This window comes from Anopheles bellator, chromosome 1 (assembly GCF_943735745.2).
Source record: "Anopheles bellator chromosome 1, idAnoBellAS_SP24_06.2, whole genome shotgun sequence".
Lineage (NCBI taxonomy): Eukaryota > Metazoa > Arthropoda > Insecta > Diptera > Culicidae > Anopheles > Anopheles bellator.
Genome location: NC_071285.1, coordinates 21,451,846 through 21,591,836, shown reverse-complemented (window position 1 = coordinate 21,591,836; position 139,991 = coordinate 21,451,846). Strand labels below are relative to the sequence as shown.

The window sequence follows — 139,991 nt, the reverse complement described above, 5'->3', positions numbered from 1 at the left end:
GTATGAAAATTTTAAGATGATTGCTGCACAGGTCTGTACCCAAAGAGAGAGTAAGACAATTTGGGAAGAACAACTGCTAATATTCATGATAACATTACTTAGTAATTTTGAATGAAAAATACATAACCGAGCAACGGTATTGCTAGTAGTGGATGGATTAAAATCTGCTACGCATCCGTTGATGTTGATGGTCGTTTTCAACACTATCCCGATCGACTTTGAACATTTTTTACCACTTATTCAATTTTGTTTTCGATACAGCTTGCTCACCGAAAGTCTTTTTCAACATTGTCAATCTTTTTGACAGTGGAAATTTCACTTCGCGCATAAAGTTTAATGGAACTGCGTTGTTGAATAGTTTCAGACGTTATGAAAAACGAAGAATTCACATTGAATTGCTTATACCCGTAGGGAAGCGTACCAGAAAACAATAATTAGTATTTTACGTACAATTTAACACAGATGTTGGTGACAGTGTTGCCAACATAGAAATAGAAACATTATTTCAGTGTATCGAATCACAAACAATTTAAATTTAAATTCTTCTTCTTCAATTCATCTTAATCGACGCTATTTTGATCGATGCGCAATCCATGCCCCAAATATCGACAAAATAGGCGTTTCAATGTATAGATGTAATTACTGAACCAGCTACTGCTTAGAATACTACACTCTGATCGGAAGCCGAAAGGTGACACGTGTCGTGTCACGTTCCCTCAATGATGAGTCATCCGAGCGTCCTGATTCGACGATCACTCCAAGAAACCACCAAGCAACACAATCTCACGCCATCTCAAGCGGGAGGGTGGTAAGACAAACCCACCACCCAGACTGACCCAAACCGGCGGGGCCGGCCGATGTCTGCCGATGCTGCCACGCTCATCAGCCGCACGAATGGCCATAAGCGAAGAGCGGCCAAGAAACCCATTTTCGCAACCGTCTCGGCACGCACGGCTTCGTGGCGGTCCGTAAAAGGCATTCCGAGGGCAAACCACCTTTTTAAGATCCGCACCCTAACGAAGTGTTGCGGCGGGCCTCGGTCCCAACCAACTTGGACGTCCGGTTCTGCCACGGAGTCGGGGCTCCGTGACCTCTCCGAGGTTGGAAGAGCCCGATACGTCAACCTTTCCGGTTGCTTCCGAGGCTTATCCGGGAGGGCCTACCATTTTCGGACGAAATTCTCCCGCCGGTCAGCGCTCCCCGGGGGCGTCAGCAAGAAACCAGCCGACCTTCCCAGTTCCGAGCGGGCAGATGGGCTTGATTGCGAGGTGCGAGGTCTGTGGCGCTCGACGAAATCAGAATAGCGCAAGCACAAATGAAGGTCAGCAGAGCCAACCGGGCAGAGAGCTTCTGCCCCGGAAATGCGTCTCCGTCCGTCCGGGTGGCGAAAGAATTATTACCGCGGCCGGCCACATTCTCTGATGAGTTTTCTTCCCTTGCCACGGCTCTCTTGATTACAGATCTGCCTGCACGAGTGTAAGCGCCCGCTGCCCGTTATCTGCACATCTGCACTGCGGTCCTTCGCCTTCGTCCTCGACACCGTCGTCCACGGGTAAGTTATCGGCGTACTCTCTGGGTGATATCAGGAAGTGCGGCGATTGAAGTACTACGTCAAACCCCGAACGAGCGACGGTGGGTTCTTGAGTGGTTCGCGGGGTTAATTAGCTTGTCGCATGCCGGCGGTAGGATGGATGATGAATCGGTTTCTGGCGCCCGGCAAGGCCGTCAGGCAAAGGAAAAGTAACGCGGAAGCACCGTAACCGTAATCCATTCCATTCAGTCATAAGCGTCATAGTCATAAGCGAATGACGAGGCCTTGATCTTTTCGATTCGCATTTCATTTTTGAGCAATTTCTCTTTTATCATTTACCCAAATTCTTCTAGAATGGATTACCAAGCACTGAATGCTTTCTCTCAGACAGTTTGCTAATTTGCATGTAAGTTATAGGCGCATTGCTGCAAGTCTGTTTTAACAAGTTTTGTAAATAGCTTCTGTACTTTTTGCTTATTTCGTGGTAAAGTTTCTAGCCCGATTCAAAGGGTAATCTGTATTATACTTGTTATTTTATTTACTTTACTTCCCCATTCGGTATTACACCAATGTTTAACGTTCTAGTTAACACTTTCGTTTCTAGTTGACGTTGCCTCGTATGAGTTTCGTAATTAACAACAGTTTAGTTCAGGTAGTTTGAATTATTTTCTCAATTCTTTTGTAGTTTTTATGTTTTTGTTTTGATTTGTCCAAACCAAGTCCCTATTTTATTCTTTTATTGCTGTTACTTGATTGTTGTTAGGTTTGTTTTCCATCATTTTAGCCATAGTTGTTGTGTTTTTCTTTAAGTTTTATTACTAGAAGCTTTTCTTTTCGTAGGGAGAAGATTTGACGAATTGACCCAATGTTTCGGGTCTTGTTATACAATCATTTGACAATTAATTAATGCCCGCGTATGGCACAGTGCATGGCCTTTGATCGAGTTCATACTTTTGCACTTCAATAATATTTGCTTCATGTCTCTCTCTCTCTTTCTCTCTCTCTCCCTCTCTCTCTCTTTCTTTCTCTCTCGCTCACACGCACCCCATGTGTCTGATGTTCGTTTGTTCTATTTCTTTTCGCCTTTTTTCCTCTGTCTCTCTCACTCTCTCTATTTTTCTTTCGCACGCAGTGAACTTATGAACTAGCGCTAAGGGTTTAGGTAGATCGTTGGGCGCGATCGCGCGAGTCGCGGGTGACGCAATCGGTTCGATCGGTGTCCCGTGTGTCCCGGTGCACCGGTGACAATGACCGGCGGTGGTCCCGATACTTACACCCGACAGCGATAGCGCCGTCTTCGAGAGAGTCTTGGGCCGAGATGTCGACGGCGGCCGCCGATGGTGAGCCGGCCACAGTAACCGCGGCCGGTAATGGCTCGGCGAGCGGACCCCGTGTCTCCTTCAACCGAGACGTCCATGTGAAGCGTATCGGTTAGTGCCCTGTGACCTCTTCTTTGCCTCAGCTCCTGTCAGCTATCGCTCTGTATCTTGTTCGTCTACGTCCGCACCCCCGTGATGTGTGTACTTCAAACTAAAACGCGTGCTTTTTGCTCTCTGTCAGTGTGTGTTAACTTTGGGGTCATTGGAACGAGGTGATAACACAATCGGTATAGGCCAGGAAGTGCCAGGAGTTGAGTAACACACCGCGGCGCATCTGGAATGGCGTCGCCGTTCCCGCACCCAGCGACCTACTAATTGGCACCGTAATCCATGTCTGCTGCCGCCGAGTCGCCGACAGTCAGATCTAACACAATGTGCCCACACTTCAGGCACAACGTAACCAACACGATAACACACTTACCCTGTACGTTGTAACCTGCCCTGGTCTGGTCCGGAGTGGTCGATAGCGGAAGTGCGCAACGAAATGTCACACCTGCGCGTGATAGCTGCAGGGCGTTTCGGGTCGTACGTACGGAACCGGTCCCATGGACCAACTGTCCGCACCCTACGCACTCGGCACGGCCAGTTAGAATAGATGGCGGTGGTTCTATTCCGGCCGGCCATGGGTTGACCGTGATCCGGACAAAACGAGAGCACAGACCGTGGCGCCTACGCACGGCCAACGCCAGAACCCCGTCCGGGATGAGTCCGTTTCCTTGTTCGATTCGGAGAGATGCTTCGGAGGTTACGCGTCCGGTGGCGTCATCGCCTACGCGCCCCATTCGGGGGGTGGCGCACCTACACACGTGTGACCGCCGGGCGCAGCTACTTTGTCTGGTCCAGCGCAAGGCGCAGGAGATCTCCAGCACGTGTGGGCGCCTAGCGGGTTTGTGCTGTTTTCGGCACACTTTCGCAGAACGGGCGGGCGGCTGGATGATTCCGGTGGGACAGTGGGACACAGCCACCGTAATGTGGTGGTCATTAGGTTGGAGAAATGGTGAAGTTCTATAAATGATAAGAACTGGGCGATCGATCAGTATTCAGATTTTCTCAAGTTTGTCGTTGAGGTAACCACATAAGTCATGTCCACATGAATCGGCCAAGCCGGCGCCCAACTTTCAAAATAATCTCATTTTCCGTTTATCTGCCCTTTTATACAGGGTACTTCACGAAAGATATTTTTTTAATCGACTTAATATTTTTCGATGCTTAAACATTGATTTCAAAGCTTAATTCAAGATTTTTTTTCACGAAAAACAAATGTTGGTCAAATGGACCATATACATTTTGTTAAATAAGTACCGGCAATTTGTGATTTAAAAAAATGCTTTATTTGATTTTCGATTTTTTTGTTGCGTAATGTTGCTACATATGTCACTCACTTATGTTGAAAATTTCGGCAATTTTTAAAGCTCAGTTAATTTTTTACAGCTTTTTTGTGTGAAAGAGTTTCGTCTCATCGGCGATTTCTGCCCTCTCCTAAATAAATTGACCACCAAGCGGTAATTTGAGTTTAAAAAACAAGAGAAAGCCATAGGGGCCAGATTTGGGCAATACGGTGGCTTTGGTATCATTAGTTTGTAGTTTTTGGCGGAAAATTCGCACACAAGCAACGATCTTAAACTTCGTATGCACGTGGTATGTTCAAAAAATTTCACGACATTTGGGTTTAATTTTTGGATTTCGCGTATGTGGCGGATTGCTTCGCACAAATTGCGCATAACTTGCAAGTAATATTCGTTATTGGCCGTTCTATCCATCGGCAACAACTCATGTGGCACCACGACCCTGTAATTGAAGAAAACTGTAAGCGAAACTGTTCACATTCGCCCAAACTTTGCTTTTCGACGTTTTCATCTTCTCGGCCCTCTGAAAAAATTTTGAACCACTGATAAGCACTGTTTTTGATCTTAATAGCTTCACTATTAGACACAGTCAACATTTTGAATGCGTCCGCGCTCTTAATTTCGTTTTCTACACAAAATTGGATATAGATTTCTTGCCATCCATTTTTTGGAAGAGAAAAAAATCGCCGATGGGCCAAAGCACGAGCACAGTAAAACAGCTGTGAAAGATTAAGTGATAATTTAAAATGGCTGAACTTTTCACCATTAGTCTACATTCACCATCTACTGACGTGTGTAGCAATCTAACACCACAAAATAATCGAAAATCGAATAAAGCATTTTTTTAAATCACAACTTTCCGGATACTTTAATGTCATAATGTATTTTTGCCACTACACAAGCTACTGCTACGTATCTTGTGGTAGGGTTATTCATTTTATCACGTTACGAAATCACAGGGCTGGCATTTTCCAGTTTTACAATATATCTTTCAATCCAGGTGCCAAACTGTTAGTTTAGTGTCTGCTTTTTTTGAAAATGGGTTGTTTAACAACAAAACAACGTGTTAAAAGTGTTTAAACTTATTACAAAACCAAGAGGCCGAAACATTTGTTATCTTTTTTTCGTCGACGAGGCACATGTTTCTCTTGGTGGCTAAGTAAACAAGCCTCTTATGGCAAAAATTAAAAAAAAAAGATCATGGCCTCACCTGGGGCCGTTATATCCAGAAAAGACTGTGTGGTGCACATTATGGGCTAGCAGCGTCGTAGGACCACATTTTTCGAAAACCACAAAACGAAGGAAGGACCATTCCGACCAATACCGCAAGATGACAACACAAGCCTGACAAGCCTGCAACTTTGGAGCATTCGAAAACTAACATTTGCCAAGTTATGGCCGAGGTAACAACCGAAGATCCTGTTGCCATAGATCCTGAGGCGGCAATATCTGAACGATATTATGTTTCACGCATAATGGCAAAGCACAAAAAACATGTCATTAAAAAATTTGAAAATATATTTCATATTCTTTTAAAAATGTTCATGTCTTTCCTAAAGTTCGTTTTTGAAACTAAGAAATAGCCCTGTCGCCCTGTAGCCCTAAGAATTCACCATAACAATAGACAGAAAATCTAGCTAGAACTTCATCATCTAAACATGGCATAAATCAACGTTTGGTTCGTGTTTTTGGCTTTTCTGTGAATTCATTGTGCTGTTCATGAACGTGTCCAGCGGGCCAACTCAGAGTTAGAGTTGGAAAAGAGGCTATGCTTCCTCCATGGCACTTCGGTTTCTGACAACAGGGCAATTACCGAAACAGAACTCGCATGGCGTACTCCGCAAGGATGTTTAACCTTTTCATTTAAAATGAAGCTTTATTGTGCCGTTAATAGCGGTAATCCTACGCACTCGATTCGAAGAACATGGCCATCGGGCGCCCACCTTCTAACAGAGCTTCCTCTCTACAACATCTGCTCATCTGGGCTTCCCTGTGCACTGAATCGAAAATTAAGTCAGTCTGTTTGCCCTTGACCGATTCGATTAATTCGATTATCAAACACAACCGGCGATGATGGTTCAACCTACACCACGTTTTTTCCTGCCCATGTTCTAGATGGCCGACTTCGGCGTTGATGCTCGCGAACGGAAACGGAAGCCCGCGCGGCCGAGCTGTGTTGTCACCGTACGTGCCGCCTACTTTCGAAAGCTAGGGCTTTTCTCCCACGACACGTGCGTGGGGTCTATCGAGTCGAGTCACAGTCAAGGGTACTCCACCTGGGCCAGTGACGACGGTGAACGATTTAATTATCATAAGCGATGCGGACACAGATCGTCGTCGTGTCGCGGTCACAGTCCAACACTTCAAGAAGCACAAACAACATCAAACATGTGTTTCCGGTGACCTTTTTGGTGGTGGTTCCAACCCACAGTTCAGCAAACGGCTTCATTCCTGGCCGCGCCGCGTAGCCATCGTCTAAGGATGACGTAGAAGACCCAAGTGGTACGAGTCGGCACCGAAGATCGGCCTCAAGATTAGACCCGACAGAGCTCAAGTGCCCAGCAATGGGATCCTCTGCGGTTCCAGGAACGCTCGACTCGGGAGACGTAACCACGGATTACGCAAACCGCGTCCGCACTTATTCATCCAGAAATATTGTAATAGGCACTCCAATTGGCCCTTGTTCCCCCGTAGCCGTGAGATTATTAACTGATCCCCGCACGGCCGGTCCCATTAGTTGCTGTCCTGACAGTCCATTACGCTTCTGCCCTGACTAGACCAGGCAGGACTAGGCAGGACAGGGGGTTTCATTTTGTCACACACGCACCCCTCTGCATCCCCAGGAACCTCTGGGCCGTTGGGCATAATGGGCGGTACCGGCGTCACGGTCACCGGCGGGGCTGCTCACCAACCTGTCACAGGAAGAGGCACGATCGAAGGCCGACGCAGCCGCCGCCGCCGCCGCCGCAACAAAGTTGCAATCAGTGCCGCACCGATTCCATTTGTACCTGTCAGTTGCAAATTACAGTGGCCACGCCGAGCATCGAGGGCACACGGGTTCCGTTTTTCGGGGAGTAGAGGTCTGGAAGGTCTGGAAGGTCTAGGGCACTCGAAAGGGTTTGCCCTTTCGGTGGCGTGCCGTGAAGACCTTCGGTAACCTTGGTCGGAGGTAATTCCGTACCCAGTGAGTCAGGTTACGGACGTGATGTCTAGGTGATGATCGTATTGGTGGAGGTACTTGCACTTACGCCAGCCGTTGCAGCTGACTGCAAACGATCAGGCGAGCCATGCGGTGTAAATGTACTCATTCGTGACGAAGAGCAGTTTTTACAGATTGTTTGATTTCCTTTATCCTTTATCTTCTGTTTTCGTTATCTTATCTTATTATATTTTATTATTGTATTTAATTTTGTAATTGGATTGTTGCCTCTGTTTCGCATCGCGTTTCAGTTTTTCAACGTAAATTGATTCAATTTAATTTATTGTTTTATCTTTGAGTCTTGATTTACACTAGATTCAGATTTATGTATATTTTGTTTCATTTGTTCATTTGTTCATTTGTTTTAAAGTTGGTTGTTAGTTGCTTTGTTAGACCGTTCAAAGTATTTGTTTCGTATTTTATCTTGTAGTTTGTGTATTGAGTTTATCTATGTTTTGTCTCGCTTTTTATTTTAACAGCGATAAAGTGTTTCAATTTAGTTTATCTTTTTATGTATCTTGCTTTATAGTTGATTCATCAATATTTATGTATATTTTGTTTTATCTGTTCTGTTCCGATTTGGCTCACCATTATTATTCGACCATATGTTTTCCATTCGTCTATTTGCACAAAAGATTGATATTGTTTTACATAATTTAAAATTCAACTAGCGTTCTTAATGAATATCATATCCCTAAGTGCGAAGCAGTGTAAGCGAGAAGCGAAGACATCGATCGTAACAGCTTACCCACATGATCACTACCGTTCAGCGGTGCCCCTGGATTATGACGCCATAATTTCTAAGGCCACCTGGCACCCTGCTGAGTGCGCGCATGTTTGTGGCAAACATGTGTCACAGGAGAACTAATCAACCCTTATCGATGCTCACGCAACCCGCTAATGCGGCGCGCCGCTCGATTGTGCCCCGAATGCGTAAAGTGGGCAAATAAACAATCGTTTCAACATCCGCCCGTCGTGCACAATAGACCGTGGAGTAGTGGTAGGTAGTGTGCGGCCATCGATCGCCACCAGCGACACCAACGGAACGCACCCGGTACACGATGTTTACAAATTTCGACCCAACACACGCTGCTCGTAAATTAGAGTCAAGTGCTGAGTGGGGTACGTACGGGTGCACGCGGCCTTTGGCAGCCTTTGGCGCGGTACTCGGGCCAAGATGGCGACGGCAGGTGGCACCGGAGCATAACGCGCAGCTCGCGTTGCTCGGGCCATTGATTGACCGTGCCCCGCGAAAGGTTGTCCGCGGATTAAGCAGCATTAGCGCTGCGTGTTAGCCCGAGCCCCAGGATACCTGCGGGCACTGTATGCGGGGTCGGTCGATCGCGGTTGCGACGGGAGTAGCACATTTGCATAATAGCACAGCATAGGGGCATGAAGCGCTGCAGTAGAAGCTGTACATCACGCAAAGGCGCTCGGCGTAATTTATGCGCAGGCCTCCCCGGCGACGCAGACGCTTTGATGGACAAGAAGGGATTTGTGTTTTCTCGCTTCTCAAGAGAGCCAAGAGCCCGATCCACGCGGCCCAAGAGTTTTTTGGCCCCACAGATCTCGGCATTCCTGCCGTAGTTCCCGTTCCCGTGCTGCGGGCACAGTGAAAGGCACCAGGCTCAGGTCGGTCGCAAGGTCGTCCACGACGACCGGCCGATGGCTTGTAGGGCACTCTAGGAAGTGTCCGACTGCGATCCGCGTGCAGCGTTTTATTCAACGCCCGCAGTACTGTGGATGTGTAATTAATGGAACCAAATCGAACCCGGAGTTTCCGCATTGTCTGTAGCTGCGGCTTAGACTAACTTCGGTGGATTGTTGTTTGCGTTTTTGTCTTCCCGACCGAACGGGACGGTCATTGATTAACGATGTTATATTCCAATTAATACCATTACGACCTTCACAGTTCGGCACAGTGTGGAGTCCATGACGGAGTGGAAGCGAAAAGCACATGAACTGCAACGTCCGATCGGTACGCCGTCCATCGGTCGATAAGTCACGGGTCTGCCACATAAATGTCTGTGGCATTATCAGATCTTCAGATTGTTATCAGATCAGATCAGTCCTGCCGCCGGTGGTTTGTATCACTTGGGCATTTTGTCGGACATTTGTCTATTTTGCACCGCCTCTTATCGGATATCGAAGTATCGATGGGTAGAACAGCTGATAGTGTGTCTTTGCATGGAATCCATGTTTAATGCCATGTTTCCAAATTTACTTGTGCGAAAGAGCAGCTCGAGGCTCTGATGTTCATCTGAGCACAAGAGTCCTAGGAATTAATATCTTAGCACTAAGTATACGGACAGAGAGGCGAGCTGAGGACAGTCATATTTTGCGAACGCAAGCTGGAGAGAGATTCCAATATGGCTGGACGTAGCTCCGTGGAAGAAATAGAGTTGTATGATGAGGAATAGATTAATATTCCTGGCTGGTAGATAATTGCTTGCATGCGTCCTACACTCGCTCGGGAATTCAATTTGGATGACTAAATTTGAAACCGATCATGGCTCGAGATAGTGGATCCTTGCCATACTTCATAAGGTAGTGCATTCACTATTTCGCATTGTTATAACTATCGAAACTCCATGGTCATGTCGGTACTCCAGGCAGCTTATAGGAACATTTTAAGCTTAGTCACAATAGTTTTGTTATCACCATGGATTGCATGACATAAATACCCCTACATAAATAAATTGAAAGGATTCTGCAAGTTTAGATGTGAACAAAATTTTGTTCACCAACTTCCTTAAAAAGTCGACTATATTAAGAATCGATAACGATCAAGGCAATACCTTATGTTAGTGAATCCTAAGCTCGTAACGAAGTCCCGTGAGTCAATAAAAGCTATGGTCAAATTACATTATGCTTATTATTACAAATTTTACTTCGAAACGATGGTCAAGATTGGCAACGGCTCTAGTACTCTTTTATGTTGAGATAAGAAAGGGTAGTTTCAGGGATCATTGACCTATGTACTCTACTCTACGAGCCTCGTATATTGGGGTTTGCACAGGCCTTTTTGTGGCCAATATTCGGCAATAAATGATTACTTTTGTTTTAATCAGTGAATGGAGGTAGCCCAAAAGCCTGGGTTTCCTGGGTCCTTCGGCGTGGACGAAGAGGAAGACTAACAGTCGTAAAACTTTAGTTTATCTACTCAATATTCGTTCTTTATTAATTCTCGATCACCCGTGGTCGGTCTGCAAAGTTATCGGCTTCATATTCTCAGCTTAAGCATGTTTTCTTCTACGAATGGTACGATCTTGATAACAATCTGATCCGATACGTATTGGGCTGGCATTTCGATTACTAATTATGACGTAGACCCTGCGCCCAACTCTGTAGTAGGTAACTCAACGAAACTAATTAATCTTTGATACTGTAACTGTAATTCTCTGTGGAAATGGCGGTCCTACAGACCGCGTGGAATTGGTGGTGTCTGTAGGACCTGGTATAGCGGTGTCAATGAGTGGCTTCAGTGGCAGCGCTTGGTAGCTTCTTCCGTGGAACGGCGTCGAGACGAACAAGTCCAAGTCGCATCCTCTCTTCGCATATAATCCCTAACACACTGGCCTACTGCTAAACCGTGTTCCCCGTTTGCTTTCGTTTTCTCCCTCTTTCTCTCTCCCGTCCCGCCCCGTCTCTCTGTCCTGGCCATCGTTCTTCCCGGTTGCAGGCCCCCGTACCGAGCCGACCCGTGTCCAGACCCCGAACGGCGCGGTCCGTAAGGAGCACCCGGAGAACCTCTCGCAGGAAGCGCTCCGCAAGGAGGCCGAGTTTGTGCTCGCCCAGGCCGACCGGATCGATCGTCGGGCGCGCTCCAACAGTGCCGGAAGTCCACAGTCCTCGGGTCCAGCGACCGACCTCGGTTCCGATCGTTTCAACTCGCTTCCATCGCGCACGAAATCCCACCCGAAGCGAGTGTCCCGCTCGTCGAGTGACGCCGCGTCGAAGAAGCCACCGGCCACCGGGAAGGGAGGTCTGTTGAATCTTTTCGGCGGCCGGAAGTCGGCCGCTCCGGCGCAGGATGATTCGTTGAGCGCACCACCTCGACCACCACGCCTCGCCACTACGAACCTTGGCCGGAGCAAGAGTGACGTCGGTAGCTCGGCTGGCGCGGTCAGACCACAGACGCAAGGTCGGGCACGGGTACGGGTGCCTCGCAGGGCCACGCAGGAGCTGGGCGAATTGCGATCGATCGGCGGGAAAAAGCATGATCCACTGACACCGATCATCGAGGCCGCCACACCATTGGAGAACGGACCGCAGGTCGATCCACTGACCGTGTTCGTGCAGCGTGCTCGGGCCGTGTCCGAGGAACCGCAGGGTGCAGGGCGCAGGACCCTGGCCAACAACTCCTTCACGCACCACGGCATGGAAGCCGGCTCGCGGTCCGTGGGGAACTTGCACAGCTCGCAGCTACCGCCGGAGAAGCCGCACCTCACGAAGGGCGTCACGGTCGAGAGTATCGTGAGGCGGTTGTCCAGCGAGCGGCACTCGTCACCCCCACCGGCCCAGATCGTCAGCGGGGGCTTCTCCTACACCCGGCACTCCGAGCCCACAACGACGACGACGATCGGCAGTCGGACCTACACTACCTCCGAGCGGGAATCGGCCAAGATGGCAAGACCCTCGACCGGGTTCCTGGATGCAACGCAACGTCCCAGTCCGCCACTGCCCAAGTACCGGCTGGACGAGGCGGATCACTCGCCGCGCTCGTTGTTCCGTACCGTGCGCCACACGAACAGCGACGAGGACGAAGGGCTCGGCGGGATCGACTATAGCCGCCACGGGCACGCCGCCCCAACGCCGCGCTACAAATCCTCGGCCTATCTCAGCACCTCGGGGCCAGCCATATCGCCGCCACAGGAGCGTACGTCTCCGAAGACGTTCTCGGACGAGGATCACCTGATCACGCCCCACATCCGCTCGACGCCGGTGTTCGGCGAGCGGGGCAGCTACACGACCAGTAGCTACACGATGCACTACCGCGGTCAGGCCGACGGCAAGGAGCACCTGCCGGAGTTCCACGAGCTGGCCCAGCGCCGCGAGATCCTCGAGTCCCGGATCCGGTCGCGGATCGGTTCCCGGGATCTGCTCGATCGGTTGTCACCGGAACGGCCCGTACCGATCCAGCTGACCCCGGGCAGCGCTGGGAGCGGCGGAGTACACTACCGGACCACGGTGGATCGGCTGCTGGAGCGTGAGTCACCCCGCCGGACTCTATCGCCGACGTTCCGGGAGGTGGACACCCAGAACGGCCTGAGAGTCACGCGATCGTCGTCCTCGAAGAACTCGCCGACGGCTGGCGGGTATGTGGAAACCCACGTCACGAAGACGGTCGTCAACCGGGACGGGAAGCCGGTGTCGGAGGAGTACGTCGAGCGGCGCAAGTACCCGGGCGAGGCGGTGGAAGCGGTCAGCACGTCGAGGACGATCTACGATCGTGACGGCTCGGCCGGGCGGACCGAGCTTAAGCGCTACAACCGGGTGGTGCCGGAGCAGCAGCAGACCGGAGTCAGGCACGTCACCGACAAGGGTGACTCCGGGATTGAGAACGACTTCCGGAAGGACTCGTTCAACCAGGAGTTCATGGTGGGGTAAGTCCCGTGGGGGGGGTTGTTTCCTGGGGGAGACTTGGAGTTCAGACTAACGCTAGAGAGATGCCCCGTCCGCAGGAACAGGTTTACGCTGACGGAGAACGTTGGCGCCTGCGAGGACTTCCTGCGCATGGAGCGCACCCACACGAACAGCTGCATGCGCAAGCCCCGGCGGACGTACGCGTACCGGGAGCGAAGCATCGACGATGGATCGAGGTACGATCCACGTTTGGATGACATTTCAACCAGCCGCAGCTACACCCGCGACTCCGCGAAGCTGAAGACCGAGAAGAAGACGGGCAGTCTGGCCAAGGTACGTAAGGTTTTTGGGGAAGTTCCTCCGCTCAGTTCTTAATCGTCCAACTCGTATCCAACTCGTAAACAGGTGAAGCAGTTCGTCAGCTCGACCCGCAAGAAGTTGACACGACTGGGCACGGACGACAAGCGGGAGCCGGGTTCCGGGTCACGCTCCGGAAGTCTGCGCTCGGACAGTGATCCGTCGCGCGTTCCGGACATCGCCACCCGGAGGCGCCTCTCGACGCCCAAGTCCAGCCCGTCGTCCGCCAAGCGGTCCCTTTCGTTCTCCCGGAGCTCCAAAGTGTCGATGGCCAACAGTGCGACGCCGGACGGGCAGAAACCACCGTCCACGAAACCGGAGTGGTTCAAGTCGTTCGATCGGCTGTCCCGCAAGAAGCTCCTGTCGAGCTCGAAGACGAACGTGGGGAACGGGGACACGAAGACGCTTCCTTCGCCGGCCAAGCAGACGAAGAGTTTGCGCTTCTTCGGTGACACCGACACCGAGTACGCCGAGCAGCCGTCCTACCGATCGGCACGGTAGGTCCCAGGAGTCCCAGGTCCAGGAGTTGTCCAGTGTGGCCAGCCTAACAGTGTTTGTGTCTTTCACAGGAGTAATCTTTCGAAAACGGACAAGAAGTATCGCAGTGCCCACGATCTGGACGCGGCGCCCAAGATGCGCGAAGCTGCCCGGAACCGCTCGTCCTCGTTGCACAACCTGGACGAAGAGGATGAACTGAATCTGCGGGTAAGTTCGGGACCAGGGTTTACAAACGGCCTCTAGCTAATCTCCTCCATGTCGTTCGCAGGGCCACTCCAGCACTCTGATTCGCACGAGATCGCCATCGCCGCCACCGTCAACCTCGTACAGCCGGCAGGAGCGGAGTATGTCCCGGAACCGGACACACCACCGATCTCGTGAGACGAGCATCGATGTGGTGGATACCGACCGACCGCGATCCCAGACACCGATGCGTCACGGCACGGGTCGAAGCCGGACCAGCGAGCACAAGAAGCCCCCGGTGGGGCCACCGAAACCTGCACGCACCTTCGAACGGCGGGACAGTTTGAACAGGTAAAACAGCGTCTGGGCTGGTCCCTCACTCCTAGCAGTCACTCAGGATCACCCCCTTTTTCTCGACCGCAGGGACATCGATCGAATTTTGGACAGCTCGGGAACGGAGGGAGAATCTAGTCAGCAAAGTCAGCGCAGCGTAGTCTTTCTGCACGCCACTACTGGTAAGTGTGCCCCGGGGTGCTCTTGACGGGTGGGCCACATTCTAACGTGTCCGGTTTTTCCGACCCCAGTTGGAGATATTCCACATCCGCAGATCGCGAACGCCCGCCGGCGGGCGTATTCCCGCGAGTCCCTCAACCAGTCGGTTGCCTCGTCGAAGAAGGTGCAGCCGATGACGCGCACCGTGTCCCGCTCCATCTCGGTGCTGGCGCCCTGGAAGCCGAAGAACATCCGCGAGGGCTACGAGATCGACTACCACAAGGAGCAGCAGACGAAACCGATCTCAACGCTGCCACGCCCGGGGACGCTGAGCCGCTCGAATCGCGATCGCCGTCAGTCGGCCCGGGACGACCCGGACTCAGACAAGAGTTCGGCGTTCGAGCAGTCGGCGGGACGCTCCAGCGTCGCCTCGGAGCAACGTAGGTCGATCGGTGGTGCATCGGTGGCCACCACACCGTACTCGTCGACCACGTTGCCTAGCTCGCGACGCGTGAAGGACTCGATCGCCCACTACCCATCGCGCACCGGCGGCCGCGATGGCTCAACCCTCAAGTACCGATAGTCGCGCACTCGACGGAGGCGAATATAAATTGTTTCACTGTTACGGCGTACTGGAGGATAACGGAAACATAAAAAAGGAAAAGAAGTTTGATGTAACCAGTACGACGTAGAGCAGGCCGGTTCCCTCGTGTTCCGCTATCTTCAACTCCCGCACGGTGCCCCGTTTAACAGCACTTAAGCAAGCAAAGTCTAACTAGATATTGGTTTTCGCGCCCCACTTACGACTGACCCCTTAGCGAAGCGTACCCGATGGATATGGATAAAGTTTTCCTTTCCTTTTTTATTTTATTTCGTTCAGGTTTCTAATAATCTAATAAAGACATATGTATAGCGTGACCCGCAAAAAATTAGCCTGCGTTGATATCGGTGTTTGATTTCGAAAGAAGTCGCTTCCCGAAAGAAACCAAAATATCTGCAAAATTGTGCACAACGTCCATTTTGAATGCTTCCACAACGTACGCAGCCATCCGAGCGTGCGGTTGAACCCTGCAGCTGTCATTGGGCTTTGTTATTGTTTTGATTCGGGGAAATTCAACCCAAACAAGTGTAAATTTTTTCTTCAAAATAATGAATTCGCCAGAAAAAGTAACCGAAATCAGGCCGGTAGTAGATATGCTCTCGATATTAAGCATACTGCTGGTCGCTGTGATGTGGGGCGCTACCAATCCGTTCATTAAACGAGGCAGCAACGGGTACAACGAACTGAAAGCGAAATCGAGGATAGGTCAAGTTTGGTTGGAAATACGATTCCTTATCACACGCTGGCAGGTACGGGCCGATTGGCGATTTGTTTGTGGGTTACCCTTAATTTCCTTACTCCCTTTGAATCATTGCAGTACATTTTGCCGCTGATTGTGAACCAACTTGGCAGTGTTGTGTACGTGCTCACCCTTCAGCGGACAGAGCTATCGCTCACCGTGCCGATGGCGAACTCGTTAACGTTCGTGATTACCGCCATCACGGCAAGGCTTCTTGGGGAACGGCAGTCCGGCTGGAGTAAGTACCTTCATCTGCTACAGTAATACCGGCGACACTGCAGTCTTATTGAAGCGAACCATTGTGCTTTGTTGTTGGCTTTGCAGAAGTCTACGCGGGCATGACGCTTGTGATTCTGGGAACCATCATCTGCAGCCTAGATAAGATACTGTGATACGTAGCTTGTAGTAGGAATTTAAAAGGAAAACAAAAATTTAACATTAACAAACTGGATTTTCCAGCCACAATTAGTGCATACACGTTAAGGTGAACCGTTTAGCTTAAGATATTAGCATTACTACAAACCAAGTTAAACCCATTTTACCAAACTCTGAGATGGGGTTTTAGTATTGAAAGAAATCGTTCAATGGACACGTTACTGTTTCTTTAAAATACCTTCGCACGTGAAATTTTGTGTTTTACGAACGTCTTTTATACATAACTTAATTCGTTTTTGTTCTTCACAATATTCGGAGAAATTTCAGGGGGACACTAGGGAAGCAAGTACAGCGATTAGAGGTTGACAAAATACAGTATTAATAGAGCTGCTAGGCTATAGTATCGTGTTTATTTCTCCTATTCGCTTTCTCAGCCTCAAAATCCATTAAAGTCCAGGAAAGAACTGCTTCGTTTCTTACTATGTTACTCGGAGCATCGATGTTGAATAAAAAAGATGTAACCATTATAATAATATTCATAAATAATTCAATATTGTGAAACAACAACCTGCGCTGCAAATTTACGAATGCAATTTAACAAATGCAAACCTCTGTTTGGCTGAATTTAGAAACGCCCCTGAGGCTGGTGCTCTCTGGTTTTATTTTCGCCAACCCAACCAAAAGTCTGCCTATTATATTCAAATCACACATTGTCATACACGCTTTAAAAACAAACGAATTCATCACCAGCGCAGAGTTCGACCGGAGGACTCGGTGGCGCTGAGATAAATTTGCCATCTCATCGCCCTGACCCAATTATGCGATGCGCCTGGCAGGGCAGCGAACAGTTTTGCCAACATTGATTTGCAAGTTCTGCTACGCCCACCACTCACACAGGGCACTAGCAAAGCGAACTGTTCCGGATGACTCGCATCCGACGAGACTGTCAGGGACAGTCGGTCGGGAATGCCAGGGAGTCCGCTGGGCGCAGCACCGGCCCGGAACCGGCCCGTGGAAACATGTATGGCACTACGGCAGCGATTAAAGGGAAGTAAAAGTTTTCTTCTCGAGAGAGGCCCACCCGCTGTTGCGGTGGCTGCTACGCAGTGTGGAGCACTGCGGTGCCACGGTGCCAACCGGCCTAAACTAGTTCATCGCTAGCATTTGGCACCGCAAGACGGTGGCAGTCCCTCCGTACGGCGGTCTGGCCATGAATAAGAAATGAAATCGACGAATCGCTTTGCGGTGGGGCTGGAGAACTAGAACTCCTAGTACAGGGGGTCGTTTGTTTCAGAACGTTTCAAGTCAGCGCCAGAGAGTGGATATCCCGGGCGTGGCTTGTGCCTTCGCTTACAAGCGTCCGTTCTCTAGTTATCATAATCGTCGTACCGATCCACCGCCGTTTTCCGTGGCGAGGGTGGGTTCCGTTATTCATGAGGCTGGTTTTCTCGCCCTGGTCGAGCCGCGAGTCGAGTCGCGTCCCTCAACTATGATCTGTTTGTTCAGCCCTAAAATGGTTGGTACGTGATTTTCTGGCCGCGTCAGAAATTTAAATGAAACCGAGCTCCGAATTTGGAATTTAACTTTTAAATTTGTACACTCGATCGGAGCAAATGGGTTTTGGGAACTTCGGATGGTCTTCGGAAGGCACGTCGCATTTGGTTGCAGGCCAAGGACGCTCCGCTACTCCAGCTCTACGCCTATTGTTGCTCCGCAGCCGCTCAACGTACTAAAGCCCAAAAAACCTGAACCTGACCTGAAAAATCGTCCACGTCAATCGACACGTCCGCGAAGCCGAATGCAAATTTATCATTATTTTGATGCAATCCTTTTGACTGATTTAATAAGTGCGACACCGTGATTTTGCGCAGGAAATAGAATAAAAAGCGCCGACTTCTAGTATTAGGTTAGGCCTAAATTAGTGACGCTTCACATTCCTTTGGCACGTGTTTTAGGTGTAACTCACTATACTAAAGTATAAGTAGTAAAAAGTCTGTGGCATGATTATAGTTTGATGGAAAAAATGTGCTGTTAAAGCCTAGTTTAATGGTTCTTCGATGGAGAACATGGAATGTTCCGGAAGGTCTTGCTGAGAGCAGCTCAGGACGAATTATCTCACAACTGAAATCTCGCAGAACTACGCCTTTTCAAAACCTCCCGAAACCACTAAAAAGACCCAAAATCTTAAGTGTCCATCTCTAATAGGTCTCTCGTTAGGCTCCCCTGGTTTTGCATTCTGCCGCAGTAGGCGAGGATGTTTCGGTATTCAACCACCATCGGAGGAAGCTCCGGAACCGGAATTGCGGTGCTAGGTGTTGATAGTGGGCTGGGCTGAGTATATCATAAAAAGCAACCCCACACAACACACATACATGCCAGTTCAGAAACGATACCTTTGGGGCGACCGATTGGATCCGTAGAGCCAACGCAATCTAGACGAGATTGCGGCCTCCCGAAACTGGTGTGCGTGCGCAGTGTCCGACGCGTGCCGAAGGTTTGTTTATGATCCGTTTTGGCCCCGCTCCTGGCTCCGGGTACCGGGACCCACCGTGCAACCCATTCAATGATTCACAAACAACACATACACAAACACCAACAGGGTGGACCTCCATCGGTTGTGTTCGGTTCAGTTTCGCGACGACTCGGCACCGGCTTCTTATGAATGAATCGAAGCACACGGCACGCACGCAAGGACTCGGCGTGATGTGCCTGTGTACGTACAGTGGGGTCTAGTACACCCGGCACTGGTATTGGTGCGGAAAGCGGTAGAAAGGCGACCGTGAAAAGCCCCAGTGCCGCGGAACAGATGGTAGGCGACGACGATGACGATGACGACCGAATCACAGCCGCAGACCCACAACAACAGCCGGAGCCGTTTCGGGAGCTTTCGGCTTCCGGAGGACGCACACTTCGGCAGTGTGTCGCAGTCGGGCCGCGGGGGCGCGCCTTTGCATGTGTGAGGGAAACCGGCACGCCGAGTCGCCTTTTAATACGCTCCGTTCTCCAGTGGTTCGCCTCACAACGAGTTCAAACGCGGAACGATTCGGTCGCCCCGGAAGAGAGTCTACTGCGGCCCGTGCGTGCCTTTGCCTATATACTATCCGCGCCCATCCGCGATACGGTTCCTTGACGTACCTTGGGTTAGCTGTGACGGTGTGCGGTTTTGGTCCGGAGTGCCGTGAGCTCGGTGTTGAAGTGCTGTCGCCCGACGAACGGAGGGCCTTGTGCCACTTTGGACCACAGTCAGGTGTTGTGCGCTATTTGGTGTGGTGCCGACGGCTGCTGATTGAGCGCCTTTCCAGTCCTGGCTTCGAGATCCTGCTCCGACTCGCACCTCCGGTAAGTGTCCGGGTTCCGGTTCCGGCAGAGTGTCAATCATTCTGCGGTGACCCTTTCGACGCGGTGTCCTCTTACGTACCCTAACCTAACCCTGTGCGCATTACGATCGTAATCATTATCTTTATCACTGGCGCTGGCGAACTCGGATCGTTATCGGTCGTTGCATCGGTGACCGGACGGTGTTTTGGAGGACGAAGGTTTGGGATTCGCTTTTGGTGTCCTTCCGTATCGTCTTTTAAAATTAAACATCTGAAGGCAAAAGGTTGACAGCAAAGTAAACACGAGGCGCAGGCGGCCTTTTGTGTTCTCACAAGTCTCATTAACGGAAGGTATCTTTTGGGAAGGACCCACGCAGGATCCATTACTTAAAGTAACGATGGGCTCATGCTACGTGTTTGTCTCCACTTCCCAACAAACCGCTACTGTCATTAGAATGCCGTATTCTACCAATGCTCAAAGTATCGAAAGGTCGGTAGCTTAGTTTTTCGAAACGTACACCTATGAAGTTGGTGTTTAAAGCGATGTAGGTAAATCTTCTGGTACTTCTTCACTAGTTTGTAGTGGAAACCTCGCAGTGGAGCCACCTAGACCTTCCGCAACCTTCCTTCAAATAAAAATTGAACAGTAACACTGGCTCCTTGTAACGATCGCGATCGGCGAAAGAGAGCTTAAATTAATTAAATGGCTTAAATGGACACCTAATAAATTAAATTATTGAAATTATGCTCTAGATACATCAAACTACGAGTCAAAACTAGAAAACATAGTTTATCATAAACATTAATATCCAGCTCAAAATACAGGTCCGAAATTTAGAACAAACATGTTTAGTACGTTCACATACAGTTAGCACTATGTTTCAACAACTTTACCACTAACACTACCTTATGTAATACAGTTCCCTGTTATCACAATGGTTATCGAAGGATTCTTATACTAATGGTCTGGAGCAGAATAATAGTTTTATCCTCCATTGAGTGCCCCTGTCACTCGGGCGCGCAACAGTGGCAGCAACAAATGCTTTTCGTTCCACATTCCGTGACTGTTCGTTGCCGAATCACTGTCAGATTTCGTAAATTACCATTGAATAAACGAGTGTTTTCGTTCCGTCCTTCTTTCTGCTGCCGTGTAATTGGTCTGCAGAGCGACAAAAGAAACTACTCATCGGGTGCGGTGGCGGAAAAAAGAAAGCGCAGAATGCTTTTGCGAAAGCGTAAACAACTTCTGCCAAGACAACCGGCGGCCGGCCACACGGTCGATTGTCAGCAAATGGCTTCCACGACGACAGCCTGCTGTCGAAGCGAAATCATAGCATTCCCTACTACTGATCGGCCGTGCTTCGCGCGGGTCGATTTGAATTGGTCGCCTTTCATTAGTCATCGCCAGGGATGTGTCTGCGAAAGGCTCGCCATTTGTGCTTTGGCTAGCCGGGAGACAGACTCGTAGTCCGTCGTTCGGAGGAGCCCTATCAAGATTACCCGGAAGCCTGTTGGGGCGACGGCTTGGAAATATACGGCCAGCCTAAGCAGCAGCGAGGATAAACGGATCAGCCGTCAGGCGTCAGAGCGGAGCTTAGATGACGACGATAGTGGATGCGAAACTTCGATTAAAATCAACCTTTGTAGGAAGGTTATGCACGAAGATGATGAGTGGACGCGATGGCCTACACACCACGGCTGTCGTTTAACCCGCACCAATCGCTGGACTAGTAACTGGATCCAACTGGACTCGGCGTCCAGAAGTTAGGTCCATTTCATTTGGATCTTCCCACCTAACGTTAACGTTGTTTGTAGAAAAAAAACCCAGAATGGTTCACCTCTTTCGACGGCTCCATTTATTTGTGGTAGGCAAGGTAAATAGCGCATAGCTGTAAGGTACACCGGGGTGCATAAAAGATGGCAACATACGTGCTGATGCTGGTCGGGCGGACCGAGAGCACACGGTGCCGGTCCTGGGTCCGTCCGGAGTCCGGATCGATAATGCTCCTAATGGATGACGGTATCGCCTCGTGGTACGCGGCCAGCGAATTAGCAAGCAAACACACGAGGAAATCATGTTTTTCATTCCCTAATAAAACAATGGTTAATGGAAGCAGGTACCACACCATGTTCGGGACGGATGTGGCAGGTGTTACCTGACTAATTACGGTTCTAATCTCACGTATTGTTGGTCGGTTGAATTTGGTCCGGTTCGGGTATTGGTCACTTGATTGATTGGAATAGAGTGACCGATAAGTCGTGAAGCTTAATGCAGGAGAGCTGGGAGAAATTGAAATTGTAATTGTAAGAGCTTACAAAGACAATGTTACAATAACTCAGTTGGTTTACCGTGCTGGTAAGGTCATAAATAATAGTTGGAGATTCTGAAGACACAAAACACAGGAATAGAATGTAACAGGAGAACATGCCACGCAAGAATTCTTCGGTTCACATTGCATACCTTTGGGCGTACTTCTTCAAATGGAAAACGACACTGCTTAAAATTTTGATTATAATATTGATCGCTCCAGGAATAGCGACCGAAAGGAGACTTCGTGTCGCTGGAACTGTTGGCACAAACGTGTCTGAATAATAAATTGAAATGTTGGACGTTGGGTTTTAGTGTACAAATTGGGAAAAAAATGATCAACGCCTTTTTGGCTAACCGACGGGGTCGTATTTCTTGACTTTTATCGATGCTCCTTTTCGGTGTGTAATTCATGCGTAGAGCCTTTTTAGTGCCCGTCATCAGATTCCTTGGGGCAATCAGACTTCTTGTGGGCTATAAACATTTAAATTTACTCCGAAAGACATGAACGTTACGGTGCGTTGGTGGTAGACTTTTTGGTTTTTACGATCGAAAACAATTTGTAAAATGCAAAAAAGTATGCAACGTTTTATTGAAAGCTTTAGAGTATCTGGAACAATGGCTTAAGCGTTGAACGATCGTGAAAAACGCTCAAAGAGCGACAAACTGCTCAATTTATTCAATACCTTTTGGAGCTGTTTAATGCAATTCATTCCAAAAAGTACTGTGCTTGGTATTTTTTTTTTTACATCTGAACATTAACCAAATTTGTAGAACAATGTATGCCACATGTTGGAAAAATGTTCGTGTAGCATTACAGGATACATTTCGGATCTTAGAATGCGCCTTCAATAATCATGTCGGAACGAACAGTTCGGCGTACACAAAACAAATATTTTCCCTTTCAAATTGTTACCGAAGTGACGGTCTCTTTCTGTTGCATCTTGGCCGCCTTCGCTACATCGATCGATCGATCGATCGATTGATCGTTTGCTTATTTGGTTAATCAGCAATGTAAATTACTTCGCCGCGTAAATGCGCAAACCATCGGAAAGTTCGTAAACTAATCCGGATGACCGAGCCGAACCGTGCCGCCGCACCGTGGTTGAAAACACATTAAAAACTGCCAAAGCGCGTCCCGGAAACGCGGACAGCCAAACAACATAAATTCATCGATTGATCCGCCCACGAGGGCAAACACATCTTCACTTCCGGTCGGCGGCCAGTGAGCCGCTGGTCACTGTCAAACGTTTCCTCCGCCGAGGCCTTACTCCTTTCGGAACGGGTCCGACACCTTCAAAAAACCTAGCCATTTGCCTAACTAGCCGTTACATCTTAATTAAAACCCCAACCCCGGCGGGAGTTCCGTGTCACTCCGAACCGGCCGGTCATTTTCCTTGCCCTTCGCGAAAGGAATGCCTCCCTCTCGAGAGAAAGAGATGCTACAACGATCATTTTTGTGTCCGCTTCCCGGTGCGAGGATGAGTCACTCTTTCTTGGAACCGATTTGTTGGGCGAATTTGCAGCGCAAGGCCGCCGGCCGCCGTGGCGTAAACAATCTGTTGGCATTGGCCGGCCCCGACCAGCCCACTACTTTTGTGACAACGATACATATTGCATTACATTGGCCATATGGAATCAGATCGGATTGAGTGGAGCCAAGGAAAAGATAGAGACCCATCTCCCACCTCCCAGAGATTGGGAGAGATAAATACAGAAAGAGGACAACGGCAATCGAACGTTGAGATTCTCGTGTCTTGCTTAGAGTCGTGGTCAGCGTTGACTTAAAGTATGTCACAAGCCTGAGTTCGAATCCCATTTGAGTGTAAGTAAATTAATACGTATGATAAGATTATAAAAATTAAGAAACTTCAGAAGACAGCTGTCAGCACACAGCGATTAAGCAGGCAACATTTTCTTTTTTCTATAATGTAGTAATTTAATGTTTGTGTAAAGCATCGTCAAAGTAACTCTTTCAAAGTCTGTTTACACTCGGAATGGTTGATATTTTTTCACAACAAATTTAACACTACCCAGAGCTGTTAGAAGCACATATTGATTTTACGAGGTGAAACCTGCCAGCTCATGGCTGTTTTGAGGTTTCAACCACTTCTTTCCCACCGGCACCGGCATGTTAACAACTCTCGGTCCGAGACATCAGAATGCAACAACCATCAGCAGGATGATTTGGTGGTCGAGCGCTCGGTGGTTGATTATTTATTTTTCGTCTTCCATTCCTGACTACGTGACTTCAGCGCAGCATTGAGATGATGGCATCGGCGATGTTTACGTCTGAATACGAACGACTTCGACAGAGAGAGAGAGAAAGGAGAAAGTTTTCCACCTTTTATGAAACCACGTGCGGGTGATATCGATTTTTCCCCACAACTCGAGCTGCCGGCCACCGTTTCCGTGATTAACATTCCGTGTGACCAACTACGAAGCAATCGGCCATCGTCGACATGTGGTCCGATTATTCTCTGCGTAGCACTGTGTAGGTCTTTCATCTTCTTTACCGAGCACCGAAGAAAGCCGCAATTGGCAGCACGAAAAAAAAAATCCGCAAGAAAACGTGTAACCAAAATTAGCCGAGCAACGATGGCCATCTTTCAACGTTCGCGGCCGGTGGTTACGGCTGGGTATGCAAATTTATGATTTGTGGGAACGGAGTTTTTTTCTCTCACCGCGGTTGTAACCCCCGTAAATTCGCGAGAAAATCATGACGTAACCGGTCCGTGGTACAAATTTTGTTTGCCGTTTCAACGCGACCGCGCTAATTTGGCGGATTAATAAATTTCGGCCGGCCCATAAAACGAGCCGTTTCCGTTGGGTCATGTAGGTAAATATTTATGCGTGCCGCCCACCGGGAAAGAGCCAATGTTTTGCTACCGGTATCGGGAGCATTGTTGCAATCGGTTGAACGCGTGGGGGTTTCAGGTTTGTTCCAATTCCAAAATTTTGATCTCTTCGTCACCAGCAGCAGCATATTCGATATTGTGTAGAAGTGCGATTCATTTAATACATCGAAGCAGACTCCATGAACTTCAAAAGGAAATATTGAATTTTCACCTGTGTCAGCTCGTTAGCCCACAGGCCAGTACCGTAATGATTTGACGACTCATTGCATTTTGTTTTCATCAGAAAAGACGTAAAATGATCTGTTCTTCTCTTCACTGACGTATGTGCTCAAACAATACTGCGTCAAGGAATCTCAATGCTATATGTAAAGTACTATATTTTTGTGCAAAATCTGTTCTCGTCAGGAAAGAAAATAAACATTTTGGCACATTTTTTCATCCTTTCTGATGCAACTTCTTCATTCGGATGGCAGGGTCGCTGTGAATATCATCCTTTGCTTTGCGGTCGAATTTTGATCCATCGAAGCAAAATATTTGCTTTGGTGAAATGGTATATTTTCTTTTTAAAATAGAGATAAGAAAAAGAAAATTCAAATAATGTTGACCGTTGTCGGATTTAATTTTGTCAACTGATAGCTTAATCTTGTATTCTAACCAAAATTGGTTTTAAAAGAATATCAATTTTGTATTACTTTCAGCCAGAACCTACACCAGAAATGGATCGAACAGATTAATATTTCCCTTTATTTGCTTTGGCACATAGCTGCGAACAGTAGAGCGCTGAATTATCGAGCTTCATTATTTATTTACAATATAGAATGGATCGCGCTCTCGTTGCTGCTTTGTGAACAACACGATCCTTTTATTTCCTATGCCACATCAGCTTGATACGCACGTTTGTTTCCCAAATCGCAAATCAATGGCAAAATCATAACGCCTCCGATTTCGCCAAACAAGCCGGGACTGTGCCGCGTGCAGGGTTTTACCTTAATTTTGCTCCAAAAATACACCTCCACGTATGAAACTTCGGTTTATTGTTTCTCTTCCGTGTGGAAAGAAATTCTTCGTCTTGTTGCTCTCCCGTCGCTCACACCGGAAACGTTGGCGTGCCGTTGTCTGTCACTATCATTACCCAACAATATACTTCGCGTATGTCCCCCGAGTGTCCTGGCCGGGCGTCAGCGGCCGAGCCCAGTCCTTCACTCAAGTGTGGCAACTCTGAGCCACTGTGGTCTGTTGTCTTCCCGGGGTTTAGGGTTCGGTTTTGCCGATGTGTTCGTGGCGACCGAGGAAACCGTTCCGTTGCAGAGTTATCTCTGGCGAATGGCGATGGCGATGGAGAAAAAGAAAAACAGCCCTCTTGTGTTTTCCTCTTAAGCAGACTTGCGGCTCGTTGAAGCCGATGGGACTGACGGGGCTGGTGGGAGTTTCCTTTTCTTTTTTGGGGAGTACTTTTGTGTTCTTCTCGGCGCACTCCCCTCAACGAATGGCTGCGCCTCATAAATTATCGGCATATCGATCTTGCATCCCTCACAATTTAGCCTCGCGTCCATGTCGCGTGTCTTGGCCTAGCAGGTGGTCCTCTTTCTGGTGTTTCTCGATGGACGTAGGTACGTACGGTTTGCGTTGGCATTATTATCCTGCTGAGCTACAAAGGGGAACAATGGACATACTACAACAGAGCCGAATGGACACACTACTATGTTTAGAAACACATTGTTACTTCGGCCGCTTCGTGCTGAACATTTGTTACGTGTTCCAGGTATGGTATGTGACAACTAAACGAAATCGTTTCCCCGTGTTATATAGAATTGAGGTAATTCGAGTCGGAGATTTCAAATCTTGGAAAAAACGGTAACAGAATAACCGGTAGAAAGACGACGAATTTGGACAATGTTTAGGTTTTGGAACATTGGGATTTAGTGTTATGATTGTGGTGCGCCGTAAGATATGCAACAGGAATGCTCCCTATGTCATCCTGTTTTTTTGGTATCAGTTAAGAGGGCACAATTGTACGGTACATAAAAAAAGCTCATTTTATGCCATTCTACAACTACCGATAGTAAGTAGCCTATTTATATGCGGATCTTTAAGGTCCTAGTATTAATTCATCGACCAGAAACGGGCGTGCAAAGGCGCATTAGAAATCACCTACAGTCCCCCCACAGAAAGTGGCCCGTCCACCGTACGTACGTCATTGCTATGCATTAGCGGAGGCGCTGTCAAACATTCACGACTCAGCACGCACTGCCGAAACTGCCTGCGAATGGCCTTCCGTATAGAACGGGCGAATTATGCTGGAAATAACCTTCGAAACGCTTCGATTTTCTTGCCCTTCGCTGGTCGCACCTTATGCTGGCCGCTGCGGGCATACTTTCGGCGAGAATGTGACGGCGAATAAGCGTCCTGAAGCAATATGCCACTGCCGTTGGGCAAGTCCGCAGAGACCAACACTTTGGGGGCCGTTTTCATTACCGACAACTTTTTGCCCCGAGTTCGCGTCGAACGAAAATCCACATAAAGCTCTGGACGGCGAACGATGGTCGAACGGAATTTCATTATCGCAACGCACCTTCGCTCCCTCTAGCGAGGCGTATGTTTATTTATTTTCTTTCCGCCTCACTCGCCAGCCAGCCAGCTCCAGGTGGACGCCAAGAGCATAGGCTGGCGCCAACGCTGGAAATTATGTGCAAAAATGGAGGCCACCGTTTTCGCCCGGCAATGGAAAATGCGAATAACCATATAAAATTTTTACGCCCCTCCCTCGAGGACGGCCGCGAGATATTGGTAATAAATTTCCAATTCGCCACTACGGTCCCCGTGGAACCGTTTGAAAGGAGTGGTTTGAGTGGATTTTGGCACGTGCGCGTTCCTCACAAAAACCTAGTAATTCCATCGCTCGAAACATGTTCATTATGGGCCGCGAGGTGGATAAATTCCACGTAGCGCCGTGATAAGCTGCCATTGGGACCCGTGGCTCGGCGACACTCGTTTGCCGGTCGCGTAATGGCCGGTCGTTACGGGCGAACGGCAAATTTGCGCCAAGGTGAATTATTGGCCAAGGTTTGCTAATTTATTAATTTACGTGATTTGCATCGACCCGTGCAGAGGGTGCGAATTTTTAAGGACGGCGAACTTCCTTGGGCCAACACAAGGCCACCGGTAACATAAACGATTAGCGTGCCGTTAATGATTGATTAGAAAGTTGTGTATTTTTACGGTCTCGGTCTGCAGATAAACGATAACTGGACCATAAGAATTCATGGCGGCAACATCGAGGAGTATACGTAAGGGTGACGTACGAATAGGCGCGACCAACAGTTTGAAGTCGTCTAGAGCTTAGCCTATCTGGGGTCAAAGGTTAACACCGGGGTGCTAGCAGCCAACACGCTATTCTGCAGTCAGAAGAAACTATTTCGCTCAACTCGAAACGATCTCAAACGAAGCGATCGAAGCTGGGGTTATACAGAACATTCATAATTCCAGTACTCACATGCTCATCTTAGTTATGGCCTCTGTCCAAAACTGACGAGAGGAAGATGTTAAGATTGATATTTGGCCCCGTATGTGAGAAGGGATAATGGAAAAGGCACTGCAATAATGAAAAAGGCACAGGCGGACGACGAAGTAGTCTACAACATCTTCTTAAGTCATCCAATAGGCTTAGGCGGTTGTAGCTGCTGGATATGATATTTTACGGTTGGCGTCTGACAATGTAGAATTGTTTTAGAATATTTAACCCAAGCATTTTACTATGTTCCGGGAATCAAAAAGATGTTGTTTTTAAACTTTAATTATTTTTGACACGATTTGATGGGCTATTGGTTAATCGTTTCCATCGTTTTTTGTTTCTTCCGTATACATTTAAAAAACATTTTTTACATTGTTTTAGAAACAACCATTCGTTAACGAAACAATAACCACAAACCTTTTGTAACATTTCTATCTACATGGCTTATTTTCTAAATCAAAACAATAAATATAAAGTTTCCCTTGCTCTGGTTTTGTTTTGAAGATTTTCCTTTCATTGTCCAACGAAAAATATACCGAAAATCACAGTAAATTGGTGTAGTGTAATCGTTTTATTGTCAGATCTCGACACCTTTCACTTCAAACTAACTACATTCTTTAAACAATCTCTATAGTTGTTAAATAACGATAGACGTCTCTGGCGTTTGGTTGAAGGAACTACCTACATTAAAATATCCCCTCTCGTTAGCATGTGCTCAGCACCTCAACTCGCCAAATCAACAAATCAATCCTATCTATTGAAGCCATCCGCTTGCCATCCGGGACACTCATGCTCATGAATAATACATTCTGCCAGCACACAGCGCGTCTGTCGCTTCTGCTCTCGTGATTTCAGTTTCGCAGCTGCCGGTTTATTTTAATCATCATACTCGTACACGATAACGGTCACACGTGCAACATCTTTCCTCACACTCACACACACACATGTCGGTAAGGATCGTGGCGCGGCACCCAATCTTGGCACTTGGCGAAGTAAAATTGAACAAAGCACCAGGCGTCTCCATCGCCGTGTGACTTTCCGAGCACCAGGCGTCTCCACCGTGTTCAAACCTGAGCCCTGCGCCGTTGCATACACGGGTTTTACTTCCAACTGCAATGCAAACGAGCACCTGCCACATTGTGTGTCAGCAGTGTGTGAGTTCGTTAGTTTGTTAAACTACTGCCAGTACCTAGTGCCCGGCCAGTAGCTGCAGCAGACCCGGGAAAGTGATTCAAATCAGGCGGATGACTTTTGGGACGAATGCCGGTGTTGTGCCGGTGGCCTACGTCGCTGAAAATGTGCTGCTGAGCGATAGCAGGAAATATGATGCTCGAGTTGAGTTTGTTAAATTTGATTGCCGCAGTTAGGAACCGGACCTGGGCTTCGGTGCCTACCGGTAGACTATTAGAAACACATTTCACACAAAACCATACACCGGAAGGAGACGCAGATTCTGGTGCATAGCTACACCAAGAGCGCTTCTCGGAAGCGGTGGTACGGAAGCGTGTACCGTGTCCAAATTTATCAGCCTGTAGCGGTAGCCTACGAACGTTGGCTGCGTATGACTCCGACCGAGCAGCTTTTCAGCTCAGCCGAGCGTGTTTGATTCGCATGTCCGATCCGGACCGGGTGTGTTTGGCTTCCTTCCGGTTTCCGGGTTTACTTTGTAATTCTGCAAAACACGGAGCTAATTTCACAATCACAGCGTGCGTCACTGTTGTGCGTTGTTCCGGGCACACGCTACACATGTTGAAACAGGGCCCAATTATAGGCAGGAGATAAGGGCCCACGGAAGGCTCTCGATTGGTTTCATTAAATGCGAACCCTGGAGCTGACCTGGTTTCGGTTCGGAAGTAAACTCGTCGAGCCGTGGCGAGGGTATGAGTTTATTATTGATTTTTATGGCGTATTCCCTCGCGTTCGAGGTCAGTGTCATTCGTCGGTGTGCCATTTCTTTTTCCACCCTCGGAACCGCCCTGGCTGTGGTGCTACGCAGCTTTTATTCCTATTTTTTATTCCGCTCCTCGTGGGACTTTTATACTGAGCCCAACGTGACGCGCGACACACGATCGAAGAGACTCCCCGTGGGTACTCAGAAAACGATTAGACACGCGAGGAGTACTGATCGATTGAATTGATCCGACGGCTTCGGTACATTAGAGTCTTTTTCTTCATTGATAGGGCTTTTCTTTATTGTGAATGGCAGTAAAGTACTTCCTCTAGAGGATAGGTTTATGGTTTTTTGTTTTAAAAAGGTGTTTTTGGTAGTGTGCTTTTTATTTTGAGAAGACCGGAAGCGGCTCAATCCGAACAGAAAGAGACACTCAAGAATGCGAGTTGGAGATGCTATTTCAAGTTAATCGGCAACTTACTTAAATATAATGTTCTCCAAAAATGAATTTAGCTTTAAGCTCAAATATTTAATAATCAATTGAAAAGCTCTTTCGAAGATATTGAGCATTTTGGGACATGTGTTAGATGCGCTCCATGTAATATGAATTTTTTGAATTTCATCAAAGAATTAGTTATTTATTGGTATTTCGAGGTTTTAAAATATCTTAGTTACATAGTAAAAATGTTTGAAATACTTGTTTCGTCAAAGGTGTAGCCAACTAAAAAAATGTTTAGACATAGTTTATGATAAAACCGCTGTTCTAGAAGACTTAGACTTTCTAGTTCCAGTAGTATCTGATGTCGTCTTTGGGGCGAGTAGCAGCCATAAGCCTAGCAGTGGGAATCAAAACGCACAAAAAGTGTTTCCATGAATTAGTATATGTGAAAGTACGGAATTCACACGAAACACCATCACAATTGCTTGTAAAGGAAACGAAAAAAAGTGAACAATGCACACGTTGAAACAAAAGGTTGATTGTTATGGTTCTTGAGCGGTTCAATTACTCAATCGAGCATCCCTGTGCCTCACAGTAACTTGTGTACTAAAGTGTACACAAAAAGAATTCTCATCTGGTGTAGTCCTTCTGTTCGCTTCATTCACTTCCTTCGATGGCTCAATTCTCGGGGTCACAATTAATCAAGTCACTCATCGGCTCGTTTTTCGGTTAATTATATTACCCTGCGTGGCCCTGAGGGTGGCCCTGCGCCTTCTTTCTTCGCCGATGTGACGAAGATTGATATGCAGGAAATAGAGATAGCGAGCTTCTTTGGCAGGGCGAGCGGTCAGTGTAGGGAACGGGAAAAGCCATTCCACCACTCGATATGATTCAGCACCTAATGAGAATGACCTTTGGGACCGCCGCCGTCGTTTACTCAATTATGTCATACGAGCGCAGCGACAGTGCTGTTCAAACTGTTCGTCGTCAGTCAACAGCGTTCGGAAACAACGGGAAAAGAAACGGGACTCCCAAATGGTGTTGGCTGGTTCCGGTAATAGATGGCAAAAATAATAATATAGGCTTTCCGCAGGCGTTACTAGGATCTTTCCCCGAGTCTTGCGATGGTTATGTGTCCCCCGGGGATGTTTCGTGTCCGCAGCTCCAACCGACCCGGTCCGGCATCTGACCGTCGATGACGTTGAAAGGGCCGACTAATACCCTTGAGCCACAGTTGACAGGCTCCCGAGTTGTCTGACTTGACACCAGCGATTCAATTACCCAACCCGACGTGGGCCAGCATGGCGCCGATTATGAAAAATCACTTCCTTCCTTCCGGCCGGGCTCCGGCTGCGTCCGGCTGGCTTCCGGACCCGGAACCTGGTTGTTGCATCGATTGGAATCAAAGCGGAACCATGCTTGGTTCCCCGCTCCGTGTGCAAATCTGGTCCGGGAGTAAAGAGTGCCGACCCCGCTGAACAGGAATGTCAAGTCGGTGTGGATGGTTATCTGTCAAACAGGTCCGTCGTGTCTCGTACGCCGTGATCGGTTTCACTCGATAGAACACATCCATCATGCTACGGTCTACCCCATTTTGGGGGGGGTTTGGGCACTCTCTAAGGCGCATGAGGTACTGCGAGGATCCTGGCTCGTTTACTCGAAAGATTGTACGCCTCTAGCCGTACACGACAGCGAGAAGACACGACCGTCACCGAAATCGTGACAGGAAGCGAGGCTTTTTATTGTTATTTCTGACTTTCCATCATTTCGTTTTGCCACCCATTACTCAGCAACAATTGGGCGGCGTTATTGGGCTTGAATCTATAGAAATTCGTACATTCGCGGAAGCCATGGTTGAAAGCGCGACTAATGCTTCGCTCGGTGCCAATTGTTGCCACCCCTAGTCAGTGATTTGCAGATAAATTGGATGCTAATTTCATTCACTAAATTAGAGCCATCCGTAGGGTGGAGACGCCTACGCTGAATGGTAACCCAGTAATGGGGATATCTTGGAATGCCTTTTGATCAACGAGCGAAGCGAATCTCAGCTGAAGAATATTCCGGTCTGTTCTTGGCGATAGACAAAGCGAAGCGATTATTTCGTTCTTCATTGTTTCGAAGCTTTGTTAATGTTTGTTCCATTGTTGTTTCAAGTGTTACAATGCGGTTCAAGAGACACACTGGGTTGAAAATATCAAAATGTACTGTTATTATTTCAATTGCATAACTCTAGGCGAATGTGATTCGTTCGGTAATTGATGTAGAAATTGAGAAAATGTTAACTGAAACGTCGTGAGAATAGGCACATAGAGCCTTTCTAATAGCTTTCGATCGACAAAACAGCTGTAAACAGAAAACAGCTTTCGCACTAGAAATGGCTTTCGTGGGAAAGTCACAAGGAAACTTTTGTCGATAAACTCATAAGACAATCGCAGCGATACTGGCGGCCAATTGTTACTGCATTGTAATCTATCGTAATTAAATACTCTTGATCATGAATAACCTAATGTCTCGGATCCAAGGATGAATAAGAAAGGGGGAAACGAAAACAAAAACTATGGTATACGATACTATTGCATAAATTTAGGCGTATTCGTAACTCGTTGGATTTCATTTTCGTTTTGCTTCTTAGTGCTGCCTAAGGCCAAAACATCAAAGGGTAATCCTCAACTCATGACCAAACGCATGACACGGTACTCCAAAAACCTCGCTCTCTCTTTCCGAAAACAAGGGCCGATAAAACTACGCAAACGGGAAACCTGCATCACGTAGCGCATGGTTCTCGCATTAACACCTTGTTAGCTGGATAATTAACGCAGTTCCACGAAACCCAACTATAGTTGCGGAAGCGTGCTGAAGACGATGAAGCCATTTCTCACTCGGTCGAAGTTTTTCGCACTCCTAAAGACAGAGGCCCCCAGGAGAAAATTTATCGTAATGGTAATCAAAATTACGTTACTGGCCGCTATCCCTTAACGGCCGTATTGGTTTGCCCCTTTTAGTTTTTGTTATTGCTCAACGCCGTGGCCATTCGTGCTTCAGCTGAAATCCTAAACCCCGGGACCGGGACCGAAGTTGGCGAATCGATGAAAATAAATCATGTCTCCGCCTCCGGGCTCCGTGGCTTCCGTGGCAGCGCGACTCCGGTCGCACCGCCGGGTTCAAAAGTAATCGATGGATCATCAATTACAGCCAATCCTGATTCTGCCATTTTTTTGTTCCCGCTGCTAGGAACGACCGGAAGCGACCGGTCTTAACACTAGATCCTTGCCCTTCTATGAACGGAAGCAAAGCGAACGAAATGGGCACAAAAAAACAAATGATGATCATTTAAGAATTCCAACGAACACTTATGTCGCGCGGTGCGCCAAGCAGCAACGTCCACTCATAAATTTGTCGTTCGACGCCTTGTGTGAAGTGATTTTCACGGGCACGGGCTTTCATCAGCACACCACACATCCGCCAGGCCATTCGCTGGACCCCCGGGTCCGCTATAGGTGCTAAAGTTTTAGAGCTCGGTGACCGTTTTTATGATTTGCACTGGTCCCAGGCCCCAGGATTTGTTCGCCGCGCTGTCGGTGGGATCAGCACTTTTGCACCATAAAACCACCGCTTTCAGAGAGAGAAAGAGAGAGAGAGAGAGAGAGAGAGAGAGAGAGAGAGAGAGAGAGAGTGAGAGAGAGCGTCCTGCTGTGCTTCATAGCCACTGGCCTTTTGAAGGAAATCATTTTTGTGGAAAATTCCGCTTCGTTTATCCCTGTTCTTCGTCCTAGTGCCCCCGGTAGCTCGGTATCCTGCAGTGTGCAAGCTGTAGCAGTTAGCATTCTGTTGACTTATGCTGCCCACCCGGCGATGATGGGTGCAGTGCCATGCCTTTGATAGTCTTCCACTGGCCGAACCAAGCACTGGGAGCGGGCAAATAAAAACATAAATCTTACATGCATTTCACTGTGCAGTTTTCCAGCATGGCGGGTGGTTTGCTGCTTCGTTCTCGTGTCGCGTGTCAGGTAGGGAACAAATTTATTTGCACCACTGCGCCACCACCGGTGCGGGGCTTCTGCCGCTCTCACTTCCGTTTCCGGTTTACCGGATGGGTTGTTCGACATGTCCTTTTTTTGCGAACAGAACGATGTGTGGGAAAATGCTTTTACTCCGTGGTTGACTCGGACCAGCGTTCCGAATGCGCAGTCACACGGGATGGATGCTTGCTGTCACTTTCTTCGTTTTTTTCTCCAGGTGGAAAACCTTGGAAAAATGCACCATGGTCGCGTCCTGTCTTTTATTCTTCACTTTTGCTTCGTACCACACATTTTGAAACAATTTTACGGCGACGATTTCTGCCTCCTCGTCGACATGTCGCAGTGCTTCATGCGACAATTTGCTCACATCTTCGGTGAGAAGTGGGGTTTTCAGCATGTTTGTTCGGGAAGCTTTCCCGGAAGGACAGCACAATGTTTGGTTCCCTCGTTTTTCGGCGAACAAATAAAATATTGACACACACAATGACGCTCGAATGTTAATCCTTTTCTGCTTCACCGACGAATCGTCGGCTTTTCGTGGAAAGCCAGCAAACGGACTCCGGTGGGGAAATGTACGGGTACTTAAATCCGCCATAGAAACGTCGACCATCGGAGTTTCGGAGCGAAGAAAGCGATCATTTTCCCGTTTATCAGTGGCCGCTTGCGTTAAGCTCATTACGGGATTTATGATTCCCACCGGACGCGGAGCGCATTTTCTTTCCGAGCCAGAAGAATGTGAAAACTTTTAACAATGGCAGAACAGTCCGCGTTCGTGTCCTCGTTTGTCCGGGACGCGAACTTACTGTGCGGTGCCACCACTGTCGTCGGTGCCCATTTTTCGTGCAATCGGCGGACTTTCCTTTTACGGCACACCGGTAAATGCGTATCTTAGTTTGATGCGGGAAAGTTCTGCGAGCCGGGAAGTTACGGGCTTCACGGTTAAAATTGTCGTCAAATTGAATTTTATGTTGTAGCGAAATGGTTCAAGGTGCTTTGGGTGGGTATTGCGAGGTATTGTATTTAGCAGGTTTTACGGTACATGAAATGAAAATTGTGTCTGCCTATCGCTGATCGGGGTATCTGTCACCTTGGAACACTCAACCTCAACCTCGTGGTCCAATGAATACTTTTCGTTTGAAGTGTTAAAATCTAGACGTTGAAATGTAGTGTATGTGATAAATGCTTAAATAGTTGGAGGCTTTTTATATTGCAGGACTTTTGGTGTGTTTCGCGTAGTTTTAGGCAGCATTTTAAATTTTATGTAAACGCAATTTTGTGTCTCCTTGTGTCTCTCCTTTTGTGACCGCATTCCGTTATTTGTGTTCTTTTTTGGCTCTTCTGTTCCCAAAACTTTCAAAGGTGTGCAATGGTAATTACAACTTCTCGTCTGGTATCTTTATGCAGGGTGGGACATTTTAAAACGAAATATCATTTGGTTATTAAAAAGCGGCTAAATATTTTTCAATGTTTAAACATTTATTTGATAGTTTGAATTATGATTTTTTTTTCTTACTATTTTGTTTTTTTATTTCTTATGAATTATGAATTATGTTTATTTTTTTATGAAAATCAATTTTTGTCAAATGTCCATCCCGGCTGGCGTGATAGTAACCTATTCGTCTACATTATTTTTGAGGACATTTTCGAATGGCTCTTATTGGGTCTGGTAGGCAATAGCAATTTGAATTCCGGTTTGCTCGCGTAACATTTATCTTTCACCGATCCGTAAAGATTCGAATGGTCTCAATTCTTGGATCGCAGCAGCTCTGATTATTCGATTTAAGAAGAGGTTGCGAAAAATATCGTTTGTTGCTATCGCTATGTGACACCTCAGCTTTAATTTTGCCGAGAATGTGAATTTTCCAAGCCCCAATTACGACAATTCTGCTTAACGACATAACCACCGAGGTGAAAGTGAGCTTCAATTGAATAAGCTTTTCAACAACACAACGTACAGTTTGAGTTGAAGACTCACCACTTTGGAAATAATATTTGAATATTTCACAATTTTCTGCCAGCAAGTATAGTGTCCCATTTAATAAATGTCAAAGTTTTTACTAAAAGTTTACAATTTCCAGAACGAAGATTTGACGCTTTAAAAGTCAATCGATAGTTTAAAATATTATTCGGTAGGTGGAAAATCCAAACACTAGACGATCGGCAACTACCGGGACTACCATAAGCTAATTTGAAACTGTCTTGCATGCAGTTTGTAGTTCTTCTGTACCACAAAAATACTTAAAACTATAAGTAAGGGTAATGGAGAAAATACTGTCTAATAACTATAATCCTCAACAACTATTATAATCCTCTCTGTTCCCTTAAAGACTTAATCCTCTTATACTGTTTATACATGGTGTCGAGGTTTTATTGGTCTGGCACGGTGAATGGAGTCAGCAATAAGCTGATTGCGAAATGGTGACACATTTTTATCATATAAAACATTTCTATGACCAGGTGTTGGTCGCTTCTAAAATGTGTAATTGGAGCAAAATGATGCTTTCAGCGGACACCCACCCATGTCAGCGCCAAGTACTCGTAATGCAGTTTGGTGCCAGTCTGGCCGCTAGTTTCGAGGGATTCTTATCGGCCCATTTATTCCATCCCGTTCCACATGTCACCAGGACTTTCATTAAAAACGGGAACGGTAGCCCATCGCGGTGCTACACAACCTGCGCGGAGTACATTAATGCTCCAGCTGTGCTGAATGATACGTTTGCCAGCGGTGCACTAGAAACGTGTTCACAACCTGGTGCATCTGTAGATTGCGCTTTATGCTCGCCAACCACACCGAGGTGTTGCAGTTCTACTCGAAATGAATTGCCGCATCCCATTAGCAGCGACACATACAGCGCGGTCTAGTAACGGTGTAGCCCGGCAAACTAGCAAAATGATAAATGACGTACGGCGGGGACGGGTAGACGCCTCTTGCTAACTGTCACCAACTTCCCCGCCACCAGTTCGGCCTCGTGTGCCGGGGGAATCGAATCGCCTGTCCCGTGACAGGGTTCCATGCACGAAAGGTCTCAGTCGTCCTGAACCAAGCTGCCGTGGATCGCGAAGTTGGCACGCGAATTCGAGGCGCTCCCAAAAGTAATTGACACAATTGACAGCGGAATGCCACAGTTGCTGGTCAAAATGGAGGCCCATTTCGGAGACTTCGAGAGCACGAGCACGAGCTGTTGCACGGAAACTCCTTGGCTGTTGAAACCGACGAGCGCAATATTCCCGCGCTGCTCCTGCCTGCGATGGTGCCGTTCCTGCCTGACCTAATTGACACCATGTAGCGAGTCGGTTGCGTGACTGAAATTGAAATCCGTTACACCCATTGAAGCGTGTGGCCACTTGGGTGCTCCTCGTGCACTCCTCAGTGACACGAGAGCAACAGGATGACGGCAACCGACGGGGAAACCGTAAAACGTTCCTTCATCGCAATGCCCCGGTTGCCAATTGCCCGAGTGTCCGACGTGAGGAAGGTAATAAAAAAGCATGTCCTTCGATAGCGTGACGCTGGGGAATGTGGGGATCTAACGTTAAACGGTTCTGTTGAAAGATTTTATTGCCTAACAAACATGGTTTCCGTTGTTTGAAAGTGGTAATAATTTTTGCTGGCTGCAAGTGGAACATTCAGTTCGTTGTACAGCAATAATCGTTACGCCTTAACGTGCAGCCCATCTGTTTTCGAATGTCTTACACCTTTTCGATTAGCTGACCGGATTCGGTTCCGATTTTGCTGTGATAGCAACTCAACGACGCTACGATGGAGAGATAATTTAGCGGAATTAATTGCTTTCTTTGTGGCGCATAAAGAAAGAATGCCCAACCATGTTCCTACAAATGCAACCGAGATTGTATTTAGAGCTGTTCATTTCGGAACGCCTAACAGTATGCATTAGCGACCTACCGACCCAATTGAGCTCGTTCCGTTCGTACAGAAGATAATAGACACTGATCACCGACCGATTTCAAATAATTAATGGTTCAATAACCTATCAAACACAACGAGTTCAACTCAGCTTTCACCTCACTTAGTTTGGGACCCCACCAATTAATTGATGATCCCCTTTTTTCCGGTTCGACTGACTGGCCCCCTGGCCTACAGTATTTGATTCACTCTCACGCTGCTGGTGCACTGCAGTTCAATTAACTCACAATCACAGCAATTTTGTTCATTTCCACACACAGCACCAGAACAACAATCGGCAACGGCCGGCTGCCGGAGCCTGCCCGAAATTAATGTTGAATGAACGTGTCGATAAAAGGCTTAGCGTGTTGTGGGCGAAACAGCGCGACAGAACAGATGGAAACTTTGGGTCGAACGTTACGTTGGTGGCACCCACAAAGGACACCCCAAACACATTCACACTCACAACCACACGCTTTTGACGCACTTTTCGCAGAGCCAGCGCTTTGGTGGAGGCCCCGTGACGGGCACCGTAGCTGATGAAGCGTGCCCGAGGGCGCTTGATATCCTTGCCGTGACACTTGCGAAACTTGAATTCCGTAATGATGGAATCCTGTCCTGATGATGGATGGAATGTAGCTCTGAACGTTTTGGAGTTGTATGAAAATATTAAATTGATTTCATTTCTCGTAAATATAGAAATGATTTGACCTTACATAAAATTAATCGGTTATCGAATTCGAATCGGTTCTCAACGGAATTTCAAGTGACAAAGTTTTGGGATTTTTTTAAGTTTGTTAGTTTTAAGTTTTTACAGTTTTTGTGACAAATCATATTCCATTTAGGGTGTCAAAAGATCCAAAAAAGTGAGGTCGAAATCCTATCAATTTGTTTATTCGACTGATAACCACCTTATTGATCTTCTCTGCAGAAGTTTGAATTGTTGCAAAATGAAAATTTTACTATCTAAATTAGCCCGTTGTAGCACCGTTTACCTTAAAGATATTGAAAACTATTCAACAACTTTCCTACTCAAACTACCTTTCGGACACTTATCGATTCGCTCATTAGGCGAGGGCGACGTAGCGCCGCCGTTCCTCCGTGTCGGCGACGGGACGGGACGATCCAGATTGAGTTGGGTCATTGAAAACTGTCAAAATCTCCCAAATGAAAACATACGTTGTAATTAAACTTTGTTGCTCTTTCGGATTATGTTTGCCACACACAAATCGCCAGGGGAGAGACCGCCCTTCAGCGCGATCTACTTCTACCCGATGTAATATTGAAGCAGAGTATGTTGAAGACTCGACCAGTGTAATCTTGGCCAATAATTGGGTTTCATCATCGGTTTTGTCCTCTGCTCGGACCCGCTACTGCAAAGCGTAGCGCTTTGATTACTGTACATTACGGACGTAAGTGGGCACTATTTGATTTTATCTCCTGCTGGTAGTGTGCAGAGGACCATCCTGGCACTGATTACAATCGACTGTTTAATCTCTTCCGCAATAGCAATTCGGTTTCTAGCTTCTTGTGCCAAATGCCAGTGAGACGGTGCGGCAATTAAAAATGGGGCGTGCTTTTGATTACTCTTCGACGGTTCAATCGTCGTCCTCCGGATGTTCTTGAACGGTGCCCCCTTTCTTCTCTCCGGAAGGATCACGATTTCGTTTAATAAGCTTTTACGAGCCGTAATTGGTTTTGGAAAGTATCGAATTAACATTTTATATATGATTGTGGGCCCACGAGCGACCGTAATTATGAGTGACGCCGGTGAGTAATCTCAAGCCTTGCCTTAGGTCACACATTAAACCAAAGGCAAACAATTAATTTCACTTAAATACTTCCGTAAGCATACTAGCGGTCCGAACGGCGGCCCCGATCCGGGCGAGCGTACTGCCACGTTTGAAGTTGTAATTCGTTTCCTTGCCGTCAGGTCGTGGCGTAGTGGCGTAATAAAACGCGTAATTTGTCGGGCTTCCAAACCTCTCATTCTGTAATAAAACATTTCGCATGAAAAATCACGCGCTCCAACCAACGCGGCCTTGGGTCGACCGAAACTCGGGACTCGGGTCGGCTGGGCAACAATATTTTATGATTAAATTTTATCACAGCGACGTCTCGGCGGCTCGACTTTCGAATTTCACTCCCGACGTACGCGCGCGCCGACTCCTTCGCTGCCGATTCCGTGGCTCTGGCGCTTCTGAAAGGGCTCTACAAAGGGATCGGAAAAAGGCTCAGAAAATAGGCCGCGTGCGCACGCAAGACGAACGACGGACGATGGAACGTGCTTCAAATAATATTCCGACGGTTCCGAGTTGTGCGTCTTATCATGGTCCTCAGTGGTTGGTGGGACGTACAAACAAACAAAATATATGAGAAATGGTAATCGGAAGGGATCCTAGAACAAATAACTCATCGTTACAAGTGTCTACAGCTGGCGGCTGTGAGCAATGTAAAGAACGCTTTCAGAAGAAACGTTACCTGTTGTCAAATTTTTAAACAATCGCTGGAAAATGCTGTAAATTCTTAAGTAAAAGCGTGATGTATGTAAAGTGTGTTTTTAAGTACACTTGTTAACTGCTTACAACGTCAAGCTTCCACACTCGTTTTTTAATTAATTTTTTAATGAATACAAAGCCCTAAACTATTTATTTACTTTCAACATTCAAACAGACGTGTGTACAATTTTGTATCTGCCAAATTGAATAAAAAGAGAATAAGAGTATTTCCTTTAATAAGTAATTTAAATTGTAAAGCTCCATATTTTAACCTTCGCGACACTCTTTTGGCCGTACTGATCGCAAAAATGATTACTGAAATGAAAAGTCGTTGAATGCGATTAATTATATGATGAATTAATTATTAATAATATGATTGCGAATAAGATAGTGACAAAACGTATTAGGACTGATGAACATGAAATGTTTTCTAACGTATCCCCGGACTATCACGAGATGATCAAGAAACGATGGCAAGCAATAAAAAATACAAATCCATTATAATAGATTTATTTAAATTACAAAAATGATTATTTATATAATGTTTTCGAAGCACTCTCTTTTTCCCCCGTTCTGGCGATAAAACCTTTGAGTTTATCGCTTGATCGACACTCCGTTCAGAATGTTGATGGCGAAGGGTCGTTCCTTCTGTTGATTTTGCGTTGACTATGATCTGCGTTTAGAGTTTGTAACGACAACTGCACGTCGTCGTAACGTCGTAAAAGGCGGAAAGGAAAGTTTTCAGCCCTGTACTACTGGCCAGTTGGTGCTCGGGTTGAGCGGGAGGCGAACGAAATTTAGCGGAAAATTTGACGACCAGCAAATAAATCTTTCCCCGGGAAACGTTATTTGCATTTTTCGCACAACAAAACGATCCGGATGGCTTGCTGTCCTGCAGTGAGGATGGCACCATTTCCGTATCCGGTTCGGCCCGCCTGGTCAGTGAAAATCAGTGACATTTGTAGTTGTAGTGCTGTCGACATCGGAAAAGAATACCATTTTTTATGACGCTTCCGGCCCGAACAATCTGTCCCGCGAGACAAACTTAACTATGGTTGCTCTGAGTAGATGATGGTGTGCTGTGCGAATCCTTCTGTTTCTGTTTCGCGCTGCCCGGCTGGACCCGGGCCATGAATCCCGAGGCTAAATTGTCCTGGGAAATTGAGAACTTTATCGTCCGACCAGCCCGACCAGCCGGACTCTATGAGTGGGGTTTTTTTGCGGTTTATCTATTAAAACTTTTGGCCATGATCTGTAGCTTTTCACAGATTGCGAACAGCTCACTTTCTCCACCCAGTTTTCCGAGAAATATTTTGTACGGATTCTACGTTCGCACGTTGGACATGAACATAATCTTCTTCATTGCGGTGGTAATGTTAAATTATCGCATTGACTCATCTCTTCCGAAGCCAATCTACAAACAAATGGACCGAGTGTGGCTTGCAGTTTGCTTATGATTTCTGTGGATTTTGCAACAATTAAGACGATTATTTATTTTTGAAGCTATTTACCGTCTATAGAGACTATAATTGAGATTCATTTGACGTGTTTGATTGTGATGTGACGTTTGATGTGAAGTCAACAGATTTGATCTTAGTTTTTTTTCATATTTGTTTCTTTCAGATCATTGTCTGCAACCTACGGGCTGAAAATTCGCTCTTCGCCAACTCTTAAAGGTAAGTGAACGGGTAGTTAAACTTTCGTCTATAAACTTCGTTTTCAAATTTGTGTGCCTTTAAATGTGCTCTATTTGGCAAAGTAAGGTCTCTCAACATATGAGGTCCTTTATTAATGCGCAAAGAAAGAAAGCTTCTTACATGAGGAAGAGAACAACTTTCTTTTAAAACTTAAAACTTGTCGTTGCTGCAAAGACGCACACATTTCGTGAAGTTTTATTCATTAACATACACATGTTCTGTATATTAATTTATTTTACATGAATGTTTAAAAATGATGAAAGGTTGAGGCATGTATCCAGAAGTTTAATGGGTAGTTTAATTTGGGAAAACGAATTACTGAATTCGATGAGCTATATTGAAAATTTATGGCTTGGGATGACTACCACTCCACTAAGCAAAACTTTACGGTGCGACTCAACAAAACCATGTCCTGCCGCTGTTACCCTGGACTCGTTTAATTCATTCGTTCGCCTTAATCCGGTTTACATTGGAGCACGCTGCGGCCGTTCTGTGTTTGATTAAATTATCGGCCTAACACAATACGAGGAAATGCTCTGGCTTTGGTTTCGTTTTTTTCCCCCATTTTACAACGAGAAAGTGCTTGCTTCGGCATAGTAGAAGTGCCCGTAAGCCGTAAGCTCTCTGTGCGTGGATCGAATCACTTCACCGCTTTCACGAGCCAGCCTACGTGTGAGTCTACTAGTGCGTGAGGGAGACAGAGAAAACAATTACAATTTGCAGGACGGAAAGGTAAAAATAAACTTACCTTTCGCAAGGCCCAATCGATCCCACAAACCGCCTGGTCTCAGTCCTTCGGTCCCGATGGGCCGGAATTTCTTTCTCCTTTTGGGACCATCACGTTTCATTAGAGAGTTACTACGTGCCAGAATCCCACCGAATACCCGACCGGTGAACACTTTCCTTTCGGCGGGCACACGCCATCATCGAGAGCGCCAGTGGAGCGAAAGGAAAATCTAATTAAATAGTTAATTTTCCCGTCTTACCGGGCCCACCCCGCACATTCGGCGCACATTTGCGACCAAGTGCTGCTGAATGGGAAAGTTACAACCCCTGTTCTGCATGCAGCGCATACTTTCCAGTGCTGTTCCGTTCCATTCTTGCATTTTCTTCATTTTTTTTTTGGAGCCAACTCTGTGCTACCCGCAGGGTGTTTGTGAATGGCACAGAACCGGATTCACCTCAGGTTGACCTGCTAAGCCGCCCAATTTTAGCAGTCTCCACAAACAAAAACGGTCATCAAGCGTTTCTGAGAAATACTGAGCTGCAATTATGTGTGATAATTGAAACAGAAGGACTTTTTGTTATTCCAATTATGCTTGAAAAAAATTGATTAAATTTAATATTTTAAATTAGACTATACTCAGAACGACTGGGTTTCAACCAAAGTTGAAATTATCGAAATAATACATCGAGCATCAGAACCTCGCTAGCAGCTCTTTTTTCGAAAAAGAAGACACCCAAAACTTCATTGCCACCATCAACTTCGGAAGAATCAATTTCACAGCTCGGCGAGCAATGGAGTGAGTAGGATCCGGAACGCAAGGGGCTCACAGGCTTCCACTCCGGTTCGGTGAAACATTCCAGGAAGCTTTTGCAGCGCTACCGGTGCTTCCGCTCGGAAGCACCCGAAACGGATTCTATCACGAACGCATGGCACGAGATTGATAACAGCCGACGCCAATGTTCAGCAGCCGCGCGCAGCACATAAAGCGCTCAATTGGTCGATATCCGGACGGCACCCGATGCTACGATGCTCGACAAAGCCGGACAAACTGCACGAGAAAAACGAAACGGTTCTCGGAAGTGTTGGCAATAAACATACTAGTGGATTTTTGTTAATCACTTCACGTTTTAGTATACTAAAATCGAACTCAGTTTATATATGAAAGGAAATTGTTAGAATATTTAAGAACAGTACAACATTTTGAAACACGTGCCCCATATATAACGCCTTAATGTATGCAATGGCTACACAAAGTTGAATCTCCTACACCCCTAAGCCATCCTGTTTCTTTTGGAAAAGCTAACCTCAAGCTGATAAATTGAAAACTTTATGTTGATCGAGTTTCACTGTCAACAATGTGCCATAAATTGAGCTCCCCGAAACATTTATCACCAGCATGGCTGTTGACTTCCCGTTCCCGCTTGACACTGTGCTCCGAAAAGTCACTCCGTTAGAAGGGCATAAAACATGTACGCCCGCTGCACGTAAGAAACGGTTTCGAACTATGTGCTACTCGCCTTTTTGTGCCGTGCTGCGGCGATAAAAGTGCCACGTTCATCATTCATCAAATGTAAATCACACCACCGAAGCGTTTCGGGCTGGGCACCGGTGACAATATCTAGAGACCAGACCCATTCAAAAATCATCCACCGTGCTTGCGTGGAACGAATCTACGCCACACTCTCAATGCCACAATTTCCATTCGTTTCGCTTTGAAACCGAACGACCGAACGGTGCGTAGAGAGTGGGCTGGGAAGATTCGGAACAGACCCGTCGGATCCGGCTCCCGAGAGGTGGGTTTTCGATGTTCTTGTTGCGAGGTGCGAAGCAATACCAACCGAGGTCCTGGCTCCACGTGCGGCGTAGTCGTAGTCGGATAGTTTGTTTTTCCCGATTTCGGAGGCCATTTTCGCTACACCCAGTAGTCAATATTGGTATAATTGATGGGGCCCCCTGAAAGGTATTGGACACTCGATGAGCTGTCGATAAAAATTGATAGTCACCATTAGTGGAACAGGCTACGGTCGGTCCGCGACACCGCGGCCCGTTGGTCGTTAACGTGTCAGACTGACGCTCACGTGGACCGTGTGAGTCACCAGGCGCCTCCATCATCGGCAGGGGCTCCATTTTTCTTGGCCTCGTTTCTATGGAGAGCTTTCGCTACCATTACTTTCTTGGCCCTTATGGTGGTGCGTTGATTGAAATCAACGTATTTATTTTTCACCACCAGGTCCTGCGATCTTTATAAATGGCGTACACTCTTGTCGTTCGCCCAACGATCCGGTCGTAGCGATTGTTCACCGGGGCCTGTTCGTTGCTGGTTCTAATGTTTGACACACGAAAAGATGTTTTTCAAGGAGATACTTATCGTTGATTATCATAGCCACTCTTTCCTTAACACAACAAGAAAACAAGAATATCTTTATCATATATTTTGTAATGTACTCTGCGATTTATTAATGATCGAACGAAAACAGAGATTTTCCAATAATTGTTATTTTCCGTCAGAAATAATTCGTTAACATGAGTTCCTAAAGCTTTTTAGTACAGTTTAAGAACTATTTTGAAAATTGTTTAGCTTTATTTTAATACGGTTATTTTATCTCTAGTATTGATACAGTAATTAATTAATTGAAGTTTGCGTTGCTTCCAACCAGCCAAAAAGATATGAGTTTTGGAGATACAGTTCACAAAGAATTTTTGGATCACAAAGAACTATGTGGAACGAAACACTCACTTGATCCACTTGATAGAGACTGTAACTATCAACTCCTGGAAGTTTGTCTTACTATGCAACAAGAAATTAAATGTAATTCTTACGAACCACTACAACATCGTCATTGATTAAGTATGCGTCCGACACTCGGTGTTAATGTTCCACGTTCCATGATTGGATGTCATGTGCGCTTTCTCGTCTCATCACACTGATGTGGAAGGAAATTGAACGTAAACCCATTACAACCATCGTTCCGTTGTTACCTGGTGGCTATCGAAACTAGGTTGACCATACTGGGTCCCGGTTATGCTTCGTGAAGGAACGTAAAACTGTCGAGAAGAATCCTAAACTGCAGTTTTGCCCTGCAGTGCGGAACATCAACGTGTGTCACTGAGAAGAGCGCGAAAATTAGACCAGGCGATCAGGACCAAGGTTTTTCTCAGGGCTACCGTTACACCATCGGCCATGTGCCGCAACAAGTGCCTAACAAGGGTAAGGGCATAGGGTTGGAAATGACTGGACACCGAGAATGGATTTTGAATCACGCTGAGTCCCGCCGGCTGATGCTACGGTCGACTTGTAAAAGGTCGCCGCCGCCGGTTTCTCTCGAGCTATTTCAACGCAGAAGCGACCTCGACCGCCGAGAGAAGACGAAGCTGTCAGTACATCGTCAGCAGGGCAGCAATCAATTAGCGGCGCCGTCACTTTGATGTCAGCTCGATTGAAAGTAGCTTTTCTGGTGAGCAATAGGTTGATGGATGTGAACCGTTGGGATTTGGGAACGATCAGGAAAGTGAATGTCGCTTTCCCAAATCAAATCCCTTTTCTTTCGTGTTTGAGAAACAGGGATTCGAAAAGCTTGTTGCATTAATTGTAATTTTTAGAAAATATTTACCTGATCATTATTGCATACCTCTAGGCGTATTTGGCAGTTGACGTTAGATGTTTGCATTTGTAAAAACTTGGATCTAAGACCGATTTAGGGTACTCAATTTATAAGTAAATAAATATCTCTTGATTGATATGTTTGCTTAATGTTTTTGAAAACTTGTGTCACCGTAAGCACACGGACCAGCATAAAGGCCCATTAAAGGCCTAAAAGGCTAGCAACAAAATCGAATTTTTCAAACGGCATTAAAAATCCGCCTCCGTTTATGAAGCACCCAGGAGGTTGGCCGTTTTTTGGGGTTGGCCGCGGGCTCTCGGCATGTCGTGTGACAACATGTCGTTTCGTTGGTTGGCCCCCTTGGGACCCGAACAGGTGTTTGTGATGTGCACAGTTTAGTGCCAACGATTCTGGAAAATCACGATGGTGTTCCATAAAACCATTTCCGACCCCGAGGGACTTGGGTAATCCTTTCGATCGAACCTGCTAGACCAGTTGCGAAACAAAGAAAGTCACGGCACGGCCTTCACTTCGACTTCCAAGAACGGGGCAGGGCCTACAAAGTCACGCAGTCGGTTTACCTGGTAATTTAATCAATTGCTCCGACAACCCCGGAAAAGGAACGAAAACTCAACCGACTTCACCACCACGCCCAAAAGCTGCCACACCGTCGATGCTCGTCGATGGTCCAAAAATAACGTCTTCCTCGGCTCCGTTTCCGGTTTCGCGCGCGTTGTAGCGCTTCCGGTGTCCTGCACCGTACGCAAGTTACGCAACGTGAGGTTAAATTCTGCCGAAAATTGTGGCAGAAGTAAACGTCCACGGAGTGAACGATTCCGGACCACACGGCCACAGTTCATGGACGATTGTGAGCTTGTGACAGGTCAGGTGCCTGTCAGCTTCCGTTAACGTCCCGTTGCCGTCGGTTTCAGGGAGTGCGACGCCCCGAGCGGTCGATTAGTGGGATTTATTTGGTTCCGTAAATTTACGCCGCTAAGCCGCAGCCGCCGAATGCAATGCTTCAGCGTCGTAGCCGTGGAGAGAAACCGCGGCCGACAGGGGCGCTTTGTCTTAGATTGCTTCCACCGACGCTGTCGCCAGAAAGATTTGGCACGATGCCAACGCAAATACGGTACAAGAATATTGTAGCCGGAAAGCGGTTGCGTCTAACGCAGTGCCACGGAAAACAATCAACGAACGTGAATTTATTGTAGTTTGGCTAAGATTTGGTTTATTTTGTTCCGTTTTTTTTTTTGCAAAAATCGAATGAGTGTCGGTTTTATGTGAATTTTGGTGACACGAGGGCCTTGTGCACGATGCTTCGTGGCGATAATCTCCAGGGGGGTTCCCGAGGTGACCTTGACATTCGCTGGAAGTACGTCTACGAAAGATCTCAGGTCTTTATGACATTTCTTGTCTTGTTTTTCCGTCCGCCCAAGAGTCGTTTGACTGTGGACAACTTGATTGTTGATGTATTTCGTTTCTGTTCCTTCCGAACGGGCTGATTTGTTTTAGTCTGGCTTCATTTTGCCTTTGATTTTCATTTGCAATTAATGGCTGCTTCTTTAAGGTTTTCAATTGTCTTCTCTTTGTTTTACATCTTTCGTTTCATATAGCGGCCATTGGAAAATCCAGCAATCTACAGGAAGATTAACTTCATTATTGACTTGTTTCTTTTTTATCTTCGCCAAAATTGCCTCATTTACTTTCATTTTTCTCTGATTTTTATTTCACTTTCAATTAATGCTATTTGCTGCTGCTACGCTGTGTTTGCTATTTCTGCACTCGTTTTATTGACCGTTTTGTGTTAACTATAGTTTGTTGCATTTCGTAATGTTTTTGTTGCTAGATTTAACCACCGGTTTCTTTAGTTCTTAGTTTTTTTAGCCACTCTCATAGAAATCCTGTTATTTAACTTATTAAAACTGAGCTTATTTTGTTTCCCATAATTTGCAGACATTTTTAAGCTGTTTTACATAAAGCGCTAACCCCTTTTGAGATTTTTTAGCCTCGTGTTCGAAAAACCCTTTAAATCATTATTTCATTTACCTAATGCTTTCACATGTCCACACGGTTTCTACGGAGCCCGGAAGCCGTTTTAAAATTCATTGATACCGTCGCCTGCCGGGAAAGGTTGCCAGCGCAAAGCAGCATTTTTCGTTTCATTGGATAATCTACGTCCCGTGAGTGTTGAAGTAAATTGGTCACCCATTGACCGGCATCCTCTTGGAACGGGTTTGCTCGAGGGCTCGACATACTGGCCCCTGTTCGCTGCCAACCATGGACCTAACCTTTTTAGATAATTTTCCGAACCGATTAGGACCCCACATATTTATCTATTTATGATCGGTCCGTACCCTCAGTTCCTCAGGGCCTCTGTTTCGATTTTTCTGTTCCTTTTTTGTTATTTTCCTCTATATAAATAAAATATTCGCAGGCCTCTGTAAGAGGGTAAAACATTCGGGCACGTACCGTTCCAGCCAAAAAGGCAACCCGAATATCACTTCCTGGCGGTCGGTCTGGGTCGTCCCCCAAGAGCCATGCGAGACGCCCATTCCGGAGACTCCGATTCACTTCAATTACATCCTTCCACGCTTGCCGCGCTGGGTGATTTTATTTCACGAAACATAAATCCCCGAGTACGGGAACCGGAAAAGGGTTACACGATCGGAAGTGGACCGATGGTTCCATCCCAGCCCCCGAAGGAGCCAACCCAAGGGCCGGGAAGGTTCTGAAATGGTTCATTTTTATTAGTGTTTTCGCATTTCACTTCGAATTCAAAGTTCCGCCAATGTTACGACGCCCGTCGCCATCGGCCGTTTAGCATCTTGACACATTTTCGTGGAATCTGGATGGATTCAGTGAAACCCTCCGTGACCCTAGCACGGGTTCGACTGCAATAGAACAAAAGGTACTGCACATCACAGCACGATTCCAAAGCCAGAAGGAATATTTAACAAAAAAGGACGAAATGAACTAGACAACTTCTTCGATTATCTTAATAGCTTCAATAAATCCTGTCAAATCAACGGCATTCTCGAGCCTTCTTTAAACTTTTGTTCGTTGTTAATGGGCCTGCCATGGTGGAGCCAACGGAAATGGGCAGATTGATGTTAATGATTGACAATTTTAATTCCAAAAGTTTCCAATCGGGTTCTTGGTCGACTACATTTTCGAGTATTTACGAGTTCAATAGTGCAGAAACATTGATTCCTCTTACTGTTCCAACCAATTGCTACCGAAATTAGGAGTTTAAGGTTTTGCTTTGCTCAATAACGTCACGATTGTTCCGAAATTTCCATAAAGTAGAAATCGAACCCAATGTCGAACTGTACGATTTGAGAATTGTTATGACAAATAAAAATGGACCCAAAATCCGTAATGGCTGAGACAAAGTAAGACAAAAATAAAACATTTATACCCCAATTCGGAACTGCTTGATGGAATTGCTTGGGAAAAGAACGTAATTTACATATTTACTGTAGTGGAAAGGATGCCACTGTAACTGAAGTTGAGAGTTTTGATTAAACTAAAAATAAATACAAGCTTAGCACGTCCTAGAATCCTTATTTCGCACGTCAAATACCTGCTGATACGAGAGGACTATGTTAATAATAAATCCCAATCACGACGATCACCAAGAACAGATATTTATCTCCGTTTGAATTCGATTGCCCCACTTACACAGCTCAAGCTTGTTTATTAGCCTCAAACAGTTTAACTTAATGGAAAAAAGCAGATCGCATAAACCTATCAAACTAATGATTTCTGCTTCTCGAAAACGCCATGCGAGCCCGTGGGCCACTCTTGTCAACGTCTACATCACCAAGAGCATTAATAGTAAATTGCCCTCGAACAGTGATATCGAAAGCAATAAATTTCCATCTGTTCAATATTCATGTTAAGCCTCCGGGCTGTATTAAACACGCTCAACGCCAACGTACCAGGTGCGCCAGACGATGCTTGGACGTTGGACACCGAACCTACGGTTATCAGGACCCATCGGGCCTTTCCGGGGATCGGATTTCATCGACTCGAGATGCATGCTGCGTGCTGGCACTGAGATGCAGCACACAATGCTGTGTGGATGCCACAAATCATTTACTTACGTCAGCAACTGACCACTGACCGATCTTAGGGCGCCCGAAAGACACCGATGCAGCTGCAGCATCGATTGTGGAGGGAATTGATTGTTGTTCGCCTAATCCTTGCAGTCCTTTGCGAGCGAGCAATGGAGCGAACAGCGGTGCAGCGATTTCTGGATGGAGCGTGCGTGGGTTGAAACGCCCTATGCAGAGGCCCACTGTATGTTCGTCCTGAACAATTGCAGGTTCGTTCGGAGCTCTGCAGCTCCTCCCCGGTGTGTCTCCAGTAGGCGATTGCAATCATGATTGTAGAGCGACTGCAGCTTGTCTGACGACCTTCGGCAGAGCATTAGTTTGCTCCGGGTTGGCTTATGGCCAACCCGGCTCGAAACCCGACCATTGTGTTCCACTGTGCATGTATTTGCATGACTTCGGAAACAAACAGAAAACAGCAAGCAGTTCGCTGTTGTGGCCGAGCAGTTTATGGGTGAAAGAAATGATCGTTATCGAAAGGTAAAACCCCGTTCCATACTTTATGCCAATGTCTTTGCCAGTATTGCTCGATCTGGATACATGTCAGGTACAATAAGAGCTAGCAAAAATTTTAGGAGTTGACCATACGACAGTTTCCAAACGTCTGAGCGCCATGGGAATGATTAGAAAAATGTCTTATGTGTTCCACATGAATTGAAAAAAGAGACGCTGAAAAAAGGAAAATCCGGGAATTACCTGAAATGTAGGAGAAAGTAGTAGCCAACGACGAACATATATTAAAGTAGTCACATGTTTTGTTGTTATAGTTAGGTCGAACAGTTGTTAAATAAATCTGCATGATTTAATTAAAAGTCCTAATATTCTAATCATTTAAAAAATAGTCTTATTGTTTTTTTTTAATATGGCACTTCTTTTATTAACTTTCAACAATTACTTTATCCTTTTTACACATTCTTACTTCATTTTCTTTATTTTTCATCTTTTGAGTCAAGTATTTTTCACGACGAATGTATGAATAATATTTGTAAAACAAAAAACAGTTACCAAAAATATAAGGGCTATCTTTTAAAATACTCCTACATGTTCAATCTAAACCTATAAAACAAGGTTACTTTGAAGATGCATTCAATAAGTCCACTGAAGTCCCGTGCCATGTCGTGCTGGAAAGTGCAACATAATTCATATGCCACCCACGGCACCGTCAGCATCATTGGCACAGCATTAGGTTGATGTGAATCCGCTTTCATCGTTATGCTGCAACAATAATGTGCCCTTCGCAACGTGCCTTCGAGCGTACGGACGCCCTGCCGTTCCGCCGAGCGCCGAGCATTTGGGTTTTGTTTCTTGTTTTGAATTCGAAATCACACAACACTCCACATAACACTGCGCATTGCCCGCCGGCTGCCTTGGCCAGTGTGTTTCTTTCGGTGCAGTCCCGACTGGAACCACTTTCGCCGACACTTGCGTTCCCATTTGAGGTCTCTCGATGCACGGCGCATTTTGATGTTGGACTCCAAAAGTCTATACCTCGGCCTGTACTGTGAGAGTACATTCCCGGAGCCACAATGCAGCAGATTCAGCATAAAACACTCAACAACACTCTCAGTACGTTTTTTCCACAGCGGTTGGTCCGCCCCGAACTAGTGTAGATCTGCGCGCCTGATGCACAAAAGCCGTCGTCACGGCCACGGTTGCTATCAGCCTTGGGGCCCCGTCTCGAAATATCCTCGGCACGAAGACATAAATTCAGAAAACTAGCCCTTAAACTGCACAGGATTCGAGGCGTTGAAGAGCGATATCTAAATCAACTGGAAGCTACAAACTGTGTGCTTACGAAGCACTATCCATTACGGCGGTGAAGCCATGTTCGTTGTCAGGGCTGTGGACCACTGCAGAGTGGCATCAGCCACGACACGGATCAAGGACGATTTCAATCGAAAACGGCCAAATGTGGGATGTTGTTTTCGGGAAGCATAAATTATCATTTCCATTAGGGGTTTGCAATGCGCACTGAACTAGTGCTGGCTGGCCCGGTGTCTCTTGGCTTATGTAGTACACTGCTGAACGGCTGGCAAACAATTGTTGGCCAATTTATGTTGGGAACCGAACAAAACTTTTTCAAATGCTTTTGTCTTTCGATTGCCGCCAACGAATAAATTTCAAATTGATTGAGTAACTGATTGAATTTATTTCAAAACTTTTAGTTAATTTTCTTAATTTTGCGTTAATTTAAATTACTGAACCATGAAACATTTTTCGCTCCCCTCAATCTTCCCCTAACTCTTGACATGTCGTTTGTTCATCTGGTTTGAATAATCGAAAAGTGTGGTAATTTGTGACTCTTTTTAACTTTGACTAAAGCGATTACTTGTATGAAAAACCAGAATAGAAACAGAACAAATAGAGTATAGCAGACACTCGTTAAATTTTATTTCTAAACTAATTGAGAGTATCACAAGAATGATGATATAAATACTGTTGGCCGTAATGTACGCAAATACCATAATGTCCGCATTCTGGCGTTGTCTCTGTTTTTCGATGTTGATGTGTGTTTAACTGCCTTTTTAGGGCCCCGTGGCCTACACGAGAAATATTGTTCTAGCAGCTCTCTTAATAATTTAAAACGCCCATAATGTCTTGTCTACTTTGTAAAAATGAAACACTATTTTTTCCGGTTGACTCATTCAGTCGCCTAGATGTAGGCAATATTCATAGGGTTTTACAAAATTGACAAAAAACTAATGTTTGTATTTAACGAACACTTTGTCACTTTCAATACCAAATGATACGAAATCAATTCACTTGAAAGTCAAATGAAATCAAGCGTAGATGCACAACAGTGAGCATCCATTGAACGTGCCGTGTGCTGGCGTACCCGTGTAAGGATGATGATGATTTAATAATTGAGAATGGGCGATGCACTTTGTAAATTCGAACCAGCCGAGAGCAAACAATGAGCAGCGTATTGCATATACTTCCGATGACTCTTCATCAGCTATTCATGTTTTTAGTTAATCCTTTTCGCTGCCGTTGGTGCAAGTAGCAAGCAGTCCCGTCATCTGCCCATTCGGAATACCCCCTGCCCCTTCATCAGTACCGGAATGCCGATCCCATTCGAGTCCCGAAGTAGTCGTCGGAATCTGATAGTACCAAAATTTAATACAAACGAGGAAAACAAAACCAAACTCCTATTGACATTTCGGCAATTTCGTCTACTAAAAAGGTCAATCTTCGAGCCAGGATTAAAATATAGGTTCGAAAGGTTCGATAGATTCCACACCGCTCAAAACACGGGCTTTATTTCTTTGCTGTATGGCGTGACAATTTCCCATTGACCATTCACTGCTCGTAAAATGCATCCCCTGTCCCAAAAAGGTCAACCGAAAGAAGCGAACTCACTTGCCACAATCTCGTTTGCTTCCGTCGCCGGTTGCGCCAACGAGGCTGAGGCTGATCCGAAGATGCTGTCCGCTGCGTGGTGCTGGTCCAAAGGAATTGCTATTAAACGATAAAGGGATTGTTGAAAGCTCCTGCTTGCAGCATCTGCAGTCAAGACATTGCGGCACTGCAGCTAACCGACCGTGGAAAATAGGAACATTCGCCAGTGTAATCGTGATGACCCTCACGGTGACATCCGATGGTCTTTGTCAAGTTCGACAGTTGATCGGAAACACATCCTACTTACCAACCGACTGGGGGACCTAGGAATCCGAATTGAACACACATCGTACATCCTTCCGGTGAGGGTTTTCTTTCTTGGGTTCTTTTCGCAAGATTGTAAAACAAATAAAATGCATGACATTTGGTAGCTTCCTGGAACCCCAGTGTGTTAAAATGATACGATAAAAAATTAAGGGGAGTAAAATAATTTAATTTTAAATAACTAAAATAAGGTAAGGAAATGTTAAATCAAAAAACTTCAAACTACGATCCAAAATAAAACAAAAAACATACCTTAATTACCTGATGCTTTTTGGCTATTTTGAAGTAGCACCAACTCGAAACACCGTCTACTTCGTTTGTTTTCTGAAAGTCTATTGAGACTTTAGTAGTAAGTCGATCCATCATTACTCAAACTTGGCGGCCATGTTTATAAAAAAATCATTTTGCTCAAAACTTCAAATATTCAAACAACAACTATTGTCAAATCTGTACGAAAATGTTTCTAGCTGACCTTTTCTATTCAAAAGTTGTACGGTAATTTGTTTTTTTTCTTGTTGAAAGTGAAACCGCTTACTCGTCAATTATCAAAAAAGAACTCAAAACAGTTTCGCAGCAGCAAAAGAACTCTCTTTCGTACGTATTACCATTGCTAGTCACTTCTTGACTAGACTAGACTAGGTGACTAGTTGCGCTGTTAGTTCTAAATGATTCCTGCAAATTTCCCTGCATTGATTGGTCATTATGGATTGGTGATAAATTTAAAATATGTTGTTCAGTTAAAGGGCAGCAAATGTAAACAAATGTGGAAAAGTAGCAGAAACCGTGCGAGAAATATGAGCATGAATGTAAAATTTGATAAGCAAGGAAAAGTTATAATCTCACTGGCATGCAATGCAAGGCATACCGCATCTACCGCAAACATATCGCAAACAACATCTTTTCCCAAAAAAAGGAAAACTATGCCAGACTGTGCCAAAGAGCTACCACCAAGCGGTGGCTTACGCGTACCACTGAAAATGCTGATGAATAAGTTTACATTTTGCATAGCCCAATTCACACTGCACATCGCCCAATCGAGCGCAGCTTCCGTCGAGCGGGAGCAACTTCACAGCGCGTCGTCCACCAAACCGTTCGCCAGCCTCCGTCCTGGGATGTAATTAGAAAAGTTTCGCCAGTCTTTTACTTACCACTTGGGCGGTTCGGTCGGGCTAAACTAGAACCGAGATAAAACCCCAGCCCGTGCACCGTTCATCGGCGTTGGCGTCTTCAACGTGTGGTCATGGTGACCGAGTCGTGACCATGAAGTCGCGCAGTGCGGGTTGAGTTTCACTTACGGCCACGGCACCCGCTTGATTGGGCCGCTTCTTCGTTGGTTCGGTGTGAAATTTCAGTCACGTTTCGGAAGCTGCAGCCCTTTCGGACACATGCCATCGACCCGACCGACACCTGGCCCTGATTTCCTCCCTGGCCCTGGTGGTAACGTACGGCTTGGGCTCGTCAAAGCGCTCATAAAAGCCGGTGTCGATAAAGCTGTCTACCGTGTAGCAGTGCGAACACCACTTTACGTAGCGACCGGGTAACGTTTCCTTCGAATTTGGGCACTTAATTTGGGCCGTTAATTACGCGACTTGGTCTTGGTTATTATCTTTCGACTGATCGGTTGGACGAGGTTAGCCTTTCGACGGGATATTGTTTAGCTGGAATTAAAGTATTATCTTTTCGGGTGGATTGTTCATACGAATCAATACCGTAGGAAATTCGTAACAATCTGAGATGGGTTAGCGGATACTATTTGTGGATCAGCTTCCAAATTCAGTTAAACTAAGAAGAGAACGGACGATCACGTGCTACTGACATACGTTAAGCATACTTTTAGGCGCATTTTTTTGAAGGCCTCTACATCTTATAACAATTACGAATGTTACCAAAAATAACCTTCAGTATGTTTCGCTGTTCCTTGTAGTTTTCAATTCCAATTTAAAAACGGCTCCATTTGGCTACTTACCTAAGGTAAACATGTTGGTTTTCAGAAGCCCTGCTCAAACATCAAATTCTGCCCGAGAAGGGCAAACACTCATGCCACCTCGGCACTAGAAACCACAATTTAAATGTGGACCATGGAGATTAGCAAATACACTTTCCTTCCTCTGCCCCAGGTGCCACCAGGAAACGAGAAGTGTTGTTCTCCGGTACTGCCCAGACTAACTGCCCAGACCACTGAAAACTTGTTGAATCGCTCTGAAAACAGTGCGGAAAGCACCATGAAAGCTGTCACCCGTAATGAGCTTTCATCGTCGACCCAAACATGCCCGACGGACCCCGCTCCGCTGATTCGACGATTCCGTCCGGAGCAACGTGAAAGTTTGGCGAAAAGTTGACTACTCACTCACCTGGATGCAGCGCCAGAGTCAGACTCACCGAGAACTTCATCGTTTGCTTGGGCGTCTAATTATGATACGGAAACCTCGCAATCGCCAGCCCCAAGAACCAGAGGCAGGCAGAACGGCTCGAAAGGAACATTGTTAATCACCATAAGTGGGTACATCAATTATACAGCACCCGGCCTTATTGCCTTGGCACGGGCATGGGCATTGTGGTGGTTTGCACTGGTTCATAAATACCCACAGAAACGGTACCGATATGCCGTCAGCTCCCAAAAGAGACACATTTTTCACAAGCTTTGTAGGTCGTAAGCGAAGAAATACGAGTAAAAGGCATTCCATATGTGTGACGTTACAAGAATATAATATGTAAATGATATACAATGGTACAACGATAAAACTGTGGTCAAAAGGAGTAAGGAGAATTTTTAATCTGAACTTGTTTGTGATTCCGATAGATAAACAACTGTTTTTAATTCTAAGTTGGCAACACTATCACCAACATCTGTGTCAAATTATCCGTCAACATACTAATTAGTGTTTTTTCGTACGGGTATGAACAGTTAAAAATGTTGCAAAAGGTGTTCCAGTGAGCAAGTTCTATTGAAAACAAGAGTGGCACAAAATGTTCAAAGAGTTCAGGAAGACCATCAACATAAACTGACACGTCAATGAAATCGAAGAATAAGTGGTCCAAAATCGTCGGTTGACCGAGTCCGGGATCTTTCTAACCTTGTTGGAATATCGAAGAGAGTCGAAGAGGTCGCTCCGTTTTAAATCGATAGAAGACATAGAAACCGAAACGAAGAACGCATTGAAGGCTCTACGCGGAAGAAGATCAAATTCCAGTTTTGGTCAGTAACCGCATTTTTCTTAATTATCACAGTTTACTTCATCACCTTTAAAGTAAATCCAAATCCATTATCATCAAATTTTTATTTGCTCTATACAGTGGTAATGATTGTTTGGAAAATAGGACCAAATCACTCGAAGCCATTCGCTAAATGTGGCCAAGATGGTGCTTGTTGAAACATTCCAAATGGTACATTCACTTGAACAACTCTGCCAAAAAGGATTCCCTTTCATAGTTAGTTCCAAGTTCTACTGTTTTATGATTTCCGTATACCTTAGTTTTGTATAAAATTTGACAGTATGTAGATTCCTTTCAAACTACTTTTCTGCATGAAAATCTACTTCAACGAATACGGAGCGAACAGCGAACCGGTTGGTTGAGTTGTATTGTGTTCGAAACACAAGACAGAACGAGCGGAAGTTGGTTCGTGTTTCTTTCGTTGTTTACTTAATCGACTTCATTCGGTCGCTTTCGAACCCAGACCCAGAGCAGCAGCCGAAAGCGACTCAACTGAGTTCTCAACCGCCGGACCGTTCGGGTGGCCGGTTCTGGGTTCAGCTTACAAGTTCATTTGCAAAATTAACTTTTTATTGGTTTCACCCGCGGGCATCCCGAGTCGCCCCGCCGGAGGTCACTAATCAACGATAGTGAAAAAGTTCCCCACAATTACTTTCCGGCCCAAAAGTCAACCTCTGCCGACGTGGGACGAGAAAAAAGTTCTTTGATGTCTGTGCCGACGGTTAGAGCCAGGGATCCTCCCGCGGGTACGTGGTGTACGCGCACTAAAGCAAACTGCTCGATAACGGAAGTGGTTCAATATTTGCCGAATCTATTGAAGCACTCTCGAGTGACTACACTCGGGCCCGTTTGATGGTGAGTTGGTGTTATCGAAAGTGGTTAAAAAACCAGACTCAACACGACACCCATGTTCATTCCATCCTTCGTAAAATATGTCTATGTGTGTAGAGCTCTGTAATTCATTTATTGGCGTCCACACTGCACACTATCAGCGGTTGAAAATCAATCTACAAAACAGACAACAAATCGAGTGGTCCGAAAGTCCGGGTTGGAAAAAAATACCCCACCAGACCAGATATGCTCTGGCGCCTCCAGAGGACATCCCGTGCTGGAAAAACAATCTCATGCGAGTAAACAGTGGGCCATAAGAAGCAGCAGTTCCGTGGGTTGTGAGTGGCCATGGCCAACAACCGTTTAGCTCCCCGAGCCCCGCGGGGCGGGCACGGCCTCAGCCTGGAGTTTGGCTGGACCCCGGGGTGGTTTGCTTAGTCCGGCCGCCCGCCCGCCACCTCGAACAAATACGAAAATCCTTGTGCTCCGGCCTTGACAAGCCAATATCTTAGCGCGGGATTTACGAGGGATACATGTCGTTTATTTGCTGTGCCGCCGGTCGCTGTGTTTGTAAAAACACAAACACTGACGACACTGCTCACCGCCAGGGGTCCAGTCTCCCCAGGGTCCAAGATTGAAACGGCGAATTGCTGCATCGTGGGGTTCGTGGGACGCTCCTACAGCAGTGCCTGTCACAGCGGCTGTCCGTTTGATTGCCAGCTTCCTCTTATCTATGCTTCTACTTCGCTCGCTTTCCAATTTCTCTCTCTCAGAACCCGGCAACAGGCCCGGCAGCCCGGGTGCGCACTTTGAAGTAAGCCCAGAGGAACCTCGGCAACAGCCACGGAAGGCGAAAACATGGACCAGGCGGCAAACAACAAGGTACATCTCGAGAAGGCCCAGAACTTTATGCGCCAGTACCGGGACCCGGAGTCGCGCGAGCTGAAGAAGCTGTCCGCCAACCAGTTCATGGACGTCTGGAGCCACTACGACCGGGACGGTGAGTACCAGCGGCGTGCGTTTGGGGCCGGATTGTTTACCCATAAGATAAAAACATACAATAGTTAGTCATGAGCCCACTGACGTCCACTTTTTTCCGCGGTTTCCGAAAGGACTCTGGCTGCCATAGCTCGCTCTTCTTTCGCTTGTAGAGGCACCGAGCTTAGGTCGGTTGGGGGCGTCCGTGAGGAGTAGTTTATTTTATGATCGTCATTTTTGTTTTTGGCAGAGCAGACAAGACCGACCGTTTCGGAGGCCAAAGCAGTCCATTTCGTGAAATTACCCGCACTTTATGCTGCGGCTGCTGAGTTGGATTCCGCATCGGATGGCTGCAGATTCCTTTTTTTCATATTTTGATTACCTCAGCCAGAGCCAGAGAGATATTTGCTAGCCTTCAAAACGTATCTTTCGATGGCCCCATATTTTTTTTGGGCTCAATATTTTGCGATTTGGTTTGGCACAACTGGAAGAAAGTTTGACGCCACACAATGAACCGAACCGGGGGTGCCGCTATTTTGTGATCATTCTGTTTTTTTTGCTTCTGTTCCAGAATCACTGGGCCGTGATTCGGTGCACAAACGTTTTTTGCCATCCTTTTCAATTTCTCAAGCCCCCCCAGGTCATGAATCTGTTCCACAGGCCGTTTTTGTTGCATTTTTGTCCGTCCGTCCGGTCCGGATCCGGTTTCCGGTGGAAAGTTTTGTGACCCATTTTTACCGCCGCCAAATACTTTGGCAACTTTTCGGGTGTCGAAAGATCAAATGTTTGATTGCTGCGATTTTGCGACGCGATTGCCAAGGGATTTCATTGCTTTCGGAGCGCTGCTTCTGACGATGCCGTGCTTAGAAACGGGTTTTGTGTTTAGTAAATTGATAATTATGTATTCTAGGCCAAATAGCATCACCCTGCGGTGGTGTTTAATCAATTTATCAGTTGAAGCAACTTGAACAAGCAAGGATATCATAGTTATCACATACGTTAAGTATTCCTTTTATAGAAATATTAATTTAAAGCTGTTATCAACTCATGTAAAAATAAAAATAAACTATAATATTTTAATTGATGTTTTTCAAAGAGGCTACAGCTTACAATTCCTGTTCCTGTTAAGTCATGTCAGAGACCCCGGAATAATTTAACATAAACCATCCAAACAATTCCAAAGCTCACTTTAAAGCCACCCGAAATCCGTGTTGCCTTGGGCTTGAAATCTCTTTCCGAGTGAACTCAATTATTAGACCATTGTGGCGGTCGGCCGCACAATCCACACCGTACAGATGGGTTTTGAGCGTGCCAACCACGTCAAAGAGCTGTGGTTGCTATCGGTTTTTTTTAATGGACCAAGAAGACGGTTAGTGAGCTTGGTTTGTGGTTTTGTGGAACATCCGGTTGAGGCGGAAGCGTGATGTGTGATTAAAATGGTTTGCGAAACATGTCACGTCCGGTAGTGCGTTCGCCGTGAATTCCGCACATAACGGAAGCTTGTCGGAAGCTGACTAATTGCCGCAGCATACGCAGCGGGGGTTAATTGTTTAATGCTCATTAAACACAGTACAATAGTGTTTCGAAATTTGACGAAAGTTTTGAGCATAACCAGAGACTTGCCCGAATTTAGGATATGTCATGACAATAAATATTCTGTGCCGTTTTATAACATTTGAAACGTACCAGGCGCCTCCATTTTTTTTTAAATTATTATTGATGTGTGTGACAGAACGCTTTCTAGAGGCAACAAGTGCCTTATATGTATGTAACAAAACGCCGTTCACGAATTATCATAACACCGTTTAATGATTTTATTAGCCAGATGCTATTTTAAAAATTTATCAAAATTAGTGAACAATGTTATTTCCGTAGAAAAACATTTAATTTTGATTGAATACATTTTATTGGATTCATACCCACACCTCTACAACGTGTTAAAAATAATAAAACAAAATTTGCTGCAAGTCGATACAAAATACACAATGCGATTTAGAAGTTGAAAAATGTCAAATGAGAAATAATTGAAACGTACCAGGCGCCTCCATTTTAATGCATGCACACCTTCAAATAAAATCCTGCATTTGTAAATTCATGATGAACTAGGACTAAACTATATTAATAAAATAAATTCATCGTTCGTGGTGCAATCGAAATGTGGTATCAATTTTGTGCAAGATTTTTAATACGTCGTAATCATTGTTTTATTTTCACCAATAACTATTAGAACCAACATGTTGTCTTTTGCTTTATTGATTGCGCTACTATCGACATCACTGGAAGCACGGGCAGCTTTGACAAAGTGAATTATTAAACAGTCTGGCCTCTACGTACGCTATTGATTTTGTATATATTCCCCCGTTTCCCACAGGTAATGGTTACATTGAGGGATCGGAGCTGGACGGCTTCCTGAAGGAGTTCGTCTCGAGTGCCAACGCCACAGACATAAGCCCGGAGGTAAGATCATTACTTATTTGCGCTGCGGCTTCGCCAATCCTACCGTCTTCCATCATCTTCGTTGTTCCTTAAGAAGTCTGTGTCAGCGTGTGTCTGTGCCTCCGTGAATGTGTGTCGAGTGTATGTTCAAGAGTGCGTGAGTGTGAACTTTTGAGCCTTTTCGATGAAGTCCACCGTTATTCTACGTGAAACGTGCCCTCCACCTTCACCCACCTCAAATAAGCATTAACCTCCGTTTTTTCTCCCGTTTTGGTTCTCTCATTTCCGAACTCCGCAAAACCGTTTTCTTTATTTCGGTCCCCCTTCAGCAAAAAGCGGTTAGTATGCGTAGCGCCCACTGAAGCGAAAGTTTGTGACGATCGCGTGTTGTGGCTAAGCTTAGGCAACCCAAAGCTAATGTAATAAGATCGAAAAGTCCTCACCCAAAACCAGAAAAAAACGAAACGAAAACTAAACGCTAACACCCAACACTGTTCTGCCAAGTGCCATCCTCTGCTAAAATGGATTGATTGGAACGCAAAAATTAGTTAAATGCTTGCGTCAACGTCACGATTAGCGTTAGAACTCACCAACTCACCACGGGACAGGGTGCATCCCAAAACTTAACATAACGAAGGAAGCAAAGCATAAAGCTCTGGCACAAAAACACAGCACCGAAACTGTCTGCCTGAAGCCTCACGACGAAACTTTCCCGTTTCGTTTCTGTTGCATACTGCTGCTACCACCTGCTATAGTGTTCACTTCTTTTTTTCTTTTCTCAACAACAAATATTAAACTTTTTCCAATCAAAAAACTTTCTTCGAAAAAATCATTTTCTAACACAATTTGGGGTGGAAAAATATGAAACAAAACGCAGGACCGGCACAAAAACTAAATAACCCTTGAAGGATCCAAGGACAACCGATGCCACCGTGCACCGGAAATCGCTGGCATTGTTTGACAGGTCGCCCACTTCGCGGCCGGTTCTCGAGTCATAGTTCGCTTTTCGTGTACCGAAGCATTCTTAGCGAATGACGAGGCACTTGGTTGATTGAAACCCATCCTAGTTCTCATTTGGCGCACACCGCTCCCTATCACGATTAAAGGGGGCTCTAAAAGAAACGAAGTCAGCATTTTAAAGCAGCACGTTATTGGTGCCCCACGCCAGTTTGCTTTACCTTTGGTTTTTTTGGTAATTGCGTTCCGGCGATCGATTTTCTTACCGTTCGCATTCCATTAAAAACGGATTTTGATTAATTTTTTATCGGCCCGTGGAGCGTGTCTGTATGTTTGAAAATTATTTGCTTCACCGATGCTCGATGCTCACCTGTGATGGATGGGAGGTTCTTGTCATTTGGCTCCGTATCAGACTCTCGTTCCTGAAACGCACACCCATTATTGCTAAGTCAGGTGAGCATAATTGAAATTTTATTCCTCTACGCTCCAGATGGCCTGCATGGAGTTTCCTTCGATAGTCGAGCTGCTCGTTCCGTCGGCAAGCCGTCGATAATAGGAGAACGAAATTACTTTTTCTATACCGGTGGCTCAGCTGGTGGTGCCGGCTACTAGGACGGGCCACGTTTTTGGCTAGGATCTGATTTATGATTCTACCGTCCTGTGCGTCCCGTGTTCGGGGAGCGATAGAAAACGGTGCTGTGAATCATGTCCTTCTGACGTGCCTGCCGTCCGTGTTTCCGTGGTCAATTGAAACATCTGTGGCTTCATTAAATTAAAGGCTAGAATTCAATAAGTGTGTGTTGCACACCCATACCATTGGAAACGTTGCTCGGAATGACTTTAAACAGAAACCACTAAAGATTGCTGATTGTTTCTAAACACCTCCCCGACTTATACTTTCTGTACAATAACAGTTTGTGGTTTGATAGAAACAATTCTCCTCACATTTGCAGCACCCCGTTCTTTGCACCATCATCCAACCCCCTTATCGCACCGTACACTGCTTCGAAACACCTATTAGCCCGTCTCTGTCGAATGTCTGTCCGCACCCCGAATTACTGAACGTTTCAAACCGTCCGTCCTTAACTCCGCCCCATTAGCAAAAGCAAATAGAAGGGAACGAGACCCCGATTCTAGCGATTCGGTTAGCGATAATGTAGCGAGCTTTGGTGTGATTGTTGCTTAACCGTTTGCCCGGCTCTCTCGGTGATCACGATCAGTCAAAGTAATTTTGAGTTCCTTCCCCTCTCTTCCGATCCTGCTGAATGCTGGGAAATCATCATCACCCGATGCGATAATAACCGATGGCCCACGGCAATGCAGTCGCTCACCGATGAGATGCTGGTCGAGCTGAAGTCCTGCTTCATGGAGGCGTACGACGATAATCAGGATGGCAAGATCGACATCAGAGAGGTAAGACTGTTACCGTCCGATCGTCAGTATCATGATAGCGGGAGGTATTATAAACATGACAAAACAACATTCGCAATATTGCACCGTTGCAATTGCATACCTTCAGGGTCTTTGTTTTCTATTCTCTTTTTTAACCCCCAGAGGTATGCAATATGTAGTGCGTTTATGGAAGCGATGCTGGTATTCCCATAATCCGGTAGAATTGCTTTAACACGCTGTGTAAATCCTTTCGATTTTAAGATATTCGAATTTTTGTACTAGAACAATGTATAGTACAATCTTTTAAGGCCCTTCTTAGTCGATTTTCTTTCTGGACTTTAAGATCCATCGTTTGCCACTGCACAGCACTATTGGTATATATATTATTCAAATTATACAATACCAGCCCAAGCGCTGTGCGCCAGAACATCAGAAAGAATAATCTAGTTTGTAAACTTTATAAAACCACCCTCGTCCCAAAGCCGCTAAATCCAAGTGTTTATAGAGATTAGCCTGCAGTCCTTGGTACGCGAAAGAACGAAGCGAAAACATGCCGAACCACCACGGCATAGGGTTGCTCCTTTTTCTGCCACGGACAAGCAAAATAATCCTTTCTTTTTGCAGCGAGAGCAACCGACGCCCATTAGATAAAGCCTTCAATCGCAAACCGAACCACGAATGCAGTCGGTTTCGGGGGCTCTGCTCCGTTCGCCGTTCAACTTCTCGAGAAAATCCATGTTGGCAGTGTGTCAAAATACCGCCCATCGGAATCCGCGAGTGCACCGAGCTTAGGCCCCCGTTTAGTATGCACCGCACGTCCTCGCCCGCAAGGACACTTTGCCAGCAAAAGAAGCGCTCTATTGTCCCAGCCACGGGTAACAAAATGATAAAAAACTCTTCTCGATCGAGAGACTGCATAAATGTATGCAAAATCATTTTACCATAAATCCCATTTCCTACTCCACGGCGGAACTGGCCTGAAACCCACCGCCGACTCGGAATGTACGGATTTTTACCAGCCCCGGCGACGGACAGGGACCCTTGTGTCCTACAGTATGACGCAGCATGACGATGGCGCGTCTCCCGCGTGATGTTGCTTTGACACTGACAACTTTGTGTATGCCAAGGCGCCAGTTGGGACAGTGGCCGCCTTGGCGTTTCGGTTTGGCAAGCGCATTTCGGTGTGCCTATTTTTAAACCAAAAGCGACAAGGCTTCTTCTGACTTTTTTTTCGTGGCCATCTTTTCTGGCACGGCCGACTGGCGGATGACGGATCCGTCGCCGAAAATGTGTTTAATGGTCGGGAATGTGCTGCAAAACTGTCCCGTCATTAGTGCGCGACAACGAGAAGCGAACTTCGTGTTGTTTGCTGCAAGAACTTGGTCCTTAGGTGCTTTGTTGAGTTATCGTCTGCTGTAATGGACCGTCGCGCTGAACCGACCATGGTCGTACGTTGGTTGGTGCTGAATCCAAAATGAAAGATCAAATTTTATTGAAGTAATGTGTTTTTATGTTTTGAAATGTCCAAAAGCAAGATTATCTGGAACATTACACGGACTCATAGTGTTGTTTAAAATTGTAAGACGTTGGCCCAATATTGCAATCATCCACGGGAACTGTTAATAAATCAATGAATTTAGTAGCGTTATTTACTTACCGTTATGTGATTTCTCATTGATTAATTAAAACTATCAGATTAATGATTCTCATTTCCAGAGGATAGGTAGTAGAATATGATAGTATGATGTAGAATATGATGAACGCGAACGCGAGTAGTTAAAAAAAACATCGAAGCTCAATATAAAAATATCCCTAGAGAATTCAAGCATTTGACCACAAGAACTGTCGCAGTTCATCCCACTGTCTCCATCAATAGCCGAACCGATGTGCCCGTTTGTCCTAACAGCTTCCTTCCCAAACGGACTCGCTTCGATGCCGGAGAACGGATTTCTATTGTATTTGGCCAATTGAGTGGAAATGACTTCTGAATTGGCCGTTATTAAAACTAATTTCAGCATAATTATGTCAATGTGCCATATTGCAAAAATTTCAACCGCCGTGCTTCGGCGCCGCTGAAGTTGGGAACGAGGGACCAGAGTTAATCGTTTTATTTCTCCGATATCGAGCGTGATAATTTTATGGTCGGTAGTATATCGCTTCGCCCGGTGCTTCGATCTTTTGGGGTTAAGTTTCTAGACCATCATCATCGGCACACTATCAACCGCAAACTGAGACCCGCACTTTCTGTGTTCTGCTACTTTACCAGCTCGCTCAACTGTTGCCGATGGAGGAGAACTTTCTGCTGCTTTTCCGGTTCGACAACCCGCTCGAGTCGAGCGTTGAGTTTATGAAGGTACGCGTCTAGCGTAGAGGACGACATGGCGAGTGAACGGTTTTTGGATAACGATTTATTCATAACGACTTTAATTGACCACTTGCTCCACAGATCTGGCGTGAGTATGACTCCGACAACAGCGGCTACATCGAGGCGGACGAGTTGAAGGTATGTCCAGTCAAGTAGTCTACACTTACCAAACCACTTTCACAGCCGCCATATGCAGAGTGCTGCATTGCAAACACATCCACAGTTGATATCTGACAGCCCATGTTTTTAATGGCCGTCTATCGTCGCAGTCTCATAATTAACCGTATCGACGCGAAAAGATCACCGACGCCTTTTGGTTAAAATCTTCAAATTATGCGCCCCGAGCCCGAATGATGATGATGGATCGAAAGTTAATTTGTGAGACACGCCACCACCCGGTTGTATGTCAATTTTTCGCGTATGACGACGAACCACAACTTGCCCCGGAACGTCAAGAAACTTTTGACACCCGTGACAAATAGCGCTAGCGGGGTTGCCACATTCCGCAGAGGCGCATCTCGGAGGAGGGTGTCGGCCTTTGCCACCTTCCTTAATTAGTTACATCACACCGGGCGCGCGTCGACTATCGCCTCAATCCGCGGCTCAAAACACGCGCGGTCGGGGCCTAGAATGACATCAATCACCCAGTGAACAATTTTGAGAGCCCGAGGCTGCCCCTCTGCCTGCGACGCGGCGGAGGAAGGCTGAGACGAGTGAGATCGAACGCCCCTCTGCCTGCGACGAGGCCGAGGAAGGGCGATCTCGCAGCGTACGAAGTGAGCATGAGACGCGTTCGTTGGTTGCCGGGGAAAGAACGGAAGCAATCCCCGTGAGTTTTCAAATCCCCGTGAGTTTGCAGGTCGAAGACGAACGTTGGAGAGAAAGAAAAAGGAATAGAAATAACAGAGACAGCGAGATCGTGGCAAACTCCCGAAGTACCGAGGGTCCGACAGTCTCTCTTTAAGTTTTGGTGAATCGGGACGAAAACTCTGCCTCTGTTTTTTCTAAGTGCCAAGTGTAAAGTACCAAGTGCTTGTGCTTCTCTGTCGATCACGGGTGATCCTGATAGAAATAATCCAGGTAAGTTTATTGGACAGTATTCAGTGACACCCAAATAATGTTGAAATGTTTTCGCTTTGCTCGTTTCAGATGTCCAATCAGATGTCCAGATGGGATGCAAAGGATTCGATGCAATGCATTTTACAACGAAGGCAGCTACGCACCAAATTGTGAACCGCTAGTGCAGAGTGAAGAGTGTACGAAAAAAGAGAGCGAAAATATACCGAAATATACCGACCAAATACGAACTGTTTTATTTAGGGGGAATATGGGTGAAAGAAAACGAAAAAAGCGAGAGAACACACACGTGAGAGACAGGGGGCCGCTCGGTGAGAGAATTTAAACGGCTCCTCACTCCATGGACCTTTCGGCTCCTCACAGCGATTCTTTCATATAACGCTATATGGGAGAAGGTATTCGAGACAGCCGTTCGGAACCGAATGAGGACCGGATGAGGATTGGATTTTTTGGTGAGAAGAGAGAAAATGTTCACTGGGCAGTAGAATCACTCCGGGCGTCGTGCTGACTTGCTCTACCTCTCCCTCTCTCTCTTTCTCTCTTTATCGTTTGTTTTTGTAGAACTTTCTGCGCGATCTGCTGAAGGAGGCGAAGAAGATAAACGACGTGTCGGAGGACAAACTGATCGAGTACACCGATACGATGGTGAGCTAGACGCCGTGGCACCGTGACAAGTTGACTGATAACCGAATGCACGACGTCCGTTGGGTTCTCTCCCTTCCTCTTTCTCTCGTTACAGCTACGAGTTTTCGATGCAAACAAAGATGGACGACTGCAGCTCTCGGAGATGGCAAAGTGAGTGTAAGGACCCAGGAGGGCTTTTAACGGCGCCCATTAGTGTGTTCGGAACGACTTCACATGGCTAAACGAAGGATCTTTGGAAACAATTATTTTAAGCCATGCCTTTATCTGTTTTGACTGACTTTTGACCACGTGACTTGAAATTTCTCATTTGAATAATGTAGCCTCTAGTGATTTCCGGCACCTTTTAAAGGGGGGTTGAGAGCTCCAAGGAGTATTTATAATATGAAAATGTGCACCACATTGCTATACACAAAAAGAAACGGGTATTTTTTAGAAACTCACAATTGTTTATTCTTCGAAATCATATTCTGTTTCCTTTGAAGTGATCCCCATGCAATGCCTTCAGGTCACTTGCTTCATTGGTTCTTCAATCACATTGGGAACTAAATTTATACAAAAAATACAAACATTTACTCTAGCTTCTTCACAAACCACTTCTTTTATTTAAGATATTGTCACAAAATTCAGCACAGTTTCCCGAGGCGATCTAAACAACAAAGCTTCTCAATTCCCAGTATGTCTTACCCCGTATAGTACTTTCAAATTATTGCGGACAACTTAATTGGGCTCGTTGAACTCGCTAAGTGGGAATAATCTATTTTTGCTTTCCCCCCTTCGAATTGCCAATTCAATGGCGTGAACACACGCCACAATCGTGGACTCACGTGGCACAGCCTTCGGTGCCTTTAGGGGCGATAATTATAAAGTTAAATTTGTTGCCCACCCAGACGTGTTTGGCACGTGTGCCGTCGCAGAAATAAATAAAGCAGCAAAACTTTATCCTTCCTTTCTTCTCGGTGAAAGTCTTCCTGAGCACGTGAAAAGCCAGCCGCGGGATTTAGGTTGTCCTATTGTACTAACGCAACTTTTTTCTGTATTTCCCACCGAAAAAAAAACGCAGGCTGCTTCCAGTGAAGGAAAACTTCCTCTGCCGGCAAGTGTTTAAGGTAGGTGTCAATAAGACGACCTGGAGTGTTTCGCGATGTTTCGAGCGTCCCACAGTGCGCCCGTGAGACGGTCTCGAATCTGGATAGAAAGGATAAATTTATGTTCATTTTTCTTTCATTTTTCACAAACACATGACACCACCGGCTTTTCGGAACGGTTTTCCGAACGAGGGCTTAAGGTGTTATTCGGACGCACGACATGACGACGACATGACCATCAGGGGTTACGATTTTATTTAGCGTGACGCGACCTAAACCATAAACCGCTGGTTAGATGATAGTGTGATAGAATTGGTACACCCCATCGGGTGATAGAACCCTTTCCGGTTGGACAGTTGCCCGGCCACAGCATAAAACCCAGTATTATTAGCAATTAATTAGCGGTTAATGTTAGAGAAGAAACCCTCGTGTTGGCCGGGCCGATTGTAGAAGTTTCTGCCATAAAAATCCCCCGAAACCCTGAACCAAACCATCGACCTCGACCTCGGTAGCATTTGGTTTGTTTTATTGTTTTTTTGTCGGGGAATCCCTTCAACGTGGGGTTTTACGAGGTGATTTCAGGTGGTGATGATAGGCTACAGATTGTACACCTAAAAAACTTTATAATCATAAACCGTAACTCAATTTCGAATTATTCACCATCCCACCACTTAGGCTTAGTTCCAAATCATAGCACCAAACTCACCGATAATAGTGTTTTTATACAACTAAAGTGTTTCATTCTTTGATTGGCAACGCATTCGTCAAATCTCTCGCTTTCGACTTGCCGACACAACCAATGATCAATTCTTCCGTTTGTAATGCTTCCATCATTTTATTCCGTTTTAGAACTTATTATATGATCCCACAATGGCGCTTCCGTAGCGCGTTCGGTGGACGACGGCCACCAAATCGTAGCGCAACCATCAACTCTCCATAGACACCCATCAGACAGAGGCAAAGAAATGATGTCGAAACTTTAAACATCCGTCAGAAAAGTTGGGGCAGATTTTCACTTCGCATTGGCCTTCGCGAGAAAGAGCAGCAGAATGATAACTTCTAGACTTACGGGCTGCCAAGCTGCTGGCGCTCTGCTGGTGCGGAGGCGGAGTTTCCACCCAAGTTTTCCCGCCCTTTCACCGTACCAGTTTTCCGGTCACGATCCCCGGAATGGGCCCCCGGTATACATATTAGGCTAATTTCGACCGACTTTGGCCACCGTCCGTTCGGAAAGCACGGAAAGGACTAAGTTGTAGGACCCCCTCGGCTCAACGAGGGATCCGATTTCTTGCTTGAGGAGCTCGTTGAAAACAAAAAAAGTCAAGGACAAACAACAAGGAAACTGTCCTGATGATGGGTGCGCCAAAACTTTCGCCAACTTCTTTGCCACTGTAAGGGGAATCTCAGCCGAGGCGCTCGCTCAGAGAAAACGCTACGCTTTCCTTTGAATGCCCTCGTGATCGACCCGGTGTCTCGTGAAAAGGATCGCCTTCCCCGACACACCGGAAGGGGTCGCCAGGGGTGCCTTTTCCAAAAGCGATGCTTTCGGCACACAAAACTGCTGACTGGCTGCCGGTTGATTTTGTGCACCGCAAACCCGTGGTTGCGTTTTTCGGTCTCTCTGGCCGGGTGTGCATTGCCTATTTTTGCCGGTTCCGTTACGCCCTTTCGTTGTGTGCGGATTTTCGGAAACTTTTATCTACTTCGAATGGAAATGGCCAGAACAAGAATGTCGCTCTCGGCGCAAAGTTTTCCACGTTTCACAAGCCGCTTGCTAGCCGAGACCGGCTTTTGCCGGTGCTTAGCTTGAGGCTGGATTGGGACAGTTTGGTGTGTATTGTGGCTTCTCGTGTGCACATTAAGTCGTAATTACAATTCCATTACCGAACGCTGTGCCATCTAAATTGCGGAATTAGTAAGATCCTGGCTGGAGTCGACCCTTTTTCCGGTTTTGTTTTCTTTTGGTTACTGTTTAGCTATCTTGCTTTCAATGGAAACTACTGTTTTCAGTTTCAGGTTGCTAGCGGTGTTTTCATTCCAATTATTTGACGTTTACCAAAATATTGTTTTATTTTACCTTTTTTCCTTTGTTACATTTTAGTCTAATAATAAATTGTTTCGGAAATATCTTTTGGTTGTGAATCCATCTTTTCTAATGGCAATCCGCTTCACTGAGATAAAAAAACACGTATAGAGTACCGTGTAATACTTGTTCAGTTTGCTTTATAAATCTTCTACTCTATTTCACACATTTATAGTTTCCTGCTCGCTTATTTCGAATTTGTCTTTCTTCTTTTATTTATTAAAACATATTGAACATTTTCATGCAATAATCAAAACTTCATCAATGAATCGCAAACGCTCGTCACCTGTAAATACCTACACGCTATTCACCTTAATAATGTCACTCTGTTTTGTCTCCAACTTGTACCTCTCTGTCTATCTTTCTATGCGCACAACAACACCTGTCTAATTGCCAAAACCTGAATAAAACAAACAAACAAAAAAATCCCCGAATACTAAACCAAACACCGGCAATCCCGGCGGTCCACGGACCCAACCAACATACAAACAACATAAACTGCAACGCCACATCTGCACAACACCGGAATCGGTCGGCTGGCCGGGCGGAACAACCGGCAAACCGAAACTTTATCACCGGCACAACAATAAACAAACAATAAACGGGGTCCGTTAAACGGAATATAAACGGAATTTTAAAACCCGCATAAAACCTTTCCGTCCGTGTGCTTGTGCCTGTGTGTGTGCGCGACCAATGTATGAAACATGATACCCACCGAACCCATCTTCCACCCCCTTTCCCCTCACTCGAAACGCTTCCCCCCGCCACCGCCACACAATGCAATCGAAAACTGTAACAATGGTAACCCACCGAAACAATCCACCAACAAAACCCACCAACGAAAATCTCCGAAAAAAAACAAAAACACTTTAGGAAGGGAAAATAGATGAAGAAGTGAGTACCACCTTCGCGGCCACCGCCTGTCTGGCTTCCCCAAAAATCGTCGAACTCCGTTATTGTTTTAGTTCGTTCGTTGTTTTGGGTTGTGCTCCGATCGCACCTCCCCATAGAGGTTTCACGTTGTTAGTGATTTTGCTCCCGACCATATCCTCGTCCAACTGTCTGTCCGTGTGTGGGTGTGTGTGGGTGTGAATGCAACCCGATCGTTGAGTTGTGTTTCGTTAGTGTTTCGGTGTTGTAGTTGTTTTCGACGGGTACTATTACGACCGGCGGACGGTTTATTTTACTGCTCCATTTTTTGGCGAGTTTTTATGATCGTCATCATCATCGTCGTCGCTGTGCGAAATATGCGGCCGGAACTGCAGCCGAATCCGAGATCCGGTTCGGTGGCCGTCCTTCCTTTAAAAGTTGGAAATTGAATTAAAGCTCTTAACCTCCGTTTAATGGCCAGATTGGAAGGGTTTGCTCTGGAATCAATTCAATTGCGGTTTATTTGAGAGATTCTGTTTTATTATTTCCGTCGACTGCGATCACATTTTTATATTTTTTCAACAATTAATTCACAATTGGGGGCTCTGAGTACCACCAGAGACCGGAACAGAGAAGCACCTGCCACTTATGCTCCGCAGAACGCGGCATCAGCAGAAACTTCCGCACACAAAAAGCTGAAATACCCGATCCGGTTCGAACTCGGACCGGGGCGCAGGTGTGACCACGTGACCAGTCCGAGACCAACGAGAACCACCCACTGGGGCGGGGGGCCCACTCGTTATGTTTCGCGGGCGCCGGGTTGCATTAAATATGGTTTCAATTCGAACGCGGCGAGGCGCTGAAATTGAGAAATGACAAATGACCGCACAAAAAACCTCAAACCGCCGAACTGGCCACAGCGAAATGTGATTGTTTATTGTCACACCTGCGCCTCGAGAGAGAGAGAAAGAGCGAGAGAGAAGGAGAGAGAGAAAGGGAGCGATATAAAGCGTGAATGTGAACGGAAACATAAAAACTGTTAATTTATGTTGCATGTGAGAACTGCATGTGTTTAACGCGAAGCAATTAATTGCATGAGTATAGCCGTTTGCTGCCTTCGTCTGTTGCATCGTGCGTAGTCATTTGCACATTTAGTGTAGTTAAATAATTGTGATTAAATGTAAGATAAATTACTAACACCTAAAACGTACCGTTTTCCGTCGAACTGAAATGGTTTCATTTAGAGAACATTGTTGATCTACCAAGTTCTACTTCTACAAGTAGTTTCTACAAAAAATATTCTCTACAACACTTTAAAAGGAAAATAACAAACTGTTACAATACTTCTTGAACTATTACTCTCCGTTAGCTTCAAACTAGAAATAGTACACCTCTGATTCATATTTGCTCAAATCTCTGTGAGCCATCATGGTCTTAGCATTCCTTAATGGTGTGCTATATTTGCTCATTGATGGCCATCATGGGAAGGTATCGCTCACATTCAACAGTGCCATGCTCCGAAACCCTTCTCAGTCTGCTCTCCTTGTCCACCGAAAATATACCAGCATTCTTGCACGAGATCATATGCTCTGCCGTCTCATTTCCGTACGACGAACCGTACGGGAACCTTTCCGAATTCCCCCGAAGAGCCCGATTCGAAACCCATTTCCTATGCCAACCTGCCTGGATGAGGGTTTGGCCTGTCGAAGCAGAGGTGTCGGACGGATATAAGACAACGTAAATCAACTCGCTGAGGTGGCGTCAGAAAAAAGGGCCAGCCCTGCTGACGCGGCGGAGGTCTGTTGAACGTGAGATGAGTGCCATTCTGGAGCAACGATTTCAATTACCGTCGACCGTGCAGTGCCTTTGATGGAGTGGATCCGTTACCGTGATCCGGTTATTGGCCCCCCACGGGACCAACACCCCGCAAGAGCTCCTACCGCCATCAGCCCGTCGGCACCGGATGTGGTAGAGACGTATGAAAGCCGATAAAAGCTTCCTCTAATGATTCCCCCATGCTGCTGGCGCTTGTGTGCGCTCATTCGACCGTCCGACCGAAGTAGCTCCTGTTCGAGCTTGTCAAACTATCGAGCTTTGCCAGTTTCGCACCGCCCGAGAGCCGGCCTGAAGTGAGCTGTTTGCTGAATCAATATATTGACAGACTCAAATTGCAGCGGATCGCAATTTTGTGCCGCCGAATTTTAAAGGCCGGCCAGCGGAGTAGAAAGCTCGAACCGAACCGTCGTTTCCGGACGTGCTGACAACTCTGACACAGGGCCTCAACAGCGACCCGGATTCTGGGAAACCCGGAAAGAGTGTCTGGGGTCCAGCATAGTGAACGTGATGGGAAGTTTCCCGGAATGTTTTAACAATGTTTGAAACTTAAGTTGGTTTCCAATCAAAGTCCAAGTCAGAGTTTCGGTTCTCAATCAACTATGAACTTTGCGCAAGATAAAAATGTAAAAATTAATTTTTACAGATGATGTTCTTGACTATACGCCGAGGATCTCTATTCACATTAGCGAGTGTTGCCTTTTTTCATTCAATGCTGTGTAATTTCTGGGAATTTCATTTTCCAATTTATCCGATATTGAAGCGACGCATAACGCAATAAGCGTCGTGGTAGAAACCATTTCTCCTACGAATAGCGAAGTGAAATCAAAATGAATAAAACGATAAAGTAGCATGGTGTTGCATAAAACAGTCGATTCGAGTACCGCTCAGCATAGCTTCCCTTCAAGAAGATGATCCGATAAAGGAGACCGTCTGCCAATAAACAATTGCTAATAATCACGGATGCCATCTTGCCACGACACGCGCTCCCTGGCTTAAGATGCTTTCCTTCTAGAGTTCATTGTTTGGTGGAGTCGTCAGTTTCATTGCATCCCTGCCGGCATCAGCCTCGGGTCTAGCATTAGATCCAGTAGCTCGCCGCGGACGCTATCAGAACTTGTCGCAATGTCCGGAAACGATTATTATACGCTGAAGCATACGGCACGGCGGGCCATCTTCGTAGAATGGCTCCGTAAGAAAAATGTGTGCCCCAGAGATTGGACTCCACTTGGACCGGGATGCCAGTCTCCGTCGCCAAGGACAGTATCTTGCACGCCATTTGTAAGGATTCCGCCTCCTTCAGTGGCAGCAGCAGAACGGTGCGCTTCATCTTCAAGAGTGTGTGGTCTAATCCACCTAAAAAAAGCTCCAGGAAAAAAAAATGGAATCAGCCACTACAGGGTCGTTCAGTGTGGGATCACCATTAAGATGATTGTTTTACTGGCAACTGCCAAGGACGCACCAGATGCAACAATGCGGTGGTGGCGGTCTGAGTTGGCATCTTTTATGCCCCCACAGCGCACTGCTCCATTCAAATAAACTCTCCGAATTGTCATCCAGAGACCGCGGGCTTCCTTTTGCACCCGAAGTCGGCTCCTACTCTTTAACAATCCCACAGTATGGAATCTTTAAGGGAGCTTTAACCTGGAATTGAATAAAACACGATATACTTTTATCATTATTACTCTATTTTTGCCGCGTACCGTAGGCTCTCAAGTTCACGTGATCGTATTGATCACCGCATCATTCCAACTGGTGGTTTCCAATTCTTCCAAATGTAATTGGTGTGTAGCAGTTCTTGTAGAGGCTTGTTTATCAAACAACAAAGTATACAAAAAAGCAGCTAAATTTGGTTATTCGTTCACAGCTCTGCATTTAAAACTCTGTCCTCATCTCCAGCGCCTTTCATGACGGCTTTGCTTGGTTGTTTAGGCTCGGTGTTGGTTCCATCGTTCCGTTTCTAATATAAATACACAAAATGTCCGAACACTGCGCAGTTCACTTTTGATTGGTAGAAAGTTGGTCGTTACTGTTTGCTGGCTGGTTTTGAGTGTTTGCGTTTGTAAGCTGTGGTTTTACGCAGCGATTTGGTGCCATTGCAGAATTCGTCCTGTCGAAAGTGAGGTGTGTTAATACGCTTCTCGAACATCCTATCTTTCACTAAAGGGTGCAGCCAAGCTGACGAAGGAGGACATCGAGAAAGTGTTCTCGCTCTACGACAGAGTAAGAAAACAGAGAGAGAAAGGGGGTAAAGATTCTCAGGATTCTGAAGCGTGGTGGTACTTTGTCTACTTCCAGGACAATAATGGTTCGATTGAGAACGAAGAGCTGCGCGGTTTCCTAAAGGACTTGCTCGAGTTGGTCAAGAAGGTAGGCCGCAGACTGTAAGACGATTTTTTGGTTAATATGTACTAATTTGTAAATTTTGGTCGATATCTCACTAGGACTACGACGCACAGGATCTGATCGAGTTCGAGGAGACAATCTTGCGGGGCGTCGGCTATGACAAGGACGGCAAGATTTCGCGCAAGGAGCTCACCATGATCCTGCTGGCGCTGGCGAAGCTGCCGCCGGACGAGGACCAGTAATTGATGGCGTCGGCGGTCTGCATCGACACTACTAGTAGCAGCCAGCCCTGTAGCAGTAGCGGTAGCAGCAGCCAGGACGCGATCAGCAAGGACCTCTTTCCGCCCATCGCCAGCGTGCAGGACGGCATCCGGGACCTGTATCGTAAGTTTCGGCGAAAGATTCACAAAAAAGAGTAGCAGCAGCAGCAGCAGCACGCAGACGTAGGGGCTCGGCCGGAAGCGAGGACGCAACCGGCGAAAGGCTTGCTAGGCTAGGTTAGTCTGCCCTAATACACACAAACGCTTGCCAGAGATAGCGCAAGAGAAAAGGAGAGAGATTCAGCTCGAACGGATTTAGTACAGCAAAAGAAGATAACAGATCAATCATAACACTAACAGACACACGAAGCGACAAGCGTCAATCCATGGCGCGAATGTCAACACGCTTAACGGGAACACTCTCCATACATTGGCAAATGCTCAAATGATCGGAAATTGGGTGGTTTGGCGTCCGAAGTGTGCGAACGATTCGAGTCCGCCTGGGTCACCTCTTGGACCGCGAGCTAATTGTTGTTAACAACACACACCTTTTTAACCGCATATCCAATTCCAGTTGAAAGTGTATCCTACTATTTAAAGCATCCCGCGATCGGAAGGCCTCCACCTCGCGGACGATGAAAGAAGGACGACGGTGCACTGTGTTTACCCTTTATCGGCCCTACTCTACTCTACTAACTATAAATGTTTCACATTTTTGCAACTTGCTTGCTTTAGGCAAAAAGAGTATTTATATGAAGAAAGGAACGACGAAAGCAGAGAAACTATTTACTGCAGGCACCGAGCAGAGCAGGTTTGGCAGGGTATTTTCCCGATTGTGCTTTATTTATCCTGTTCTCGAATAATTTTCTACCATACAGTTCCATCCAATCCTCTCATGTGTTAAATTCCTGCTTATTTCAATTTTTCGGAGTGTGTGAATTTGAACTGTTTGTTAGCTTGGCAGAAAGATGTGGAGGACAAAACGGTAACTAAACAATACCAAAACCAAAGGTTTAATTAATACTCAGGCGCAAAACCAAAAGAAACGGCTTCGGATTACGTAACTTGAAAAACCGATAGGCAAACAACAAAACAAATGAATTGCATATTTTATCCATTTGGGGATTGGAAAAAAAACTTATTTAACAAGATGTGTAACTGACCGTTTAACGGTGAAACGAACGATAATTGAGTGATGGTGGTGAAAATGCGATAAAAATGAAATGAAAAATTAATTTTAAAAGCTTGGTGGCCTAATCACAACCAAATTTGAGCGTTGAGTGAAATCGAATGAAGGCAAAATAATACAAATAAGTTTCGCAGACAACTGAAATGGTTACAAACCAACTTTCAAGCTTCCGAACTTTCGTTTCGATTCATGATGGCAACCTTCTATTCCAAAGGACTATTCAACACAACAGTTGGTGTACAGGTTTCAAACCCGATACTCAGTATCGAATCGTAATGCCACGAATAATTTTTAAATTGTAACACCATGAAGCAAAGGTTGGAAAACTTTACTGCAAAAAAAACGTTATTCGGCGAATGGTTAACAGCCCAAAAAATGGGCGCAAGAATCGGTGAAGAAAATTAACAAAACCAAAGAACGGAAACGGCTGTTCGAGAAAAATAGAAGAAGGACACTTTGGGCTCGCACTCGGGCATGGTTGTTGATGGTGGTGCCAGTCCCGCCTGGGGTTTCTCTCCCGGGGTCCCAGAATCCAATTTAAAGCCTTCCAGTGAAGCAGAACTTTCTCTTGGCCACGACTCGGCGTCGGTGTATGTTAGAGCCTATCGTTATCTGTGTACTATACTCTATGTATCTGCTACTCGCATTATCCGCCAACCATCTCCTAATGTTTGCTATTTTCAAAGTCGAGTTTCAAAATGATCGAGGAAAACATTGAATGAAATGTGAAACAGATAAGAAAGGGACGACGAAAGGAATGATAATGGCAATGTCTGTGTTACGCAAAGCTCTTACCGCAAACGCTAACTGAAATCTGCTTATCTCTATCTAATCTCTAAATGTTTCCCGACAACGTCGTTTCAATCGAGCGAAAGAAAAGAACGTAAAACTAAGCGATCGGCTCGTATTCATTACCGAGTGAGAGTGGCATCGGGAGGTTGTTGTAGCGCCGTTGTAGCTTTACATGTTGGATGTGAGTGTGTGTGTGCTACGTCGGAGGGTTGAAGAAGTGAAAGTGTGTGAATAATTTACAAGAATCGGTTCAGCTTCGGTTCGATGGGTGTCTGGAGCCTCCTGGAACCTGTCTGAGCGTTGAGGCGTCAATGAAAGCGAAGAGATGGTAACGCTACTCCATCGGCCGGAAGTGACCGGAAGCAGGAACAGAACTTAACCGAGCCAGAAAATATATGCGAGGAGAAAGGAAGGTGGCTTACGCAGGGTTTTTTGCTCTTATTCACCCGTTCCAAACGTCGTATTAATGGCCAAACCGCCGAACCGCGTGTGCGTCCCAAAACAGTCGCTCAATCTTTAAATGGCAACGAAATTTCGCAAAATAAATATTCTATCCTCGTACACGCACAGACTCACACGACACAACCACACATACATTATCACACACAGACACGCGCACATAGACAGACACAAACACGTTCTTCACTCTTTAAAACCGCGCGACCGCGTGGTAGGGCGAAATTAAACGCAACGCAGAACGCGAACGAAATCCCGAAGCCGATGTAGACGCGAATATGTAGAAATGCCTTTTTTGTTACTTAGACTCCAGCAGCAGATTTTTACTGCACCCATCAAGTGCGATATTACTGTTAAAAATAAAAGAAAACATAAATAAAAACCAAAAACCTGTAAAGCGAGTTTTCCTCATGGCGTTGTGTAATGTGGGTAATTAATTTCTGGTTGTTTTTTATGTTAACTTTCTTGTTTCTTACAGTTTGGTGTGATATTTGATATTTGATTTTTTCCATCCCTAACTTCGAAATCGGGCAATTTACAGCTTCATTAGCGATTAGATTGAAATATGTTAATAACGTTACGGATCTATTGCTTTTTCAAATAGTGTTCTACTGAAGGATCCTGAGAATTTTATCCACAATAATCCCAATCCCTAGATCAAATTAATAAATTAAATTATTCAAGGAAAAATATTTACATTTATTTCTATGTTTTAAAAGCCATGATAAATGTGTTAGGTTTAGTTAAATTAAGTTAGTGAGTGAGAGAATGTGTTTTGTAATTTGTGTTTTTATTATGGTATACTATCATGCTCAGCAACTCATAATTTAGCAAATGAAATACGTAGCAACAATTTGAATAGTTTGACATACATTACAGCGACAAACCGCTGCCAAAATTGATTTTAAATTAAACAGGCATTGCATACAACCTTCTGTGCTAACAAAAGCTACCACCACCGATCGTAAGAGGGCGCTAGCTAACGCGAAAACGTTGTCCTTAAGGATTTTGTCAGTTATTGGCAACAGCTTTCACTTTTTGAGGGAATCCAAGGAAAAGAAGAGGACGAAAAGAAAGCGTTTGGCGATGCTTTGTTCTCTCATTTCCTAAGTACCATTCTCACCCGATCGGCGCATGGCACATTAAAGGGTACGACCGGTAAGATTCGAAGTGCGTACAGCTGATTCCGACAACACGATGACGCAACATACCGTAAACATGTCTCAATAATAATGCCCTTCGTAAACGGTTTGTATCTGTTTTCTACATCTTGTATATTCTTCTCTATTTTTCTTTCTTTCAGTTAATTTAATTCATTTTTTGGTGTTTATAATTATTATAATTGTTTTATTATTAGCCATTTATAACAAATTACATTTTTGCGTTGTCTTCTGAAATAGTATTTCAATAGTTTTTATATTGCGCGTAAAAGAGGGCGCAGACTGACAAACAGATGATACATTTTCCGAGCGACGATGCCGACCGAACAACCATTTCACTCACCGTAACCATGCAAAAAGAGGACAACGACGGAAGTTGAATAACGCCTAACTTAAGCTTCGAAAAAAGATATCCTTTCCGCAAGGCAACGCAAGGCGCCCTGCGAGAATGAGAACAGTACGATGCGACACGCGCCACAACACAGTGCAACGCCTCTGTGTTCGTGTGTGCCAATGTCCTGTGGCAGGATTGTTTTGATTCGCGCCTTTTGTGAGGTCGATTCCAAGGAGCTGCCAAGAAACGTCATCAAAACCGGGACACACGTGTACACGCGAGAAGCATGCGCAGACAAGATTTACCACCCAAAACCATGAAGCCGATCTGAGGTGTTTTGGAAAAATGAAGCAGCGTTCTTCTCAAGATGTTCTTTCCTACTTCTTTCCTGACTCCTTCATTAGCTACCGAAACTCGAGCGCGATTGAGTGAGTCACAGTGTCTCCGGATGATATGGTTCCTGGGTTACCAACACCACCAATACACGTTGTTGGTTACGCATTTTTGCTTGCGTGGTGCGTAGCTGGAGGTGAGTTGCGTGGAGAATGCGAAAATGCGCACGCGCCCACGAAGCTCAGAAGGGCTCAACTCGCAGAGCGAAGCCCCTTCTCAGCACACGCGAATGACGTATTTTTGCTTTCGTGGCAGCTGCAACGAAGGCTTTGTAATTGGCTTGCCAGAAAAAAAAATGAAGTAAGAGTAAAATAAATCGAAATTATTGTAAAGAAGGGACTTTCTACTAGAATCATCGTGTCCGCATGCGGAAGGTTAGAGTACGAGCACGAGAAATTCAAAAGCATGAAAACATTCATTAGAACCTTCAAGTTAGACAGTTAAAAATTAGGATAACACTTGTAAAACAGAGGAAAGGAAAATAAAAATTAGATCAAACTGCCGATAGATTGACAAAGGGTAGATAGATAGTTCTATTTTTTCACCGGCAGTGCCCTTCGGTTATCGATTTTATTTCACTTGCGCACAACACCTTACGCCGCTCGTGCGCAGTAGGGGTGCGGCAGCATAAAAAATGCACCACCATGCTACCGGATCCGACCCGCAGTGACCCCCTGTATTTAGGTTACAATTCTGCTGTACGATATGATGCGCAAAAGCAAAGCAGATTATTCAGTAGATAAATTGCTTCAAATAATGAATGTCTCGCTTTGGGTACACAGCGATTCAGATAGTTTGTACAATCAAACGAATTCCCTTCGACGACTATTTCGAAGACAAACATTAAATCCATACAAAAATACTAGGAAACGATCGACAAACTTCAAGCAACTAAGGTTACTTGTCTTTAAATGTCCTAAACCTAAACCCATTCCAGTTCCCAAGACCAGACCCCGGTGATTTATCATGCAATGATTCGAAGCGAACCCACACGGAAAGCAGTGCCAATGCGCAAAGTAACGCGAGGCGCAGAAAAACACCCAATATCGAGGGGTGAAACACGCTGAGTCGTCCCCCGTTAGGGGTGATTCCGATTCACCCGACATCGGCAACTTCGAGACCTGTCGGTTCCCTGGGTTTTGCTTAAGTTCGAGTTTTGATCGTGATACGCTTAAACCGGGAAGGCTCACTGGCGAAGCCTTAGGATTTCCTAACCCTCTAGAGGGGTTCGACCAAACGCGCCCAAGCCAGATGGACTTAAATTCAGGGATTCGGGGTAATAAAACGGCGTTTATTGTTAGGGGAGTTCTGTTCTGGATGCAAAACGGTAGTAAAGGGAACCGTACGTGGTTCAGTCGCATGATGCCAAGTTCCGTTTGCACGCTATCGACTTAATTCATTTGGATCTTCTTACTTCGCCGTCCGTTGTTTCAACTGAAAATATCAAGCAAATTTATTTAATTAAATTTACAAAAAAAATTAATTTAATTCAACGGGAAACATTCTTATAAAAGGCATTATTTGTCTTCCGTTTTCTGTCAGCCATTAAATTTAAAGCAGCATCTTATCTCGACAGAATGTAGGTCATTGACGACGGGGGATAATTTGTGGCCTAAAATTGATGGATTTTATAGGTTTTATAAACTGTACCTTGTTTTTGAATGCGAATTTAGATTTAGATAAATTCCTTTGTGGAACTAAAGTTCCTAACATTCCTTACACAGCAAGACTGAATATAAAAAAACATAATATAACAGCTTTTGGTTAATTATGAAATTGGCGGATTAACAAGTTAACATGTTCACTGGGCAAATTTGAATCTATACAATGAATAAACAAATATTGATGAAAAATATGAATCGAAAAGAGCAAATGTCGTTCACAAGCATAGACAAACTGGCGCATGATAGAGTAAGGTGTAAGCGTATCGATGATGCATGCCAAAGGACCACGGGTCGGTCCTGCACTTTTTGCTCAACGCGTTTATCGATCGAGACTCAGACCGTGCAGGACATAGGCGACATTCTGGTGTGCGGCTCCCCCTTCCCGATGAGTGTGTCCTGATGGCCGATGGCCGTGCTGAACCGTAATTTTAGTTTTCCTTTTTCCTTGCTTTTCGCCAGCGGGACTCTCGGCTTCCTGCCATTTCCATCTCACTCTCGCACGTTCCCGCGCGTGCTCTCTCCCCCTCTCTCTCTCTCTCTCTCTCTTGCGTGCGCGCGAGTTTGCGTCTCTCTTCAAACGCTGCAGTCGAAAACGCGTTCCTGCCGCTCAGCAGCACGCAGCAGACCGCTTCGATTATGCTTAGCTCGGAAAAGGTGTGGAAAGGAGCTTTTCCGTGGCCCCGTATGTGCCGGCTATGGTGTGCGCAGGACGAGTGCTGTATGTGCTTGTGTGTGCGAGAGTGTATGGCACCGTTTGGGTTTGTGGTCGTCACGCTCCCAGGGTTTGTGGCTCTCGTTCGCAGCCGTGCGAAAAATAACCCGAAAAGGAGGATACACAACAGGACAACACTTTTCGAAAGATTTCCAATCACAACACGTTCAATCTCTAATCGGCCTCACGGCCGTCAATCTTTAGTAATTTATCTTTACTAGTGCCAGGTGGCCAAAAAGGCCAAAAATTAATTCTGCGCAATTGACGAGGGCAGTCGCATTTTCGTCATCGCCAATCTCCTTCATCATTGAGCGCAGGAAAATAGACAAAAAATGCAAACTCCAAGTACCCGGGGCAGGCTGCTTTATCTGGCCACATTAAAGTCAGCCCACGGAGAGACGCTGGAGCCCTTTCTCTCTCTCGCGCGCTCTCGGTGGGTCTTCTCTCTTTAGGCCGCGTGTTTTGGTTTTCGGTCTCGCAAGGGGTGGCTAATGGCCGCTCAGTCTGCGGCTGAACCGTTCGGGCTGAACGCGGTCTCCGAACGACAGGACTCGCTTTAGTCGGTTCAGTTAGTTTGTGTCCTTCGTCGCTCTCGGCAGGATCCTTGTTTTGCGTGCTCGTGTCTCACACGCCGCCTGGTGCTGTCCTTTTCTAACCCGATCCAATCCGATTCACACGCTCACCGATTTGAACCCCTTTCTACGCCACCAGTGAACGGCATTTTCGGAACTAGACGGCTAGACGCAGTGTGCAGTGCGGCCCTAACCTGTGCGTTGGTGCGTTATGATAAGAAAGTGAAAATAGTCCTCCCCCAGGGGCGGCGCCACCACGAAAAGCGTTCGACTTTGTGCGGGTATCGATTTTTCTCTTGTCGCGTGCGGTGCGCAAGCGAAACGCAACGCAGAAAAAACGGACAGTTAGCCAGTCGGCGTTTCTGTTCCGGTGTGTGAAGGGTCGAGATGACTTCATCGATGTCTCCTGCGTCTGGTGCGGAGGGTGGCAGTGGTGGAGGAGCGATTAAAACGAGCAATCGGCTCAGCCTGAAGCGACGCTCCCAGGGCGATGCGGTCGATGTGGGTTCGCGCGAAACCTGGATCTCGACGAACAAGATCCTGAATAGTAGCTACAGTGGCCGGCGCATCAACAGCCGCAACCCGAACTTTGACTACGAGGAAACGAAGCTGCTGATCTCGCTGTGGGGTGACCCGCAGGTCCAGAAGACGCTCATCACCACGCATAAGAAGCACCCGGTGATTGCGGAGTTGGCCCGCAAGATGCGAGAACAGAACTACAACCGGTCGACGGAGGAGATCAACACGCGTATCAAGAACCTGAAGTGTTTCTACAACCGCATCAAGAAGGATATGGCGGCCGGAATCATCAACCAAACGACCTGGCGGCACTACGCCGATATGGACGAGATCATTAGCCGGCCAGTGTTTGGGAATGCGCAGCGGGCGCACTTGATGCAGCAGCTCAGGGGGCAGCAGGACGAGGAGTCGAGCAAGCGGCAACCGGAGCAGGACTCGCCGGATCAGTTGCACCGCTTTCCGGTGAAGCTGGAGCTGATGAGCGACGACGATGACGATGCGACCGAGATACGGGCGGAGGATCTGCTTACGATAGATGCAAACTTCCCCGAGGATATCGGCGGTGGTGTTGGGAAGACTGCCACCGGAAGTTCCCGCAATTTACTGGCCGTTCGCGGCGAGAATCCCGGCCGGAACAGTGGTGGTCGGGCTGCAAATGGGAGAAAGCGGCAGCACGATGATGTCGAGGACGAGGAAGATGACGACGAAGATGAGGAAGAAGATGACGACGAAGGGAGCGATTTCGACGTGGAAAAGTAAGTTGGTGACTCAAAGTTGTGTGGTCAAGGAAGCTATGAAAAGAATTAGGAGGAAGTTTTTTCTGCCATCGGAAAGAGGTCGATCGTTTCCAAAAGTCGCCACGTTCCTTCGTTTTATTTTCAATGCAGCATAGCCAATAATAATCACATTTATGTTATTACTGCTAATGTTCGTTTACTTCCCATCCACAGTGAGTTCAACGACGGTCTGGATGAGATTCTTCAGAAAGCGCAAGAGAAAACCAACGGACCGGTATCGAAAGCGGGCAGCAGTATCACCGTGCCTCCGTGTAATCCGGTTACGAGCAAAACACCGAACCCAAGTGGATTGGTCATCGAAACCGTCAGCTCCGGCAGTGGAAACACCATCTCGGCCAGCTCATCGAACGGCCCGACACCTGGCAAAATTTCGGTTGTTCCTACAAACCTCCTGCTCAAGACACCGACCGCTCCTTCCAGCCTAAACACTCCGATTCAGATCTTCACGCAACCCACGGTCAGCATAGCGGCCGGGGGCACCGGAAAGGCGACGATGAACATTGCAACCACGGCCGCCGGATCGTCGGGCGCTCCGATGAAGCTACTGCTGGTGAACACTGTCGGCAAGGATGGCACTACGAAGCAAATCCTGACACCCGCCTCGGAAGTGCCGGCGATGCCAAAGCTACTGCCCGCTCCGCTCCAGCAAGCGAAGGTTCCCATCTCGATCACGCCGAAAGCGCCCATCGTCAGCATACCGGCGGTGAACGTGCCGAAGAAACCGACGACGGTGATAGGCGGGTTGCCAGGATTCCTGAAGACTGGCGGTCTCTCCGGTTGCGTCGGTGGCAACGAACGGAGATCCGGCGGCGGATTCAAAACGCTCCTTACGCAGCTCGTTACGATTCAGCGCGAAAATCTTGCCCTCAACCGGGAGCGGTTGGCACTGGAGAAGGAGCGGCTCGAGTTTGAAACCAAGTTCGGTGGGTCGTTCGTCAGCATGGTTCAGAACATGAGCTCGTTCTTCTCCGGTATGCTGAAGCACCAGCGCCAGGAACAGCAAACTACCACGGCAACGGGGAACCAGCTGGCAGCAAAACCTCTGCCGCACGGTGAGCCTCCGTTGCGAGCCAAATCGGCAGAGGCGGTCAACGATTGCTCACCGGATGTGCGAGAACTCCTATCGTCTCCTTCGCCGGCTTCCAACTCACCAGCGCTAGGCGTCAGCCGTCAGTTGGCCGAAGAATTGACAAAGGAGAAGTCTTCACCCATCACCACCACGGCCACGCAAGTTTCTGCGCCACCGGCAACGAAGCATCCGGAGAATTCGGGACCACCAGCAATGACTCCGTCTCCGTTGATGAAACTTAACGCTGAGCTTGCCGGGACCGAAGACAACGTTACGTTGCCAAAGAAGCGCCGCATGATGACCCGCAACTCGTCACAGCATTCCACAGGCCCACCAAAGTTGACGCCGGCCACGAGCACCACCGCGGATGAGTCACTCAAGGCCGAGCTGATCAGCGACAACGACGATCATTAGGCCCGGTGCCATATGCAGCGTTTGTGTTGTTCCATTTTTATTATTTACGATATTTAACTTATTTGTTCACTCTTTATCATGCTTATTTATCACATTCCCCGTTTTCACCAAGTCAATGAGAGACTTTATATCATGGATTACATCTTGAAGTTGCGAAATAAAGCACTAAAAGTAAAAGCAAAGATCCCGGAGACTTCCTTTCCGCTAAATGCAGTTCTGATACACGTTGTTCATGAGCTCCATGTCACGGATTTCCATAATGTCCGTTTTCAGGATCTGTTTAATTATTTCGCGCAAAATATCGTCGCGATCCTTTTCGTCCAGGATGCCCATCCGGTACAGGGAATCATCCGTGATGCGAAGCAACGCTCTCCCGGTGATTTCGTGCTGCCGGTTCGAGAAAGAAAGGAAAGCCGTCGATTTTTGGCTATCTGATGGGAAAGAGCCACTTACGCGCTGAAACAGTTCCTGATATTGGGCGCACCGTTCGTTGCAGTGCCGCCGGAGCCACTTCAGCGTATCTGCCACGGTCCACATGTAAACCGGCTTTGGACGGGCCATCTTCGTCTGCGGGTAGCGGAACATGAGTCATTGTCCGATGAAAACGGAGCGAAAGGTTAATTTTTCAATACGTACCTTGGTTCTCGCGACCGGGGCAGTTTCGGGATTCGCTTCCTCTACCATTTTCCTTGTAACGCTTGGGTGTTTTCAGCCAGGAAACACTGAAAAAGGACTTCTAAGCGCGAATTTTTACGCTCGCACCGTTTCACTTTGTTTACGTTTTGTGTGTTGGCGAATTGGTGAGCTGTCAGAATTTGTTTTCGCGTTCGTTGCTTCGCCGACCGGCCGCTAGATGGCGCCCATTGTGATTGAAAACGAAACGGCGCGTTGGCTGAGCGAGACGGAGAGAGACCAACAAATCTTAGGGCAAGGATTTCTTATTATTTAAAAAAAAATAGTCTGCTCTGAAAGTAAACAAATCGAAAGAAAGTTAAACCCTTCATAATTCGACCAAAGCCAAAGAAATAACCAAAGAAACAACCATTCATCGGTATACGATTTAAGCCTCCAACATTTCACAATTACTGAAACTGAGTTGTTTATTGCTTCGATGGTGATTTAATCGAAAATTTAATTTAATTTTTGGAGTTTGGCTTGCTTTGCCCCTAAGGAAGGAATTACACATCAATTAACCGCTACTAAGTCGAGAACAACCGATTGTTAGGAATCCGTCAACTCCATGGCAACGAACGGCATTTTATTGCGCAGTGATTCCTGCAGAACTTGTAAGCCTTTCCAATGCTTAAGCATAAAACGATGAGATAAGCTTCAGATAGTAATAGCATCAACGCTGCCCAAAAAGGAATGGCGAGAACCCCAAAGCAGCCCACGAAAGACCATATTTTTACGCCGAATCAAGCCGAGTGTCCTTTCCACAGGATCTATTTGCTGGGTTTGAATTTTTTTTTCCATCACAACCCCAGTTCGCTCTCATTCTCTCTTTAAGTCTTTTTACAGAGTGCTCTCGGGCCCACGCACATGCGCAGATAGACGCAGAACACGCAACCTCCACTACGCATGCCCTAGTCTCGCGTAGCCCGAGTAGTTGTCCCTCCGGAGTGACGCGTTCGCAGACCCACAGACCCAACTTTTTACCACGGCCATAAAGGTCCACGGCCACAAGTGCAGCACACTTCTCCCGATGATGTCCACGGCAACCCTCCGGGGCTAGAGCGAGGCGCATGCGTGGCTTGCGCACCGAGTTTACCGCCGCAGACCGGAAGAACAGTGAAACCCACAGGACCACCCCTGGGCGCGGGACACGTCGTAGTCACCGTACGCACGCAAACCGGGCCGAACGCACCGAGCGGAGGGCACCGAGCGAAACCGTGTCTAGAGCAAGGACTTTCCACCGAGGGGACCGAGAGGGGTATCGATTTTTCTCTCACCGGCCGCCAGTGACAGTGGACGCAAAAAGGACCGCTCGCTGCCAAGTCTGGCCGATGGTGAAGCTGGGTGGCCCTGTGTGTATTGGCACCGTATCCTGGAAAAGGAATCAAGGAACTTTTACTCCCAAAGTGTCTGAGCAGTGAAAACGCAAAGTGAACTGAACCGGGACAGCTTGCGTGTGTGTGTGTGTATGCGTGGGTGTGTTTGTGGTGTGGTTTAGTTGGACCTCCGTTTTTGGATGCCTCCTCCGCGTGGTTCCGCTCCGCTACGGTTGCGCTTGGGGCACACGATTCTAGCGCAGAGGCGGATCCAACGACTGCGTTTAGCGAAACAGCAGCAGCAGCAACTATCGGCCAGACCCGAAAGCCAGCGAGTGGGATCGGCGAGGGCCACCTACAACATGTGGGTTTCGACGAACAAGGTGAGCTCATCATTGCATTATTTTAATTAAAATGCCTTCAAAATTGGCTGTTCAGAAGGTGCAATCGACGAATTGTTGCGTGAAGTACGTTGGCCATAGCATAACATGAGCATTCACTTTTCTAAGGTGCTGATCGGGTCGGTGGGTGGCCTGAAGAAGACGCACTGCCGGAACCCGAACTTTGACTCCGAGGAGACGAAGCTCCTGATTTCGCTGTGGGGCGACCCGCAGGTCCAGCGGACGCTCATCACCACGCACAAGAAGCACCCGGTAATCGCGAAGCTGGCGGAGAAGATGCGCGAGTATGGCTACAACCGGTCGACCGAGGAGATCAACACGCGTATCAAGAACTTGAAGTGCTTCTATAACCGCATCAAGAAGGACCTGGAGACGGGCGTCGTATCGGAGACGTCGTGGAAACACTTCGGTTAGTAAAGGGCTTGCCATCATTTGCTGTTCGCTTATTCCTTGCGTCTTGTATTGCTACCCGACGGGGGTCCTATATTTATTTAGAATTCAATTAAACTCTCATTGGAATGGAATTTGAAATGTTTTTAATATTCTACCCAATCTACACCATTCTAGCTGCCATGGACGACATACTGACGAGGCCGATTTTCGGCAACAACCATCTGAACAACGCAGCGGCCAGTGCCGTGGGTCGGTCACGGCCACGCGACCGGCGCCACTCGGATGGTTCCAGCGACGTGCCGGAACTGCCCGAGGATCAGGTGGATCACATCGACGTGAAGATGGAGCTGGTGAGCGACGACGACAAGGAGCTGCGGGCCGAAGAACTGCTGAAAAATGCGGAGCAGGTCGGAACCATTGTTCGGGCGACAAAAAGCGTTCTCTCTAGCCGCGACTTTTGATTATCTTCCGCGGAACAGGTGGAGCTGCGGGAACCGAACCTGCTCATCCCAAAGGACGAACCGCTGGACGAGGACGAGGACGATCCGAACGATCCGGACTTTGAGCACGACGGTGGTTCGGAAACGGATGACGAAAGTTCCGGCATGGACGAAGCGGACGAAACGTACGTAGTCTTTATTTCGTCTGCGCGTAGCATTAAAGAGGCATTAGCTTAATGGCAAAACAGAGTGTGATTTTCCCAGAGTATGCTCGATTTTCCTCGTCAGTATGCTTTCCCTAAAGCTAAAAACGCCCTCGACTCTGCAAAAGAGAGCGAGACAGAGCCAGAGAAAGAGAAGCACAAAGAGAGAGCGAGGAAGAGAGTGTGTTAGAGCGAGAGAAAGAGTTAGGGGGTAGTTTGGTAAAGATCTTCCGCTCATTTTCCGGCGTCTTTGCGTCGACGCCGAAGACCACGTGCCGCCACTCATCGGCACTCACCGGTTGGCCACGTGCTCGCTCGGGTTTTCTCTTAGGTCAGTGATTGCGTGCACGTAAACAACAGGTGGCCTGCGAGCGACTTTTCCGACGATGTTACAATGTTTGTTTTTCCGCTTTCCCATTTCCTCTCTTCCCAGCGAGCGATCGACGCGGCTGAGACGTCGCACGAAGCGGGTTCACAAGTCGAAAAAGTCATCCCCATCCGGTGGAGGACCCACGATGACCGCCGCCACGGGTAACGCCGGATCAACGCTGGCCGTTTCAGCGCCCACGTCCAGCGGAGCATCCGGGGCTAGCGTTCCGGGAACGATTAAAATCATCAACTACACGGGCACCGGTGGCAACATAAAGCTGTCCACCGCAGTACCCGCATCGGCCGCCTCAACCATTGGCATAACGACCTTAGCCGGTAGCTCGGGGGCCGCTGCAACCACCACCACGCAGAGCAAAATATCGCTCGTGCCGACGAACTTCCTGCTGAAGCCGCAGGCTTCCAACCTCGGCTTCAAGCAACCGATCCAACTCTACACCAAGCCGACCGTTTCCCTCACGGGCAGTAAGCCAACCCATACGCAGCCCATCGTGTCTACATCCGCCGGCGCCGGCAACCAACCGATGAAACTGTTCCTGGTAAACACGCGCCCCAAGGATGGCTCGGCCCCACAGCAGCAGCTGCTTGCCTCGAAACCACCGCAGCTATTCAGCTCTACGTCGGCCGTCCCGATGGCGACCGGTGTGTCGGGGCTGCCGAAAATCAGCATCCAGCCAAAGCTCGTCACCAGCGGCGGAGTGACGGCGCTGGGTGCGGCGAAAATACTCCAGACAGCACCGGCCACTTCTACGAGAGTGATTGCCACCCCCTGTGGGGTACGGGGACCATCAAAGGCCGTCGGGTTCAAGTCGCTACTCAGCCAGCTGGTCGGAGTTTCTCGCGAAAATCTCGGCATCACCAAAACACGGCTGGTGGCCGAGAGGGAACGGTTCAGCAACGAGAAGTCGGTGGCCAATGCGGTACTTAAGGCGCTCGGCGAACTGAATACACTGCTGGCGGAAGTGAACGCCGCCAGTGCACCGGAACCGGAGGACCAGCAGCAGCAGCAGCAGGAACAGCGCATCCGAATAACGGACGTGCGGCACGACGAGACCCATCGGCGACGATCGGTAGTCGGAAGGGCGCTCAGTGACGATGAACACCTGAAAACGGAAGTCATCAGTGACTCCGAGGAAGGATAGACCAACGAGAGAGGGTTTGGAATACAATAAATGGATTTTATCAATAAAAAACTTAAAACTGCAACTGAACCGAAACTAAACCGAAAACCAATTCAAATCTCACATCACACGGTACGGTGGCGCCACCTGTACGTGAGAAGGCATTTGAGCTGTCATCTCACGCAAAGAAAACAAAAGGCATTGGAAAAGGATGGTAGGAAGAAGATAGACCATCGCTTGTGGGAGAGAATGAGACAAAAAGTGAACTGTCAGTTCGATTGTATTGTTGAACTCGGAACCTGGAATTGGAACAGAACGAGGAAGTTTTGCGTCAATGGTTTTTTTACACTCGGTCGGTCAGCGCGAAAGGCAATCTGGCAAGCCCAGTTCCGTGGTGTGCTGGGCTCTCGGAATCCGGCGGCAACTGGCCAAATATGCTTGCCTCGCGAAGAACCAGCTGTTTGGTGGTGGCACATTAGGCGCAAAGGGCTCCTTTCTCGCATAAGGCAGCTAGCCCTTCCGACCACCGAAAAGGGTAAGCAAATCTCGTGTGCGCGCGTGTGGTCGACGTGTTTCCTTTTATTGTTTCGTCCATGTGGAACCTATCGGTGCATTTCAACGGTGACCGGACGGAGTACACGGAACAGCAACAACTGGCAGTGTGAAAATCGGAACGAGAAACGGGATCGATTTGTCGTTTCCGTTCCGTCCGTGAATCTCTGCCCACGTCTTACGTCACAAAACCCCCCAACAGGCTGCAGGCTGGTGGCCCCAGGGGTGTCGAGGGGGTGTGTTTTCCCCAACCGAGAAGAGGGTGGCAAGCAGAAAGTGACCACACAAAGTGCAGTCTCCCCGATCGGGAGATTGGAAAAATCATCTGCCACCCTAAACGGTTCGCGCTTCGGTTTCCTTTAACACACCCTAGTTTTTAGCCTTAGGATTGTGCTCCTGGTGGACTTGTGTGTAGTGCATTTTGTAGTTGATGGGAAATTGTTCAAAAGTGTTGCGTATGTCCTGAAACAATAGTGAAGACACAGTCGACAAGGATACGAAAGAGCGTTGCGAGCAGGGTTGAACGAAAGTGTATTGTTTAGTTTTTGCGTGTGGCCATATGACTCGTTTTCCTCTCCCATATGCTGCGTGTGTGCGTGTTTGTGTGTCCTGAGGTGAAAAGCTGCAATGGAGAAAAACTGCTGTTTGTCGGAGGGGAATGTAGTCGCCAGAGGAAATGTGGGAGCTAAACGGTCTTCCGTTCTTGGCCTCCAAAATGTTGGGGATTACTTTTCATTAAATTGTAGCAAATGGCCCCATTTTGCAAGAGAGAATGTCACCGGATCTTCTTCTTCGGCCGTTGCTTTTGCGCTTTGCGTAACATCCCACGCCAGCCTGCCCGAGATTCGTTCCGCGCGGGGCCCTCTTCATCGTCAATTAAAAGGTCAAAAGGCAAACCCTTGGCGAGGTGACTTCCTCCGCGGCGGCCCCGAATGGTTGCTTCCATCAACTTCTCTTTTCCGGGAAAATCGTGTATATTGTTTCTCAAATGTCATCGGAACAATTCAATCGAACAGTTCAATGTTAGTAGGTTCGATCCATCCGGCAGTTTTTTTCCAAGAGAACATGGCAATCTGGGTTAATTGAAAGTCAATAGACTTAATTTATAGTATTGTAAAAGTATGTTAGTACTTAGTATTTGTTTGTTGCTAGGTTCACCACTGCAAGCCATTGTGCTGATGTTTTTTACAGATCAAAGTTTGCCTTGATGGCTCCAGGCTGTTGCATTTGCATTGATTGTAAAAACAGTAAACTTTCGGTGATTACGGAAGAACAGCCTTGCTCCTTGGCGGGTTCCCGGGTACGTCTGCCTATTCTGCTACATGAATCTTGGTTAAAAAGTTCGAAATTGAACCCACAGTTAATGTGGGAAGCTCCTCGGGCCAAACGAGGAGATGAATTTGACCAAAACATTCCGCCTCCAGCGGAGAGCGGATGGGGAGCGGAGTCATAAATAACACCGAGCCAGCCGGGCAAGCCACGAGACGGCGGTCCCAACAGATGATGATGGTGGCAATTGAAGAACATTGTGGTGGGCTTCTCCAAGAGCCGCGACGACGACGACGGCGGACCACAAGACACCCCAAGCGCGTCGACCGTCAAAGTTTCTTTTACCTTCAGCGAAGGTGACGATGACGGCGGCAGCAACGACGGTGGAAAGCGGGTCGGCGAGGAGTTCTTGACCGAGCCGCCGGCTCGCCATGACCGCGTGGGATAAAACCTGTGCGCCGCGGCCCCTTCCTTCAAACCGCCTGCTGGGAAACGTGGCCCACAGCCCCCCCGTACGCTGTACCACATCTTCCAACCTCGTTTATTTGTACTTCCCGGGGCCCGGACATGGTTCAAAAATCCAGGCAGTGCGCGGTGGGGCTGGTGGCGGTGGCGTTCCTTAGGCTGTGAGAAGCCTCTCTATAAGGCGGAGAGAAACCGAAAGCAAAACCCCGAGAATTCCCCTACACGACGACCATCGACCCGCAGCCCCGATCCGGTGGGAATTCTTCTCGAGTCTCGCGGATCGCCGTACAGGGACAGCGAGAAAGAGAGAAAGATGGTGGTGGTATTGCCGTATTTTGAATGTGATGTTGTTTGTTGTTTGCTGTCCGTCCCGAATCGGACCGAAAACAGACATCATCCACTGCCTACAGCAGCACCCGGAGTACGGAACACAAGAATCAGAAGAAGAATAAAGGAAACGACAAGCAGAAGGTGGTGGGCTTCTAAGCACCCATCGGGATCTTCCCGGGCCCCGAGATCGTCCCGCATAGAAGCGGTCAAGAACGAACGAAGGAAGCAAGAGATGCTGAGAAAGCGAGAGAGGGAGAGGGGTAGCGCTGGAAGGGGGCCCATAATCTGTAATTAACATTTGTCGTGGGAAAATTTTTGAATCGTGAGAAAGTTCAAAAACCGCCTCGCTCCCGCCAGGTCCTTTGGGCCGACGAATCTGGCGGGTTCCGGTTTCGATGGGATCGCGAGTATCGATCTCCGCGTGGTCCCCGCGAGCGTGAGAGATGGAGCCGTGGCGTGGCGACAACAACAACGGAGCGGCTCCCCAATGGATACGGATGCGAGGCGTAGGCGTGGCGAGAGAAGGGGGCACTGGGAACCGGTTCCGTTCGGTGGACACAATATGGGCTCTGGGAGGCGAACGTGAGGCAGAACGAGCGACAGAAAACGGATCATTCTCGGAAGTCCCAGTCCCAGTGGTCGCCGAGAGCCAACGAGAGCACCCGAGGGTTTTGTTATTGTGAACACTTTGCGACGGAGGATCGCGTAACCATCCACCACGCATCCACGTCCCCGCGCTCATAAACAACGTAATCGTTATGATCATCTTCCAGCCAACGATCGCTGACCGCAGCGGAATTTCGCGGGAGGCTGCGGTGGGCGGGTCGTTTTACAGTCGCAGTGCGACAGGAGCGGTTCCTATACCATTGTTTTCAACTGATCCCAGTTTTTTCTGTTTCCCTTCTTCGATAGGTCCCGCCGGGGCCGAGTTTGCGTTTGTGACCCAAGCGAATTAACTCAACAAAACCAGGAGCGCGTTTGGCTGGGGACGGCCGAGCGGTAGTGAAAGCGAAAGCGAAGGATTTACACCCATTACTGTGCTGTAAAACAAAGTACACACATACTCACCATGGCCATGTCTAAAGGATTCCGTGTGCTGGAGAAATCCAAACCACCGTCGCCGCACAGTGTCCTGCTGGAGCATCGGAACAAACCCGAAACGCTGCTGTTCGAGTCGCAGGCCGTCGCCGTCCTGTGTAAGTATCCTTCAGGTGCCCAAAAGAACCCTAATCCGACTTTCAACCTCAGTGGGGGCATCAGCAAATTGAGGGCCCTTCCAAAGCCGTGGGCCGGGCGACCCTTCACGGTCTGCTTGAATCGGCTGCAGGGCCCATCGTGGTGGCCCACACCGTCCTGCGTTCATGAACCCACTTTCGGAAACGGTCGGATACACTCGATCGCGGCCACCGCTTGGAGGTTATGGGACCCACCACTGACGGTTCATAAAAAGGGTGCTTTATCTATCAAGGGATATTTTAAGAACATAAACCAATGACGAGCGAATCACTGGTGATCGATACTTCTAAACGACGCTAATTAAAACTGAACTTGCTTTGGACTGCTTTTTTCGAACCATATTCGTGAGACGACGGGATGTTTATGACATTCCAAAACGGACCCTAATCAATGGGCTCCGACGCATTCGCCCTTCTTATCGAAGACAGGAATGTTTTCACACACTTTGCTCCGTGGGATAGTTCATGGTTTTGTTGATGCTCGAACGCCCACAAAAAGCGGACGATGGAGAACACACACGGAACGATATCATCGAGGGCACGATTTATCGATTGACGTGAAGGAGGAAGTCCGCCATTGCACTGTCGGCCGACCACTAGCAAAGTGTTTCTGGACTGAACCTACGACAGTGATTAATGAGTCGTAAGCGTATATTCTGCAATCGATCGATTCTGGATCGATCTGGCAGTAGATATGCAAAGAGGGCAATCAACCTGCCGGTGGTAGTTCTGTCCTTTACAGCAGTTTCTAATTTTAAATTGATCAAATTGAATTCGTTAAATTTCATTCTATTTGGTACATTCCGATGATGGCTTCACGATCTAGACTTCCTGTAGGATAATCGAATTTTCTTGAATGATTTGAAGGATTTGGATAGATCGTTCGCAAGAAAGCATTTTGTCCACTTTGGGGACAGTTTAACAGCAATTTAACTTTCGATCAACCAAACTGGTAAACGGGACACGGAAGATCGATGAGAGCAGGTCGATTGGGCTCGGTATCTTATCGAATAATTGTGACAGTTAAAGGGTGGCTTTGAAAGACCGATGATATGATGATTTTGACCGACTGGCGACAAAGGAGCATCATTTCGGTCCTCTTCCCTGCGAATCGATACTAATGGTACTTTTTTCTCAAACAGCGGCTCAGGAAACGGAAATCGTCCGCAAACAGTACACCAAAGTGTTGGACGCGTACGGATGCCTCGGGGTGCTACAATTGAACGCGGGCGACACCTCGCTGCTCTACCTGGTGATGGTGACCGGGTGCTTCTCCGTGGGCAAAATACTCGACAGCGAAATCTTTCGCATCACCCAAACGCAGTTCGTCTCGCTACAGTATCAACCAACGAACGAGGACAAGGTGGCCGAAATACGGAAGGTGCTGAACTCGGGCACGTTCTACTTTTCCTTCTCGAACCCGGCCACGGCCCAACCGGCGTACGGTTTCGACATAACGCTCTCGGCCCAGAGGCGACGCCGCACCAATGAGACGGACAATCGGTTCTTCTGGAACCGAATGCTGTTCATCCACCTGCTACGCTTCGGTGTAGAGTGCAACTTTTGGCTGCTGCGAGCGATGTGTGGCTCGGTGGAGATCCGCACGGTGTACGCCGGCAGCAAGCAAGCGCGCGCGGCCATCATCTCGCGGTTGAGCTGCGAACGGGCCGGAACACGGTTCAATGTGCGCGGTACCAACGACGAAGGGTGCGTGGCCAACTTTGTCGAGACGGAGCAGTGCATCTATCTGGACAATGAGATTACGTCGTACGTGCAGACCCGTGGCAGTGTGCCCCTGTTCTGGGAACAACCGGGCGTGCAGGTCGGATCGCACAAGGTGAAGTTGTCGCGTGGCTTCGAATCGTCCCGCGCGGCTTTCGATCGACATATGTGCACGATGAAGGCCCGGTATGGCCAGCAGGCCATCGTCAATCTACTCGGTACGAGCCTGATTGGGAGCAAGGAGGGTGAAGCGATGCTGAGCAACGAGTTTCAACGGCACCATCGCGAATCGGATCACAACGACGTACCGCACCTGGTGTTCGATTACCACCAGGAGTGCCGTAGTGGCAACACGAGCTCGTTGGCCAAGCTAAAACAACGCATCGATGCAACATGCGCCGACTTTGGCATGTTTTACGCCATCGGGGACACGGTGTACCGCGAGCAACGGGGAGCGATCCGGACGAACTGTCTCGATTGTCTCGACCGTACGAACTGCGTCCAGACGTACGTAGGGCTGGAGATGTTGGGCGAACAGATTCACCAGATGAGCGCGCTGTCGGACAAGAAGCAACAGATGGCATCCCGGTTCGAGGAGGTGTTCCGACAAATGTGGATCAACAACGGGAACGAGGTGAGCAAGATCTACGCCGGTACCGGTGCAATACAGGGTGGTTCGAAGCTGATGGACGGAGCACGATCGGCCGCCCGAACGATTCAGAACAATTTGCTCGACAACTCGAAGCAGGAAGCGATCGATGTACTGCTGGTTGGTTCGACGCTCAGCTCGGAGCTGGCCGACCGGGCCAGGATACTGCTTCCCTCCAACATGCTACATGGTGAGTGATTTTTTGGCCCCCTCGGGAACCTATTTAATTTTGATCCCGACCATTTCTTCGGCAGCTCCAACACCCGTCCTGAGGGAAATGTGTAAACGATACGAAGAGTATGTGAATCCGGTCGGTGTTAGGATTGCATGCGGAACGTACAACGTGAACGGTGGCAAACACTTCCGGAGTGTCGCCTACAAGGATGTTTCACTGGCGGACTGGCTGCTGGATTGTCATCGATTGGCACGATCACGATGTACGGCGCTTCGGGGAGCAATGTTGATGATGAGTTGACTAACATGTTCCCATTTTCTTCGCAGCGCTCGTCGATTTCAGTCACGTGGAAGACACCAACGAACCGCCGGTGGACGTATTCGCTATCGGATTTCAGGAGATTGTTGATCTGAATGCGTCCAACATTGTTGCTGCGAGGTAAGTTAGAGGTGCAGGTGGTGTTTTATCTCATCGTTGATTGGATTTCATTTTGTTTAAGCTCCGATAATGCGAAAGCTTGGGCCGAAGAGCTGCAGAAAGTGGTGAGCCGGGACGAGGAGTACGTGCTGTTGACCTACCAACAGCTCGTTGGCGTTTGCCTGTACATCTACATCCGACCGCAACACGCACCATACATCCGCGACGTGGCAATCGATTGCGTGAAAACGGGCCTTGGTGGAGCGACCGGCAATAAGGGTGCAGCGGCCATACGGTTCGTGCTTCACGGGACCTCACTGTGTTTCGTGTGCGCGCACTTTGCCGCCGGTCAATCGCAGGTGACCGAACGGAACGCGGACTACGCCGAAATAACGCGCAAGATCGCATTCCCGATGGGCCGCTCGTTGAAGTCGCACGATTATATCTTCTGGTGTGGCGATTTCAACTATCGTATCGACATGGACAAGGACGAACTGCGCGAGATGCTGCGTGTCGGTGGGGCATCGACCGATCTGAGTGTGATCCTGCCGTACGATCAGTTGCGCATTCAACAGAATGCGGGTAGCGTGTTTAACGAGTTTCTCGAGGGTGAGATCACGTTCCCACCGACGTATAAGTACGATCTGTTTAGCGATGACTACGATACAAGCGAAAAGGCACGGGCACCGGCTTGGACCGATCGAGTGCTGTGGCGACGGCGTAAGCAGAGCCCGGACGCGGACCGGCACCCAGGTTGGAACCCGGGCCGGTTGGTACACTACGGGCGAGCGGAGTTGAAGCAGAGTGATCACCGACCGGTGCTGGCGTTGATCGACATCGAAGTGCAGCGAATCGATCCGGCCCGCCGGGCCACCGTGTTTGGGGATGTGATTCGCGACCTGGGACCACCGGATGGTACGATCTTAATACAGGCCAACACCGGTGCCGGTGGTGGTGGTGGTGGTGGCGGTGGAGCGTACGCCGATTCTGGGGACGAAGACGAGGGTAGCATCTACGATGAGAACCTGATGGCGGCACTGATACAGGAATTGACGCAGATCGGTGAGGTAACGCTCGTACGCTTCGTGGGTGACACGATGTGGGTTACGTTCCGCGATGGACAATCGGCACTGACCGCCGCCCAGAAGCGCTCCGTGCAGGTGTGCGGGGTGGCGCTCTCCATCAATCTAAAAACGGATAATTGGGTGGAGCAAGTCGAGAAGGAGATTCTGCTCTGCACCCCGAACACGGTCAGTTTCTGCGATGTTCCTGCGGCCGGAGATTACAACAGTCTCGGGATACCAGAAATGCCGGCCAGCCGCCCGAAAAGTCCGCCGACGACCGGACGGATGGGGCCCCCAAGTCGTCCGCCGTTACCAAAGTCACCACAAGCATCACCAAAGCATCAACCATCGCCGCATCATCAGCATCCGCATCCGCTGCCCCACCATCACCATCATCCGCGGGCCGGCGTTATTAGCCTGGGGCCGGAAGTGTTGCTCGCATCGAAACTACCACAAAAGCCGTTCGTGCCAGCGGGACCGCCTCAGCGACCGACGCCCCCGGTTGAAGAGTACGCCAGCAGCTCGCCTCTTCCTGGTTCCCCACTTCACGCTGCGGCCGCTGCCTCCCAGCAGCAGCAAGCAGACTCATGTGCAATCTACGAGGAAATTAACGACGATTTCGTAAGTTTACCTTCATCTAGGTACGTTGATCATTGGAATGTATAACCCGGTTTTTGGGCACTCGCGCCCGCATTCATTGTAGATTCCGGAACAACCCCGCGGACCACCACCGCCACCACCACCCCGAAGCGATGTCTACGATCTGGATGTGGTGAGCAACAACAGCAAATCGACGAACAAATCTTCTCCTCCTGGGACCTCCGGTAGTTCGGGAGCTGGTTCTCCTCAGTCTGCAGGAAATGCGGCGTCGCTCGGTGCTGCAGGACCCCCGAAGGGTATTCCGCCGCCACTCCCGGTGCGGCGCGGTGGGCCTCCACCGATACCGAACCGTAGCGGTGGTCCTCCACCACTTCCGGCACGTCCCAATGTTCCGTAAATCGCATTCTCGCGCAACCCACCATTTTTCAAATCAACTTCTCCATTCTATGGGAAACATTCTGTCCTCCTGAACCTCCTCCAAACAAAGCGCCACTAATCAAACTAACTAATCCAATGTGCAATAGGGTATCTTAGCTGGACAACTAGGAATCAATAGCGCATCGCATTGCTGACACATTATCTTAAGGGAGAGGGATCATTTCGTTAGCACTGGTAGCCTGGTAGGAAATCAGCCGATGATCCTCGGATCGCGCTCATATAACAGTCGTAAACTCTATCCGTAGTCGTTGCGCTTCTTCGCCGCCACAGCCGTAGATGCGAAGAAGGTATATTCACCCGAGTCCGAGGTTGACACTACGCGGCTTGGTCTCTCTGTACTCTCCGGTTTTTACCGCCGAGCTTATAACATTCCAGTAGCCGCTAAAACAGATCTCTATTTTCCATCTTGTCTTGCTTCTTTTTCATCCTTACGTACGAGATTAAGTTGTCGGACCAAACGGTCCGGCTTTACGGAAAATAATCATTTTACCCTGCTTGTTGTGTGTAAGTGGTAACGGGAATAGAATTCGGGTTATCGGGAAAAAGTCGTGCGGGGAGTAGTTTAATGACGCAATGTGATGAAGGTTTACTAAGTTTTGGTCGTATTTCCCATTCCGTTTCCCCTTTTCCTCAGAGCGTTTGTTATTTATTATTAAAAAAAATTGTGCACTGGAGGAAATAGCTGCGGAAAGTCTGTGGCGGGATGGCGAGGAAGAAGGATTGCCAGGCCAGGCTGAGTTCAAGACCAATTATTGGAACGTGTCGCAAAAGCATACCATCCCACTTTGCCCGTCGGTAGCTCGGCGGCCCCGCAATTCCCAGCCAGCGTTCGCAGTCGTTCGGATCGATCCGACCATCCGACCATAAGTACATTATATACATAAATATGCGCTTGCATACAGTTCTCTGCACGCGAGCACCGTGTTTATATAGAGAAACGTATCGAATATATACATACATAAATGAAGAAAACAGTTACTACAATTAGCTGGTTAACAAAAGTTGAAATAGCTTCGTAGCGTTGGTAGCAGCGTACCGTAATTGATACTTAGCGAAGGGTTTTTTTGTTACGTTGAGCAATGCCGAGCTGGTAAGCAATAGTTCATTTTGTTCCAATGCCCCTCTGGACCGGTGCTGGAGACGTGTATTGGCAATGGCGAATGCTGGTAACCATTTCAGTGTGTATATGTGTATGGAAGTATCGTGTGCGTTCGAGAATTATGCGTGAATTGTTGTTTCGTTTGTATGGAAAACTTGCGAAAATATTTATCGGATTGATAGGTAAGAACCAGTGCGCGAAAGCTACATAGTCGATTAACACACCGCATCCAATGTATCATGTTACACATTGAACTATTATTATCATGAACGAACGAATAAAGACCACGGTAAAACAATACAAACTATCTGTTACTTTAATGTTTCCTCAAAAAGAATGGCGTCATCGGTTATTTTTTCTAGTTCAAACCATTCCCCTTTTCTGAACAATAAAATTTATTTGCTAGAACTGGATCGGAATAACTTATTTTTCGCCTAAAACCAACCCAATAGTTCAATAAATGCCATCTACGATTTAATAAATTCGCTTCTCACCGTTTCATGCCTAATGCTCGACTTTTTCAACTGCTCGACTTTCGCGGGCGCGCGAATAACTGTCAATCTGAGAGCTGTCAATTGCGAATGTTTGTTTACACAGCTGGCCGGTTTACGCGTTTGTTTCGTTTTTTGGGAAAAATTAAGCCGATGGCGGAAAAGGTGGTGAAAGAATGTTGCCTCGTCCCGTTGTCCGGCGCGCACCCATCGATCGTCATCAAATCGGAGCAAATGATGGTCGGTCGCAGCCCGCAAACGTTAATACAGGATCCGAATTGTTCACGTAACCAAGGTAAGTGTCTCACGGTGAGCTGTGTATTATCCGGAGTAAGGGTTTCACTTTTGATGTACCTCCGTAAGTTTGTTTGAGGGCGTACGCTGAGGATGCTTACGTGCTGGTGAAAACGCTCGGCCTCAATCCCTCGGTGCTGAACGGCAAGTCACTGCAAAGGAACATCGGCTACGAGGCGTACGATGGCGACGTGATTGAGCTGCTGCCAGGGGCGCATAAGTACAAATTTGTGTTCAAATACGAAGAACCTTGCAAACGACCCGATTTGGGAGAGGTGGAGAAGAAAACACAAGGCGTCACCAGCACCGGTGCATTGGAGAATCACAAGGAACGCAAAACCGCCGGATCTGCTAGCAAGCGGCCACGCGAAGAACAATCAGCAAAGGAAGCGATTGGCGACGGGCACGACCAAGCGTCAAAGAAGCGCACCAAGGAGGACAAACCGTCGTCCGAGGACGCACATCGCGATTCATACGGATCGCTAAAACCCACGACGAGCGGTGTTTGGGAATCGCTGGACAAGAAACAGTTGCACGTCTACACGAGCGCCGGTGTCGTGGCATCAACGAAAATTGCCGCCTACGACATGGACGGAACGCTTATCAAAACGCGTTCCGGCAACGTGTTCCCGAAATCGATAGACGATTGGCAGATTGCTTTCCCGGAGGTACCCGGCAAGCTGAAATCGCTCAACAAGTCCGGCTTCAAGCTAGTTATCCTCACCAACCAGGCGGGCATCGGCAAGGGAAAGCTACGTATCGAGGACTTTCGTCAAAAGATTGAATCGTTAATCCGCAAACTGGGCGTTCCGATGCAAGTGTTCATCTCGACCGGCTCCGGAATTTACCGTAAGCCGAGGACTGGCATGTGGCGTACCCTTTGCGAGCAAAAGAACGACGGTGTCCCCGTTGATAAGGGACGCAGCTTTTACGTGGGCGATGCTGCCGGCCGGCCTGAGGTTAAAAAGCCCTTCAAGCGAAAGAAAGATCACTCCTGTGTAGATCGGTTGCTTGCCCTAAACTTGGGCGTTCCTTTTTTGACACCCGAACTGCACTTCCAAAACATGCCCGAGGCCCCATGGACCACGCCGGAGTTTGATCCGAAGGAAGTTTGTGAAGCTGGGGCTGGTTCGGCTCTGCTCTGGCCACCGGGCGCTAAGCTAACCAGCATGGCTCAGGAAGCCATCATCATGGTCGGGTTTCCTGGATCCGGGAAAAGCCACTTCGCTCGCCATCAGCTCGTACCGCACGGCTACGAGCTCATCAACCGTGACACGCTCGGATCGTGGCAGAAGTGCGTGGCAAGTATGGTGGCTGCGCTGAAGCAGGGAAAGCGCGTCGTGATCGACAATACGAACCCGGATGCGGAGAGTCGCAAGCGATACCTGGAGGTAGCGGCGCGAGCGAACGTCCCCGTGCGGTGCTTCGTGATGGACGTGAGCTACCGACACGCACGACATAATAACGAATTCCGTGAGCTAACCGATCGCTCGCACTCGTCGATGTCGGACATGGTGTTCCATTCGTACAAGTAAGGGGCCGTTGTAGGATGTACGTGTACAAATAGTAATCGTTTCTTCCTCTCGCAGGTCCAAATTTCAAGAACCATCAACACAGGAGGGCTTCAAAGAAGTAGTTAAAGTTAAATTCATTCCGAAGTTCTCCTCCACGGATGACGAAGAGCTGTACCGAATGTTTCTGCTGGAAAAATAATGCTGAGATTTCGGTCCGTTTGCTGAAGTTGTTTGTAATTTTTGTAAGATCTGTCACATGTAATCTTCTTCTTCTATACATATAAAAGAAAGTCGTGAAGATGTCGTTCACTTATAACTAAAGAACGGCTGAACCGATTTGGCTGAAAATTGGAAGGGAGGGAGAACCTGTTGAGAACGCGTAGATTGCGGTTCAAACCGGAAAGGAGAACCAATGTTCAGACAATGCAACGTATGTTGCATGTCGCGAACAGACCTTCGACCAGGAAACTCGTAATCGGAACGAGCGTAGGACAAGTCGCGTTGTTTACATCTCCCATGAAACGGAATGTCGAAGACGCAATCATAACATGTCCTAAGCAAATGTAAGCGCGAGGGACAGGATCGCCAGCAACACGCTAGATAAGAACGTAGGACGCATACGTTTATATTTACAAGCCAACAAGACCCTCGGTATCATTGTTCGTATGTCTCGTGACATACGCGATCCATGGTGCCTGAGGGCTCTTTTCTGCTGCTGGGTCCGTCCTGTCCTGTCCTGTGTTGTCTAGCCCCCCTCGTCCCCTTCCTCTATGGATAGGCTTGAAAGGGTGCAACGTTGGTTCACCAGACTGGCCATTCGTAGGCTCCTGGGCGCCTCTGTTTCCGCCATGCCCCCATATGAGATTCGCTGTCGCATGTTGGGGCTACCTCCAATAGTGTCCCGCCACTCCCTTGTCCAATCCCTCTTCATCGCCAACCACCTGCTCCACAACACAGCCAACAGTTTTGTACAGCCACGTTCAGGTACTAGGAATTCTCTGAAGACTAGCCTGTCCGTGCTTTAAAAAATTTAACCCTTAATTGCAATCTGCAATGTCGGAGGTGTCCCACGCCTTGCACCACACACTGTGAAGACGCCAGCGAGAGAGATAGAGAAAGCTCAAAGCTGATCCGTGAGCGCCGCTCTCGGATTCGTTCGTAGGTTGCGGCGATGTTATTTTTGCGATGTTATTGCCAGCGAGCGATGTTATGAACTCGACGATGCGAGGAAATTGATTTGCCCGATCCCTTTCGTCGCGAGAAGTTGGTTTTCGTTGTTCGTCTGACGATAATTCGGTTCGCGATTAACTCGAAGAAGTGTTGTTTCCGTGTGGACGGTAATGAACCTTTTGAACAAGTGTAGATTCCGTTTCCGGTGCACGCCCGTCCGCCCGTGCAAGATCAGCTGACACAGATTTCCCACAGTTGTTGTTTGGGTTGTCGTTGTTTATGTCGATCGCAGTGCCGCCTTTTGTCACCATCACTCCCATCAGCCGGCGCAGTTGACGGAAAGGAGCTAAGATCCCGCAAAAATAGTGTTGCTTTTCAGACTCCAGTAGGTGACCTTGATTGTGCGTCCGGCGAAGATTGAGGCTGGAAACGGACCACTGGTTTCGTATTCTCTGGCCACGGGCTGGCCTGCCAATCACGACGTTCCTCCCGGCCGTTTCCCGGTTCCATCTCAAAGGGAGATCAAAGTCCGCAAACAATTGGCAGCCAGGGCGTGTGTATGTGCGTGTTTCGCATTATTGCAAATTACTGCTGCGTGTCGTTCTTTCGGGGAATGATCGAAAACGTGTGAGACGAGGCAAACAAGTTCTTATGGCGCAGCCTCCGGGAGTATCCTTGCCTCAAGTATGTTTTTACCCTCCACAACACAGGTTGCACTTTAGTAACGTTTTTTAGAAAGCACGGAAGTTGTCACGATTGAATTCTGCCCGTCGGATAACCCACCAGAGTGTGTTGACCCTGTTCTCCAGCATCCTTCATTGCCTCACGATCGAGCGGATTGCAGTGTCGATCCGGCGTTGGTGAATGGCGATTGGGATAAAGTTCAGCCTGTTGACGGAATGATATTTCACTGAAAGACGGCACGCTTGCGATCGCGGGAGAGATTTTCTATTCGAGCGTAGAAGAGATGTGTTAGATAGGAAGGTGCCAAAAAGCGGTACAAGTGCTTCGAAACCGGAGAAAAGCAAAAACCCAAAGCAACGTAAATCAAACAAGCAAACAACGGGCTCAAGTGCGTGCGCGAGAGAGAGAAAGAGCGAGCAGATCGAGTCGATCGTAGTAACACTTGGTAACGCACCTCACCTAATGGTGCGTTACTGTCGGCAGTTACACGTTACACATACGCGCTGTGAGCGAAAAACAAGTTTTCCAGCCACGGGAAACGGCCGGGGGCCCAGACGGTGTGAGGCAAATGCGATCGGATTGACGGGGTAAAGTAAGCCAAACCAAAGTGTAACCATACCTCCCGCGTCCCACGAGCTGACCACCACCACCACTACCAGTAACCATCCTCCAACAGCGGGCGGGAAATTTGGTTGAGCCGCGCGCAACGTGCAAAGCGCAAAGTAAAAGTAGTGTAGTGAGCAATAGAGGTGCTGTGCTGAACAACGACACCGACAACCACACTGGTGTGCGATCGTAAGTGTGCACAGTGCGCGCGCTGTACGTGGATGTGCAAACAGCAAATGAAAATAGAAGTACAAAAAGTGGCGGTGAGGAAAGAGCAACAACGCGCATAAAGGGAGAAACGACGAAGTCGACGGCGGCAAGGTAAAGTGAAAGCAAATGACGGAAAAAGGAGTGCTGATCGGTGAGTGAACCAACGTGAAGCGCGATAGTTAACGCGGCGGCAACAGCAGCAGCCACAACCACAACGGCACAGCACTTGAAAAGACGCTTAGAAAATCGCAAAAAAGGTAAGAAGCGTAAACATAACGACTAGACACGAAAACAACATCAAAACAACAGTTACTTAAGAGACAAAACCGCCGTCCACTGAATCGTTCGAAGTAGACACAAATGAGAAGCAAAGGCAGACAGTTAGTAAATCATCAACTGAACTGGAATAAGAATATGCAAACTAAAGAATTAATGCTTTCGAAAACTTTTAATTGGTTCTCTAGATTGAATTGAACTGAAATGTTGTCAAAGTTTGCAAAAGCCACAAAAATAGATGCAAACACCCCCGACGACGGTACTAAAGTCACGCCTGTTCACGCTTCGTGCTTCACGGAAGCTGCGCGAATTGCCTTATGCCGAATTGCCTTAAATCGGACACTTGAGCTTTGTGGTGTTTATGGTCTTCGTTTACCCGTGTTTGTGGCCTTTTAATTGATTTATGAATTGATATTTGGCTCCCGAAGATAAAATACGATCTGTCGGCAGATTTAGACCCAAGGCGAACGGTTCGTTGCTGCGGTGCACGCCAACTGTAGTTGTGTAAGCTTTTATGCTGTGTTGGCCGTGAGGTGGTGCATCATACCATCGCACACCGAACTTGTTTTGCGCTCTGGGGAAGCTTTCGGCGCGTGTGGTAAGGGGCGAGCCACATAAGCCACCGCCACGCTACGGTGCAGAACGACACATCAAAAGGGTTTATGGATCAGAGATGGGGTGCGTATGGGTGATAGTAATGTCTCTAGTGATGAGCGCCAGCTGGGGTCCTAAGGCGTCGATAGCAGCATAAGCATACCTCACTCTGTTGGCCGCTCTCACTCTTTATAGTGCCCATTGAATAATTCAATTTACCAGCCTTTTAGTTGAAGATGATAATTTATTATGCTTTTCCTTTTTAAGCCACTGGGAAGCTGATGCTCGGAATCGCACGTAAAGATAATGATACAGTTATTCCTCAGTGGTGATGTTACTGCTGTTCGGAGTGTTAGATTAATAGGCAACACAGCGTTTCAATACATTGGAAGAAGCCATAAAATGAGGGAAGGACGAACCAAAAATGGTTGCCAAAATTAGTGTTCCTGACCCCGGGAACTGGGAGACTAACACTTTAGCAGGCCGAAAAAAGCTGTCTGTCGGCTCGGCCCCAGACAGCAAACACAGTCCAAACATGTATGTGGCCTCCGGTATGCAAATTGGTTTCAAGCATGGAATTTATTAGCGCAAATATTAATCTTGGTGAAGGTGAAGCTCCTCAGCTGTTCATCATGGGCGACGAAAAGGACGGTTTTTAGTAAAAATGTCAAACGATTGAGCTGTGGCGGGTGTTTGGTTCGGCCAAATATTTAACTGCTCGTTGCTACGATGTCATTAATACCGGTACGCTGTCCGATTCAACTCTCGAAGAGCGAAAGACTGCTGCCACAGATCGGTGCGTGCCTCTTCCCTGCTGTGCCATGGCCTGGTCTTGAACTCATTAGGGGTGTGCTACCTCCAATCGCCAACACTAATCACCACCATCACAACCCGTGCCCGTGAAATACCGCACACGGTGTGCGTACTGCGATTCCGGTGTTTGTTTTCAAGCCGCCGTCATGTAGTGGCTTCCGTGTGCGTCTTCCTGGGCTGACCTTTAACCCACCGTAGGTGTTGGTGTCCGGGCCGACGGACGGTTCGAGAATGACCTTTGCCGGGGCTTTCGGGCTTTGCTTCGTTCTGTTCCCTCTATCAGGTATCGTCTAATTACCGGTCTAATAAACGAAATGAAGCCATTTCTTCAACACCAACGCACCGTCCTGAGCAGACTGGCGGTGATTCGGCTTTTTGAAACATAAATTGCTGCGCATTATGGCGTTCGATGATCGGACGCAGATTAGATACCAAGACCGGCGCTTTTCGCGTGCTCGATCATCAATCGGATTTTCGAGCACTCGAACCACCGTTTGGCGGATTGGCGTAGCTCAAATTGCAGCTCAAGTTGCGCAATTTACGCGACGAGCTTTTCTCGATCTGGTGGACCACAGGATCAACTTCATGAATTTAATTTTACGGGCTACGAGCTTCAGAAAGTTGTCGGTTTCGGATGGCCATCAATATCGGTTTTGATTACAGGGATGAGTTTGTCAATTTTTGGAAACCAAGATCCAATCTGTGGGCTAACAAAGATCATGCAAAATCATTCCTTTGCCTCCAAATTCCGGATCTTTATTGCGAAAACAATTTGAATGTGCAAACAAGTCGTGGCTTCGCGAAAAGATATACGCCTGTTGCGTTGGATTACCTTCCAGTTGCCCCTCCGAGCAGGTACTTAGCTGGCTGCATAATATCTTTGGCCGGCAGCAGTACGTGTACTCGTATCTCTCCGAACGACGCGCTCTCCTGGCCAGGCCGGTGCGGGGATTACATCACCGGCGCCCGAGCATATGCTGTAAGCGATGCTGATGTTGCCCTCGGTTCGTTTTATTTACACCGCCTCACCAATTGCCGCCGCTATTACCGCCGCTATTCCGAGAGCCCCTTCTGGTGCCATCCTGCCAGCAGCTAGCTGCCTAACAGTGGCCCGCAGCATTGCTTCGCCCAGGCTTCGAATTCGAACGGCATGTAGCGAGCGGATAAATTGAAGTGCTGACCAACACCAATGGGCGCACAGCAGCATGACAAACGATCTGCCACGAGCCCGCCCCGCCGTTAGGAAGTGGAGGCCAAAGTTCTGCTGTTCCGTCGCAAGTCTTCGATGCATTCTATAGCAACTGACGAGCACTTTGAAGCGTCTCGTCAAACGTTGGATTGAACGCTGAAGCACCGCAATTGAGGTTTAATATCTCATCCAACGACTCGCTGTAAGCCTTGTGGCTAAGTTCATTTGGCGTTGCTTTATGTTTCAATTTTGTACATTCTCAAGCGACAAGTGTAATGAGTTCTTACAGCGCACCCAACATCGCATAGCTTAGTGCCTTGAATCAACAATTTCCAACACCGTCAGTCAACAGCTGATGAGGAATCTTACGAAACCCGTTGCCTTCGCTCAACTGCTGCCTTTGCTCGAGACCTTCTATAGGAAGATAAGAGCAATAACTATTGACGAGCGCGGCACTTCGGTCCGATCGGTTATCGGTTGTGAGATGATATTTTCTGTCCCACCAGTCATCCAGTCATCAGCTCCGACCGATGCTATCTGTGCCGAATTTATGGCTCAACCGACGTACGTGCGGCGGTGACTAGCCGAAATGGGGAAGATCTGACGATAGACCGGCCAATATCAGCGAGGGCTTGAGGCACTGGCCATTAGAGATTTACGCCGGTTGCCCAAGTGCGTTCGTAGAATATGTATGAAAGTGGAAATCACGCCAGCTCCGGTTCCGGGCCTGGTTTCCGGCCCGGAAGCGGATGGTTTAGCTTCTGACGCGCCGCTGCCGTTTCGTTGGAGATTCAATCAGCGCACCCTCAATGTGGTGCCATAACTGTTCAGTTTAATGTCGTCATCTAAATGGTCGTTTCTGGAAGATGGGTTCCGTAACCTTTGCCACAGTGCCGTCCAGATATTTCTGTTTTGATACTTCTGAAAGGGAGCAAACCCTTTAAGTGTGCCATCTGCTTCTTTCACTGAACGAATGCAAATGTTTTCGTTCTTCAAACTTTAGATTCAGAAATCAGATTCTACTGTACCGCCGTTGAACGACCCGAACGATTCCATAATTCTGCTTAAAGTTTTCGCGTGAAGAAAACGTGAGGCGAAAAAAAACAAAACTCAAGAGCAGAATAGTTGGTTGGTTGAACAGGGCACAGCCATGAAAATAGAATGTACGCGCGAAAACCGTCATGCTCCGTGGGGATGCTTGGTAGAGACGGCGATGTTCTTGACGCTGGCGGAAAGTTCGCGAAGCAAAGAAGCGAAAGGTCTTCCAAGTGACCGCTTGCTTGAACGAGCTCAGATTCGCGGAAGGGCCACGGCATACGAAGACAGAGCACCGGCAGCCAGCATCTAGCGTCCACCGGACGCCGAAGGCAATTTATTATTGTTATTATCTGGATGTAATAGTTATGGTTCGGGCAGGCAGGCGGATGAGGACGATCGAGTCACCGGCAGCATAACGAGCAACGTCACACACTCTTGCCGCGCCCGCAGAGGCGGTAGAATCCGCCTCCCGGGGCCCCTTGGCAGAGATCGTCGGCGATTGTGAGGCAGCAACCCGCACCACGATGAGTCGCGTAAATGGTGGAAATCTTACCCCCCAGCTCGCCGTCGTATGTGTGGGTCGGTGACAAACTTGTTTTCCACCACCGGCACGAGGGGCCTCACGAGAAGAATTCGGCATTGCGCAATGTGCAACCGGAGGTTGGCGTTTGTGGTGTTGAAATCCATCGGAATCTATGTGCGACATCGCACGGGGGAACGTTTAGGAAGGCCGTTTGGAGCGCAAGCATTGGTGGGGAGCTGAGCCGCCGGAAGGAGAGACCCTCGGACCGGTCCCCCGGTACGTGTAGAACAACCGATAGAACCCTCGCCGGTACGAAAACAGGCCCTACGAGGGGTAAGCGAATGACAGAACAGATTGTAAAGCCCGGAGCACGTCGTGAGGTCGTGAGGTAGTTACTTGTAGTATCTGCTGGGCTCGGGATTTGGGAACTTGGTTTGTTAAAATTCATGTAACATAAGAGCTGGGCTTGGTGTTAGCCACTCACCAAAGTTCTAATCGAGGTCGAGTGTAAAAACATGTATGGAAATTGAGGTTTACCGACAAAATTCAAGTAGACCCCTCGAACAGTTGCGATCCTCCATTCCACACATTTAACTTATTCGGTCGCACCTAGAGCTCTTGGTTACGGAACGGAACCACCGTTTACACTAACACCCCTTGGTAGCTGCCGATTGCTCAATGGTGCCAGCATTAATACGGGCGGACTTAAACGCGGCGCGGACACCACCAACTACTTTGACTTTTCTCGATGCAATTCACGTTGCACTTCACGTTCTGTGGCTGTGGCGCTTTGGCGTACGACAACTTTTAGTGCTTCGCTAAGTGTGGCCGTCGCCGCCACCGCCAAGGTCTTCAAGAATGGTTCGATGTTCGAGAGCGAGGAAAACTCTTTTTTTCCAGGATTACCCGCCACCGTTCTATGCTTTTTGAGCGGTGCTGAACTGCCGGCGTATTGCCATCGTTGGACTCGGTTGAAGATCGGTTTCGCAAGCTTGGACGATGGAGGGAAGGACGATTGTAATAAATTGTCGTTTGTTCGCTGCGAAAACGTTAAATGCCTTTGCTCTGGGGGATTGGAATGTGAGAAAAGGGCACAAGAACTATGCGAACCTTTTAGAGGAGGGGTTCTTGTTGAATTGGCTCTTTAAATTTTTTTTAATTGGAACGGCATTTTGTTTAGGTTTTTATTATGGTCACACCTTGTTTTTTGGTATAAGCTTTTAACTTCTGAGGAAACAATCTATCTCAGAACTCTTAATCAAGAACTCTAAATCGAGATACAATATGGAAAACTTAATGTAAAATCGATGAAAGAGTCACAAAATCATTTTGGGTATTTCAGTGGCGTGCTCGGATACATACTGCCATTTCTCGAGAGGTTGTTTCTCGCAAATTTTTCCCCAATAAAACATGCCGTATTTAGACAATAATTCGTCGAAGGTTTGCTTCCAAATATTTGATGGTCACTTGTTCATCGATTAACTTTACATTACATTCCGGTCGAAAGAAAGCAAAGCCAAAAAGCTGCGTTGGTCGAAGAGTTAGTGAGCAGTTAATCCATTCTTCGAAAGTAATCGCGCCATCGCGATTCTTCGATATCAAATTTCACAATTTTTCAAGTGGTTCAAACAAATTAATGTTTCTACAAAAAATCCATTCAGTATTATGTAATAATCTGTTTTGCTTTTGTTTCTATTTTATGTTAATGTTTAAAAAAAATCAGGAATCGATATTTAGTTATCGTTCTAGTTTGTAAATTGATTGCCACGCACGACTTTTTCCGGAATAATACAATGAGAAATTATGGGAGCTTAGTTTTCTTTCCTCTTCACCTTATCGGATAAACAAATCATGTTTGAAAGAGGACAGGCTCCCGTAACGAGTGTTCTATTTACAGCCTTTCAAAAGTGTTTTACTTTTCAGTTGCGCTTCTAGCAACTTAACTTTGTATCCGTTCGCCGCTGGCTACCAATCAATTTTATTGATTTAATATTCAAACCCGTTTGAACGTCGCCCGCACGGCGTGGGCTTAGTAAATAAATAAATTGTCATGCCAAAACGAGTGTCCTTTTGCAAAGCGCCCCCACAAAATTCTAGATTAGTATTCGGCTACAAAATCGGTTACGAAAATGTTACGATCGAACGAGGTGCTTGAATTTCGTTTCGAGCGACGCCACTGATTTCATTCGAAGTATGTTTAAAGTTCAAAAAGTGTTGCACTTCCACACCTTCTGCCTCCCTTCGGCCTATGGTCATTGTGGCTGCGGAAGTGATGGCGTGAAAGCTGCATTACACCCGTGTCCACCGTCGGGAGTTTTTCGCACGCTTGGTGTGTGGAAAATGGTAGCAGGGCCAAAGCAGGGCAAAAACATGCTGCTGCTTCAATGGGTTTACATTTTGGTGAGGCGCTTTTCCACATCTTGAATGCCATATCACGCACACCTCTATTGGTTTACCGTAGGTCGGACCGCCGGAGGAAGAAAAAGGGAAACCAACACGGCCTGACGGTGAAGTGCGAAATCGGCGTGAATGTGTCCGTCGGAGCTAATTGGAATGCCGTTTGACCTGTTGGCCATACCTCTTTTTTAATGGTTCTTTATGTGGTTGTATCTGTAATGCACTCTCTTTCGGGGGCCACTGCATTTAGCTCTATCGATCCGAACAGCTGGTAGCTGTTGGGTTTGGATATTGATCGAAAATCCATTGGCCTCTAGCGCGACCCAATACGGCGAACTTATGATGCGCGTCGACCTGTCTACGGAACGAACGTCTACGAGATGGGACGATGGCAATGGGTAATGTGGGTCGACAAATAATTCTGTCACTTCGGGTGCGTGGGCTGGTCCGGAGAAATTCTTTTCTTGTGGTGCATTTGGTACACTGAAATCTATACCACATACCACAAAATATACCATCATTTTCTTGTTTGAAATTTTATTTCACTGAATCGATGGATTTAAAGGTGGTGAAAACAATCCAAGATGAAGGATACATTTTTCATTAGCTCCATGTGACCCCTTTTTCTATGGTCTTCAGACGGCTCAAAAACGCGAGTTGCCTACTGCACGAATGTGGTCCCGGCTGATTCTAATTTAGTCAGTTTTCTTAGTGCTTCCATACTACATCTGTTACATTTTATTTAACCATACGCAAGCTGAATAGCTGATTTTAGATAGCCAAGATAAAGAATGATTTAAACATTTTCCGATACCAATATAAACCAATCAATTGAATTTAAATTCAAGTGAAAAACCAAAAACTCCTTCAACTACTTTTGTGGCCGTGGCAATATTTTCACATTGTGCTTCACATTTTTTACAATATTTCAACAGTTGACATTGTGAAGCAACATATTATTTTCCCTATAACAACTCCCTACAACTTTTTTCCTATAACTTATATTTTCACATAGTTTTTCTTTTGACTTTTTGCCCACAATGGATTGGCACACCCATTGCTCGTCTCTATTGTAGTGTTCCCTCGCGGTCATCACTTTATGTTCACAATAGCATACATCTCACCCTGCGAAACTAATCACAGCTCCATTCTGTCCTTTTCGCAGCTTTCCGATGAGGAAAATCGAACGAGCGATTAATCGAGCACCGGTAGATAAGGACGAACCGACCGACCGGTGAGGGGAGCTCGAAGGGACAAACCGACCGGCGGGAAGCGATGAGTGCGCCGGACAGTTCGGACACCACACGACGACAGTTCCAACGGTACAGTTCAAACGGTGCCGCAGTGTGACATTGATTTGACGAGCCTTCTCGTACGCCGCCAGTGATAAACGACACCGAGGTGAGTGGGCATGTTATGGTAGCATAAATAGCCGGCATACCAGAGGCATCGTTTTTCCGAAAGTTTCCTCCGAAAGTCTTCCAGTCTTTCAACGTCGGCTGGCTTCAGAAGCGGTTAAAGTTCCTTTTCTTTCCTCTTGGGAGCAAACCAGTCAACAACAGCCGCAGCGCAAACTACGTAAGACGATCGGAAGTAGCTTACTTCGGAAGTAGGTTTTCTATTGCGTTCTTTTATTTTTGTTTACTGTTCTTTCGAGCGGTAGAAATGATTTTTGTATTCTTTTCAAGATGGGATTAGCTGTCCGATATAAGGTAATATGAAACAGCTTGATAAGAGACGCGCAAGCAAATTCATTTGGATGCCTCTACCAGCATGTGCTCATCCGTTGAGGCCATCCATGTGATTTTCAGCTGTGTTGTTTCTATGTTTTATGTTGTTTTTATGAAAACAGTAGCGCCTAGGCCTGATATGAAAATTTGTTTTCATTTACGCTGTTATCCTTATTAAGCTACCTATTAAGCGCTTTTAGTATCCTTTTTTACTACGACCCAAAGTCATCGTCCGTAAAATTGCTGTATGGTCTTGGGGCGAAAGGACCTAATTAGGTGCTTCTCTTATACAACGTTCTTCCGTCGATGCGGCTCTCGGTGTTGATGGATTTTAGCATAATTGTGTCGCATTATTCAACACCCAACCCGCAACATTGCGCTAAATTTGCCCTGGCTCTGGGTGCCTGTGTGTGTCTTTATGTTCGTGCGGGGACTTATTTTTAGTAATAATTTGTCCATCGCTTATCATCAAATTACGCGCCACTTCGCACTGAATTTAGCCCACTGATTGACGCAACATTATTCATCGGGGCGTTTACCGCGTAGTATCCTTCGTCGAGCTCCAGGCTGCATATCCTCATGGACTCCTGGATTCCTGTGCTTCGAAGGACTAAGACCTGTTCCTATTTTTTCTGTCGTTTTCTATATTGTCTAGCTAGAAATAGGCTCGTTCGTGAGGTATCCTCAGAATGGGGGCCCACACAGAACAACACCAACCGCGTCTCTATTAGGCAAATTGGTCATGGTTCTGCCCACCTTCGAGGGGTATCATTATTTGAGGTTAGAGCTTTTAATCACAGACTGCTGGCAGCAGTCGGCAGGTCCGGCAAGAGCGAACACCACCTGCGACCGGGGCCACGGCGGTGAACGTTAATAAGAACTGAAATGAGGGAATAAACACAATGTCATAGCGCAGTGGCTAATTTGCATCATTGCATTCACCTCCCTTTCGGACCGTTAGTACCCCCTCCCCTCCCTGCGCCCCCCTGAGATCATGGAGGCGATCTTAATTTACGCTCGGGCGCGCTCAGGTCAGAGTGTCGCCCTCTTCCCGCGCCGAGTTCCGCATTCAGCTGGACACCTGGGGATTCCCGGAGCCCGGAGCTGATCTCGCGACCCTGTATCGTCGAACGCACACCCTTGCACACCCCCGTCACGGTGTGATGTGTTGTTGGAAATGATCACCACATTTTTCCTGATCAAATGCTGCCCTCCGTCGACGACGTCACGAAAGAACTATTACCGAGCGGTGGTCGAAGGTAGTTGAAGCTTAACCTTCCGGAACGGGCCAGCTAATCGACGTCAGCTCGAGCAGCAGCTTTGTCCGTGAGGGCAACCGTCAGGCAATACTTAGTTCCGTAGCATTTAGACGTACTTTGGTTTCCTGTTGATTTGCGGATGCACACGGAAGGGACCACTCATTACTCATTTTATGGGCCGAACAAAGGGGCAAAAGCTGAAAAGTTTTTACATTGTTGTTATCTTGTTATCCACTCATTCTTGCTTCAATTTGTTTGACTTTTGGTTTCTGTAAACCATTTATTTGCTTGTTTTACCTATTCGTTGTGTTGTAGGATAGTTGAATTGTTTTATTTATTATTATTGGATCAGACCTAGGTCTCAAGTTCATGGGCTGTCCGGGTTCGAATTGCCGTCTTTCGGTTTCGAACTGTTTCGAACTGCCGTCTTTCGGTTTCGAACTTGTCTTGTGTTTTCTTATCTTTGTTTGAGGTTCTTTAAGTTCATTATTGATTTTATAAACCATTTTTATCTCCTTCGTTTGTTACTTGCCCTAACAGTTCTTTACTGCTTTTGTTATAACTTTTATACTTGATTCTATTCCAATTGCTATTATATGGTCTGATTTTTCATTTACTCTGCATGATTGTAAAGCACCTACATTTTACGCACGATGTAAGGCATTCGTCCTGGGCTCGAAATAGAGTTCCGGCCATCCGGGAGGGTGATCGAACGTTTTCGTTAGCAACAAGGAAGGGCACGACGCAACAACTTGGAATGGGCGTTAAAGTAGTGTCCCACTCGATAGCCGCATGGAACTATCACACCCCCACCCAACCCAATCGGGCCCGTTGTTTACGGACTTTAAACCCTAAATTTGCGCGATAACCGCAGCGTCATCGACTGCCGGCTCCGGTTTATCAGCGTGCGATTATCTATCGGAGGCCCTTCCGCCAGAAGGTGCAATTTATTGCTTCATTAGAACTCCGGCCACACTCCCCACGGGCCCGCCGATGATGCGCACGACGATGATGAAGAAACTGCACAGCGGAGCCACATCGTTCATTGAGGCAATAAATTGCCATTCCCGCCGCCGGAGACGCACGCAGGTTTCCCACACGTCAATTGACTGCATTGACTCTCGGGCCGACCACCGCCTCCTTCTGGGTCGATGCTGCCAAGAAGAGCGCGGGTCCGATGTCCGATGGAATCGACGGACGTCGTCCACGTCAATTTCATTCTATTAGCCCACATCCGGCAGAAGTGAGTCCCGCCGGTTGGTTGGCTGACGGTTTCAGGCTTCGGATATGCCACAAATCTTATCTCTCTTTGCAGTAGGGGCTAGGGAGTCTTATCCACACACAGCTCACGTACGGCCGACGGTGGCAGTCAGTTATCGATAACGTGGTGCCGCCTCCGTTATCGAAGTGTTATGGGCTGTTATGGGTGGACTGTCACCGAGCTGCCGTACACCGAAGTACGCCGAGCCTAAGCCACCGAGAAAGGTCGCTTCCGTGATCTACGACGGCGACCTGGTCAGCTGTTAAGTGTCCGGCACCGGTTTCCAAGTTTCATCGAAGGACTTGTCTAGCGGTATTGTGTAACTGTTGGCTACTAAGTTTGGGTCATTTCTTCGTTGCTATTCGTAGGCTCCTATAAATTCAGGCAGTGTTGTATAGCTGGTCATTCGCGCTGATAGATTGTGGACTATAAGTCATTTTTGGGATTTATGGAGCTGAGCTTACTCAGTGCTCCCAAATTGGATCATATTCAAATCGGAACATATTTTTCAACAAACCCTTTCCATGAGTACTTCCCACGGAGCGACTCTGTCACGTGGATAATCGTTCGATTGGATCAATCACCGGCCAGTGACGACGTCGTCTGACGTGTGATTATCGCGACGTCGCTCGATGCGTGTAAAGTTCGACGAACGTCAAACGGCCACTCCACTGTGTGGTTCTATTAGCTGCAAACCACAACCCGGCCCAACCTATCCGGGGCACGTACGTACAGGTCAGTTTCGTGAAACGGTGTCCCATGCACTATGTCCTACTACACTCCCCGGTAGTGGTTCCTACTACTAGCTTCCTACTACACTCCCCGGTAGTGGTGCGATGATGGACTTTGTACTTTGGAATGGTCGAACCGTGCCTGGAGATTCCGTAGTCGGCGCGGAATGACTAACTAGAACGAGCATGCTTTACCCACTACCTTCGCATCCAACTGGAGGCGCGAAAAGGAAGAAGTATCCGCAAGAGCATCCTCGCGCACCTATGAATATTAAGTGCCCGCCAACACGTACTACGGTCAGTCTGTACCTCCGGATTCACCGGTTCGTGCACTGGACCAGTGCGGAATTCGTGTGTGGAAAGTAAAATGCAATCCTCGAAATCGATGCCCGAAAACGTAGTGAAAAAACCACGGAAGTTCCGCGGGACACGATCCGCAAATTACTGCAACGTTAACGGCTGCTGACGTGTAGCACGCGGGTTTGACCTCCCCGTAGTGACACTTTACAACAATGTGTCTGGGGCTCGGGTTAGGCTCCGAGGCTCGCGACGCCGATTGGAACGAAATAACTCAATCATCGGTGTGTGCGCGCGTAAACCAAACACGCGAGCCCCCCCCCTCTCGATCGCTCTCTGTCCGTCTCTGTCCGACGCTACGGTAGGCTGCGCGGTTGACCTTGAGCCCCAAGAGCTCGAATCGGGCGGATCAATCGGATGATGGGTCGGATTGGAAATGTTGGCGTGTTGTAATTACGTGTAAAAAAGTGAGTGCGTTGTGCGCAAATCCAATATGACTCGTGGCTCCCGCAGACCCTTTCGGCTTCTGTTTCCCCAGCCCGGCCGTGTGGTGGTGGTGGTGGTAATGGCCACAGTGGTTCGTTCTTTCGAAATACGAAAACACGGAGTTCTGCTGAAGTTCACACCACCCCAAAACCCCACTTGCCAGTGTTGGTTTGTGAAGAAACAATGATCGTGGTGTTTTTTTTCCCCGCCCCGATCGATCGATCTGATCTTGAAAAACGCGTTTTGGGCGGCTCGGTGCACAATCCGGTGTGGTGGACATAACAAAGGGTTTAAATGCCTTTTCTGGACGGTGAGTTTCGTGGTAAGGCCCAAGGTCCACAATAAGATGTTGATTTGACATTCAAATTGAAGATCAAACTTGAACTTGTTCTTTTATTACTGGGCGAAGCGAGGGCGAATTTTGCTAGCCATTTATTTGCACTGCATTGAATCAGGTGGATCAGTGGTAATTAAAAAAAATTCGTTGGTTTCTAAAAACACATAACATACTGCGGTGCCACACGAACCAATAATCGGACCGCAAAAACGACATTTCGTTTACGCTTCGTGTGGCAGGTTTAAATTATAAAACCGAAATGTCAAACGTGTTTACATTCGTGTTTTTGGTCCGAGAAAACAGAAATCGAAGAGAAATAAATTTATTTCTGAATATTTTTTTCTGCTATTTTTATTTTGTTGCTGTACCATCAAATAAGAACTTACATTATTCTCTGTTTGTAAACAAAGCGTTTGCGAACGGTTTTTACGTGTCCGCTGAGGCATAAACGTTTTGAAAAACGGCAAACAATTTGGCATTCAAATCGGCCAACAATTCAAATCGTTCCAATTAATTTATTAGTTTAGTCAACTTTTAAAAATTGTAATATCGTAACCAATACATTAACAACTGACTGGAAAGGGTGAAGCTCGTCTAGCTTAAACGATGTTGAAAAATGTTTTTCATTTCCTTAAAAAAAGGCTCTTTTTTGAATAAATAATAATGCCTTCAATACTTTACTTCACTTAACAACCCATCCAATCTGTTAATTAATGTGATATTATTGTGACTAAAAATATTATGGTTAGTTAGTTTCAATGATAGAACAAAATAAAAGGACGTTAAGCTGTCCATGCCTAATCTATAGGATGATCCACCAAGTGTTTAAATTTTACAGTTCCGATTACTTGGCTTTTGAAACGTTGAAACTTCATTCGGGAAATTGTGAAGAAATGAAGGAATGGTTTATTTAATCCGTCGTTGCTTTTTAATCATTTTATTTTTTAAATTACCGTATTTAATGTTAGACTGTCCACCTTCCATGGCCAGACAAATTCTATTTCTACCATTTCATGGCCGGTCGGTCAGTGCGGAAGGTGACACAAAGATGACTTAAAAAAAGCATGATCTACAGCAATATTAAAAATGTCTGAAAGTAATCGAATGATGTCTGGGAAATTCTACGCAGTCAATTTTTTGAAAATAAGAAATTTAACGCCCTTAGTCACTTCTAAGGAATGTAAGAATACATAATGATGATTGTGAAACCTTTGTAAAAGTTACATTCATTTGTTAGTGGGCATCAGCTGGAGTTGAACTTATTGACCCATGTGATGTTCTTCCATTTTTAATTATTTGTTCAAATCTTTATTTACCCTTTCGCTGCTTCAACGGCAACTGAATTTCCTCGTCGAAAAGCGTCGAAAGTTTTACGACTCTTGTTAAGCATGTTGATGTACGCACCTGTAAGGGCCGTGGAGAAAACATCGCCAGCTTCCATTTCGGTACGGCTCCGTTAGCTCTGCGGTGTGTGGCGCGTTGTAAGAAGTGGACAAGCAACGCGGTCTTAATCGCGGTCACATCCATCAGCGAGCCGGCATCTGTCGCTAGCAGCCAGCTCATACGTTGGAATGCTGCACGGCCACTTGAAACCATCGCTCAATTGAGCCAGGCCAGGCCGATGGGCTTGGTCTAACCGCCGGAGGACCGGTGCACGGATTATGTTCTGGTCGCAGGCAGCCGACCTTGTCGAGTGCCCTTTTTTGCCGCACGATGATGTAGTTGCTCTTATGTACGATCGAATCATGAGGATCTATTTGCTGGAAGAGCTGCCATTGAAGGTCTGCCAAGGGGGTTGGGTATAAGATGGCCAGTACCTGTCCGTCGTGGCATAGGAAGCATCGTCAGCAAGAGATCTTCCAAGTGAAGAGGCCGAGAATTGCAGTAAGTGCACTTGCAATCCTCCTGCGCCCCGACGGCAGCCAACGTTCTGCTCTAGAATTGGCTCCGTTCAACAGCCTAAGCCGTGCGGGTTGACTCATTGTGAACGTTGTCGCTTAAGAAGCGGGAGCAAAACGGCAAAAGTAGGTTTCCTAAGCTCCACCGTCGCGTCTGGGCAGGGTGGCGGACGAGCAGTGCAAAAATCTCGGCCGCATGTGAGCCGATTTTAGTGGTGTGCCCTGACCCAATGAGCTCGCACGTAACTTGTTTGACGTCTTTTGAAATGTACAGTACCACCTTCTAGCCTTCGCACCCACCGCTCGCACTTCGCCAGTGGTTGAGGCGCAATATGAGCTTCAAATTGCGAAAAATTTAAACACACCAACACATAACTCTTTCTGGCACACACCTGGACCCGGGGGGGTGTTAGGTGGGACGGTGCATGCAAACGGGCGTCTGCAAGCCACCGGAACCGAACCGGAACGCGCGAGCTGCTGGTGTGCGAGTAGAGCACACCACCCCGCGGTGTTGATGATGGCCCGTGAAAGCTCAGAGCTCACTATGGGCTCCATTCGCAGGGTATTGTATGCTTTTATCAATACTTCTAATAGTTCTGATCAAATGTTAATTGATGGCGGAATGTCGTCGGTCGGTCGGTCATCTCGGAAAACGTTTGTTTGATGTCGAGTTTTGCACCCAGAAGAATGGATCTTGTTTGAAAATTTATTATACAGCTTAGCGTTGTCCGAGCTGGCATCGAAGATCGCCACTCGAAAAGATCACGGAAGAAATGGTTTAAATGATTGGTGCTCCAAAATACGAAAAGAAGATGGACCAAACTTTAAGTTACAAAAGGTTAAATTGGAGCAAAATATTCTAAACTGATAAGTTGTTTCAGAACATTTCTAACGTGCCATGCCTTTGTTCCACACATCTCTTCCAACTGTTCCCGTGTAAAAGTAATCAATTTCTGTGTTATGGTGGGCCTTCAAATGTCAGACATCCATAATGTAAAAAAAGTAAAAGTAAAATTGAAGTAAAACAAAATGTAAACTTTGGAATAGGTGTTATCGCTACGTTGATCGCTCCGTGGCTTGGCGAAGTGGCGAAAACGTTTTACAAACGAACGAAACGTTCTTGAGTGTTGATTGTTGAAAACAAACTCACGCCTTTCGTCGCCTTTCGTTTTGCGATCCCTTAGCGACGACCCACAGTCGCCGACCCCCTCAGAGTCGGGACTGTCTTACTTAAGTTTTACTTGCCATTGGAAATCTTCGCGGGGATTCAACGCTCCGGGTCCCTGAACGAAAACTGGAATGAAGTTAAATTAAATAAAAATTAGAATTAGAATTAAATTAAGTTACAATTGATTTAGTATGTAAAAAGCGGCGAAATTCGAAAGTCTCTATAATACAACAAACAATCCAACCAACTGCAACACAATTCAACGAGAATCGGGCAAGGCCACCGCGCTGACTCTCGTTTGCACCAACTTCACCAACGGGTTTTCTGTCCATCGGTTTAACCGTGGTGCGGCGCGTCATCTGCCCTCCCTTGATCACCTCTCGACGTGGCCGTCGACGATGACACCATCGTCCTCTGGGGCTTGGTTGCGGATTTGCGCGGATGTGAATCCCGGTGGAAGTAATGCGTGATGACTTCCCGGCTGCGCGCTTTTCGGAGAACGTCGGAGCGCGATGCTGCTGGCCAAGGGCCAACGGGCCCATCGTCCCCGCGTGGCCCGGTGGCCGAATGACGTCAAACGGAACCCGCGTGTGTGCAGCGCTTCTCGGTTGTAATCCGCATGTTGCCATGTAGCTGAAGTGACACGTATGCAAAAGCCGCTTATAGACCAGTACCTCCCCGTGTCGCATAAGTTCGGAGATGTTAGATCGGACGAAAACAAACACTTGCCATGTTGCCGTGGACTTTTCCGTGTTGCTCCGCTCTCTTTCTCTCCACTCTCCGTGCCGTTGCTTGTTTGCTGGGTCGTGTATTTTCTAGACGGGAACTTTGTGGCGCAATTTAGCGTATGCTGTTTACGGTGATTTGTCGTGTGATATGTTCGTTTTCACTACAACTTTATTTAATCAGCGCTGAGTTTTGTGCTTTGGGATTTGGTTTTGAACCATGGCCACTGCTGGATTTTATTTCCGGCAAGTTAGTTTTTAAATTCCGTAGGACGTAAGTTTGAAAGCTCAGGAAAGCTCAAGTAAGTTTGCGATTTGTATAATCATTGAGCAACAAGATTGTAGTGAAAATTAGATGCCTTTTGTGAAACCTGTACAAAATGTTGTTTAAACCCCTAGTACACACCAGTTTGGGTGGTACAAAATATTTTAAAAAAAATTTAATATGAGTTGTTGTGGTGAAAGAATCACAGCATCTATATATTGTTCAATCAATCAAATCTTCAAGTTCGTGTTTCAATCCGTGTCATTTGGTTTCTAGGAAAATATAAATGTGTTTCACTATAAGTGTCCGAGTTTGTGCTGCTGTAAGTCTTAAATTTTATTGTCTCTCGCAAAACTGTAGCGTGAGCGTTACTTGATCTCAACCACAATTAATGCCTCTGATGCCTCTGATCGTTCAGATCAGAGCGATTACGATAGTATTATTTATTGCACCACAATTTCAATTATAAATCAACTCAACTCCACTTGCCCATGATTCCTGTCCTCGCTCCAGTTCCGGTTCCGTCTGTACCGCGGGCTTCCCGAGAGGATTCACAGAGTTGTCGGGTGTCGCACGTGGTGACGATATATTTGCGCCATCATGGTTCGCGGTTTGTACCAAGAAGCAGTTGATCAGCGAGTGTGATTAACCATCGACCGTGATTTCATTCGCCGATTTCTCCGACAGTCTCCACGCCTGTCTCGTGTCGACCTCGTGGGAAATACCTTTCTACCGAGGCGGCTTATCCAGTTTCCGGTTGCGAAGCCGGGACAGTGATTTAAATTTTTCCACTCCACGCACAATAAATTTCCATTCGATGGCCCAGTGTCGATGGTGGGTGAAAAAGCTATCGCCGATCCGCCGAGACCGACCGACCGACTTATCCAACCCGCCCCCACGACGACTGACGACGTGCTCGATGGAGATCGACGTCTTCCGATAAACTTCGGCTCTTGTCAACGTGGTGCGTGGGATTCGAATAATCCAATCGAAACACGCGTCCGCGGAAATGGGATTTTCCCATTTACGATGGCTGGAAAAACGACTCAACGAGTGCACACCTTATCGTGAAGCAAAAGGGTATCACAAGTTGTTGGAAGTTTTGGCACAATTTCATCCGTTTTTTGGGATTAGCACTAAGGAAGCCGATAAAAAATAGAAAAGGTGAAACAAGAACTTTAGCACGAGAAGCAAAACTTTAAATCAAGTTCAGCACGACGGCAAGGTTTCTCCGAATACCTGATTGATTCTGGGTTCGCCCAAAGTTGTCACTAGCAGTCTGAAGTGAGTCTGAGGCTGATAAGGTTCGAGTGGCGTTTCGAGTGCAGCAAAATGGAAAACGATTCGAATCTGAGAAGTGTTCATGGCGTTTTAGAGCCCGGACACCTTTGGGGCTTTTGTACGTCGAAGGTCAAGTAGAAGGTAAATAAATTCACTTGGTCCATTAACTTCACAATTGAAGGAAAAAGCCGTGCCCCAGTAAGTGGTAAGGTTTATTTTTGAAAACAAATTTTCAATGATCTTTTTTTATAAAAATAGATTACTTTTTAAAACATGTGTATATCCACCTCGAACTCGTGCGATATTTGCCTTGTGAAGCGATAGTCTTGCGCCTTGAGTGCTTTGGCCCTCTTATTTCTTTTCTGGGACCATTCCCTTTCATTCCACAGCCCACATCCCGAGCCAGAACTAAAGCCTATGAACCAGAAAGTGTCGCAAGGCACAGCTCACGGTCCAAAGCCCGAACCCGTCTCAATGAAAAATCTCTCAATTTATTTTTATATAGTCATATTAGTAATGTTCAACGGGGCCAAATTCTTCTTTCTCGATCGCGTCAGAATTCTCCTCTGCAGAATTGCACCATGGAAGCAACAACCTCATCACCCCATTTTGCCAGTGCCAGTTGTATAGTTAATAAGTTACTCAATTTAGTGTTTTATTGCCTAACTTTTATATTATGGCGTGATTTAAAACTGTGTGAACCCTTATCCATTTGTTCTATAACAATAACGTTTTTGACGGCGACATCAAACAATAGCGAGCAAATAGTGCGACTCATATGCTGCTCCATATCTTATTGATCTTCGGAATAGTTTATTTAACTATACTTAGTACACGTTTACTTAGTTCCCGTTGATCCCCATCCCATTTTTTGGGTGCTCTTGCAAATGAAAAATTTAACACATTTTACCATAGTGTGACCGTCAGGTTGAATGCTAAACGGATGCCGTATAGGATATCCTTTTTTGGCATTTTCCACCGATGGCCCACTTCAAAAGTCTTCAAGTTTTTCTCTTTCCAAACTTTAGCATCTCGCTTAACCACTGTGCCTGCTGATGGCGCACTTCCTTTTGACGAACGATAAACACGGAAGGATGGTAGATGCAAAAAAATAGTTGTTATGTCACCATCGTGTTTGTATTCGCCGCGGTAGGTGTTTTATGTGGAAAAAAATGCTAATTACAATTATGCCCAGGAACCCAGCCTTTTTTTGATGTTATGCCTATCATTGCCACTCGAATTAAAACCAAACGAGGTTCCGAGGATCGCTTACAGCAGCTGGTTTGCTTCACCATCATTTTTGCTCATTTTAATTATTCAACCAACTTGCCCCTTAATGGCTGCAGACCTAAAACTGGGATAAAAATTGTGTTTCACATTAACAAGTTAACATACCATTCAACGAAGCGGCCGCGCTGCCTTAAACGGGCTCCACTCAGTGCGTCCGAAACCAGTCCATGGTCAGCAGCGAGCTGTCAATCGCAGGTCGAAAGTGAAAATTGTATTACGCCCATTAATTTTCGGCCGCATCCCTATTCATAGTGCGAATTTACAATACCCAAAAGGCCAACCACTGGATCCTGTGAGACGAAAGAAGAAAAAAAAAATTGGAGACAATTGAACATCTTTCCGCTCCACCGACATGCCATCCCGATGGCCAACGCCACGATGGCCATGGCGCTTTCTTCGTGCGTTTTATTTTCTTACATTCAGGGTTAGCCTTGCATGACTCAAACAAGATGTAACTCCACCGGCAACCTACACGAACTCTGGCCGCTCTAATTGAATCATGGGGAGCGTGTTTTGTTGTTGAGTTGCGCAACGCAAAACGGCAAAAAGGTTGAATCGGCCATCGCTTTTTTCTATACGCCATCACGACGAGCCGCGGCCGGTGGGATTTCCTTACCAAATTATTCCACCATACGCCCGTCGCCGCCCCGCTGAGCGAGTGCGCCGAGCCTCGGGGTGCTACCTCGGACTATTAGTAGCCCAACCTCGGCCTAGGCTCACATAGCGAAGCACCGACAGTCGGGCGATGTGATTATCCTACGTGCACCGGGCACCGTGTCCGCTAGAGGTTAGATGCTTTTAGATAACCGGTGCACTTAACTACTGTTTTTTTCTCTTGCATCTCAATTTGCGCCTTTATCTTGGTGGGACCTTTTTATGGCCTAAAATGAATCAATATCAAGCTCAACTCAGGGTGAGCCATTTTTATTTGCTTGCCCGGGGTTGACATTGAAGGACATTTTGTGGCGCAATGGCGAAGAAAATAATAATGGCACATTGCGAGGGACGAAAGAAACAAACAAAAAATGGAGGTTCGTAGTCGGAACGGAGCGGTGGTGAAGCCCATTTGTCATTAGTACCCTCCATACATTCTGTCGTCCGATGTCGACGAATGCTGACAGATGAGTTGAGATGAGATGAGGTGTACGAGGTCCTCATTTATCTATCTGGAATTCTGAGTAAATGTAGGTGGTTTGCAAACACAGCATAGTAAAGTCAACAAAGTCAAGACGATCCTCAACAACAATAAAATTAACAAGTAAATGCATATGAAGATAAACATGAAACAAGAATACGAGTTCGTATCTATAATAAACGAATTGTTCAAAGCTAAACCAGAAACCACTTTTAAAGGGATTATTGAAACGTTATCTAAACTTTTGTTCGAAACTCGATGTAGAAAGCTACAAATCAATGCTACCTACAAAGTTACAAATACAGATAATTACGAAATAAGTAAATAAAATAATAACAAAAATGAAAAAAGGATATAAATTGATTAAAATAGAACTAAAACTCAAACAAATCTGTTTAAATCAAATTCAAAAGCAATGACTATAAAGGGACCACAAAAACGGTTTAAAACGCCCAAACTGGGCAATATAAGCTACTTTACATTGAACTGTAAATCGTATGGAAACAAATAAATTCGCTATTTGTAACATACTGGCAACAACCGAAGATCCGAAGGCTCCGTTTGCCGGTCCGGTCGTAGATTTCCCGAAATGACGAAATTAGCTGTCCCCTTTCAAAGGAGCAACCAAGTTGGCTTCCCACGTGCACCTTCCCTCGGAAGGTCTGGGATGATTTATTTTTCGCTTTGAAAAGCCCGGCGTCCTGTGAGAAATTGGCGGGCGGCGCAAAGCAAAACACGTGCCAAGGTGGCGAGATGCTCTGGAAGAGAGATGAAGCGATCCCCGGTCTCGGTGAGTGAGGTGACCAGAGTAATCTTCCGCGCACTAAATTAATAACGCCCGCCCGTGATTGGAGCGAAAGGCCCGTGCAGTGGGGGATGACCTGCGGTGGGGGACGTTGCTCATTGTAATCTACACCTTGTCCTTGGCAACGCCCGGCAACCGGACTCGGTTCAAGAAGTCAAGTCATCAGCGTTGGCTCCTTCTCGATGAACTCCTTGCAAACACGTGGCCTGCCCTGGCCCTGACGGAGGGGTGGCTGTGGGTGGCACGTGGTAGGATGGTTTCGGGAAGGCTAGGGGATGTGTAATTGTACTCTAGCGATCCGGGGCCGACCGAACGCTCATAACTGTCGATGACGTTTCGACGAGTCCGGGTGGTTGGAGCCGGGAGGGGAGCCAGGTGGAGAGGCACAGAGGGGCAAAGGTTAAGGTGAACCATAGCGGCGGTGGCCAAGCAACCGGCCGGCGATCAGGGCCATCCGACTGCCCGAGCGACCGCGCCGGGTTCGATTTTGCATTCTCGTTTATGATTCCACTTTTCTTCTCCTCTCTCTCTCTCTCTCTCTCTCTCTCTCTCTCTCTCTCTCTCTCTCTCTTTCTCTCTGACTTGGTCCTTTTTTCTTTCTCTCTGTCGTGTAATCCCTTTTGCACTTTTTGTTCAGTCGGCCGACCTTTGACCAACGCCCTTTCGGTTCGTTCGCAAGCTGCACTTGGACACGGTGTTTCGATCATCCGAAGGGGCGTGACACGTTGGGCGGTCAAGTGAGTGACCATCGGGGCGCTTTTGACCGTGACACTTGGGATTCAAGACGAACGGACACACACAAGCACACAGCGCTGTGCCGGCCGATGTCACGGATGCAGTGCTGTAAATTATGATCAAATCAATGCCGGCCCAGTGCGCGACGTCTTACGTACTTCAAGGACGAACGGCCAAGTGTGAGGCGAGAGTGTCCACAATAAGATCCGCGTTGATGATGTCCTCTCTCTGCGATGGCCTTCAACCGTACTAGACACCTCTCCTTGAAAGCCTTCGTCTTAATTTTTTGAGTTAAACTCTACTCCGTATTGATGAGCATTAAAGTTTCTGTTTCCTGCTTAGGATTCGAACTGTGGTCGGCGGCATGCCAGTCCCGCAACGGATTCCGCTACTCCATCGGTGTCGCAAAAATCGATACAAACCGTATTATAAAACACAACGTCAAGGCGTGAGTGAGTCAATAAAATAATTGATTGTTCAACACTGCTGCTGCCGGTGCTAAATTCTGCACGTTTTTGCCGTTTCCCCGAGGGTAAATAAATGCCGCTGGACGACATTGTTAATTCGCAAGACTTCGACAGCGAAACACTTTGTCCGACGGCGACGACGATGACTCGGTTCCATTCATTTTGCCACCTTCCTCCGAATATGGAATCGGGCGCGATCTCAGGATTACTGTTTACACATGATTCACAGATTAATTAAACTCTATCTGGGCGGAACGATCGCTCATCAAGAGTCCGGTAGATGCGCTGTGGCAAAACGATGGGAAACGCCAGTCAGGGGCGCGAATACGCGCGCGAACGGACATAAATTCCAATTATGCAACCCCAGCTTTTAATTAAAATGCCCACCGCCCTACGCCGAGTGACCCCGCCAGTTGAAGTTCGTCGAAAAGAGTTCGTCGCTACCGCGAGGCAGCGGACGAAAGTGATCCTCCGTCCGTCCGCCACGATGATGCGAAACGATGATCTCGGGCTCGGACCTAGGCCCGCTGGGAACAGTTTTCATTATCTGTCGATTTTCTAGAACAAACACGCCGAGGCCTAAGGCTGGTGCCCATGCCCCTGCATATGCATATTTATGAGCCTCGCTGTCTGTCGGTGGCCAGTGGTTTCGTGAGCTCTGTAATTGGTTTGCAGCCGCGGTATAGAGTGGAACCCGCGCCATGGACTTCCGGCATTACCGATTTTGCACGCCCGATAATTCACCTTTCACCTTGCACTGCCTCCGCTCAGCGCGTTTCAGGGTCACCGTTCCCCGGCAATTATCTCGATAAGATCTTGGCTTATCATCTCAGTTTTTCTCCTGTTTCACTGCCCTGCATTGATTGAGCGACCGAGCGTTTGCCAGCCCTGTTCCGTGTATCTAATCCAACTGTTTTCTCTGTACACTCTCCCTGCACAGGTCATGCCAGCTTTGCGTCTGTTTGGCCGGAAATGGTTAGCCGCCTCGGACGACCTCGTGTTTCCGTGCGTGTTCGAAATCTGCTTCCGCATCGTGTGGTAAGACTCGGGGAGACTCTGGGAGTCTCTCGGGGGGAGATTTCTCTAATATTTTCTTGCTCTCTCCCATCTCTCTCGGCAGGCTCGGGCTAATATCATGCGTAACGTCCACCTACTGGAGCGTGACCGAGGAGTGCGGTGAGGACGCACTCCCGGTACGGATCTATCTCGTAGGGACCATAGTGTTAATTAGTGTAAATATAGTTCTACTCGTGCTCTTAGTCAACCGCAGCGCCCAGGGCAGCATCACCGAGGTGCACAAGCGCCGCCTGGTCGTCCCGCTGCTGGTGATAAAGTAAGTGTGATGGAGTACCAGATTTATATATTGATCAATGGTTTTCACCCGCCATTCCGATGTTTTCCCACAGAATACTGTTAATTCTCCCGGAAACGGGACTGAACGTGCTCGGCACCATGTGGGCGTTTTGCGGCACGTTCGACTGTAGGAGTAGTGATAAAGTATCGAGAACTGTGATTGAAGGTAGGTGATTTCAGGGCTTTTATTAACCATAAGACGTCATAGCTGAGCAATTAACAAGTGGGCTATAGTTTTAGCTAAAGTGAAGTCCATAAATCTATCAAAAGAGCAAAAGACATCTATTCAAAATTGAGCTAATGATACAACCTAAACGCCACTCGTTCCGCGTAAGTTGTTTCGGCGTTTTTGTCTAGTTTGAAAAACCTAGACCAAATAAAAGCAAATTCTGGTCATGGTCAACGCGTAGTGTTTCAAGATCTATTCTATGTCTTGTTGGTAATCAAACGCCATCTTTTATTACGTTAAGATTTTGGCCTAGCTGAAAACAAGAAAAAAAAGTTATATGTTTTTGTTCGTTTCCGCAGTATCGTTCTTTGAAGGTTGATTCCGTTTCATTTCGGCATTTAAATCTTTTGGATCATAATCAATGTGTATCGCTCAAAAAAATTACCCTTTCTGGAAGTCAATCAATAGCATCCCAATTGTACAAAAAAACTACAAAATTACTGAAAACCTTGCCTTAGTTCCTGCAATAAATAAAATGACACCCCATATTTTTTAGATGAAAAAGTAAAGGACAAAACGATAAAATTTTAGATGTTTTGGCATTAAACAAAAAGGCGAAAGGTCACTCCAATAGTATACACGAATCTGAAACTAACGTGACGTAAATGCAAAGCGATTGCCGTGCAGTTAGCAAAGAAATGGTTTAATTACGAGGGTTCAGAAAAGTTCAGCGAGTCACTTCACGTCATATTCTTAGTAAAAAAAGGGGCCCCGTAATAACTCAATTATGAGTACCTTGCGTTCGGTCGCGTCCTGGGTAGGAATGTGTAAATAACGCCACGGGGTTTCCCGTTTCTATAACAAGAAGCAACCCGTTTTCCGTCTTCCAAACTCCGTTGAATCATTGCGACTGACGTGCGTCTGGGGCGAAAGAGCACACGAAAGTCTTAATTGTGGCCATAATTCATTGTGTCCGGGCATTATTTTAAACATTTGCCATTAAACTGTTAAATGCGTCTCCAAGCGAAGCGGTTTTGTACTTTACGTAGCGCCCACGTAGAGCTATAAAATTTCTTTCATTCAATGTCTGCTTCATCTTAACGTCTCTCTCTCTCTTACGTCACCGAGGGGCAATGTAGCACCGTACCCATTAACCTGTAAGGAATTAGCTCAATACGATTAAAAAACCGCAGGGGGTCCTGTTTAGTGGGCCGAAAAAACCATGTTACCGTTTTTTTCTCTTTGCTTACAGCTATCGTACTTTTCAACTGGGTAGTGTTTGCGTTGATCATCTTCGGCCTCGCGATCGTCTTCGATCCGCTCGGTTCGGCCAAGTACAAGAACGGGCGTGACACGAACGACAACGGTCCCACCGAGTCCGCCATCCACCGGAAAGTCTCGAAGCTGTGGTTCCGGCGGTTCCGGTGGGCGTTCTGCTGCCTGCGACGGGACGAGTTCGGCCACGAGGCGTTCACGCAGGTGGCCAGCCTGCTGAGTGCCCTGTTCCGAGGGACCGATCTCGTGCCGTCCGACATCGTGGCCGGCTGCGTACTGTTGCGGGTGCGCCAGAAGCGGGAGACGCGCGAGATGCGCCGAATCCGGATGCTGAACGACGACGGGCCACGCTACTCGACCGACATTACGCGCGTCTTCGCCACGTCACCCGCCTGGATGACGATCAAGAACGCGCGCCACTTTCTGCGCTTCGCCCTGGCCGCGTACGGCTGGCCGATGGTGTGCTATCTGAACTGTTGCACCGGACCGTATCGGTTAATACCGAAAATGACGTGCTGCGCTTGCTTCCGGTAAGAAACTCCCCGGTGGAACCCCAGTGGAATTCGCCGATGCGGCCACTTTATTGCGAGTGGCCAACAGTTGAAAATTATTTTAGAAATTCTACTGATGGATAAACGGATTTTCTTAATTTACTAATTAGTCGCCAACGGTTCAAATCTTGGCTGAAAGTTAATGCTATCAGCGCCACCTATTGACCATAGCCTCCGTGCTACTAATAAAGTAATTTAACTCTGTAACTAATCGAGCGATTGTTTATACATTTTCAGGCGAAAACCACAGATCATAATCGACGATAACTGCTGCCTGTGTCATCTGGCCGGCGTCCGCTACACATCCCGGCTCCGAAGTGAGGACGTTCTGCACGCTTCGTTCAAAAATCATGTATTTGAGGTTAGTTACGCTTCACTCGCTCGCCCGTCCACTACAACTACTGCTCCTCCGAGCTGCGCTCTACACCGAGGAACTTTGAATTACGTGACTTCATCTTGTCCAGCTGCTCCCTGGTGGGTGGATCATCGCGCAAGGCTTGCTCATCGGCATCTGTGAAGAATCCGATCGAACTCGAGTCACTACTTTTAAGTGGCCACTGGAAAATGTCTACCTTCAATGCTTTCTTCCTCCGGGCTGACCACCACGAGTTTGTTACCGTACACTTTCTCCAAGTTTGCTTCCTGTTCGTCACATTGCACCGGAGAAGCGGCCGCGACCAGCGACACACCGAACACAACCAGCACTGCAAACGCAACCTTCATTCTGAGGACGATTCTTACCTTGTCCGTAACGAAACTGGCAACTGGTTCGAGTCGGTTGGCCGATGGCGGTTTTATAGCTCGCCGGAAGCTAGGGAAGGGTGGCACAAGCGCGTGTGCCACTGTCGTGATAACACGAAACCTGTTCCGGCGTGTTGCTGGGCAGGGTTGCAAAGAATGTCAACTTTGCGGGTTGCGCTTTGGAGCTTATCGGCTTTGGGGTTCAGGGTGAGCTTCGTAAACCCTTCGCTCAGCGCACCCGGTTGGCTGGCTGGCTATCCGTTTCGAGTACTCCGTTGGAATATTGTTTGACAGTTTGGGGCTAGCGGAGTTTATGTTTTATTTGATTAGTGCGGCAATTAGTGCGCGCCAACCGTAATCGAGCTAACGGTTTCAGACCTCCTAGGCCGAAACTTTGGGTGCATGATTCAGCCTAACAATGCGATGCTATTTGTTTCATTAGCTAAAATTTAATTCAAAGTTCACATTTACTTCATCTTAACGATATTAACATTTGATAGTGTGTTAAGATGGACATCAAGAACTTCGCATGGAAGGATATTACTTTATACTTTCACAAACCTCTACTCACAAGCGAAAATTTGAAAAAGAAGTAACTAAGGAACTGGCGTTCCGGTTGTTTGTATCGGTGGTGGCGGTGTTGTAGTAATAATCGGACCTTCCCCGGTCGGCCGCCCACCTCCCGACGGTTTGTTCATGAAATTGTAGTGAAAGTACGCCTCGTTGTTTTTGCTGACCGTGCTCTGGTGGCGACCCATGAACGAGAACTTTTCCAAAAACGTAACCCAATTGAAGTCCCGTTTCGCACGCCGATGGTTCACCGGAAGCGAAAACGATGGCTCTCGAAAGAACCGTGACTGCACCGACGGCCGTTCCGGGAGCGCGTCCAGAGGATCAAAGCGAATGGTTGGTGTGGCTGCGTTTTCGGAGCGATTGCATCTCAGCTGACCATCGTCAGCCATCAAATGGGTGCTTGTGATCGAACACTCGTAGTGGACGCACTGACTGGGGGTTGGGCCTTCCTGTATTCCGTTCACTTCCGGTACCATAACGCAAACGCTGTAGGTTAGGTGATACTCCAGGCCGTCGCGTGTATGGCGCGCGTAGCACGAGTAGGAACTGTTGCTGTACCGTTTCCCGGTCATTACAATACCTTTGAAAAATTGAATTTTCTACATTGTTGAGGCTATTCGGTTAAACGCAGTGGCACTTACTGTCCGCTTTGATGTGTGGCAGAACGCAGCCGACGATTGTTCCGCAGTAGAAGAGGGCAACCAGATTGGGAACCATTTCGGGATCGGCGTTACGGTGATCACCTAGAGCACCAGACCAGAACAGTTCCTTATATACAGGAGCGCTAGCCAATGGCGGAATGTTGATTGAAAATTCTATAGGCTCATTTAAGCTTTGTTGCTAATTGTGGTTTGCTTCCTCTTACTTCCAGTTACCATTCTGCATCATGGCGGATCACAGCACGAAAAGCATCGTCATCGCGATCCGCGGTAGTCTGTCGATGCGCGACGTGTTCACCGATCTCGTGGCAAACGCCGAGCGCTTCGAGGCTCCTGGGATGCCGCCCGATTCGTCCGCGCACCGGGGCATGGTTGCCGGTGTCGACTGTATGCTGAAACGACTGCGGGAAGGCAACATCCTCGAGCGCATCCTGGCGACTTACCCCGAGTACACGCTCGTCCTGACCGGGCACAGTCTCGGGGCGGGCGTTTCGATCCTGCTGGCGGCCAAACTACGTAGCCGCTATCCGGACCTGCGGGTATACGCGTTTGCGACACCGGCCGGACTGCTGAGCCGTGAGGCGGCCCAGTGCACGGAAAGCTTCGCCTTCACCATCGGCGTCGGGGACGATTTCGTGATGCGGCTCGGTGTGGATTCGATCGAAAACCTGCGCACCAGCGTGATCGAAACGATTAGGGCTTGCAAGCTACCGAAGGTGAGGCCCGGAAACCCACAAAAAAACGGGGTACTGAAAACCAATCTCTCACTGTTCAAATCTGCAGTGGCGCATCATGCTGAACGGGTTCGGGTACGCACTGTTCGGTGTACCGTCGCGAGACCTGGAGACGACCTGGCACGATGTGACGGAAATCACGAAGAAGGCCGCCCAAAGTCCGCTGCTCCCTTCGGAAGAGCGCCCCATACAAACTGTGGCCACGGCGGTAGGTGGCTTTCTCAATTTAATTGTCGTTTATTATCATTAGACCGGGCAAAGCCGTTTAGGGCACTGACACCAAAGAATCCGATAAATCGGTGCAGCGAGACGGATGATCTACGAACGAGCCAAACTTGAACTCAATTTCCTTCCCTCGTTCACAGGAGGGTGGCCTGCTGTCCAGTGAAATCTCCCTGCGCCGGTTTGCGAAAACGCGGCTCTATACCGGCGGTCGGATACTGCACATTGTGCGACGGAAGAAAACGGAGCTAGAAAAGTGAGCCCGTCTTGAAATTAATTCCTATCTTAAATCTTTAGCGTGTTCCTTAACTTAACAAATTGTGGCTTTCTGTTTTAGAAAATCAAACAGCGGTGGCCCAACTTACGAGATGCGCTGGGCAACGGCCGAAGACTTCACCGAGCTGAAGGTAATGCCGCGCATGCTGCTCGACCATCTGCCCGATAACGTCTTCAAAACGCTCACCACCATCCTGGAGGACCAGAAAACGCACAATGGTTCGGTTCTTTCGTTGCAGGAAATTTAAAGTGCAATTCCGGCACGTGTATGATATCATTGTAAGTCGAGATTTAAGCTTAACTTGACCCTGACCTACACAAAAACTACAAACCTCGAAGCAAACCACCGGCCAACCATACTAACCATGATATAAAGTGCCTTATACGTAGCTGAGATGTATCTTGCCTAGGAAATCGTTGTCGGCGGGCCTTGAGAAGGCACGGGACGAGGATGCTTCCACTATTTTTTTCTATTCCTTCGCCGATGCACCATGACACAAGTGTGATCGGTTCGGCATGGGGTTCGCGCTTTTTTTCATTCGCTGACCAACACCAAATTGATGTCGGCATTCAGGATGTTCCTAAGATGATATTACTGTGTGAGTTCCCATGTCCCGTCCTGAGCGAAACTAGTTATAAGGAGCAAACAGAAGACAGCACCAGCTACTGAATCATTCCAGAGTAGCCCCGGAGTTTCACTTCGGTAGCCCTGACTCCGCGGCTAACCACTAAACATTCCACGGTTTATGTATTATATTACCTTAATTCTTTATTCCGCTACTGTGGTATTGATTTGTGATTTTAAGAAGAAAAAAGATGGCAACGATCGGATGCAGAGACGCCCGGCATCGGAACACGATGCCGCTAGCATAGATTATTTGTGTAAATTTGCAGCGCACCGAATCGCTCGTCGAAACACTCAAAAGTAACGTAGTAACCCATCGCGTCATAGGTGTTCTGGTATTTTCGTTGGGTTGTGATGAAAAGCAGCAGGCGATGAAACCAAATTGCGTTTACAAAGCACCGGAAGTCGTGTGTGCGAAAGGAAAAATGGTATTTATTAACTTATAAAGTTTACTATTTTCTGTTTTTCGACCAATGTCACATCCCAAAAGAAAGAAAAAGTAGAACGAAGGATAAAGGCTAAATTTTAAAATGTACCGAGCTGTGTTTAGATTAATCGATTTTCGAAACAATTTCGATAGTTTTAAGAGGAACTAAAACAGAATCACGCGAGTCTAAAAGTGTGAGGCGAGTTCGCGGTTGATGGAATAAAAATGGTACGACCGTTGTAGATTTTTTTCTATTTAAAACCAATTACGTCTTCTCTGATACCATTGAACGAAAACAAGTTCTCCGAATTGATGCTTCACACTTATTTGGTCGATTTATATTTCACTGCATAGTGCACTTACATTGCCACTGCGAATCCGCATCTAATTCCCGCCACTGTTTTGGCCTCCCTGTCCATTGCCTTGTCCCTGGCCGTTCGGAGGTCCACGTTGGCCACCCTGTCCACCTTGGCCACCACCTTGGCCACCACCTCGTCCATTGCCATCCTGTCCCTGCTGAGCGGCACGGCGTTCACGTACTCCTTCGAAACCCGGCGCAGCCCTTCGCATGCGGAATCCTTCCAACTCGCCGAACATCTGATCGACTGGTTTAATGCCCAACGACTCCGCTCCATCGATCGACATCACCTTTTCGTCCGGTTTCTTCGGATCCGCTGCGGCATAGCTCTGTTTAGAAGTGAATCCAGTTGTACGGAATTATAAACATTATTTGCTATACGAGTTTTTCGTTACTTACCATCAGCAGTAAACTAGCGGCCAAGGCGAGGATGAAGGTGTTTACGATAACGGCCATATTACAGTTCTGAGCTGGTAAACGCTTGCAGTTGCACTTCAACACTGTATGCTGCTCGTAATCGCTTTGCCGTCATTTTATACTGCAACCCGACAGCGGGAGCAGGCCCACTGAAGATCGGTATCAATCTTTTGGGGTGTAAAAAGATGACAATGACAAATGTTTTACTTCCTGCTCAACACGAGTCCACGGTTAGTCGTAAAAAGTGGGGAAAAGGGTGAACAATCTCGTGGTCTACTCCGTAATGAACCTGTTCACCGGCGGAAATGATGCACCGTTATTTGCATCGCGATCAGCGGAACCCGCGCACTCGCCATTATTATTGTGTTACGATGCGCGTTGGGGTTTCACGCGATCGATCACCATCACCAAATCACCATCGATAATTGTGTAATGTTCATAAATTAAAACTTAAGAATAAGAGGGAACGTTTAACAATGTAAATGACAAAATCAGGTAAAAATAAACTTTCGATATCGAAACGCAGTATGGGAAAACTTCAACGTTAGATCAAGCGGCAAACCTTTAACTCTGACCACTTTCGTCGACCTATTTAAATTCAATTCGAAATTTTACAATCGGATAAAGTGGTTTATACATTTTGCACTTCATATCGATTACTTTACAATCTTGTTCCGATCCTATGGTATTTATTTATTTATAGGTACTTATAAGTAGTTTCTTGTTTCATATATTCCAATTGTTTATCCATATTTAAACCGTTTTGGCCACGTTCGCAATGATCGGTTTAGGCCGGGCCTTGAACAAAATCTTGCTCCGTACGACTGCCCGGACTTGATACTCAACCTTTGGCACAACCTTATGCTCGATGGCAACGGTCGAATCGAGCACGGTCCGATTAGAAGCGACGGATTGGCCCGTCGAGTTCAGATTCTGCTGACTTTCGGTCACCACTTGGCTTATATCTAGCATCGTTTCATCGCATTCCCGAATATCGCGCTTCTCCACCACCAGTAACGGTTTATCAATTTTCTGCATCCGCCCCTGCAGTATATGGTGGCCGATGATTAGGATCTGGAAAGAATGAATCTGTTCATTGTTCTGAATCCAATCGAGATGATAATATTGATCAGGTGTACATACCGGCTGGCCGTATTTGTTGTACAGCAAATCTCCGATAAACTGTCCCGCCATGATGCGTTCCCCTCGAACCTCCAAATCACCCTGAAGTTCGACGATACACCATTCTTCTAGTTTGCCAGATTGCTCTTCGCCTTCCTGCGACGGGCTGCAAAATTTTATGAATGAATTTTAGAAGTTAAGATAATTAAGAATGAATCATATAAAATAAATGTAGATTGCTTATTACCCTACTAAAGAAAAAAAACCATAATCGCAACGAAACACTTGCATTTGAAATGCTTTCCTCTTTATTGAATAGAAAAAGAAAATGTACCGAGTAACAGATAGATTACATATCCTGTGGACTTCCCTTGGACCCGTCTAACAGCGGAACTTCTTAAACAGCGGATGCTGATGGGCAGACTTTCTACGCGCTTCATAGTAGATCGCATCATCTGCACCGGCCATCGAGCTAAGACCACCGGTGCGTTTGGAACCGCCCAGACGAGGGACACCCGTTCCCTCGCCCGGTATTCGCTCGTCCTCGCAGTCCATGTCGGTCGCCGACATTACCTGCTGCAAAAGTTGCCCC

At 47.2% G+C, this 139,991-nt stretch overlaps 13 protein-coding genes across 14 annotated transcripts in view; 8 read left to right on the top strand and 5 right to left on the bottom strand.

The window, feature by feature from the left end:
* Positions 1 to 2,849: 2,849 nt before the first annotated feature.
* LOC131215211 (uncharacterized) lies at positions 2,850 to 15,486 on the top strand. Its single transcript, XM_058209599.1, has 8 exons — positions 2,850 to 2,961; positions 11,138 to 13,061; positions 13,140 to 13,374; positions 13,447 to 13,895; positions 13,968 to 14,103; positions 14,165 to 14,430; positions 14,503 to 14,594; positions 14,664 to 15,486. Exons 1-8 carry the CDS (start codon positions 2,850 to 2,852, stop codon positions 15,152 to 15,154), a joined length of 3,705 nt encoding a protein of 1,234 aa, XP_058065582.1. The 3' UTR covers positions 15,155 to 15,486.
* Positions 15,487 to 15,720: 234 nt separating this feature from the next.
* LOC131216714 (transmembrane protein 234 homolog) lies at positions 15,721 to 16,378 on the top strand. Its single transcript, XM_058211271.1, has 3 exons — positions 15,721 to 15,921; positions 15,990 to 16,149; positions 16,236 to 16,378. Exons 1-3 carry the CDS (start codon positions 15,721 to 15,723, stop codon positions 16,301 to 16,303), a joined length of 429 nt encoding a protein of 142 aa, XP_058067254.1. The 3' UTR covers positions 16,304 to 16,378.
* A 3,073-nt stretch (positions 16,379 to 19,451) lies between these two features.
* Positions 19,452 to 78,154, top strand: LOC131206307 (calbindin-32). 2 transcript variants are annotated; one of them, XM_058198819.1, is made up of 14 exons: positions 19,452 to 19,625; positions 42,655 to 42,707; positions 59,656 to 59,882; positions 62,232 to 62,317; positions 64,577 to 64,666; positions 66,912 to 66,998; positions 67,092 to 67,148; positions 68,649 to 68,732; positions 68,827 to 68,882; positions 69,793 to 69,838; positions 72,774 to 72,794; positions 76,770 to 76,826; positions 76,902 to 76,973; positions 77,048 to 78,154. In XM_058198819.1, exons 3-14 carry the CDS (start codon positions 59,741 to 59,743, stop codon positions 77,189 to 77,191), a joined length of 942 nt encoding a protein of 313 aa, XP_058054802.1. In that variant the 5' UTR covers positions 19,452 to 19,625; positions 42,655 to 42,707; positions 59,656 to 59,740; the 3' UTR covers positions 77,192 to 78,154. The 2 variants fall into 2 exon arrangements, with proteins under 2 accessions (XP_058054802.1, XP_058054804.1); XM_058198821.1 differs by lacking the exon at positions 72,774 to 72,794.
* Positions 78,155 to 84,868: 6,714 nt separating this feature from the next.
* LOC131215210 (uncharacterized) lies at positions 84,869 to 87,428 on the top strand. The gene is made up of 2 exons (XM_058209598.1): positions 84,869 to 85,755; positions 85,951 to 87,428. The coding sequence occupies exons 1-2, from the start codon at positions 84,869 to 84,871 to the stop codon at positions 87,278 to 87,280; spliced, it is 2,217 nt and encodes a 738-aa protein (XP_058065581.1). The 3' UTR covers positions 87,281 to 87,428.
* On the bottom strand, positions 87,309 to 88,059 carry LOC131216161 (protein aveugle). Its single transcript, XM_058210575.1, has 3 exons — positions 87,917 to 88,059; positions 87,734 to 87,847; positions 87,309 to 87,667 (listed from the first exon to the last, which is right to left on the bottom strand). The coding sequence occupies exons 1-3, from the start codon at positions 87,962 to 87,964 to the stop codon at positions 87,485 to 87,487; spliced, it is 345 nt and encodes a 114-aa protein (XP_058066558.1). The 5' UTR covers positions 87,965 to 88,059; the 3' UTR covers positions 87,309 to 87,484.
* Positions 88,060 to 89,468: 1,409 nt separating this feature from the next.
* On the top strand, positions 89,469 to 92,234 carry LOC131215209 (uncharacterized). The gene is made up of 5 exons (XM_058209597.1): positions 89,469 to 89,651; positions 89,778 to 90,078; positions 90,237 to 90,469; positions 90,542 to 90,687; positions 91,139 to 92,234. The coding sequence occupies exons 1-5, from the start codon at positions 89,469 to 89,471 to the stop codon at positions 92,232 to 92,234; spliced, it is 1,959 nt and encodes a 652-aa protein (XP_058065580.1).
* Positions 92,235 to 95,898: 3,664 nt separating this feature from the next.
* LOC131216156 (synaptojanin-1) lies at positions 95,899 to 102,507 on the top strand. Its single transcript, XM_058210574.1, has 7 exons — positions 95,899 to 96,025; positions 97,207 to 98,625; positions 98,690 to 98,872; positions 98,937 to 99,048; positions 99,110 to 100,712; positions 100,795 to 101,084; positions 101,764 to 102,507. Exons 1-7 carry the CDS (start codon positions 95,899 to 95,901, stop codon positions 101,783 to 101,785), a joined length of 3,756 nt encoding a protein of 1,251 aa, XP_058066557.1. The 3' UTR covers positions 101,786 to 102,507.
* Positions 102,508 to 102,872: 365 nt separating this feature from the next.
* On the top strand, positions 102,873 to 104,816 carry LOC131215208 (uncharacterized protein F21D5.5). The gene is made up of 3 exons (XM_058209596.1): positions 102,873 to 103,014; positions 103,083 to 104,544; positions 104,603 to 104,816. The coding sequence occupies exons 1-3, from the start codon at positions 102,873 to 102,875 to the stop codon at positions 104,724 to 104,726; spliced, it is 1,728 nt and encodes a 575-aa protein (XP_058065579.1). The 3' UTR covers positions 104,727 to 104,816.
* A 1,020-nt stretch (positions 104,817 to 105,836) lies between these two features.
* LOC131206583 (diacylglycerol lipase-beta-like) lies at positions 105,837 to 137,754 on the top strand. Its single transcript, XM_058199190.1, has 12 exons — positions 105,837 to 105,864; positions 107,058 to 107,454; positions 115,193 to 115,428; positions 130,838 to 130,935; positions 131,018 to 131,230; positions 131,304 to 131,416; positions 132,672 to 133,224; positions 133,483 to 133,606; positions 135,431 to 135,934; positions 136,002 to 136,160; positions 136,318 to 136,430; positions 136,512 to 137,754. Exons 4-12 carry the CDS (start codon positions 130,841 to 130,843, stop codon positions 136,696 to 136,698), a joined length of 2,061 nt encoding a protein of 686 aa, XP_058055173.1. The 5' UTR covers positions 105,837 to 105,864; positions 107,058 to 107,454; positions 115,193 to 115,428; positions 130,838 to 130,840; the 3' UTR covers positions 136,699 to 137,754.
* LOC131206584 (uncharacterized) lies at positions 134,370 to 135,289 on the bottom strand. The gene is made up of 2 exons (XM_058199191.1): positions 135,201 to 135,289; positions 134,370 to 135,139 (listed from the first exon to the last, which is right to left on the bottom strand). The coding sequence occupies exons 1-2, from the start codon at positions 135,274 to 135,276 to the stop codon at positions 134,583 to 134,585; spliced, it is 633 nt and encodes a 210-aa protein (XP_058055174.1). The 5' UTR covers positions 135,277 to 135,289; the 3' UTR covers positions 134,370 to 134,582.
* Positions 137,494 to 138,316, bottom strand: LOC131215207 (rRNA 2'-O-methyltransferase fibrillarin-like). The gene is made up of 2 exons (XM_058209595.1): positions 138,260 to 138,316; positions 137,494 to 138,189 (listed from the first exon to the last, which is right to left on the bottom strand). The coding sequence occupies exons 1-2, from the start codon at positions 138,314 to 138,316 to the stop codon at positions 137,887 to 137,889; spliced, it is 360 nt and encodes a 119-aa protein (XP_058065578.1). The 3' UTR covers positions 137,494 to 137,886.
* Positions 138,317 to 139,030: 714 nt separating this feature from the next.
* Positions 139,031 to 139,991, bottom strand: part of LOC131206736 (chromosome transmission fidelity protein 8 homolog) — a 3,646-nt gene continuing 2,685 nt past the window's right edge. Inside the window, exons 2-3 of the mRNA XM_058199409.1 lie at positions 139,421 to 139,565; positions 139,031 to 139,351 (exon numbers count right to left, since the gene is read on the bottom strand). Coding sequence (XP_058055392.1) covers positions 139,031 to 139,351; positions 139,421 to 139,565 — 466 coding nt within the window. The remainder of the gene's footprint in view (positions 139,352 to 139,420; positions 139,566 to 139,991) is intronic.
* The window catches only part of LOC131206735 (general transcription and DNA repair factor IIH helicase subunit XPB), a 2,647-nt gene continuing 2,394 nt past the window's right edge, over positions 139,739 to 139,991 (bottom strand). The window contains exon 3 of the mRNA XM_058199408.1: positions 139,739 to 139,991. This exon is cut by the window's right edge and continues 1,447 nt beyond it. Within this exon, the coding sequence (XP_058055391.1) occupies positions 139,781 to 139,991 (211 nt within the window). The 3' untranslated portion in view covers positions 139,739 to 139,780.

Bases quoted from the DNA above. Each gene is read 5' to 3' on its own strand.
- LOC131215211 (XM_058209599.1), top strand. From the start codon at position 2,850: ATGTCGACGGCGGCCGCCGATGGTGAGCCGGCCACAGTAACCGCGGCC. The intron at 2,962-11,137 runs GTTAGTGCCCTG...TCCCGGTTGCAG, and splicing joins CGTCCATGTGAAGCGTATCG to GCCCCCGTACCGAGCCGACC. The intron at 14,595-14,663 runs GTAAGTGTGCCC...TTCCGACCCCAG, and splicing joins CTTTCTGCACGCCACTACTG to TTGGAGATATTCCACATCCG.
- LOC131216714 (XM_058211271.1), top strand. From the start codon at position 15,721: ATGAATTCGCCAGAAAAAGTAACCGAAATCAGGCCGGTAGTAGATATG. The intron at 15,922-15,989 runs GTACGGGCCGAT...GAATCATTGCAG, and splicing joins TCCTTATCACACGCTGGCAG to TACATTTTGCCGCTGATTGT. The intron at 16,150-16,235 runs GTAAGTACCTTC...TTGGCTTTGCAG, and splicing joins GGAACGGCAGTCCGGCTGGA to AAGTCTACGCGGGCATGACG.
- LOC131206307 (XM_058198819.1), top strand. From the start codon at position 59,741: ATGGACCAGGCGGCAAACAACAAGGTACATCTCGAGAAGGCCCAGAAC. The intron at 76,827-76,901 runs GTAAGAAAACAG...GTCTACTTCCAG, and splicing joins TGTTCTCGCTCTACGACAGA to GACAATAATGGTTCGATTGA. The intron at 76,974-77,047 runs GTAGGCCGCAGA...ATATCTCACTAG, and splicing joins TGCTCGAGTTGGTCAAGAAG to GACTACGACGCACAGGATCT.
- LOC131215210 (XM_058209598.1), top strand. From the start codon at position 84,869: ATGACTTCATCGATGTCTCCTGCGTCTGGTGCGGAGGGTGGCAGTGGT. The intron at 85,756-85,950 runs GTAAGTTGGTGA...TCCCATCCACAG, and splicing joins AGCGATTTCGACGTGGAAAA to TGAGTTCAACGACGGTCTGG.
- LOC131216161 (XM_058210575.1), bottom strand. From the start codon at position 87,964: ATGGTAGAGGAAGCGAATCCCGAAACTGCCCCGGTCGCGAGAACCAAG. The intron at 87,848-87,916 runs GTACGTATTGAA...CGCTACCCGCAG, and splicing joins CCCCGGTCGCGAGAACCAAG to ACGAAGATGGCCCGTCCAAA. The intron at 87,668-87,733 runs GTAAGTGGCTCT...TCGAACCGGCAG, and splicing joins ATCAGGAACTGTTTCAGCGC to CACGAAATCACCGGGAGAGC.
- LOC131215209 (XM_058209597.1), top strand. From the start codon at position 89,469: ATGCCTCCTCCGCGTGGTTCCGCTCCGCTACGGTTGCGCTTGGGGCAC. The intron at 90,470-90,541 runs GTCGGAACCATT...TCCGCGGAACAG, and splicing joins TGCTGAAAAATGCGGAGCAG to GTGGAGCTGCGGGAACCGAA. The intron at 90,688-91,138 runs GTACGTAGTCTT...CTCTCTTCCCAG, and splicing joins ATGGACGAAGCGGACGAAAC to CGAGCGATCGACGCGGCTGA.
- LOC131216156 (XM_058210574.1), top strand. From the start codon at position 95,899: ATGGCCATGTCTAAAGGATTCCGTGTGCTGGAGAAATCCAAACCACCG. The intron at 96,026-97,206 runs GTAAGTATCCTT...TTTCTCAAACAG, and splicing joins GCAGGCCGTCGCCGTCCTGT to CGGCTCAGGAAACGGAAATC. The intron at 101,085-101,763 runs GTAAATCGCATT...CCTTTTCCTCAG, and splicing joins CCGGCACGTCCCAATGTTCC to AGCGTTTGTTATTTATTATT.
- LOC131215208 (XM_058209596.1), top strand. From the start codon at position 102,873: ATGGCGGAAAAGGTGGTGAAAGAATGTTGCCTCGTCCCGTTGTCCGGC. The intron at 103,015-103,082 runs GTAAGTGTCTCA...TACCTCCGTAAG, and splicing joins GAATTGTTCACGTAACCAAG to TTTGTTTGAGGGCGTACGCT. The intron at 104,545-104,602 runs GTAAGGGGCCGT...TTCCTCTCGCAG, and splicing joins ATGGTGTTCCATTCGTACAA to GTCCAAATTTCAAGAACCAT.
- LOC131206583 (XM_058199190.1), top strand. From the start codon at position 130,841: ATGCCAGCTTTGCGTCTGTTTGGCCGGAAATGGTTAGCCGCCTCGGAC. The intron at 130,936-131,017 runs GTAAGACTCGGG...CTCTCTCGGCAG, and splicing joins ATCTGCTTCCGCATCGTGTG to GCTCGGGCTAATATCATGCG. The intron at 131,417-132,671 runs GTAGGTGATTTC...CTTTGCTTACAG, and splicing joins ATCGAGAACTGTGATTGAAG to CTATCGTACTTTTCAACTGG.
- LOC131206584 (XM_058199191.1), bottom strand. From the start codon at position 135,276: ATGGTTCCCAATCTGGTTGCCCTCTTCTACTGCGGAACAATCGTCGGC. The intron at 135,140-135,200 runs GTAAGTGCCACT...AATTTTTCAAAG, and splicing joins GCCACACATCAAAGCGGACA to GTATTGTAATGACCGGGAAA.
- LOC131215207 (XM_058209595.1), bottom strand. From the start codon at position 138,316: ATGGCCGTTATCGTAAACACCTTCATCCTCGCCTTGGCCGCTAGTTTA. The intron at 138,190-138,259 runs GTAAGTAACGAA...ACTTCTAAACAG, and splicing joins CCGCTAGTTTACTGCTGATG to AGCTATGCCGCAGCGGATCC.